The 144,179-nt window shown below is 44.2% G+C and overlaps 1 protein-coding gene across 1 annotated transcript; it reads right to left on the bottom strand.

Moving 5' to 3' along the window:
• Positions 1-33,768: 33,768 nt before the first annotated feature.
• On the bottom strand, positions 33,769-140,067 carry IGDCC3 (immunoglobulin superfamily DCC subclass member 3). The gene is made up of 15 exons (XM_063929947.1): positions 139,725-140,067; positions 137,877-138,788; positions 127,570-127,875; positions 71,493-71,637; positions 67,577-67,707; positions 67,359-67,496; positions 64,481-64,639; positions 58,619-58,784; positions 55,357-55,604; positions 45,355-45,519; positions 43,494-43,682; positions 40,575-40,679; positions 39,935-40,073; positions 36,949-37,147; positions 33,769-35,800 (listed from the first exon to the last, which is right to left on the bottom strand). Exons 1-15 carry the CDS (start codon positions 140,065-140,067, stop codon positions 35,669-35,671), a joined length of 3,477 nt encoding a protein of 1,158 aa, XP_063786017.1. The 3' UTR covers positions 33,769-35,668.
• Between the last annotated feature and the right edge of the window lie 4,112 nt (positions 140,068-144,179).

Genomic DNA, 144,179 nt, shown 5'->3' with positions numbered 1-144,179 from the left:
GTGCAGACACCGACACAGGGGTGCCGCTCTGGACTTCCCTCCCTCTGCCGCATTATGGTCTATTCTCCCCTCCCCTGTTCAGGACATACACCATCAGTGGTGCAGAGTGCATTTCCACATGGAAGCAGTAGTAGTGATAACTGCTGCGAAGAGTAGAGCGCTCCACCACCAGATACCAAAGTATGTAGGAACCTGTGGGATGAAGGCTTTAGACACCCGTCACAGGTTGGGAATTGTGTGAACATACTGCATGTAACATGTTGGAATGCCAGACGTCGAATTCCTTGAATGAACCCTTAGGACCAAGCCATAGTAATCAATCCGCTTTGAGTGCCATGGGAAACTTCTCCACTAGTCCATTCCCCCACTTTTTTCACTGCTTAATATATCTCTTCCTGTATGACCAATAATTCACTATTTCAGACATTATAATTAATTTCTGATAAAGAAAATTTCTTGTAAAGAAAGCAAAGAAAGTCAATCAGGCAGAGGCGATCGCACCAGTGAGATGCCTTTATCATGCTTTTATCATCTCACTGGGACTTACTGGGTGATATGTGCAGTGCGCTTGCTGCACGTGCGCACTCCACAAAAGCCTTCAGAGTGCGATCGCTGCCGTTGCAGCGATCGCCTCTGAATCACCCCCATTGTGCATGTTTATTCCCGATTGCGAGCTCCCGCAGGTCATATGCGATATCTTCCGGTTGGCCAAGCTGCATGGCCAACCAGAAGATATCGTGTATGATGCCATGCTCCTAAATGCAGCATGACATCCTACATTGTGCCATCATCCCCTGAATCATGTAAGTGTGTACGCACTGCGCGATGCAGGGTCCCATCGTCCATCGGATCGGCTGCGTACACATAGTTCTAGTATGTACCAAGCCTGACTCCAGGTAAAAAATTGCACGTGCCTTGATAGGGTCCAGTTTAACCTTAAATTTGCATTTTTTTCAATTTTGAAAGCAACCAATTTTCTCATAATTTAGCAGTGGCATTGGGTAAGGAAAATTGAAAGTAGTAAAATTACTACATATCTTTCCCATAAAGTCATTACAAATCTCATTAATAACATCTTGAAAACTGCAAGAACATTACATAATTGGAAAAGACATGACTAAATATTCATATTGCCCATGATGAGTATAAAAGACTGTTTTCCATTGGTCTCCCTCCATATTTCATATAATATTATAGTCACCACTTAAATCAATTTCTGAATAGACAATAGTCCCCTTGAAATTATGTGAAGATTATATTTGTTTTAAGTCAATTTGTTGTCTAATAAAATCCTTGTCTATATTTTCCCTAATATATATTTTCTATGGCTCTTGATTCAGTGGCTAAGAGAGACTAGAACTTTCCTTTCAGAAGTTTTGAACAGGAAATGACCTCTATAGCGCAAACTCCAATTCCTATACAGACAGAGGGGTATATGTAATAGGGTGCAGTACTGCCATCAGACATTTTTGGGCCCAGAGTGAACTGAACAGTCAGGACCCCTCAGATCGCAGCACGGTGAAGGTGTGATCTGTGAACATGGGTTGACCTTTTATACTACTGCAGTTTTATATCTACTGTACAGACTTAATTGGCAAGGTCATGCTGGAACACAGAAATTGCACCCTACTGCACATATCCCATCATCATATCGCTAAGTGTGTTTGCACTGCCATCGACCACCCGGCCTGGGAGGGGGAAACACTAGGTGACGTCGCTCATAGAGCACCTCACCTAGTGTGTACCCACCTTAAGTTTTACCATTTCTTTTCTCCTCACCAGACAAACTACAGCTCATGGGCGGGATGTATTGCCGCCTGAGTTCAACGGTCATGCGGGATGCCGGCCGAACTCATACGTTTTTTTAAAGGGGTAATCACTTACAAGGAAAACCATGCCTTGTACAGTAAGTCATTGCCCCTTTAAAAAAAAGCCAGAATTCAGGTGGCATTACATCCCGCCCCATATTTGCATGGTGCTTGATGATTGGTGTCCATAGGAGAAGTTATCATGTTTAAAGTTTTAACACTTGCATGGTTAAAATGGTTTAAGTATAAAAAGAACCATGTCTGGATCCCGGCATCAACAGTCACTGTTGGCATGATGACTGCGTACTGCTCCTGCCTGCCTCTACATGTGTAGCAAAAGCACATGGTTCGCTACCAGTCATCATCATGATTAGTTCTTGCGCCAATACATTTCTAGGTTCAAAAGCTACATACACCTCCTACCCGGTGAATATTTGCTTATGCGCAGGTCTGAATAAGATGCATTTGCAGAAAAATGATTTTCCTACCTACAGTACATGATAATGTCCCATCATAACCCAGCTCCGACTCTCATGTTGTAAGTCTATATGCGATTAAAATGCATTTGACTCTGCATCACTTGTACCTCCGCAACTCTGCATCAGCCTTAAGGTGCGTACACACGGTGAGATTTTTTCTTACGATTTTGACTATATAGTCAAAATCGTAAGGAAAGTTAGTGCAGATTGCAAGGTGAAAGTCACCTTGCGATCCCGATGCGATGCCGATGTACGGTCCCGTGCGGTTGGCATTGCAAGCCTAGATAGACTGTGCAGGCAAGTCAATTTTGACTATGTCATAGAAAAGATAGTCAAAATTGACACTTTGCCAAAATCGGACAAAGCCAGTATCGCAAGCACAGTCATTATATGCTTGCGATACCAACCTAGTCCCTATCGCACAGTGAGAATCGGGGTTAAGTCTGAATCTCACCGTGTGTATGCACCTTTATAATGGCAATAGGCAGCACCTCTATCTTATCAGCAGTGGAGCCAAGAGAGGGGGGAGAGGGTACAAATTACCTGGGCCCATGTCTGAAGAAGGGGCACAGGGGGGTCCCAGGCCCATGCCTCCTTTGATTAGGCCATGCCCCCTGAAAAGTACCTGAGCCCAGCCAGGCTCTCTACTGCCCTGGCTGGGAAGGGTGCCATGCTCCTGTGAGTGGGTGCTTCTCATGTGATAGACACGCCTCAAAGAGGTGTGGCCATGCCCCCAGCATGCTGTGGTCACACTCCCTCCAGGAGGGGCAGGGGGCCCAGAAAGTTGTTTTACCAGGGCCCAGGATTTCTCTTGGCAGCCCTGCTTATCAGTGCCACTTATACATCAGATCACGGTCACATTGTGCTATAAACAGTCAATGTTATGTCTGTAAGGAAAGGAAAGTCAACTGCAAAACTGAAATGACTAAAAACTTCTTACAAATCTTGGAGGCTGACGGTGCTCCCTATGAAACCCTATACATGAATAGCCAAACATCACTCCACACAGAGGCGAAACAAAGGCATCTTGGTTTCCACACGGCAGACATTGCCTTGGTGAATGCTCCTCTCTCACACCCTTCATAAATCCTCATGCTTTATGAGTCTCCATAAAACCAGACATAAAAACATTGCAGCTCTTATTTCTTTGTGATCAGTGAAGAGGCGTTGGTTTTATTTTATGACCGTTCTTTTCATGACCTGATTTCTTGATATAAGCATAAAATACTTTTTTTTCATAGTCAATTGCACACCTAAAGAGCAGGTGCTATACAAGAGCGGCTGTAATCCTATACATTTTAATGCCTCACCCTCCCACACATAACTGCTCAGTCCATTGCATTGTACACACAAAGGGGTAAATTTACTAAGGTGGGAGATTTTTAGAACTGGTGATGTTGCCCATGGCAACCAATCAGATTCTACTTACCATTTATCTAGCTGCTTCTAGCACAGGGCTGGCCAAACCGGTCCTCGAGATCTACCAACAGTTCATGTTTTCCAGGCCTCCTGGAGATCTGTAGAATTGTCAGTTAGGAATGAATGCCGCACATCTTAATTTGTAATTACTACACCTGTGCACCAGCTAGGAGGTCTGGAAAATGTGAACTGTTGGTAAATCTCGAGGACTGGTTTGGCCAGCTCTGTTCTAGCAGATAATAGATATAATCTGATTGGTTGCTATGGGCAACATCACTAGTTCTAAAAATCTCCCACCTTAGTAAATTTCCCCCAAAGACTTTATCCATTCCATCCCGGAAATGTTTGTCTGCAAACTTATTTCTTTTTTTAAGTTAACCTGAGTTCAATTAATTAACTGATATAAACAAGTTTTTATTTACTTTAATTGAGCCTCAGTTAATTCAAGTGCTTCATTCTGGAGAAAAGAAGGATCACCTGGAATAGGTCATGATGATGATTATTGTGGGCTATTGAATTCACTTATTACATGGGAAAAAATGGTTCTACTATGCAACAAGGAAAAGTTTTCTCTTTCTCCCTTTTCAGTTGCCTGACGTTTTGCTTTCACACAGGAGAATAAAGACTTTTCACATGCAAAGCCACTGCCCATTGAAAAGCATTAGCCAGATGCAAAAAGCCTATTCAATTGCTTGTGTGCTATTCTTTCTCTCACAGCTAGGCAAAGTCATTACTCCAAAATAAGCACGACATGTGAAACAGGTGAGAAGACTCTGGAACAGTGGGTTACAGGATCAAATGTACTCAAGTATTCCAGCAGCCTGAGGTGATTTCCACTCTGAAAGGGTGAACAGGGTAAGCAAGGTATCCGGACTATTGGGGTCATTCCGAGTTGATCGCTAGTTGCCGTTGTTTGCTGCATAGCAATCAGTGAAAAAAATGGCTAATCTGCGCATGCGTATGCACTGCAATGCACACGCACGACATACGGGTACGAAGTCCTTTGTGGTTTTGCACTGGTTCTAGCGACGATTCCAATCGCACAGCCGAATGCAAGGAGATTGACAGGAAGTGGGAGTTTCTGGGTGGCAACTGACCGTTTTCTGGGAGTGTTTGGAAAAACGCAGGCGTGGCCGGGCGTTTGCTGGGCCGGTATCTGACGTCATTACGGTGTCACTCGTCGCAGCAATCATCGCACAGAATAAGTAACTACAGGGCTGGTCTTGTTCTGCACAAAATGTGTTTGCTGCCGTGCGGTTGTACAGGCGTTCGCACTCCTGAAAAAGCGAAAATACAGTCCCCCATGGGAGGCGACTATGCGTTTGCACGGCTGCTAAAAACTGCTAGCGAGCGATCAACTCGGAATGACCCCCTATGAACAGACTCAGGGGGTAATTCAGAGTTGATCGCAGCAGCAAATTTGTTATCAGTTAGGCAAAACCATGGCTCTCATTCCGAGTTGTTCGCTCGCAAGCTGCTTTTAGCAGCTTTGCACACGCTAAGCCGCCGCCTACTGGGAGTGGATCTTAGCTTATCAAAATTGCAAACGAAAGATTCGCAATATTGCGAGAAGACTTCTCTGTGCAGTTTCTGAGTAGCTCGAGACTTACTCTTCCAGTGCGATCAGTTCAGTGCTTGTCGTTCCTGTTTTGACGTCACAAACACACCCAGCGTTCGCCCAGACACTCCCCCGTTTCTCCAGCCACTCCCGCGTTTTTCCCAGAAACTGTAGCGTTTTTTCACACACTCCCATAAAACGTCCAGTTTCCGCCCAGAAACACCCACTTCCTGTCAATCACATTACGATCACCAGAACGAAGAAAAAACCTCGTAATGCTTGAGTAAAATACCTAACTGCATAGCAAATTTACTTGGCGCAGTCGCACTGCGGACATTGCGCATGCGCATTAGCGGCTAATCGCTCCGTTGCGGAAAAAAAAATAACGAGCGATCACCTCGGAATGACCCCCCATGTGCACTGCAGGTGTGGCAGATATAACATTTGCAGGAGAGTTAGATTTGAGTGGGTTATTTTGTTTCTGTGCAGGGTAAATACTGGCTGCTTTATTTTTACACTGCAATTTAGATTTCAGTTTGAACACACCCCACCCAAATCTAACTCTCTCTGCACATGTTTTATCTGCCCCATCCCCTACCTGCAGTGCACATGGTTTTGCCCAACTGCTAACAAATTTGCTGCTGCGATCAACTCTGAAGTACCCCCTAAGTCTATCTACCATTGAGTACGAATAGTTGGCCTGATGCATATGAGTCTGTAAACTATTGCTGCTGTTTATTTCGCTGTGCGACTGAATACGTTTAAAGTATTTGCTGCTGCAATCAACTCTGAATTAGGCCCATGGTTTTGCCAACTGCTAACAAATTTGCTGCTGCGATCAAGTCTGAATTAGGCCCACTGTCTAAATAGTAAATAGGTCGACTGGCCTGGCATTAGGTCAACAGGGTCAAAAGGTCAACAGGTAAAAGGTAGGTCAAAAGGTCAACAGGCACTAAAGGTCGACAGGTTCAAAAGGTCAACATGGCAATGGTCGACATATATACACAGTGTTTAGTTATCATTTGTGAAAAAGAAACAGAAAAAAGTGTTTTCAAAACTTGTGCATGTCCAGGGCCAGGCTGTGATACAGCGTTAATAATATAAGTGCTGTGAGTCGATATGGATCATGATCAGTCAATAGAAGAGCAGGAGCCGCAACTAAGTACTAGTGCTGTGGCTGCTGCCAGGAAAAAACTAACCTATACCAGAGACCCACTGGTGATGAGAATGAGTCAATTCAGTGACACGGCAGGTCTCAAAGAATTGCCCAACATTAGAGACACTTCTACCGTGACTCAATCTGCTATGGTAAACATATATAGGATTGTGGAGGATTATTTTAATAACAGTATACAAATGAGCATGCCAGACAGTCCCTTTGACTGCTGGCAGGAAAAACTGACAATTTGGAGCAACTTGTACAAACTCACTATGCTTTACTTAAGCTGCCCACCCTCCCGTGTGTACTCGGAAAGAGTTTTCAGGACAGCCGGCAACCTTGTGAGCAATCGGCATAGGAGGCAACTTCTTCAAAATGTGGAAAGATGATGTTTTTAAAAATGAGCTACAAATTCCACGAGGAAGACCTTTAACTGTCAATTAAGACAAACGTCAGTGACTTCTGTAATAATGGATTCCAGCAGGAATGAGTTAATATTGTGTGATGATAATGTTAACACTGATAAGGATGAGGATGAGGTTGATAATGACAATATCTTCCCACTATAGAGAAGATATCATTAACAAAACAACACTGTTAGCTGCCTTAGCCCATTGGTAGTTTTGTGGGGGCCCAAACAAACTAAGCACTCCGGTCACAAAAGTGTCAGACCCTGTAGCTGAAGTGCTTGGTTTGTTAAACTATGCATGTCCTTTTTAACCACTTGCCTGGCATGGTTGAATTAGATGCGACCACACCAGGCTGGGCTTTCCCTGCCATGGTCGCATCTGATGCAACCAGTCAGAAAGCCCACTATGCTTCCCACTGCTTCCTTGTTCACTCCCCTTCCCAGTGCCTGCAATGCTGCCGATCACTGGCGATTGGTCAGCCTGGCAGAACCCACACCAAGCGGCTGCTAGGGAAATGTGAAACAACAGACCCTCATCTTCCCTGTGTAGCCCCAGAGGCTGCAGAGATCAGCAAGCACCAAAATAATGAAGTCGTGATGGTTGCAATGTTTCAAACATCGATGGTCACAATGTACCGGCCATTGATGTTTGTACCGAAGTTCCAATTTATTTATTTATTTTTTATTTATAAAATCATATTGGATATATTTTAAATAGGTGTTCTTAAGCTAATTCAATCATTAAAAAAAGACAATTTCTGAGTGTTTTTTGAAAAAAATATTAGCCAGTTAAGTTTTTCATATACAAAATACAGTAAGGGTGGGTGGGTACAGTTTCCCCAAAGACAATTTCATCTTGCACCACTTTTCTTTTATAAAACTGCTGTGTGGCAGAGTTTCATAGATGTGCTATAAACTGCCTTGCATTTGTGCCGCTGCACTGTCGCTTAGTAACCAGCTGGCTCACTGCAGCCTTTGGCAAATATTTTTGAAAATAATATTATGAGCTGTGAAGTGGTCAACATAAATGTTATTGAGGTTAATAAATGGAACAAAAATGTGGCACCTGTGTGTATGTGCCCCTTTAATAAGCCTTTGTTAGAGCTCTGCAGCAGCAGAAGAAGTGCTGGGGCAGGAAGGGTTAACTGCAGCCCTGGGTCCGGTCATGTGGCCTCAGGAGAGCAAGCTGATTGGCGAGAGGCTGCTGGGAGAAGCAAGGAGTGCTGGGAAGAAGAAGGTGGAGAGCGTGGTGTGTCCTGGCAGATAGAGGAACGTGGAGCAGAGCAGGAGCTGTAAGCTGGAGAGAGCCACAGAACACTGGGTAGTGAAAGCAGTGCTGTTAAGGAGAGCAGCAGAGTGTTGCCGGGGAATGTATTTTGTTAGAAACGTTTTCAAACCAGCGCTCCAACACAGCAGTGCTGCAATCTCCGCTGAAGTGGTCACCCCCACTTCCAAAGGAACTTTTAGACAATGTGCAAAATGCAGATATGCGCACCCTGGGGTATTGTGGGATAAGTATATATTTTGTGGAGAACGTTCGATGTTGAGATGTTCAAATCCTTCCCTTTTAGAGTAAGAACAGAATTCCTCCTTTTTCCCTCAAAAAAGCAGAATTAAGGGAATATATAGTGAAGTACAGTTTTATTTATAGTGTAAATAACATGAACAAAAACAAAAGTAATAATTCCACCAACTTATAGTGGGGCAAATGTGCGTACCAGAATATGTGGGGTTCCCACCAAAGGTTACCCTATAACGCTTGTGAGGTGTTAAACAGATACCTCCCGGGATCTCAGTACTGTTCCTCCTCTAGCCGTGGTATTCCTGGGTATTCCCCCTCTTACTGGATCAATCGCAGTCTGTCCCACAGCACCATTAGGTGCTGTGGGACAGACTGCGATTGATCCAGTAAGGTATCTGTTTAACACCTCACAAGCGTTATAGGGTAACCTTTGGTGGGAACCCCACATATTCTGTTGCCGGGGAATGTTGCCGGATAACAGGTTTTGAGACGCCGCAGCCGTGAGCTCCAATGATAATTGCTTGTGAAGATACTTGTTGCTTGTGAAGATACTTGTTACCTTGGCTAGGGAAACTTAGAAAGCCAGGAAGAGGAATAATAACATTAATAATAATAATAATAATAATAATGTTATTTATATTACACTTTTCTTCTAATAGGACTTAAAGTGCTTTACATTTGTCTTTACAGCTCAAAATACAAAACAAGCTTACTGAAACGTATTGTCATTATTATTCTTGTGATCACATTATAGAATGCAATGCACAGTGTCTGATTTCATTTTCCTGATTCCAATGATTTTATGTTAGTTTTGTGATTCCAATTATTTCTCATCCTGATTCTAATTATTCTTCTTCGTGATTCTAATAACTTATCTTCAACTGGGTGTGCTGGCTCCTCCCCTCTATGCCCACGCCTACAGGCATTTTAGAAAAAAGTGCTCTGCTCTGTGGGGCTGGTCTCTTCTAAGTGCTGCTGGGATTTCTAAGTGTGAGTTGTAAACAGCAAAAAGGTGAACTCTGATTAATCTCTGTCTATCCATATAGGGATAGTAATTTTGTGAGAGAAAGTAATCTGATTCTGATTGTTTGTATCTATACTGTTTCTTTTTGTTTTAATATATCTGTACTGGTTTTTTTTTTGGAGGGGAAAAAATAAAAAAACAAATAGTGTGAGGTGAAAAGCCAGAGGGGTTAACTCAGGTGTGAGTAATCAGGAGGGGGAGGGGCTGATTGAAGCAGCTGGCTGAGCCTATATAAGCAGTGACTAGACTCTTGGAGCCTGCTCTGTGGGGCTGGTCTCTTCCAAGTGCTGCTGGGATTTCTAAGTGTGAGTTGTAAACAGCAAAAAGGTGAACTCTGATTAATCTCTGTCTATCCATATAGGGATAGTAATTTTGTGAGAGAAAGTAATCTGATTCTGATTGTTTGTATCTATACTGTTTCTTTTTGTTTTAATATATCTGTACTGGGTTGTTTTTTTTTTGGAGGGGAAAAAAATAAAAAAACAAATAGTGTGAGGTGAAAAGCCAGAGGGGTTAACTCAGGTGTGAGTAATCAGGAGTAATCAGGAGGGGGAGGGGCTGATTGAAGCAGCTGGCTGAGCCTATATAAGCAGTGACTAGACTCTTGGAGCCTGCTCTGTGGGGCTAGTCTCTTCCAAGTGCTGCTGGGATTTCTAAGTGTGAGTTGTAAACAGCAAAAAGGTGAACTCTGATTAATCTCTGTCTATCCATATAGGGATAGTAATTTTGTGAGAGAAAGTAATCTGATTCTGATTGTTTGTATCTATACTGTTTCTTTTTGTTTTAATATATCTGTACTGGGTTTTTTTGGGAGGAAAAAAAAAAAAAACAAATAGTGTGAGGTGAAAAGCCAGAGGGGTTAACTCAGGTGTGAGTAATCAGGAGTAATCAGGAGGGGGAGGGGCTGATTGAAGCAGCTGGCTGAGCCTATATAAGCAGTGACTAGACTCTTGGAGCCTGCTCTGTGGGGCTGGTCTCTTCCAAGTGCTGCTGGAATTTCTAAGTGTGAGTTGTAAACAGCAAAAAGGTGAGTTAGAATACAGAAAAAGGTGAGTTTTATAATACACAATCAGGAACACACATTTGCAGTACAGGTTGAGTATCCCATATCCAAATATTCCGAAATACGGAATATTCCGAAATACGGACTTTTTTGAGTGAGAGTGAGATAGTGAAACCTTTGTTTTTTGATGGCTCAATGTACACAAACTTTGTTTAATACGCAAAGTTATTAAAAATATTGTATTAAATGACCTTCAGGCTGTGTGTATAAGGTGTATGTGAAACATAAATTAATTGTGTGAATGTAGACACACTTTGTTTAATGCACAAAGTTATAAAAAAATATTGGCTAAAATGACCTTCAGGCTGTGTGTATAAGGTGTATATGTAACATAAATGCATTCTGTGCTTAGATTTAGGTCCCATCACCATGATATCTCATTATGGAATGCAATTATTCCAAAATACGGAAAAATCCCATATCCAAAATACCTCTGGTCCCAAGCATTTTGGATAAGGGAGACTCAACCTGTACCATTAAACTTCTGGTGAGGCTGCAAGGGGCTGACCTTGTGAGGGAGTGAGAGGGTCTCTTACTTGGAGTAGCAGAGGGGCTGTGATTGTGCGGGTGTGAGGGGCATTTTTTTTTTTCTTAGCAGGAGCTGGAAGCCGAGTGAAAAGGAGGAGCAGTGAGCTGGAACAACTGCAACTGCTAAGTGGAGTATAGGTGCCGCAGGAGAGAGTACTACGGCTGCATAAAAGTGAAGGACCAAGAACCGCACAAAGATAGATAAGTATAAGCCAGCTTAATTATTGTATAAGTGAGATTGCTTGTCTTCTATTTTTTATTTTTGCCGCTTTTTCTTTGAGTGTAACAGGGAGTTAGACCTTACAAACAATATGGGAGGGGCTGTGATTGAGGACCTCACTCAGTGCATGTCGTGCAAGATGTATGCACACCTGGAGCTACCGGCCCAGTGTGAATACATCTGCACGAGGTGTGTGCGAACGGTTGCCCTGGAAGCCCAGGTAACTGATCTAGATCAAACCGTTACGCGACTGAGGGAGATTCACAATCTCGAGCGTAGTTTAGACAGAACGGTGGAGGAGTTGCGGGAGGGGTCACTGGTAGAAGAGGATGATGATCAGGTAGCCAGTTGGGTCACAGTTAGAAGGAAGAAAAAGAGGGGGAGGCACGACATCTCCGAACTATCAAACCCGAACAAATTTGCCCGATTGGACGAGGAATCGGAGGATGATAGTGAAGAAATGACGGTGCCGGAGGAGACTGCTCCCTCTAGCATCCAGAGGTGCGGTCCCTCTGGCGCGGTTGGGATAAAAGATAGAGAGGTACCTAATCAGATGGTGGTGGTAGGGGATTCTATCATCAGGAAGGCAGATAGGGCAATCTGCTACCGGGACCGTGATTGCCGTACAGTCTGTTGTCTCCCGGGTGCTCGGGTACGGCACATCGCGGACCGGGTAGATAGATTGTTGGGAGGGGCTGGCAAAGACCCGGCTGTCTTGGTGCACGTTGGCACCAATGACAAAGTTAGCGGAAGGTGGGATGTCCTTAAGAAAGACTATAGGGACTTAGGAAAGAAACTGAAGGCAAGGACATCTAAAGTAATATTCTCGGAATTATTACCCGTGCCACGCGCTAGTCCAGGGAGGCAGAGGGAGATTAGGGAGGTAAATGTGTGGCTTAGGGATTGGTGCAGGAAAGAGGGGTTTGTGTTCCTGGAACACTGGGTGGACTTCTCAGTCAGGCGCCATCTCTTTTGTCATGACGGATTGCACCTGACTGAGGAGGGGGCAGCGGTGCTGGGGGGAAGGATGGTTAGAAGGTTGGAGGAGATTTTAAACTAGGAACCTGGGGGGAGGGTTTAGCTAGAAACTACAGGTCATGCAGTGAGAATAGTGGGGATGGCGGTAGTAAACGAAATGGGGGAGAAGTTGGGGGGAGGGTAAGAGCAGGCGGTAAGGTTACTAACATGGGTACTAAAAGGGATTTTACCAAAGCACTAACCAATGACGATTACAGGTCATCCTTGCCACATAAGGTGAAAGATGTCCCTAACGCAAGGGAAAATACTTATCTTAGTTGTATGTATGTAAACGCCAGAAGCATTACTGGTAAAAAGGGTGAACTAGAAATACTTGCAGCAAGCAAACAGTATGATATTATAGGCATTACTGAAACTTGGTGGGATGAATCTCATGATTGGACAGTCAATCTAGAGGGCTATATACTGTTTAGGAGAGACAGACTAAATAAAAAGGGTGGAGGGGTGTGTCTGTACGTAAAGCCGTTTTTAAAACCTAATATATGGGAAGATATTCAGGAGGGGACTGTAGACACTGTTGAGACATTATGGGTAGAAATTGCATGCGGGGAAAAAGGAATAAAAAAGTTAGTATTGGGTGTATGCTATAGGCCGCCTGGTATCAACGCATCTGATGATGAATTGTTACTAAAGCAAATTGAAAGAGCAGCAGGAGTAGGAGACATAGTAGTGATGGGAGATTTTAACTATCCAGAGATAAACTGGAAAAACGATTCATGTGATACTGCTAGGGGCAATATGGTTTTAAACACACTAAATGATAACTACTTAGTCCAACTAATTGAGGAACCAACTAGGTACAATGCAATCTTAGACCTGGTATAAACAAACAATGGGGATTTGGTATCAGGTATTATAGTAGGGGAACCCATAGGAAACAGCGACCACAATATGGTCACATTCAATATCAGTTTCCATAAACAGCCCTATACTGGCTCAACTAGGACTTTAAACTTTAGCAAAGCAAATTTTGAAAAGATTAGGGTATTTTTCAGGGATATTGAATGGGAAGGTTTGTTTTTAGGAAAAAATACTACGGAGAAATGGGAGGTACTAAAATTCCTGCTAGCTAAAAATACACTCAAATATATTCCTATGAGTAGCAAAAAAGGGAATAAAAATCATAAACCGATGTGGCTTAACAAAAAGATTAAGGAACTTATGGGCAAGAAAAGGCGAGCATTTAAAAAATACAAATCTGACGGGGAAGCAGAGTCATTTCAGCACTATAAGGAATGTAACAAAAATTGTAAAAAGGAAATAAGAGCGGCTAAAGTAGAAACTGAAAAACTAGTAGCAAAGGAAAGCAAAGCGAATCCCAAAAAATTATTTAAATACATTAATAGCAAGAGATTAAAGAAGGAGTGTATAGGCCCTTTAAAAGACAAGTTGGGAGTCTTAAGCAAAAATCATAATGACATAGCGGACACACTAAATGAGTTTTTTTCAACAGTATTCACTAGAGAGGACTCAATTCAGGGACTGACACACAATCTCAATAATGAGAATATCACACTGATAGGTACTTATTTAAGCGAGGAAGTAGTCTGTGACCGATTAAAACATTTAAAGATTAATAAATCACCAGGGCCCGATGGTATTCATCCAAGGGTTCTAATGGAGCTTCACTCTGAACTGGCAAAACCGCTATCTTTGATCTTTGAGGATTCAGTTATATCAGGTATGGTTCCCAAAGACTGGCGTATAGCGGAAGTAGTGCCTATATTCAAAAAGGGAAGTAAAGCTGAACCAGGTAATTATAGACCAGTTAGTCTTACATCTATAGTGGGGAAAGTATTGGAAGGTATTCTAAGAGATAGTATTCAGAAGTTCCTTGAAACCAATAAGGTAATTAAAAGGAATCAACATCGGTTTATGAAGGACAGATCCTGTCAAACCAACTTACTTGGCTTTAATGAAACAGTAAGCGCAAACCTAGATCAGGGTAAAGACGTAGATGTAATCTTTTTAGACTTTGCCAAAGCGTTCGATACTGTACCACACATGAGACTTATCTACAAGCTACAAGAATCAGGGTTAGGAAGCACAATATGCACTTGGGTCAAAAACTGGTTAGATAATAGGAAGCAGCGCATTGTGGTTAATGGATCTTTTTCAACTTGGACTGAAGTGCTAAGTGGTGTGCCGCAAGGCTCAGTATTAGGACCGCTATTGTTCAATATTTTCATTAACGACCTAACAGAAGGTCTAGAGAGCATGGTGTCAATTTTTGCAGATGATACCAAATTGTGTAAGGCTATAAATACAGAGGAGGATGCCGAGTCTCTTCAGAACGACTTAGTTAAATTAGACGCATGGGCAGCCAAATGGAGAATGCGCTTCAACACAGACAAGTGTAAGGTAATGCACTGTGGTAACAAGAACAAAAATTACACCTACCTACTGAATGGGGTAAAATTAGGGGATTCTGTACTGGAAAAAGACTTAGGTGTCCTCATAGATAGCAAGCTAAGCAGTAGTACCCAAAGTAGGACTGCAGCAAAGAAGGCTAATAAGATATTAGCATGCATAAAACGGGGTATTGATGCTAGGGACGAGAGTATTATACTCCCTTTATATAAATCACTAGTGAGGCCACACCTTGAATACTGTGTACAATTCTGGGCACCGTACTACAAAAAGGATATCCTGGAGCTTGAAAAGGTACAGAGGAGGGCGACCAAACTAATTAAGGGCATGGAGACGATGCAATACAAGGAAAGGCTTGAAAGACTAGGCATGTTTACATTGGAAAAGCGGAGACTAAGAGGGGATATGATCAACATCTACAAATATATAAGGGGACAATACACAGAGCTTGCGCGGGACCTGTTTTTGGTTAGATCAACACAGAGGACTCGTGGACACTCGCTCAGGTTAGAGGAGAGGAGATTCCGCACAATACGGCGTAAAGGCTTTTTCACGGTAAGGACAATACGTGTTTGGAATTCCCTGCACGAGGGAGTTGTAATGGCGGAATCTGTCAACACCTTTAAGAATGGGTTAGATAAATTCCTATTGGATAAGGATATCCAGGGGTATGGTGCATAGTCATGCATTATAGTTACTATAAATAGGGATAAAATGCAATGGCTGACAGCAGCATCAGCCAGAAATTTTAGTCAAATCATCATGCATAGGACACCACAAATAGGTTGAACTCGATGGACAATTGTCTTTTTTCAACCTCAGATACTATGTTACTATGTTACTATGTTAGGTGAGGATGCACACTCTGCAGCTCCAGAGTTTTTTTCTTCAATTTCATTTAAAACTTTTGTTTGTTTCGGTATGCTGTTTGGGCAACAGCATACCTGCGCTGTGGGAGTTAGGGGGGAGACGGTCACCGGCCTCATGAGGTGTAGAGCCGCTTCTCCGCTGCAGGACCACTGCCCCGAGGGGCTGTTTGTTCAGTGTAACACTGCGCCTTAGCTGTCGCAGCTTGCCGCACACCCCTAACAGAGCCTGAAGGTGATCGTCATGGGGGGCCCCTGGATCATTGTGCGGCAGACACATGGGTGAGGCGTACGAGTCCCTCCTGGGGGATCCGCGTGTGCATGAAACTGGCTGGAGGTATGTTGTACCAAGCATTTATGTGAGGCTACACAGCCTGTGGAGACATTGCCAGTATAAAAATCTTTAGTAGCTCGGTGCCATAGCGGGGGGCGGAGCTACATCAGAGCGGGCTCAGTGGCATTTTGGCACCTTCCTCTGCATAAGCGAGCAGCAGCAGCCTCATATCGCTCCTCAAAACGGTCACAGGAACGCTGGTACCGGGTGTTGAGGGGGAGAGCCGCTATTAGTGCACAGTTTACAATTGATCTGTACAGCAGTATCACTGTTTTATTGTACTACATAAAATGCTGACAGTCTCACTGGGGCTGTGCAGCGTTGGGTGCGCTGGGGTCTTCTCTTCTGTGTCTCCTCTCACACACAATAGGGCAGGCTTGTATTGTATTCAGTCTGTGTTGTTTGTGTATATTGTCTGTATTTCATTATGGTGAAACAGAAGTTATGCAGTGTATGTAATGCCAGATTCTCCCCTATTTCATCTGGCTCCATATCATGTGAGCAGTGTAGTCAGTCATCACAAAATGCTGATAACATGGGGGAGAGTTCAGAGCCTTCCTAGCTGGGTGCTATAGAAACTATGATGTCAGATATGTAATCTCAGCTCACTGCCAATGCCAATAAAACACAAGAACTGCAACAAGCAGTAGCTAACCTAACTGCTACGGCTGATGCTTCCCGTCCCCCGCTGTCTACAGGTGCTTTACCTACAATTCTATCAGATTCTGATGATGATGATGTACAGACGGATGGGGATGATGGGGACCCCATTACTGGGGTTTCCACCCCTACACAGGGTATAAAACCCCTCATATTGGCTAAACGGGATGTGTTAAAGCTCCCCATGGAGGACGCTACTAATTAGCAGTCATTTTTCCTCCCACAAGACAAACTGACTTCCTGATTCCAAAGAATTGGATGATTTATTTAAATTAGCCTGGAAAAATCCAGATAAAAAATATCAGGTGTCCAAAAGGTTTTTAAATACCTTCCCATTTGCCCCTGAAGGCAGGAAATTCTGGGAAGAATCTCCAGCAGTAGACGTCTCTATCTCTGCCTTTCTAAAAATGTGGTGCTCCCTGCTCCAGGCTCTTCTACGGTAAAGGACCCGGGGGGTAGGAAAATAGAGACCACGCTAAAATCCATCTACACTGCTGCAGGTATAGCTCAAAGGCCGGTCATTGCTGGTTGCTGGATGACACTTGCCATTCATACATGGGCTACTCAGATTCAAGATGGTCTTTCGGGTGATATGACCTTGGTTACTACTGTAACTTTCCTGAAACACATTCAGGACACAGCAAGAGTCCTCTGTGACTCCCTTAAAGAGATTGGCAATATAAATGCTAGAACCACTGCTATGGCTGTGTCTGCACGCAGAGCCATATGGTTGCGTCAATGGATTGCAGACACTGATTCCAAACATAATGTGGAATCTCTTCCCTTCACAGGTGAATGGCTCTTCGGAGGTGAATTGGATGCATGGCTCTCCAAAGCTACTGCTGGGAAATCCATGTTTCTCCCTTCAGGGGCTCCGCCTGCTAGGCGTACCAACCTAGGACCATCTACTCAGTCCTTTCGGTCCTCCAGATTTTGATCTAGGGCCCGGGGTGCCTCCAATGCAGCTAGAGGCTCCAGAGGTAAGCCTAAGAAACCAGCCATTGCTGGCTCTCAGGAACAGAGCTCCAGTTCAGCTTCCACAAAGACATTGGCATGACAGTGCCCACCCACCCCGAGAGGATCTCATGGTGGGAGCTTGGTTACGTCACTACAGCCATGTCTGGGACGGTTCCTGCCAAGATGCCTGGTAAGGGACCTTATCTCTCAGGGTTACAAGCTAGAGTTCAACGGTGCTCCTCCCCAATGATTTCTCAAAATCAGGCTTGCCAGTTTTGGGAAATATGTGTGTTACACTACTACTGGCCATCGACAAGTTGGTCCAGTCCCAGGTCATTGTTCCAGTAGCCCTGCTACAGTGAGGACAAGGTTACTACTCCAGTCTGTTTGTAGTGCCAAAACCAGACGGGTCTGTGAGACCCATTTAGAATCTGAACTCCTTGAATCCTTACCTGAAGGTTTTCAAATTCAAGATGGAATCTTTGAGAGCGGTGATTGTGGGCCTGGAACAACAATAATTCCTTGTGTCCCTGGATATCAAGGACGCCTACCTCCATATCCCGATTTGGCCTCCTCATCAGGCCTATCTACGGTTCGCTCTACTGAATGATCACTATCAGTTTTAGGCGTTGCCCTTCGGCCTGTCTACAGCTCAGAGGGTGTTCATGAAGGTGATGGCGGAAATGATGTTCCAGCTCAGAGTCCAGGGGGTCAACATTGTCCCTTACCTGGACGATCTCCTGATAAAAGCAAGTTCCAGGGAGCTTCTACTGCTCCATATAGATCGCACTATCCAACTTCTGTCTCACCACGGGTGGATCCTCAATCTACAGAAGTCTCAACTGGAACCGTCTCAAAGGTTCCTGTTTCTGGGTATGATACTGGATACTGTAGCTCAGAGAGTGTTCCTCCCAGAGGACAAGGTGAGAACACTTCAAGAGATGGTTCGCATGGTTCTCCGACCTGCTTGAGTTTCCATTCAACTTTGCATAAAATTGTTGGGGAAAATGGTGGCCTCGTACGAGGCGATACAGTTCGGCAGGTTCCATGCCAGACCCTTCCAATTGGACATCTGGAACAAGTGGTACAGTTTACATCTTCAGATGCACCGAATGATTCAGCTGTCACCCCAGGCCAGGATTTCACTCCTGTGGTGGTTACAGCCTTCCAACCTGCTGGAAGGTCGACATTTCAGGATTCAGGATTGGATCCTCCTCACAACAGATGCGAGCCTGAGAGGATGGGGAGCTGTCGCCCAGGGAGCGCAGTTCCAGGGCAGGTGGTCTGCCCAAGAGGCCCTACTTCTGATCAACATTCTGGAACTTCAGGCTATCTACAATGCTCTGATTCAGGCCTCCCCTCTACTCAGGTATCAGGTGATCCAGGTTCAGTCGGACAACGCCACGGCAGTGGCATACATGAATCGACAAGGAGGGACAAAAACCAGGGCCTGCATGCGAGAAGTGTCAAAAATACTTCTCTGGGTGGAAAAAAATGCAAGAGTGCTGTCTGCAATTTTCATTCCAGGAGTGGACAACTGGGAAGCGGACTTCCTGAGTCCCCACAACCTCCACCCGGGGGAGTGGGGATTACATCCTCAGGTGTTTCAACAGATTGTCGACAGCTGGGGATACCCGCAGATCGACATGATGGCATCTTGCCTCGACAAGAAGCTTCGCTGCTACTGCTCGTGAACCAGGGACCCTCAGGCGAGTGCAGTGGATGCACTGAAGTCGCCTTGGCCTTACCGGCTAGTCTACCTATTTCCTCCGATTCCGTTGATCCCAACGGATCAGACATCACAGAGTACAAGCAATCCTGATTGCGCCGGATTGGCCCCGAAGGGCGTGATACGCAACTCTTTTGAACTGGTCCATAGAAGACCTTTGGCCTCAAGGATCTTCTCCAGCAAGGACCGTTCATCTACCCAGACTTATGGCGGCTTCGTTTGACAGCATGGAAGTTGAGCGGAATATCCTAGCTCACAAAGGGCTTTCCAAAAAGGTCATTGCCACTACGGTGCAAGCCAGAAAACCTGTGACGTCAAAACATTATCATCATATCTGGAGGAGATATGTGTCTTGGTGCAAGGAATGCACGTATCTGCCTTCGGAGTTTCACTTGGGACGTTGCCTATGTTTCCTGCAGGCTGGTGTGCGATAAGGGCTTACGTCTGGGATTCCGTGAAGGTCCAGATTTCAACTCTTTCAATTTGCTTTCAGAAGAAATTGGCTGTGTTGCCAGAAGTCCAGACCTTCTTACAAGGGGTACTCCACATACAACCTCCCTTTGTGCGGCCTATGGCACCCTGGGATTTGGATGTAGTGTTGAAATTTCTACAGTCCTCCTGGTTTGAGCCTCTGATGACGGTAGAAGACAAGTACCTCACATGGAAGACAGTGATGTTATTGGCCCTGGCTTTTGCTAGACGCGTCTCAGAATTGGGGGCCTTATCGTGTAAAAGTCCATACTTGGTCTTTTACGAGGACAGAGTGAGCTCCTGACTAGACAGCAGTATCTGACGAAGGTTATCTCCGTGTTCCACCTGAATCAACCTATTGTGGTTCCGTCCTGTTCTGACGCTTCGGCTCCTCCGGAGTCTTTGGATGTTGTGCGTGCCTTGAAGATCTATGTCAGACGCACAGCTCAAGTCAGGAAGACTGATTCTTTATTCATGCTTTATGATGCGCAGAAAAAGGGTTGTCCTGCTTCAAAGCAGACCATTGCTCGTTGGATTAGGCTTACTATCCAACAGCACTCAGAACACTAAATCATATAAAGTAGAACCCACAGCGCTGTTCTCAATAAAGTCTCAGAGAGTTCCTAATTCCCATACGGATATGGTAAAGTTTTTTCAATCGTCCAAAAACATCCAGCATAAACTACATGTAGGTTTTTTTTAAAACAAAAATCACTTTATTATAAAATTTCCATAAAAACTCCTCCTTTGACTCTTGTAGAGCGCAGTGACAGTTTGGCAGGACAAATGAAATATAGTACCCGGCTCACCTAATCCTCAGGATGCCGTTCTCTGTGCGGTGCCTTCTATAACGGGATTTACATTACCCGCAAATGCTGAATCACCACCGCTAGCTGTCCTCTCCTCATGAGCCTCCCAATGCTGCAGCGCCGCTGGACTGTACCGCTCTCCTCCTGCTACTTCCAAACACTGCCTCCTTGCTATACACAGATAGTGACCAAGTCCACCTGCTGGTGACGTGTTTACACCCTAATTGGGTCTACAGTCCAGCTCATCTGACCAGAGCACCTTCTTCCATACATTTGGGGAGTCGTCCACATGCCTTTTGGCAAACTCAAAAGGTGCCTTCTTATTTTTAATACTAAGTAATGTTTTTTTTCTGGCCACTCTTCCATAAAGCCCAGCTCTGTGCAGTGTACGGCTTATTGTGGTCACATGCGCAGATACACCAGTCTCTGCTGTGGAACTCTGCAGCTCCTTCAGGGTTACCTTTGGTCTCTGTGCTGCCTCTCTGATTAAAGCCCTCATTGCCTGGTCTGTGAGTTTTGGTGGCCGGCCTTCTCTTGGCAGGTTTGTTGTGGTACCATGTTCTTTCCATTGAAGATGATGGATTTGATGGTGCTCCGGGGGATATTTTTTTATAACCCAACACTGACTTGTACTTCTCAACAACTTTGTACCTGACTTGTTTGGAGAGCTATTTGGTCTTCATGGTGTGATGCCTCTTGCTTAGTGGTGTTGCAGTCTCTGGGGCCTTTCAGAAAAGGTGTGTTTATACTGACAGATCATGTGGCACTTAGATTGCACACAGGTGGACTTTATTTCACTAATTATGTGATTTCTGAAGGTAATTGGTTGCACCAGAACTTTTGAGGTGCTTCATAGCAAAGGGGGGTTAATACATACTGTATGCATATGCCAATTTTCAAATTTTTATTTATAAAAATTATTTTTTATATACATTTTTCTCATTTCACTTCACCAACTTAGACTATTTTGTGCATATCCATCACGTAAAATTCAGATAAAAAAAAAATTAATTACAGGTTGCAATGTAACAAAATAAGTAAAAAGCTGAGGGGGGTCAATACTTTAGCAAGGCACTGTATGTTCAATACAGAAAACCCAGCACGCATTCTCTATCTCAACAAGGAGTTGCCATAACTGTACCCATACTCTGGAGTATTGTAATTGTTAAGCAGGAAATCTAGCCATTTAAGAAGAATAATGGGCCATGCTATTTTAGCTTTGTAGGGTGCATAAGATATGGATTACTCTTCTCAATAAAAGCATAACACAGCATTGTAGAAAGAGAAGTGTTTTATTTTCAATTACATGTAGCTACAGGCTAAACTCTAAACAAAAAATACCTGTACAAATGGTCCATTTTATATAATTTCAGTTCAATTAAGCTTGAACCAATATAGCTGAATATGCAGAGCACCATAAAAGAACCAGTAATATATTCTGACGTGGAAGTGGGGAGAGTAGCGTTCAGCAATCCATATATTTACTTCAGATACAAATCTTTCAATACTCCCTTTAACTGTAGAGACACAAGTCTGTTGTGCAGGATCCCCGTTGTGCAGGATGACATTACCTGACATTCAAGTTACTTATTGTCATTGTGATAAAAAACAGATACTGTATATACAAAAGCACCAAAGACAGAAGTGGTGTAACTTATGTAAAGTGTCAGTGCTATCACAAGACAGTGACAGCGAGAGAAGGATATTGGGCAAAGCGCAGCATAGTTTTATTTGTGTTGATTCTATTCTTTTGTCCAAGTTAGAATCGCTCCTGCCTCCTTTCATGTTTCCCTATTCCTATCCCTTGAGGTGTTTTAATAGGTAGTAAATTATTTCACAATAATTCAGCAGTGCATCTCAATAGTGTCAAGAATACTAAACCCCAAATAGTAGTCTGACAACTAGATAGGATATAATCTGAATAGGACCATTATCAACAAGCCAAAATGACAAGTGCCCCATTTAAGAAAACTAAAATATATTGTTTGAATAAGTATTTAATACCCACGCCTAAATAATTTGTAGAGCCTCCTTTTGCAGCAATGACAGCCAGTCTTTTGAGGTAAGTGTGTACCAGCTTTGCACACTGTTCGTAAGTGATTCTGGACTGTTCTTCTAAAGAGATTTGCTCCAGGTTGCTCAGGTTAGAAAACCTCTTCCCGTATAATGGGTCAGGTTCTTTTAGAAAACTCCAGATGTGCCTTTACACAGTCCATGTAGTGCAGTGGCTTCTTTTGTACAACCCTTCTATACAAGCTAGTGTTATACAGAGCTCTTGGTATGGTTGACTGGCGCACCTTTACTCCATTCCCAGCTACTTACCTTTGTAGTTCTTCAATGTGATTGGTGGCCTTGCGGTTTGTTTTTTTCAAGGCTCGTTGTTTGGAACACAGCTTTGAGGGACTTTTTTTGGCACTTTTAAATTATTTGCACTTCTACATTCTGTTATTTCAATTGACAGCTGGTACTCCTTGGGATATTCAAACATTTAGATACTGTTTTGTACCTTTTTCATAATTTATGCATTAGTGTTATTTTATCTGTAACTTCTGTAATCTTAATTTTCAGGGCTTTCCTTCAGTTTCATAACCTGAAGATGTAGGGTTCCTTAGATGTAGGGTTTTCACACATACCCTTTCTACCCAGGTTAATGCCGGGGCTTGTGGATCGACTCGGGTCTTGGCATGTGTGAAAAGACCCAACCTGAGTCAGGTGGCCCATATCCTGACCCTTTTTGGAACCAGAGTTATCCCGAGACCAACCCAGGTAACCTGCAGTCTGAAAGGCAAGGCATGGCCCGAGTCATGCCTAAAAGGAGCTGATTGGCGGGGACAGTATCGCTTGTAGATGACATCATCTCCAAGAGTCCACTGTGAGTGACGCAGGTTCGGTGTGAACGGCATCAACCCAGGAGTAAACCGGGTCTGGGATTAAACCCCGGCTTCAACCCATATTCAGTGTTCGGGGTTCAAGCCGGGATAAAGCTGGGTTTATGTGTGAAAAGGGTATTATTTTAACGATTCACTTGTGGTGGCCAACTGTAAGGCAATTGTATCCTAGTTTAGCAACTATTTGTCACTATGTAAACTATGAGCTTTAACAACACAGGGATTAACTACTTATTCAAACAATATACTTCATTTTTTGTTCAGATGTTTTTGGAAATTGAAAAAAGTCACATTAATGATATAATTATTTTAGAACAGCTGTGCTATGAAATAAATATTACAAAAAGTGGGGGGAAAAGATCAGTGTATTTTATTATTATATACACAAGCAAGAATTCAGAGTGCAGACCAGTGGGTCTGGAGACATCACTGATGCATGAATCTTCTCAAGAATATTAGTTCAACCTACAAAATGCTAATGTCAGCTCTATGCTCCTGAGATTTGTGTCATTTATCCATGCTATGTTTAATTAGCCATAGGTCGTTGTTACATTCTTTTTAAAACAAATTATTTAGTTTCTGTTTTCTTGGCAAACTGACGGAGGGCTTAAAGCATTATCTTGCCCCAGGCACCATTGGGTGTCAATCAGGTTCTGTGTGGCAAAAAAAATAGATTAACAGTAACGTAAATTTTGTAGTACTGAAATATGCATCTCTGCATTAGTATCTTTAGTTTGGTGTCATGAATGTGATAATATAAGACATTGTGCTGCTGCAACAAGTATTATTTGATTGTGACACTTACCAAATCTTAATTTGTAAAATTAACAACTTAAAGGAACTATTAAGAATACATAAATCTGTAATTTGTTTTGTAAAATGTAACATAAGTTAAAATTGCAATGTTATTCAAAAAATGCAGTTTGATTTGTTATAACTAGTTACCAGGCCATCAACATGACGGAACAACATAAAAGTAATGTCAGCGCCGGCGGCTGTGTGCGTACAAATGGAACAACAATTGAATTGCTGCGTTGGGCAGCATCTAGTGGTCACCGGCGCTCAAAACACTTGAATTCCCCCCATAGGGGTGAGGAACAGACTTAGCCTTTTATTATATAGGATTATAATATTTGTCATAATGCCCCTCTTTTTTACAGTATGCTATTTAATGTATATCTGTCCCCTACTCACACTGAAACAGCTGAATCATTATGCTTGAGCATACAGCTAGGTACAATCAGGAGGTACTTTGTTCCTCAAGCCTCAGTGATGTCACGTAATGCTAGCTCATTGCTAGGCTTATTAGGCTCATCACACAAAATAGCTGCCTACAGTACACTGTGCGCAGTCTGTACCATCACTGGTTCTGCTGATGCATAATAAACATAAAAAGACTAGTATAACGAAACATGAACTGCATATCGTAAATTATAAGCAAAATTAAAATTATGGAACATTTTGTTAATTAAATACATAGCAGAGTTTACTTAATAATGCTGCACAATGATTTTACTTATTTTAAAATGTGCTTTAATACATTTTATTAAATTTAATAATAATGTAAAATATAATATGTGTAAGGTATGCCTCATAGATTGGTAGAAGTCAAATTGGGATGGGGAAGTAAGAGCACGTCATATTAAGCTTGCCCCCGCCAACTGCGCGGAAGGGCATTTGTACAAAAATGTTTTTTTCATCTGCGTGCATTAGAAAACCTACTTACCCCTTCATCCCACAAATTGAGACATACCTCTCGGTCACGAGATGATGGGACAGTCTTCCAAAATCTGGACCGTCCTTGTGAAAGTGGGGTGGTTGTGAGTTACGTAATGATCATGCTGATTGGTTTTATACTTATTCAGTTTAAGTGGGTTTTATAGAAGTACAAAAGCTGCTTTATTAGTCTTGTGAGGTGGTACTGGCTGCTTTATAGCACAGTGGTTTTCTGTCTATAGTTTTCGATCATTGATAGTCGAGGCATCAATGGCAATCACTACACAGTAGTTGGCAATGGCTGGCATGAGGCTTGTATGCTGCCATCAAGGGGCACTTTTTGGTCCTCCTGACCAGAGGAACTCCCCCTCCGGCCTTCTTCGTAGTGATTGTGTTGTCACAGACTGTGCACCGTACATTCTACTGTATACTATGGGTCATGTAGTATTGTGTAAAAATAGAATTAATATTGGTTTAAAAGTACTTTATTTTTCATTTACATGTTAGCACCACAAGTAGCAGGTTAGTTTGTGGTTGGATGATGAATTATTTTCCATCAGTTTCACTGATCTCGTAATATAAATTGGATATGGCCACTCTTTGTAGCAACCACAAAATACTGCGTTGCCCACCACTGGTCTAACACAACCTGGAGTCCTGGCTAATAGGGATTATGGAGGAAACAGCAGCCATGTATGTCTGCATCCTCTACCTAGCAAGGGACATTATCCCCGTTGCAGTAGAGGGTGCTATAGGAAAAGCAATGCTGCGTCTGTCATACTGTGTGATTGTCAGCACACATATCCTCCGGCAATGTTGTCTTTTTAGTGAATGAACTCTGATCTCTGACATATATGTCAATCAAACTAACATTTTTGTGTTTTGGAGCCTCCTGTGGAAGATAGGAACAGGAATATGATAGTAGCATTGAGTTAACCTTTTGTGTATAGTGAGATAAGCAAGTTTTGGATTTATTATGAATCACTATATTAAATTAGGCCATAGGCTGAGCAGAACAAATCACACGACTTCATTCATGTAAACGTCACTGTATAACAAAGCGTCCTAATGATAAGTTTCAGGAAAAGGCAGTGGTGATTTTAAAGGGGGATCATGCAGGATCGACTAAGCAGCACAAGATTACAAAAAGGCTCAAAAAGACCAGTCATCATTTCTCGGGAATTATTTACGAAGAGGCCTGGTTCTATTTCATATCGGAAATTTAACCCTGGAGAACAAAAAATATCCACTAGGGATTACACGATGTTATTAAATGGCACAAACACAATTCACAAACATATTGCATTTTCTTACAATTACACATTTTACATATCGGTTCTAGTCCCCGCCACTGGAAGAAACGGTCACCTTTTCTAAACCACAACACGTTACTGAATAGCAATGGTGCATATTTTTCTTCATGCCAATCGCAGCACTCAATACTGCCCCCCTGTAGGCAGAAATGCTGCCTTTGTACAAATGAGCCCTGTGTAATCGAGGATCATTTGTCTTTATGAAGCCATCCCTCCCATTAGTGTAGATTTGAGAACAAACACTGAAGATCATTTACAAATGTTAAAATGTTCACTTCACAGCGCAAATACAGCTTCTTCCGCTATATTACAAAGAGGATCCTTCTCGATATATCAAGCATGCTAAACGCCCCAGGAGCCAAGTTGCCATGGGGTCAACAAATGTACTGGAGTGGATTTCATTTCACCAGCTCTCGATGGGGGTAATCTAGGTTAGAGCAGTGACACAGAAGACCAAAGCCATTTGCTTCTCTGTTGTGATATCCTGTGTTGCCCTTTGTGTCAGGCTTTGCAAAACCAAGCAGTGACTTTTGCAGTCGTGCATACATTTTTCCTGGAGATTCCCTGATCTATTAGATCTGGTCAGATCCTGTAGCAAAATGACAGCAGTCGTAGCCATAAATTGTAAAAACAAGAGTTTGTTTGTGTGCAGGGGTGTAAATATAGCCATAGCAGCCCATGTGGTTGTTACTGCAGGCGTCATAAGTAGTTTAGTTCCTGGCATACAAGTACTGCCAACAATAATCACAGAGTGTGCCCCTTTAGTTGCCAAAATTTACCAAGAGAATATGGTTGGATGCTCAGCTGCCCCGGCATTACTGGCTTGGAATGGTAAGGGTTAAGTCACTGGACCAGGCTCTGCAGACATGCTGTTGCATGCAAGCATTTAGATCTGTGCAGGGCCGGATCTAGGAGGGGCGAAGGGGGCGACCGCCCCCCCTAACACAGTCATAGCCACGCCCACTTTTGAGCAGAAGAGAGCTCTCCGGGGAGAGCCTGAGGCAGAACATGTGCTGCAGCTTATACTACAGCAGCACAGAGGAACCAGGAGAGCAAGGGTTACAGAGCATTTGCCCCTCACTTGCTGGTGTGTGGGTACTAGGGATAATAAATACAATTACCCCATAACACAGTCACATGTACATAGAACAATCACAAAGCTCTATCTCAGTCTCACTCAAAAAGTTCAGTCAGAATTGAGAGGAGGGGTTAGTATTGCAGATGGGAGGAGTTGGGACTGTAGAGGGAGGAGTCAAGATTAAACAGTAAACCACCCCCCCCTAAAGAAAAGTCTAGATCCGTCCCTGGATCTGTGCATGCAGTGGAACTGAAAGCCAGGGCTATTGCTGCAAGTATCCCTCTGATGTATGGAACAATATGATAAAAAGCCCCATTGCCAGGGAAAATATCCAAGCTTTCATAAGGAGCTTATTATACCTGCTACAGTATGTGCATGAAAAAGCATATAATTAAAGAGTTGCCTACAGTAGGCCAGTGGTTCTCAAACTGTGTGCCTAGGCACCCTGGAATGCCTCAGGACACTTGCAGGGGAGCCCCAGGTTGCTGGCCCAGGGCCAATTCAAATTATTGATGGTCAATGTATGTAATAGGTAAAACCAGTGCTGGTGGCTGTCAAAGTCTTGTCCCTCACCACGCAATTAGTAAATTACTCAATAAAACTTTTTGGCCTAGAGGTTCCGTGAAAAAAAATTCTGATACTTTAGGGTGCTCTGAAAGTTTGGGAACCGCTGGCCTAGGTGAATCAATGCGGTTGTCAGAGAGTGGTGTTGTGTAAAGTGGGGCACCTTCAAATTGTTGCTATTAGTTATGCCCCCTGTTGGTATGCGTAAGATATATAAACGTACAACAAGGGCTAGATGTCGGGCAAACTCAAAGGCTATCCCCAATATATCTATAAATATCACATTTGAAATGACAGCCCTGTTGTCTCCTTACTCCCTCATGTAAATGAATGCCTTGGTGAAGGTCATACATGAATATATCAGGAAAAGTTCCTTTTCATAGGAAGGCAGAGATAACCTGAGGGGAAGAGCGTGACCACTTGCGGCCCAAATGCACTTTTTGATGCTAGTCACCACAGATGTTTTGCGTGGCATTTAACAAGCCTATGGTCTGTGGCAGAAATCTATATCAGCAAGAGCTAAAATGCCACCTCAACAAATGACAATAAAACAGGAAATCCTGGAAGAATGTGCCACCCGCAGCCATTGAAGTCCTCTTGCAACACAAGATCTAGGCTTTGCATTTGTGAAGAGAAATGGGCATATTACTGCTACAAGCCTGCATTCTCCATGGAATAGTACCCCTCTTCGCCCATGCACAACCCACTCTACATTGCACGTAGAATAGTAATATCACAATCAATGCCTCTTGTTATGCTAACCTGTGCATGTGACTGTACAACCAGGCACAAGTGTGTAAAGTAGAAGACATGGCTTTTTAGCTACTCCAGTCCTCTAGTTTGTAAGGGCTGGTACTGTACATTTGGGAGATTTTCATACTTCCATGGTAGACCCCAAATTTTTAGTTAACATTGGAAGGATCATAAATGCAGCATGTCCATGATCCTTACGTTATTTGCTCTGAAACACTGGTGTAGCCAGGGCTGAAAAGCTGTTAAAAATAGCACCTAGAGTGGTCCCAGCCCCGCAAACTGATTATTTTTTGGATAGTATGAGTGCAATGATGATCTATGAGGGGTCTGTCACTCTATACTCTATGGGTGGGTGTTGTGACAGCAACTGGTTTCCATCCAGCCAGATAAGCAGTAATAGTATTGATGGGGTGATTTAACAAACCTTATGAAGAGGACAATTGCAGGTACTACCCATAGAAATCAATTAGATTCTAGCTGTCATTTAATAAAATAATGCTAGAGAATTTATATCTAGATTCTGATTGGTTGCTATAGGCAAACACTTCCACTTGTCCTCTTTAGAAGATTTGATCAATCTTCCTGTAAAAGCAGCCAGACAGGCTACGTAGCATGGCTGCAATTAATGCCTGAATAACCAATAGAGTTTGCAGCTGTGGATTGCACTGATTGGTTTCTACCACAAGTCTCCACCCCCTCCTCTCTCCTCTGCTGACCACTGACAGCGGGCCCCTAGCCAGAAAGACGGAAGAGTCTGCCTCTGTAGTGCCAGATGCCTGAAGAAGTATGTGTTACTGTATGTATTGTCACATATCTTTCCAAAGTATAGGACAATATGGCTAAATGGTGGGGTCCCAGAGGAAGGTTCTTTACAAACCCAGTTCCCCTTCTTTTAAAGGCTGGCTATATCATTGCTATGAACAAATCTGTTGGCATAGTCTTCATGGGGTCCAACAAACCCTATTTAAAGTGCCAGTTAAGCTGCATTCACCAAGAGGAGAACTTTGCTGACAGATGTCTGACCATGGGTATATGAAAGCACCTGTGTGTCCCCCAGTGTGTGAAATGCCATGTCTAGATCTGCTCCTTACATTAAAGGACATTTCTGCTCAAACAGAAGAGAACAGTATGTGTCAGTGGTACTGTTACAGCGATTAAGAACAAATTGTAGGTTTGGGGTAAAAGAAAAATATTCTAAAAATTATTTTCACACAGACAGTCTCCCTGCAGGATTCTCACATCAAATAGCCAAGACTGATTCAGAAGTGGATGCTGCATCGTCCGCTGTAACGGCGGCTGCTGCTGCTGAGTCATGGGTGCAATAATATGTAAATGCTGGTTTCAGTTGGCCCCCTGTGTACTAGCAGGCGTCTACATGTGCAAGCATTGAGATACCCACTTCCAGTGCCCATGCATGCTGTAACATTGCCGATGGTTCTAGACAATCCACCATCGGAGCACTAGCGCATTTACCAAGGACAATGGTACCTGCCCTATGCAGTTACTCCATTTAAACGTAGCCTCTGTGGCAGCGGCTGTGCATCTGAAAACCACTCCCATGAGACATACTTGTTTTGCATTAGATTCAGGCCACACCCATATACGCTCATCTCTATGTCGCTGGCATTCTGATCCCATCTGAGCTGTACTCAGTAGCGCCTTTGTGTGCACACCTAGGGTGATACAGGCGCTGTAGATGTTTCCTGTATTTCACACCTACAGTAGCAAATAGTCGTTCAGCTACTGTATGTGAACACTGGAATAGCGTGCAGTATGAGTGGACCTCTGAATTAGGCCCAGTGTGTCTTGTTACCATTGGAGCCTATAGCTAGCCGCATCTCTGATATAAGTCAGCTGGCATCCGGTAACACACATAAACTCATTAGCAGTTTCATTTTGGGTTTTTTAAAGAAGTCCCCGGTTGAACAAAGAAATCTATTATATCTACTGTAAAGATATATATATATATATATATATATATATATATGTGTGTGATTCCCAAATATTACTGGGCACAGCAGAACAACCCACTTCAATGGAAAAGACTAATTCACCTCCTTCCAAGCAAGACATGAAATGAGCTGCAAGTAAGGAGTCTTGAGTCTTTGTAGGAAAGGTGCATGCAAACGTGGAGCCGGAGTGTATCCTATGAACAAAATAGTTGTACGGGAACTCCTATCCATATTGTAGGCACTGATAAAACAAGGTCATTCTAACCCCTTCACTGCCAGTGACACAGTAAAGTGTTGTCATGCACCTGTTTGTTTTCATTTCATATATATATATATATATATATATATATATATAGACACTAGATCACCCCCTTCGAGTTGCCAGCTGTATTCTGCCAATCTGCCATATGAAAACAGACAGATCTGAAAGAAGACGTCTTCTATTGTCATTTGCACGGAAAACCTATAAGAGAAAGTATCACTTATGTCTCATTGCTGGAATATAACATTAAGAAAGTAAGTGTGTGTGTGTGTGTGTGTGTGTGTGTGTGTGTGTGTGTGTGTGTGTGTGTGTGTGTGTGTGTGTGTGTGTGTGTGTGTGTGTGTGTGTGTGTGTGTGTGTGTGTGTGTGTGTGTGTGTGTGTGTGTGTGTGTGTGTGTGTGTGTGTGTGTGTGTCCTAACTCCAATCCTCAATCAGCAGAACAATCCAGGTTGTAAGGATACCTGGTCAGTACAGATGACTAAATTAGTGCCTCAGTCATTATGATTCCCCCACTGCTGCTCAAGCATCACTGATGGGCGGATTTTAGGACCAGAGTTTGAAAGCGCTGACTTACTCATCAGTCATGGTGGACACAGATGTAATTAGTGGATTAACTCCATCCACAATAAGCCTACAAAAAATATTGGCCCTCATTCCGAGTTGTTCGCTCGCTAGCTGCTTTTAGCAGCATTGCACACGCTAAGCCGCCGCCCTCTGGGAGTGTATCTTAGCTTAGCTGAATTGCGAACGAAAGATTAGCAGAATTGCTACTAAATAATTTCCTGCAGTTTCTGAGTAGCTCCAGACCTACTCCTAGACTGCGATCAGCTCAGTCCGTTTATTTCCTGGTTTGACGTCACAAACACGCCCTGCGTTCGGCCAGCCACTCCCCCGTTTCTCCAGACACTCCTGCGTTTTTCCCTGACACGCCTGCGTTTTTTAGCACACTCCCGGAAAACGCTCAGTTACCACCCAGAAACGCCCATTTCCTGTCAATCATTCACCGATCAGCAGTGCGACTGAAAATCGTTGTTTGAACACCAGCAAATCTACTAAGTTTTGTGTTAAATAACTTAGCGCATGTGCTCTGCGTACCATGCGCAGTTAGCAACAAATCGCAGCATAGCGAAAATCGGCAACGAGCGAACAACTCGGAATGACCCCCATTGCTCCTATGAAGGCGCTGATGATTTTATTTCCACTTTGCTAACATTATATCATGGACTTTCATTGCATAATGACCAAAATTTTGCAACCTCTGCAGTGACATTCTCTCCTCCCCAACAGCATCAACAAACGGAACCCTGTATGAACACTCTCTTTTGGGGTGGATGTATAAAACACTAGATAGAGATAACGTGAAGAGGGAAAAAATAGAGATATCACAAAGCTTGGAGAGAGATAAAGTACCAACCAATCAGCTTCTGTCATTTTACAAGCTGTGTTTGAAAAATGACAGGAGCTGATTGGTTGGTACTTTATCTCTCTCTACTATCTCTCTCCGAGCATTAATAAATCTCCCCCATTGTACCAAAGTACAGCCTGTAAAGTGACAGAAGCTGATTGGTTGGTACTTTATCTCTCTCCAGGGATTAATACATCTCCCCCTCTTCCCTTTAAAAAAATCCACTATTCTTTGCCATATCCGTTAAGGGATTGCTTGTCATCATTTTCACTGTGAAAAGTTTGGAATTTGCGGTTTGCATCCACCATGCAGTCACTATGAGCTGAGTGGCAAAGGTTAGAAGGTGATTGGTAGAGAAACAGCTTCTGTTGCAATTGGTAAACAGTTCTTCTTGTGCTGACCTAATTTAGCTAGTGGGTACCCTGCAAGAAGCCTTGAATTGTCTGTGCAACTGTAAAGCAGTGCACTATTTGCTGGTGCTACAGTAGTTCAGTATATGTTATGGGTCGGTCACATGACCGCCGGCATCCCGACCGCCAGGATGCCAAATGCATCCCTATGTTACTAATATTGATAATAGTGTCCCATAAATCTGAGAAGCTGGTGGTATGTGCATCGGCCAGTTTAGCAGTTGCATACATAGCGGTCTATTAACTAAGCTTTGGATGGAGGTAAAGTGGAGAGTGATAAAGTACCAGCCAATCAGCTCCTAACTGTCAATTTTAAAACACAGCCCGTGACATGGCAGTAAGGAGCTGATTGGCTGGTACTTTATCACCGTTTACCTTATCTACGTCCAAGGCTTAGTAAATAGACCCCCAAGTCTTGCACCTTTAAGTTTAGTCAGTGGTCTTCAAGAATGAGCAACTGCTGGCTACTTCTCCAGATTTCAGGGTCTTTTTTCTTTTCTTTTCTGGTGCATCTGCAGCCTGCTTATTTTTCCATTATACAGCAGCAGTAAAGTTAATATTAGTAAAGGAATGGTACTTTTCTTGTTACGATTCACACTAATAGGGAGATGGACTCCTCCTGGCATGAAAGCATGTAGTTCCTTTGCAGTGCCGACGTAAAGCTGCTACATAGTTTTCATCAAACTTCCTCAGTTCTATCCCATATAGATGCATACGTAAGTTTGCAAATTGGACACAAGTCAGCTGTGTGCCCCTTGGGCTGAACAGGCTATGTGGCTGGATCACTTGTGGTATGACCGATGTCTGATAGTGTGGTCAGAAGATAACCATAAATAACCATAGAAACAGGTCAATATCAGTTTTCTTCCAGCATGCCTGATAATGTTCCCATTACTACTGGGCATTCTTGTCATTTTCAGGTCACATATATTGTAATGTTTAGGAAAGAACCCTGCCACCTGTGGTTGTGGGTTAACTCCATTTATTAAGTCTGTGTCCACCATTATATTAGGAAAAAAGTTTTATTGGTGAGTATAGAAAAATCCCTTTTTTTTACACAGCATATGGAAAATTCCAGCATTGGCAATACTTCCCGTTTAGTTTGGTGCCAAAGACAAAGAAGAGGTGAGAAACTAACAATCAACCCCAAAACAATTCTCTCTTCCATAAAGCCTCACGCATATATACAGAACAAAATCAGCAATACCCATAGATCAAATTCTATAAAGGTAAAAAACAAAGAAAGTATTTAAAAAAAAATGAGGTAGCAGTTTGTTTTCAAAGTTTGGAAGTGCATCACGTTGGACAAAGAAATAAAGGGAATGTCTCCTCTATACAACATCAATTATGAGGAGCCAAATAAGGAGGAATGTTTCCATCTCGTTACCTCAGCCTCGATATTTGTAAACAATATAATGTCAGCAATTTTTTTACATTTTCTTTAGGATGATCAATTCTTTGTTGGCGTGTAATTACTATATGTCGTATTTATTTCTGTTGATGTCTAAAAAAAGGACGTGGTTAGTTTATTTAGAGCAAATTCACAGACAGATAGGAAAGTTAAGCCTTTGGCAAAACTCTCCTACAATCAATGTTTCATTTCTGACATAACAGGGACCGAAGTGCTGCAAATAGAGTGTAACATTTCACAGGATAGTCATATCCTTGTATAAGAATTTTGGAGTACCAATGGTGCTGACTTCCATTTTGTTGCCTTCCATTCACACTGATCAAGAGTTGTTGAAGATCCAAGTAGTCATTTATGCCTGCAGTCAGTGGCTGTCCATGTTCAGAAGGACTGGTATAAAATCATCAGTCTGAAGTAGCGATTTTGAACCATAGGGATCAATTATACCCATCGAGCAAGTGCATTTGCCTCCCATTTATGTACACTGACCGCAACAAAATGGAGGTTGCATACAGTATATACAAGAGCCATATGAATGGATCTTCATGAACGAATTGCATGCTGTTTTCTGCAGTCATCAAAGAGCTAATACAGCTTGCCCTTTTGTTTGCATTAGTATATATTTTTACTTTTTTTTCCCTCAACCCTTTCAAAACTAACTTAATAAAATTGACCTTTAAGCCTGGCAAGCAGGCGGAACCTTGTAGTTTCACAACAACTGGCGAGCCACAGGCTGTAAACACTTCTGCTCTATAGTGTACCTTAATGAGGATGACATTAAACAAACCTTTATACAGTACCACATATTCCTCATTAGATGGCTCCTTTAGACAGATCCTGATATTTTTGCAATGTTTCCCTTAAAATACCAGAATAAAACCCCTAACTAGTAAAAATCCATTGCAGGTCATGTGTCCACACTAACCATATACGAGGGAATCAAAAATTAGAGGAAAACAAATAGATCATACTTGAAAACATTCATCCCAGCTGAGGTAGGCTTGGAAAATGACCTCTGTACGGACTCCATGTTACAGTCTACATCCGCCTCATTAACAGTCAAAAATAAAAAAAGAGAACAAAATAGAAATATAAAAGTCCAACCAAGCTACAAGAGCAGCAGACTTCCCTGGGATATTCCCAGGAGCCTCAACAATCATCTGACATAGCAATAAAAAGAGCGGAGCAGAATTATCAGTCGGTAGGTAACATTTCACTATAAAATCTGTTAGCCCTGCAGTTAAAGTACTTATAGCAGGTGAATTCGATCTGATGATAGTGAAAAAAGGTGGCTGCCCACAGTCTCTGGAAAGTATCAGTCTATAAGTGCCAAGTTCTCACACATAATAAAAAGTACAAAACTCTATCAAAAGGATATATGGGAATCACAAGGTTTGGGAAATGGAGACCTGAGATTGCGTAAAAAAGCTCCAGCAGGCGTGACAGGAGCAGCAAGGATGCTGGGTCAGTTCAGTCTTAGGGGAAGGTTGGAGGCTCAGTCCTTGGCTGTGGGTGGATGGTTTGTAACATAGGATCCTGGAGGGTCTTCTTCGGCAAAACTGATTTCATCAGGAATAATGGTGGAGGTCATCGTCTCATCCAAAGAAGGTGGGGGAGAAGACTGATACTGAGGATACAGAATTGAGGATTGCAGTAATGATTACTTAATTCACTTATCTGATTTATGCATTTTCTCTAGGATAGTAATAAACATTATAAATTATATTTTTGAGAAAAAAAAATATGTAATAGTATATCAGGCTTACACTATAAGAAATACAGAAAAAGCACACTGTTGTAAAATGTTTCCGTGACAAAAAATAATAACAATACAAGGGCCATGCCGTGATATAAACAGCAGATTGCTCTGTTATAGATTAAGTTTTATAAATATTATTAATAGATAGATAGATAGATAGATAGATAGATAGATAGATAGATAGATAGATAGATAGATAAATGAAACCCCCCCAGAAATATCAATAAACAATTTGTTGACAGATTTCACTGGCAGCTGATTAACTGATGTCATTAGAACTGGGTTGCAATGGACCATAAAATTCATAGCTACAAATTGTAAAAGATACTTTGATACTACACAGATGATATCGCGTCGACACACCACTAAATGCAATGAAGCGGATTCCCCTGTGCCCAACACAGCATCACATAGCACATATCGATAATATTGTTATCAGTGTTGAACAGACACTTATAGCCCGGTACAGTATATCAAGTTTGATCAAAACAAAGGCAGTAAATAAGAGAGGAAACAGTAGGAGAAGTACATAGTGGGGAAGGGGAGAGAGAAAGAGAGAGAGAAGGAGAGAGATAGAGCAAGCAGGGTAGAGATATATGGGGAACACAGGTAAAGAGAGATAGGAAAAGGTTGGGAATTGGAAGAGCCAGATAAGGGATAGAAAAGGAGGTGAGAGAGAGAGAAAGGGGAAAGGTGGAACAAACATGGAAAGGGGAAGGAAGGAAGAATATGAGGAAATGGAAGGAATACGGGGAAAGAGATGGGAAGGCGGGGGGAGGAGAAATGGCCATATTTGATATGAAAAAAATTAGAAACTTAAATTATTTATATGTTTTCATTACTTGACCTGTTTGCTATAGAAAGATATTACCACTGGCAATAGAGGTTATGCTACCTCAATGTCAGGGTGTATGTACTGGTTGGTTCATCCACAGGCAATCTTCAGCTTTTGTGTATTTGCCATGTCCCATGATGCTCAGCTCTCTGCCTTACACGGCTATATAAATGTGTCTCACCTCATTTCCATGAGAAGATGAGTGAGAGAAGAGATGCTCCATCTCACTGAGGTCGCCAACCTTTCCTTTTATTTCTGGGGCATCATCATTTACCAAGGTCACACCATTGTGACCAATTCTCTCTGGAACTCTGCCATTGACTCCAACAGCACCTTGCTGAGCTGAGAGCTGGTCCTGTGCCGCCTTACACTTCATAAGCCTGTGAGATGAGAGAGACAGAGAGAGAGAGAGAGAGAGAGAGAGAGAGAGAGATGTAATTGTTATACCTATCCAAACCACATCTTGTCTTTCACTTTAGCCCAGTGATTCCCAAAACTGGGTGCCTCAAGGCATTTGCAGTGATGCCCTGGATTGGTGGTTCAGGACCAATTCAAATTATTTATGGTCAATGTAATAGGCAAAACAAAGGTTGTGGGTTCCAATCAGAAGCGAATCCTGTCCCTCACCAGATAACTGAACCTAAGAATGACATATAAACACAATGGCAATTTAATATTTATCTCTGAATTTCTTAAGAATAAACTTTTGGCCTAGGGGTGCAATGAAAAAAAATCTGAAACTCTAGTGCGCTGAGATTCAAAAAGTTTGGGAACAATTCTCCCTCGATAATTTCCTCAGTCCCAATACTTTAGTATGGAGATGTATAAATGATGTGATTCAAGATATAAAATTTTTTGTTTTCTTTCAGAACTTGACAATGAAAATGTACGCTATTCTGAGATGGCGCACACAAGCTGCCGTTTACACAGTTTTGTGCGGGAGAGGGATCTTTTCAGAACCGTCCTTGCTGTCTCCCTACTGTTTCACAGCTCTTTCCATTGCTGCAGCGATCCCCTTGCCAAAGATCCCTTCTCACCCCACCAAGGTCTGTGGCTGCCTTACTTAGGTCCCTGTCAGCTGAGCACTAGCATATCACTCAGATGGCATCATAAGTAAAGTATTCATGTGAAGCTTTGCTTTTTCTGATATATTAATTACACAATCTGACACTTATCTGTTGAAGCTTCTACTACATGTAATGAGAGATAAGCCCATTAGATGAAAAGTTACCTAGTCTCATACTTCAAAAAATTAAAAATACGCAAAGAAATGAATCCTATAGTTTATTGTAGCTTGAATTTTCTATCCTTTTTACTTCTCTTTCTTTTATAAACCAAAACACTTATAGTAATAGATGCTGCACCTTTTGATTGCTAATACTACCATTTTAGTATCCCAAAAACGGAGACTGTCCCCAAATATCTGAACATTGGGGCTATATACCCTTCTAAACACATTTTTCTTCTTTACGAATTTCAAACTACGTGGTGTCCTATGCTATATAAATAAATGTCCTTTTCCCACATATCCGCAGGGGTGTCGAGGTGAAGGTGAAGGGGGATACTACAAATTAAAGCCTGCTTGGGACAGGTGCAGCCAAACAGATGCAGCCACTCCTCCAACATGGTGCATCCACCACAGCAGAGCAGCAGAACTATAATGTTCACTATCAGTAAGCTACAATTAATAGCACGCAGCACACATACAGGGGAAGTGATATCATCACATAGACTGTTTATACTCTTGAACATCAATAAGAACAATTGGACCCTGTCAATGGGTGGTGTAAACATTTGTGTCAGGGAGATACGCCCTGTATGATTGGACAACAATACTCCAGCATGGTGCGGTCACGCCCCCTTCTGTGTCACAGCAACTATGGAGTAACTATGGAGCATTTACACTCTCTACATACCAGGGCTGGACAATCGAAGAGTAAGCATCCTATATAATAAAAGGCTAACGCTGCTCTTCACCTCTATGGGGGAATTCAAGTGTTTTGTGTGCCGGTGGCCACTAGATGACGCCCAATGGAGCAATTCAAGTGTTGCACTATTTGGGTGCGCACAGCTATCGGCGCTGACATTACTGTTATGTTATTCTGTCATTTTGCCGGGCTGGTAACTAGTCAACATCAATGTCATATCAGCACTTGGGCATCAATGACAGACGATCATTGTCAGAAAATAATCAATATTGTAGACTATGGAAGTGACTCTCATACATGCAGGAAACCTGCTTCTTCATTACAGGAGATGTGATTGTGAGCAGCCTGGAAGCACTTCTGCTGACTGAACATTCACTCTGGCAATGTTATACCTGTTCTTATTGACAAATCCTTCAGTTTTGTGCACTCCATTAGGGGTATTGGAATTTTCCATGCATTTTCTTTATATGTACAAAGAGAAACCACTATGGAGGGTGAATAGCGAGTATCGCACAAATGCGTGCTAGAAATATACACATCACTAGTCCGTGCCGTGCATCTTTTTGCTTACAATGTGCATCTTATTCACCTAAGTAAAATGCATAGAAGGGACAATACTACATTCCTAGCTTACACTGATCCATGGGGTGTGCGGCATTTGTACATCTGGATGCGACTGAGTCTGAATCTGTGTAAGGTCTCAGTTGTGAGCTTTTCCTCATGCCAGGTTCCATTGTGACTGTGTACGAGTGTAAAACCAATTCCTGTGTGTGGTTAAACTCGCAGCCTAGAGTCTCTAGTACACTGTGAGCGCATTTTTGCTGCATCTGCGACGCGAATATGATGTTAAATGTAAGGAATGTAAAGTAAAATCATGAACGCTACTCCTCTGGGAACATCTGAGTCACATATCATGTCATAGTCATGCAGCGTAGTATGAATGCCCAGCGAGTGAGGACACATCTGTATCTGTAGTCATTCTTATAATTCATGAATGTTTCAAAGTTAAAATACCTGTTTTATGAGTCTGTACACAATATGCCCATTTATATTAAACTCAACAGCTGGGAAATAATGAATTGGATCCAAATCATTAATTAAGTCAATATATTGAACACTAGTCATCGATGGGAAAACCCCTGCAGGATAATGAGCCCTGAACATCAACATCGATTGTGCAACCCAACTCTGGACTTTGTTCTGACATTTCTCATGGGGGCTCTCTACTGTATGTCCTACCTCCCGCGGTATCCAAACATGAGGAACAGCACACAAAATATGATACAGGTCACACCAATGTGAATCCCAATAATGATGCCTGTTGTTGAGGATTTTGGCTTCTGCTCGTCACTCACACAGTTGCAGGATGGGTTCAATACTGTATGGAGAAAGACGGTTGTATTGACAGCTGTCCTAATCCGCTCACTTCTACTTACTGTATATTACAATATAGCATTCTAGAGTCAGGGAAAAACACTTTACAGAAGAAAACATTTTACATCTGAAATTAAACAGCACTGTAATGCCACTGTGTTCTGGTGTGGTGTTCCTGGCAGTGGTAGTAATGTGTATTAGACCTTATGTTACTACATACCTGGGATTCTATCCAGTGTGCATGGCTACTTACCACTGATATTAAATGAACATGCATTTGTAATGTAAATTAAGCACATAAGCAAAGAATACGATATATGTAGCAAATGAGGTAACATAACAAGCAAGACATTTACAAAAAAAAAAAGAAAAAGAAAAGAAACACACTTCCTCTGTTATAAGTCTGGAACAGTGAGTTGAAATGGTTATATGTCCAATCTTTGCTACAGTATGCTGGACACAGAACACAGGGCAGTGGTATTGTAACATCATGGGAGTCACTTACCCGCGCGGGCAGATGCCTCTTTCAGAGACACAAAGCGTACTGTGGAATTTCCATCCCCATGCTGATTAAATGCCAGCAACTTCACCTCATACACCACTAGGGGGTCTAGACACAAAATATTGGGAAGGATCACAGTCAGAGGGCACATGTAACAATGCATTCAAAAACAATTCAGACCAGCTGCACAAACCTTGCCCTCAGCCTCGCTCATCTCCTCTTACCTGCCTGTTCCTGTCCTGGACCTAAACCATATCCTTGTGTAACGCTGGACAATGGTATTGATGTGCCGACTACATCCATTAAATGACAGTCTCACACAAATAACTTGTAACTGAAATATTACAGCACATTTGTGTACTGCATTATTTGCACATATATTATTTTGTATCTAGCAGTGAAAAGAGTGATGAAGTAGACCAGTGAAGTTGCTCATAGCAACCAATCAGCATTGAGGTAGCCTGTATCATGTACATTCTATATAATGTTATAGCATACTTACCTACATTTGATTTCTCCTCTCCGGGAGAAGCCCGGAGGGGAGACGCTGCAAGTGTCTTCGGGGGGCGGGGCCGGGCGGTGACATCACGATTTGCGTCATTTTAACCCCTTCTCCACCCGACAGACCCGCGAATGCGGCAGGTAATCTTCCATCCAGCTCACATCACTAGGGTGCGAGCAGGATGCGGGAGACCTGCCCACTCTTCCGGGGGTGCGGGGGGCTACCCCAAAAAACGGGAGCCTCCCGCAGCTTCCGGGAGAGTAGGTAACTCTGTGTTATAGTTAGAAGCTGACTGGTTGCCATGGGCAACTTCTCCACTGGTCCACGTCTCCACTCTTTTCATTGCTATATACATCACTAAGGAAGCAATACTTGTAGCAGCTGACAAGTGGCAAAATGTAAAATTGCAAAATTGAAGGGCATATGCATCAAAGCTTGGAGAGACATAGGGGTTAATTCAGATCTGATCGCTGCAGCAAGTTTGTTAGCTAATGGGCAAACCCATGTGCACTGCAGGGGGGGCAGATATAACATGTGCAGAGAGAGTTCGATTTGGATGTGGTGTGTTCAAATTGAAATCTAAATTGCAGTGTAAAAATAAAGCAGCCAGTGTGTACCCTGCACAGAAACGGGTATGGGACTCAGGGTCGACACCTATTGGTCGAAAGTGGCTAGGTCGACATGGCCATTAGGTCGACATGAACAATGTCGACATGAAAAAAGGGGCAACATAAGTTTTTCATGTTTTTTTTGGTGTCGGTTTCTTCGTAAAGTGACCGGGAATCCCAATTAGTGCACCGTGTCCCCTCACATGGCTCGCTTCACAGGTTACCATACCCAATCGTAGTCCACGTGTATTGTAAAGTACGAAAAAGTAGAAAAAAAGAAAAAGAATGTGAAAAACTAATTTCAACCTTTTTGCACGTCGACCTTGTTCATGTCGACCTATTCACTGTCGACCAATGGGTGTCGACCTAATGGGTGTTGACCTAAGTGGTGTCGACCCAGAGTCCAGATACCCACAGAAACAATATAACCCACCCAATTCTAACTCTCTCTACATATGTTATATCTGCCCCCCCCCCCCCCCTCCTGCAGTGCACATGGTTTTGACCGTTAGCTAACAAATTTGCTGCTGCAATCAGATCTGAATTAGGCCCATACAGTGAAGAGAGATAAGGTACTAACCAATCAGCTCCTAACTACCATGCTACAGGCTGTGTTTGAAAACTGAAAATTAGGAGCTGATTAGTTGATACTTCATCTCTCTCCATGTTTTGATTGATATGCCCCTAAATCCTGCACACAATGGCATTAAATGTTATAATATCTATAAAATGTCAATCAATAAAGTTAAGAGAATGAACAGGAGGAGAGGAGGTTCTGGAGAAGAGTTGCCTATGATTGCCATAGGCCTATGATTACCATTATTAAATCCTGCTGCTCACTATAATTATAGAACAACAATGGGGGTAATTCTGAGTTGATCGCAGCACTAAGTATGTTAGCAATTGGGCAAAACCATGGCTCTCATTCTGAGTTGTTCGCTCGCAAGCTGCTTTTAGCAGCATTGCACACGCTAAGCCGCCTACTGGGAGTGAATCTTAGCTTAGCAGAATTGCGAACGAAAGATTCTCAAAATTGCGAATAGAAATTTCTAAGCAGTTTCTGAGTAGCTCGACACTTACTCTGCCACTGCGATCAGTTCAGTCAGTTTCGTTCCTGGTTTGATGTCACAAACACACCCAGCGTTCGCCCAGACACTCCCCCGTTTCTCCAGCCACTCCCGCGTTTTTCCCAGAAACGGCAGCGTTTTTTCACACACTCCCATAAAACGGACAGTTTCCGCCCAGAAACACCCACTTCCTGTCAATCACACTACGATCACCAGAACGAAAAAAAAAACCTCGTAATGCCGTGAGTAAAATACCAAACTTCTTAGCAAATTTACTTGGCGCAGCCGCAGTGCGAACATTGCGTATGCGCAGTTTTCTGAAAATCGCTGCGATGCAATGAAAAATAACGAGCGAAAAACTCGGAATGAGGGCCCATGTGCACTACAGGGGGGGGGGGGGGGGGGGTAGATATAACATGTGCAGAGAGAGTTAGATTTGGGTGGGTTATTTTGTTTCTGTGCAGGGTAAATACTGGCTGCTTTATTTTTACAATGCAATTTAGATTTCAGTTTGAATACACCCCACCCAAATCTAACTCTCTCTGCACATGTTACATCTGTCCCCCCTGCAGTGCACATGGTTTTGCCCAACTGCTAACAAATTTGCTGCTGCGATCAACTCAGAATTAGGCCCAATGTGTTGTACAGGATTCCCATCTGCATGTTCAGTGCAATCATTATAAATAAGACAGCACTGGAATCAGTGGGAACATCACTGAGCTCATAGGTCTAATATGTAACTTACCCAGCCTGCAGATGTTGTACGCTGTGACATTGCTGGGCAGCACAATGGGTCCTGTATACTGCGGCAGTGGCACCTTGCGGTAATACAGTTTAAAGCCCTCATTCTGACCCAGTTTGATTGATGGCTCCCAGGCGGCCTGGATGGCTGTACTGTTCAAGACCTTGATATAGAGAGATGGCACAGCAGGCACTGCAAGCATGGGGCCACAAGAGAAGAGTCAATACCATTACATTATATGTAGATTGTACTAAAAGGACTGCATATATGACAACTAATATCAGGCATTATCTTGTCAAACACTCCCATTTTTTAGCACCTCTTGGGAATCTGCTTCAGGAACCCAGACACCAGTTTGTAGAATAATGGTGACCCCAGGTGCGAATCCAGGGCTGGTTCAGAGTATTAAATTGGAATTAGAATTTTAAATGAATGTTGACTCAGCGATGTGACAAACACAGAAAGCCAGGCTGAGCAGGGGGGTGAATTCAATTGTTTTTCATCTACATGTTAATATTACACGTTGTTGCCAACATTTTACAATAGTTTCCAAGGACACTTTGGTGTATACAAGCAGGTGACATGAGACAGTAACATAAATGTCTCTGATAATAATGCAGAGATGGCACCTTATGCATCACTTTAGTACTGTGGCAATTTACCAAATGACAAATGCAGACGATATCAGAGATGTTGTCGGCAAACTAGTACAGTATACCATATTTCCCATTACATGGGGACTATGCTCTGTAGCAAGTTGCCAAGCTTGGTCCCATTAGCTTGGTTCCACCAACTTTAGAGACATACTGTAGCGCTAAATGTAATAGCTTGCGAGCTGCCAGAGGTGCGGCACTTTGTGCAAGTCTGCCTGTATTTTTATTAAAGCTAAGGGTTTGGGGTTTGGAATCTGCACTGGATCGGGTTGTGTGTTTTCTAACACAAATCAAGAATGGAAAAAATGCTTAAAATACCAACCTATGGCTACTGGCTCCACTTCAAGGGTTTTATGCAGTAGCGCCTGGTTGGTGGTGCCCCCAGAAATTAGTTCAGAACAAACTATTTCGTGGGGTTTTGCGAAGAAGCCAGAAGACTGTTTTGTCTCTCTGGGGCACATTTTAAATTCAATGATATGGTAAATACTGTATATAGCTTTAAGTATACGGTAAGTATGGTTACACAGTGATGTGAATTTAGTTTAAAACGTAACTTTTATTTTACAACAAACACTTAAATAAAAGTATTAAAAGCTTACTAAATAAATTGCTCACTTAGAATCAGTTCGATTGTATAGTGTTGCTATGGGCACTGAATGTATTAAAGGTGAGTACAAATAATTGTAGGACATTTATCAGAGTGAAAATTTCTATTTTTCTGTTCTCTCTGTCAACGTATGAAACAATGTATACACACACACATACGAGAAGAACAGAGATCTGGCTTAATGACTCCAAACATCCTGTAAGGTAACCAATTAAGTATACAATTTGCACAGTGCAACATCCGTATTGAGGATAGTGGTAAGGTATATAATTGACTGATGTTGCACTTGTGTTAAAGAAAGTAATGAAGAGTATTTGAGAACCAGTCACTTCTGCTTTTTACCATCTGTTGCCATCGAATGGGCAATGAGAGAGTGTATGCGCCCAGATATTCTGGTTTTGAAGAAAGTAAAGTATGCTTCTGCTTTCCTGGGTAAATGGATTGACTGCACTTTCCCTTGATACTACAGTACCCTGTATTCCCAGAGGGTCTATTAAAAAAAAAGTCTATATGACTGTACCCAACTAATTATTAAACTGTGCATATGGTTGAAAATAGTCAGCAGAGAAATTAATTGATTATATTTCAGTAGTCATTCTTGTACCTTCTCCCAGAGTGCTTTGCACCACGCTGGTTGAGGCTTTGCTGGCTCCCCTGGAGGTGTAAGCTTTTATGTAGAAGCTGTAGGTGGTTGACGGTTCTAAATCTGTCACAATTTGCTGAAAAGTGTCCTTGCTCACTGCTTCCTGGTACTCCATCTGTACTGGGTCTGGAAATCAACCAGAGGCATAATGATCAATCTCCAATACATTCCTAAAGTCCGTCACATACTGTATATGAGAATTGAAAGTCTAATATTGAAGTACAGAACTTCAGATTTAATAAAAAGATCCCCAACTGTCACATATAAATACTATACTTCCCGGGGTTTATGATGGGCAATTTATTGGCTATAAATAGCTTCAATTCCTTTTTTGGCAAGTGTGCTTAATTGTCCACTCAGCACATTTCATGGTTCACACTAATACCCCTTTTCCATCTGTAGCACGGGTCACAGCCGTGTCGCCTGACACGGCTGTGACCCGTGCTACAGCCCCCTTTCCCACAGCGATCACCAACCCGGCATATTGCCAGGTTGGTGATGCTGCTAGTGACGCGGCAGGGGCGGCGCTGGGAGATCACATGATCTCCCAGCGCCGCCCTCCCATACACTGTTAACGGGAGCCACGTCGCCTCGACATGGCTCCCGTTCACACTACACAGCTTACCGGGTTGAACACGTGTTTAACCCGGCAAGCTACCCGGGTAGGATTCCCGGATCACTTGATCCGGGAATTTGCTGGGGGACCCTTTTCCACTAGGAAAAAACACGGGTAAATGCGCGCCCCTGCGCATTTACCCGTGTTTTAAAAGCTAGTGGAGAAGTGGTATTAGTGTCATTATCAATGAAACACATCCACAAAGGGGGGATGTGCCTATATTTGAGGGTTTACAGATACTCCAGAAAATGCTTATGATGAAAACAATAAAACCATCACAAAGTCCCAACCACTTCAACTTTAGAGATCTTTACTTATTTAAATTTTATATTTATATCTAGAAATATGGTTACGTCAGTGGCGTAAATCTCGTATTTCAAGTGACTTCCTCACATATAAGACAGTCTACCATTCTTATAAAAATGCCCTGGACACTGCCAAACAAGCATATTTCCAAACTCTTATCTCTGCTCAAGCCTCTAACCCCAAACGACTCTTTAATACATTTAAATCACTTCTGAATCCTCCCGCACCTACCCCACCAGCCACTATCAAGGCACATGATCTTGCTTCCTACTTCAAGGAGAAGATTGATAAGATCCGAGATGAAATGGTATGCTCTTCGGCAGCCAGTGACCTGCTCCGTTCTTTACCTGAACCCTGTGGCACTCTTTCTTCATTTGATCCCACAAATGAAGATGAAGTATCATCACTCTTCTCATCCTGCTTCTCTACTACCTCTCCTCTTGATCCTTTACCCTCACAAATAAGTAAAGCTCTGTCTCTGGTGCTCATCCCTACCTTAACTAACATCTGTAATCTCTCTCTCTCTACTGGTATTTTTCCTTCACTCCTCAAGCATGCAGTGATTACTCCCATTTTAAAAAAACAAAATTCTGACCCTAATGCTCTCTCAAACTACCGCCCTATCTCTCAGCTCCCTTGTCTCTCTAAGCTACTTGAGAGACTTGCCTACACTCGACTCACACACTTTCTTAACTCATACACTTTGTTGGACCCACTTCAGTCAGGCTTCCGTTCCCAACATTCCACAGAGACGGCACTGACTAAAGTGGTTAATGATTTGGTCACTACGAAGTCTAAAGGCCACTACTCACTACTTATTCTTCTAGATCTATCTGCTGCATTTGACACTGTAGACCACTCTCTTCTCATACAGACACTACAATCCCTAGGTCTTAAAGACACAGCCCTTTCTTGGTTCCTATCGTACCTATCTAATCGCTCCTTCAGTGTTCGCTTCTCTGAATCTACCTCCTCTTCGCAACCTCTTTCAGTTGGAGTACCGCAAGGCTCAGTCTTGGGTCCTCTGCTTTTCTCTATCTATACCTCATCTCTTGGTAAACTAATCAGCTCCTTTGGTTTTCAGTATCATCTGTACGCAGATGATACTCAAATCTACCTATCCTCCCCTGACTTGTCCCTATCTGTACTGGACCGTGTCACTGAATGCCTTTCTGCCATCTCATCCTGGATGACATCTCGCCACCTCAAACTTAATATTTCAAAGACAGAGTTAATTATATTTCCACTGGCCAATAGTAGGTACCAACCTGATATCTCTATCACTGTTGAAAACTCGACTATCTACCCTACCCCACAAGCTCGCTGCCTAGGTGTCATCTCTGACTCCGATCTGTCCTTTGTTCCCCACACTCAATCTGTCTCAAGATCATGTTACATGCATCTAAAAAACATATCCAAAATACTACCATACCTTACACAAGACACTGCTAAAACTCTAATCCACGCTCTCATTATCTCCCGCATTGATTATTGCAATAGTCTCCTAACTGGTCTTCCCAAAACAAGACTCTCACCACTACAATCCATTCTGAATGCAGCGGCGAGGCTTATCTTCCTCGCTAGACGTTCATCGTCTGCAGATCCACTCTGTCAGTCCCTCCATTGGTTACCTGTACTCTACCGCATTCAATATAAAATACTTTTACTCACACACAAGGCCATTAACCAAACTACACCAACGTACATCACTTCGCTTATCACAAAATATCTCCCAACCCGACCTCTGCGCTCTTCACAAGACCTGCGTCTCTCATCCACACTCATTACTCGCTCCCACTCACGACTGCAGGACTTTCATCGGGCTGCACCCACCCTGTGGAATGCCCTACCACACACAATAAGACTCTCCTCTAGTCTCCAAACCTTCAAGCGTTCCCTCAAAACTCACCTCTTTAGGCAAGCGTATCAAATTCCTGAACCGCCCACATAACTTTCATAAACCTTCCTATTAAATTACATCCACTCTGTACAGTCCACACATATCCTCACATGTCTTCTCATTCTATGCAATAAATAGCACCTTTCCTTGTGTACATATGCCTATTTCCCTATAGATTGTAAGCTTGCGAGCAGGGCCTTCCTACCTCTATGACTGTTATCACCCAGTTTGTTATTGTTATTTCAAATTGTAAAGCGCAACGGAATTTGCTGCGCTATATAAGAAACTGTTAATAATAATAATAATAATATAGTAAGTTAGCTTTGCTTATTCCTAAATTATTGAGAAGAGTAAGGGACACTGGGGGTCTAGTTATTGCCTCGGCTGCTTACATTTTTCTTCTATCTTAATGAAAACATATTGGGGGAGATTTATTAAAGCTTGGAGAGAGATAAAGTGGAAAGAGATTAAGTACTAACCAATCAGCTCCTAACTGTCAGTTTAAAGGCTGTGTTTGAAAAATGACACTTGGGAGCTGATTGGTTGGTACTTTATCTCTCTCCACTTTATTTTTCTACAAGCTTTGATAAATCTCCCCATATGAATTTAAAAGAAAGATAACAGAACAAAGCCTTGTTTATGCAACCACTGAGAGTTTGGGGAAGGTAGTAAGTTCTTTTGCCCTCTGAGTTTGGGGGAATATTAAGTTCTTTTGCCCTCTGAGTTTGGGGGAATATTAAGTTATTTTGCCCTCTGAGTTTGGGGGATTATTAAGTTCTTTTGCTCTCTGAGTTTGAAGAGGGGAGGGGGGATATTAAGTTATTTTGCCCTCTGAGTTTGGGGGAATATTAAATTATTTTGCCCTCTGAGTTTGAAGGGGGGGGCGGGGATATTAAGTTCTTTTGCCCTCTGAGTTTGGGGGGGATATTAAGTTATTTTGCACAGACAAAATTTTGTGTGAGCAACATTAAAACTTGGACCCTCACTAAATGCACCCATCACCTGCTAGCTCTTTTAAATAATCCCACTCAAAAACTGTTACACTAAAGTGGAAAACTAGGTGTATTAGAGCATCTAATCTGAATTTAGCAAGACAAGCTATAATTCACCATATTCTTCCTTTCGGCAAGTGTAAAAACTTGCACCTCCTCAAATGAAACGATTTTAACATACCTCAATAAGGTTTTATATTACCTTATTTTACAAGTTATCATATGACTTTATTCATGATCCACGCAATCCATAATTCCTTTCAATGGGAACACTTCCGTGATTTTAAATAAACCACTGTTTCCACATGTATGGGAATGGAGGTAAACCGCAAAGCACAAAACAAAAATCACTGATTTTTCTGGTGTTAACCTGTTGTTAAATTGAGAAAAGTTGGCAAAAGCCCTTATTCCAGCGAAAACACAGGAGACTGGTCTGTTCTCAACTCAATGATTAGACTCATTACAAATGCGATGGGCCATCTTAAGTTGATATTTATTAACAGCATAGTTGCCTCTGTGTAATGTGATGGGTATCTCTGTGTAGTTGGGGCTTGCAAGACTTAATGATGAAATGTCTGATATAGTACCCTGCCCAAGGCAGAATTAAGCCTTGGGAGTGCTCGAGACACTTAATACAAGGGGGCTACGGGGAAGTGGAGGGGTGTATCTGCCCCACCTGCACTGCCCATGGTTTTGTCCATTACAGAAAAAGTTTGCTGTTGCGATCAGGTCTGAATTAGACCCTATGTTACGTCTATTTCTATGGAGAATAATTACACACCTTTCATTTTTGCTAATGCTGTCCCCGAAATCTTGCCTAATGGTACTAGGGGGTACTGCGTATTTGAGACCATTGACAGGTGTTATCTCCTGGCTAAAAGAGGGAACTGATGGATAAAGCAATTGTGTGTCTGGACATTAGATTCCAGCATTCTCATATAGGGGCTGGGACAGAGTGAGAACTATGCCAATTGGCATTTAGTAGTTTGTGTACTTTCACACTATGGGGGTCATTCCGAGTTGTTCGCAAGCTGCTTTCAGCAGCTTTGCACATGCTAAGCCGCCGCCTACTGGGAGTGAATCTTAGCTTATCAAAATTGCGAACGAAAGATTAGCACAATTGCGAATAGACACTTCTTAGCAGTTTCTGAGTAGCTCCAGACTTACTCGGCATCTGCGATCAGTTCAGTCAGTTTCGTTCCTGGTTTGACGTCACAAACACACCCAGCGTTCGCCCAGACACTCCCCCGTTTCTCCAGCCACTCCCGCGTTTTTCCCAGAAACGGTAGCGTTTTTTCACACACTCCCATAAAACGGCCAGTTTCCGCCCAGAAACACCCACTTCCTGTCAATCACATTACGATCACCAGAACGAAGAAAAAACCTTGTAATGCCGTGAGTAAAATACCTAACTGCATAGCAAATTTACTTGGCGCAGTCGCACTGCGTACATTGCGCATGCGCATTAGCGACTATTCGCTCCGTTGCGACAAAAAAATAACGAGTGAACAACTCGGAATGACCCCCTATGTGTGCACATTTGTGGATTAGGGCTTATTATGGATGTTTTATGAAAAGCTTAATAGGGGAGAGTTCTGCTGTAAGCAAAGTTCAGTAAGTGCATGGGCACTCAAATGTGGCTCAAGCACTTATGCGTATATACACTTGTTAGTATGATTTGTACCTGCTATGGGACAGATGCACCTACAGGCTGCTAAAGATAATTTCCAGCAATAATACTTGAATGTGATGGCCATGCAGATCTGATTTTGTTCTTATAGATGTGTACATCTCTGTATATGTGAATAAATGCGCATTTGTTGAGTAAGTTCCATATTTTTTTTGTCATTTGCACTCATTTTGCTACCAACTCCACCTTCAGAAGTGTTCCCATCCCCACCACAAGGGGCAGTGTTTGTATGTGGCCTTACTCAACACCAGGGAACATTACACTGGGGTAGGGTTCAAGGGGAAAGCTGTACTGGCTGTGCTTACTTTTATGTCATATAGAATGTGGGGAAGACAAGAAAAGCAAATATATTAGCAGTAAAATAAAAATTATCCGGATAGCATATCCACACCAAACGAGCCCTAAAATGCTAACAATTTGGCAAAGTAATGGTATATTTTGCCCATTGTATTACAAACAGGTGGTGAAATAATGGGTATAGAGTTTGTAAATCAATGAAATACCAAATGTATCATGGGCTAAGCCCACATTTTAGACAATAACCTGGAATTATTCTATATAGAAATAAATAAAAAAATTGTTAATTCAGAGGTTCCCAAACTGTGTGCCGTGGCTCCCTGGGGTGCCTCGGGACACTTGCAGGGGTGCCCTGGGTTGGTGGTCCAGGACCAATTCAAATTATTCATGGTCAATATAATAGGCAAAACCAGTGCTGGTGGCTGCCAGTAATAAACTATGTGGACAAACAGAAGCAAATCTTGTCCCTCACCACACAACTGACCCTAAGGATGACCTATAAACGCGATCTACTTAATGTAATATTTCTTTCTAAATTTCTCAATAAGAAATTTTTGGCCTAGGGGTGCCGTAAAAAAAATTCTGATATTCTAGGGCACCATGATTCAAAAAAGTTTGCAAACCACTGTGTTAATTCATCACTAAATTATAGAGAGGGTACTTAATGCAAATAGCTTTAATCTCTATAGTGATTAGCCCAATTACATGTAAATCAGCTGCATACATATGTATGGAGGGTCTGTTCTGCTGTGCCTGAGTGACAGCATGGAAGGTAACCTCATTCCTAATGACTACTTAAGGTGCATTGTTATGTAATTAATTGAAGATCTCATGTACAGAAGCCATAAACCAAGCCTGCAATGTTCTCTACTAATCCTGAGCTCACCATTTACTGTGGCTAGTATGACTGTAAGCATGTGTATTGTCTTTAATCACTGGTCTTTACAGTAGGTAGAACAATACAATATGTTAGATTTAATTGAGAAATAAAAATATATCCTGGAATAAATAACTCGAGAACAACACTGCAAAACTCCTTGTAAAGTAAATATTTTGTTAAACAATCACATTTAGGGTGTGTACACATGGTGAGATATTTTCTTTCGATTTTGACTATATAGTCAAAACTGCAAGAAAAGTTAGTGCAGATCGCAAGGTGAAAGTCACCTTGCGATCCCGATTCGATCCCGATGCGCGGTCCCGCCAGGTCGGCATCGCAAGAAAAGATAGACTGTGCAGGCAAGTCAATCCTTGCTAGATCGTCTCACATGCCAATGACATCTCACATAAGCCAAAATCTCACATAAGCCAAAATCGTAAGCACACATAAGGTGCATACACACGGAGCGATATAACTGAGCGATTTTGACTATATAGTCAAAATCGCTCAGAAAGTTAGTGCAGATCGCTCCGTGTGTATACAGGCAGCGATAGCGATGCGCGTCCCCGCTAGGTCGCGATCGCTGGGAAAAATAGACTGTGCAGGCAAGTCAATTTAGACTATGTCGCTGGTAAAGTTAGTTAAAATCGCTAATACTTTAAGAGGCCAGCGATTTTTCCCAGCGATAGCGATGTTAAGCCACTCCCCGCCGCCCCTTTTACCTCAGTGCGCGGAGGCTGAAGAAGAGGGAACAGCACAGCAGCATTCCAAGCCGAATACGTGAGTATATTGTGGTCTGTGTCCGGTCCGGGGGGAGAGCCTGTAGTGTCGTGTCCGGTCCGCGGGAGGGATGAGAGAGGAACTCTGTACTGTCCGTCCCCTGGCCGCTCTGTAGTGTCTGCGGTCCGGGGGGATGAAGGGGGAGGAATGGCCGCTGTGCAGTGTCCGTTCCGGGGGGAGAAGGGGGGTGAAGAATGGCTGTAGTGGGATGGCGCTGTGTATCAGAAACGGCGGTTACTGGCCGCACAGTGCTTCTGGGAGCAGCTGACGTCCGTGAGGAGGAAGCGGGTGGGGAGAGAGACGGAGATGGTGCTATGGGGGGGGGGGTGCGCGGGCGGCTTGCTGTTGTCCCGCCAGTCTATCGGAGGGCATGGGCACGATGTTGGAGTGCTGTCCGTCAATTGGGGGCTGGGAGTCACGGGGGAGGGAGCAGGTGCAGGTCTGTCTGTCAATGGGGGGTGGGGGATGGAGAAGGTCCTGTTCTGCCTGCCAGTGGGGGGGGGGGGGGGAGGGAGGGAGGAGAGAAGGCGCTGTACTATCTGTCATTGGGGGGTGTCGGATGGAAAAGGTGCTGTTCTGCCTGTCAGGGGGGTGGGGATGGAGAAGGTGCCTGTCTGTCTATGGGGGTGAGGGTTGGTGGTACTGTCATGTCTGGCTATTGGGGGGGGTGGGGGTGCCTGAACCCTCTGTATGTGGAGGGAGGGTGGGGGTGCCTGTGACGTCTGTATGTGGAGGGAGGGTGGGGGTGCCGGCGCTGTCTGTATGTGGAGGGAGGGTGGGGGTGCCGGCGCTATCTGTATGTGGAGGGAGGTTGGGGGTGCCGGCGCTGTCTGTATGTGGAGGGAGGGTGAGGGTGCCGGCGCTGTCTGTATGTGGAGGGAGGGTGGGGGTGCCGGCGCTATCTGTATGTGGAGGGAGGGTGGGGGTGCCGGCGCTATCTGTATGTGGAGGGAGGTTGGGGGTGCCGGCGCTGTCTGTATGTGGAGGGAGGGTGAGGGTGCCGGCGCTGTCTGTATGTGGAGGAAGGGTGGGGGTGCCTGCGCTGTCTGTTGTCTGTGTGTGAAGGGAGGGTGAAGGTAAATGCGCTGTTTGGGTGTGGAGGTGCATGCGCTGTCTTGTGCGGAGGCAAAGGGGGCTGACCAGGGTGCCTGCACTGTGTATGGAGGATGTAATATTAAACACTATGTGCGCCGCCCGGCTACAGGGACACACTCAGCGCCATCCCACTGTGCAGCCATCCCCTCACCCCCCAGACCTGACACTACTGGGACGAAGTGGGCCGAACTCCATCGGATAATAAGTGATTTTTTTATTTTTACTTTTTACAGGTACCCCAATTGGATTCTACTGGACAAGGGGACGTGATTGGCGGCGTGGGATGTAGGTAAGTATGTGTGAGTGTGTAAGTGTGTTTAAATAAAGTTTTACTTTCACGGTGTGTGAGTTGTGTTTTTATTTGGGTATTTCTTTTGTTGTGGAACTACAGGTACCAGCGGGCCTGTTATTTCCCTGCATGCTGATACTTGTGGTTCTCCAAGTACCAGCATGCGGGGGAGGCTTGCTGGGACTTGTAGTTCCACAGCAAAAGACAATATTCTTTTTATGTCATTTTGAAAGGCTATCAGCCTCCCATCCACCGCCCACGGATGGGGGGACAGCCTCAGGCTTCACCCCTGGCCCTTGGGTGGCTGGAGGGGGGGACCCCTTGATTTAAGGGGTCCTCACTCCTCCAGTGTACCCCGGCCAGGGGTGACTAGTTGGGGGGGTAATGGCACGGCCGCAGGGACCAATATAAAAGTGTCCCCCGGCTGTGGCATTATCTCCCTGGCTAGTGGAGCCCGGTGCTGGTTTTAAAAATATGGGGGACCCCTATGTCTTTTGTCCCCCGTATTTTTTAAACCAGGACCGGACGCAGAGCCCGGTGCTGGTTGTCTAAATGTGGGGGAACCCTACTCATTTTTTCCTCTGTATTTTAACAACCAGGACTGGCTCAAAGAGCCCGAGGCTGGTTTTACAAAGGAGGGGGGACCCCACGCAATTTTTTTTTTTTACTTTTAGCTATTTAAATACCAGCCACCCTGTAAAATCGTCCTATATATGACACTCCCCCACTCATCCCCTTATTTAAATGAGATAGTCAAAATCTCCCATAGCCAAAATCTCCCATAGCCAAAATCTCTTGCATAGTTAGACAAAATCTCTGGTAAAGTTAGTCAAAATCTCCTACTGCCAGTTCAAGGGAAATCTCTCAGTCAAAATCTCTCATAGCCAAAATCTCTCCGTGTGTATGCACCTATAGTCCATATCTCAAGAAAAGTTAGTCAAAATCTGTGCTATCTGGGCTCCAGGGAGTTCAAGGGAAATCGCAAGTGAAAATCGGGCATAGCAAGGATCTCACTGTGTGTACACACCCTTACTTCTGGCAATGACCTTACTGTCAATGTCTATAACCTAATCTCACACATTCACTAGAGAGGAAATAACTTGATGTGCGGTAAGTACCTTTAGTTTTGCGGATGTGTACAACATATCCAATGATCTCCTGTGTGTTTTCCAGTGGCTCACTCCAGGACACCTGGATGGAGGTGGATGATACAGTGTTGGCTGTGACCTCCTGGGGTGCCCCTGGCAATCTCTCTGCCCATATAACAGAGAGTCGGGCACTAGCCTGGCTGGATCCAGCACTATTCTGCGCTATGCACTGGTAAATAGCCTCATCCTCCTGACTGATGCCAGAGATGGTCAAAGAGCTATGAAGAACAAAGAGAACAATTACCAGAATTATCAGAAAATGTTAAACTGTTTTACGAGTTGAGTTGCCTAACAATAACACTGATCACAGCAGACGTGCAGTGGGGTGAGGCAGAGCCTTTCCTGTCATACTAACGTATACACCATTCTCACTATATAAAGTATATGAAAAATACAAAGACTATGGGGGACATTTACTAAGCAGTGATAAGAGCGGAGAAGTTGCCCTATCAACCAATCAGCAGCTCTGTATAATTTTATAGTATGCAAATTAGAGATGTTACTTCAGTGCTGTTTGGTTGCTATGGCAACTTCTCCACTGGCTGACTTTTCCGCTCTTATCACTGCTTAGTAAATGTCCCCCATTAAAAATATATTTTTTTGTATTATTCTAATCCTTTTTCTAGTCAAAACTCTGGAGTACAAAGTCTATGACAGGTGAGGCAGTGCCTCCCCCGCCTACCTTTTTGCACATCTCCGATCAAAACTCACCAAATTTGCAACAGTACAGTGTATATATTGCAGCACCTGTGTATAATGCCCACATGTATATACTGCTGCACCTATGTCCACATGCACCCTTGGGCTCATATATTGCATGTAAATCTGGCTCTAGTACTAGCCAGTGCCTCCCCAACCTCACCGCATGTCCCTGGACCACAGTAACATGTGGCCACCACTGACATTTGTAGAAGATAGCCCTTTTGTTTTGTTGGTAATTTACCATGGCTAATTGACTCGCCAGAGGCTATCCTATTAGCCTCGATGTAGGCACTTATCAGAGATTGGCAAAACCAAATACTTGATAAGTATAATAATACATAGGTCCGCAGCTTTTCACGGATCCTATATGTTTTCACACAAAAAAATTTAACTTTTCTCGCAAACAAAATGGGCAATAACAAGAAAAAATACTGCAGCTAATAGGATAACCCTTTAGGTAATAGAGATATCAGTGAGGAATGAGGCACGAACTGGAGGCAGCGATCAATGTTCACTCATTATACAAATGCCTCAATACTGTCACCAGTTTCTAGTGAATTGAAAGGTTGGCTATTGATGATTCCCTCTACTGAGTATACGTGATGAGTCCAGTCACAAAAATCAATAAGCTTATGGAAGGTTAACTAGCTATGTCTATCAGTAACTGGACAGTGTACGGAAGGAGACGGACCAGAATGACAGGAGAGACTTCTTGCAGAAGCTCAGCGAAGGAGATGGAGGGTGTGCAGAAATGACTGGGTGGAGCCTTCATCTACACTGACTACAAGTGACAGCCACTGATCATGTTGTCAATTATTAATGCAATTTTATGCAGAACATTAAGTTCCTTTTGTATAACCAGACACTGCATGTGCTTGTTCTCTCTATTGTACAGGTATTATAATGATGTGTCTGGTTTTATCCCATGAATTAGGTAATGGTTTTGCCTGATTAATCTTGCGAAAGTATGGTAGCCTCTCATTAATCTGACTTAACCTTTTCTGTGCCTGCTCAGATAAGCTGCAAACCTCTCATTTCTTGCGTCATTGAAAAGACAAATAATTGAAACATGACAGCTCTGTTCTATATTTCCTTACTGCACTTGTCATTAGTAAACTTTACCTGGGACAGCATTTGTGTTGACCTATTCTTAAGCATGAGTGTGTCCATTATCAGCAATAAGCTTTGGGAAATGATTCAGTCAAGGGGTTAAGTATCTAAAAGTTGAAGTCAGGGACCCTTCTGGCTAGAGGCCCCTTTCTATTGAAATGAAAGACTTTAATTACCATGGTGAGGGTGGGGGGGGATCAATATAGCTCAGTGCCCTGGTTGCTGGTTGTCATGGTGACGTATCCTGGATATTTGTAAACCCCCACCACCACCCGCTCTCTACATCATCCAGGATTGCAACCACCTCCCTCGCTGGGTGTGACCCCTGAAACTGGAGCAGCTAACAGCATCAAGGAGCGAGATGACAAACCTGAGTGGGGTCACGCTGTTCTGGAATATTAATACCCTGGGGATCATAAGATTACTGCTATCCCATAATAGCAGCATTGGATAATGGCATAAGTGCACCTGTACTTCTCAGCGTGTGGACACAAATCACAAATTATCCCTGGGAGACAAGAGTGTTTTTCGAAGCTACTTAATGCAAGCACATGTTACACCGCATACAGCTCTAAATAGCGACAGAAGATAGTCACTTTCTGTAAGAGCTGTGACTAACTTTTTCTATAGAAGAGTGCACACAAAGTTATCAACATATGGCTAATTACTGCACACTAGCAAGAATCCCTTCTACACTGTGTATAGGTTAGGGTGGCCAATCCCGGGATTTAGGCCTAAAATTGTCCTGGATTCAATCCCAGAATTGGAGCTTCCAATCTCGGAGATTTCGGGATTAGAAGGCTCCTTGTGTTTTTCAGTGTCGGGCAGCATTGGGCGTCCTCAGGAGGCTCAGACGCTGCCCGGGTCCCTCCTTCCGGCTCCCCCTGCGCAGAGCGACGTAAAGTCAGAGGTCACGCTGTGCAGCCAACCAGCCTCGCACCCGTGTGGTATGGGGAGTTATGTGTATGTTTGAGGCTGCCACACAGGAAACAAGCCAATACCAGGTATCCTGGGATTGACCAATTTTCAATCCCGATACCCAGAGATATCCTTATTTGACCAAAGTCGCAGAAGATGTTGACCCGTATTCAGTTCTTCTCATTATGCAGCTGACAACAGGCCAAAGTCACCAAAATTTCCTGCACAACTGCATGAGGTGAGAGGGAAATATTGGCGATGCTGGTGGTAGTGAAGTGTCCCCATCCCGACTGTTCCACTTGGAGTTTAAGGCCATCACTAGACTTTCTCAGTTTCTTAGTATTGAGAAGGAAAATAATTGTTTTAAGTAGTGTTCTTAGAAAAAGCTGTGTTTTAGACTTAGCTCCCCCTAGGCACAGGCCTACTGTGCCAGACGCTAAATCTGGGCATGGATATTCCACGCCATGCTATTTTTTCCCCTTTTCCTGTTTATTCGTCACACCTGTTGTTGTTCTTTAACTTGATGTGTCCACTGGGTTCCAGCAGCTGCCCATTCTTCAGCCATGTGATCTGTGGTGGCGGCTCACCTTGGGCCAAACATGTGAAGATCGCTGTAGTGCCAACAGGTCGAGAAACGGACTGAGGGTGTTGGACAAACTCGGCTGGTGCTACCAAAGAAAAGCAGAGCATGATCAATAGCTACAAACAAAAGGCTTATATAGTGAATACAGTATGCTAATACAATAAAGTACAGAATAATGGGTTTATCTAATGCCACCTGTGTTGCAATAATGATTTGTAAGATAATAAAACATGACATATTCAAATAGTTTACAAATTTGAGATCTGCTGCTGGATTAAAGGCTGCATAATCTATCCTAACAAAAGCAGAAGGTGTAACGGTCCAGGAAACACACAGAAGCGATAAAGGGAGTTTCCACTCCTTGCATTTCACCAAATATTCATAGTCTCTGTTCACTCATCCTCAACTGATAATATGCAGACATGAAACAGGAAGCAAGCTTTACTAATAATACAATATCTGCAAAGGGATGAATAACATAGCTGAATTGCAATATTTATCATGATGGACTTGGTTGCAGAGGGGCATACCTGGACAAAGAGGGCAACCCAAAACCTCTATTCAAAACTTGACTTAAAGTTAAACCACCTTCAAAGATGTCCAGATCTTCTTGCGGACAGAAAAATGCCCTCAACCCTTTCATTCTAATGGAACTCAAACCCTTAATTCTAATTTAGCTAATCTTGCTGTGGTGTATAGTGCTTAGCTTGTACATACACAGTACGTCTAGTCCACATTAGGACTAGTTAATTACACACTGAATCACCAGCTGTTACTTTTTCATCCCTTGCAGTCAGCGCTATCATGATCTTGCCACAAAAAATGTCACAAAATAGGCACATAATACAGGTTGAGTATCCCTTATCCAAAATGCTTGGGACCAGAGGTATTTTGGATATCGGATTTTTCCGTATTTTGGAATAATTGCATACCATAATGAGATATCATGGCGATGGGACCTAAATCTAAGCACAGAATGCATTTATGTTTCATATACACCTTATACATACAGCCTGAAAGTCATTTTAGCCAATATTTTTTATAACTTTGTGCATTAAACAAAGTGTATCTACATTCACACAATTAATTTATGTTTCATATACACCTTATACACACAGCCTGAAGGTCATTTAATACAATATTTTTAATAACTGTGTGTATTAAACAAAGTTTGTGTACATTGATCCATCAAAAAACAAAAGTTTCACTATCTCACTCTCACTCAAAAAAGTCTGTATTTCGGAATATTCCGTTTTTCGGATATTTGGATATGGGATACTCAACCTGTATTACAAAACATGCTGACGGGTTTTTACCATTTCTAAAAATCTGTCTACTGTATGTATTCATCTAATAGAAGTATTTAGAGATGAAAGTGTATATTTCCTGTAATACTAATTGACATCTAGCTGTTTTGATGTGGACGTCTGTCAGTTTTAGAGGCTTGTTATAATAATCCTATCACAATCCAACTCATGGGTAGCATAGCATAGTTCAGCTTTTCCATGTTTAAGCTCAGGTGACTTAATTAGAATCTAAGTCAGTTTGATTATACCATTATCGCACAATCATGGATATACTTAAAGCCTGGACTGCTAAGGTTCCTTTAGGACAGAGCTTGAGAGTTTGCATTTCCTAGTGATGTTATGTATGATCTCACTAAGGGTGGGGTAAAATATTATAATGTTATTTGGGGTTTTATGTCAGAAAAAAAACATGGGATGGAGCAAGGAAAGAGATTGCAAACACATATCCATTTTATATGGATCATAACCTGCATGTAGGGATGGCATAAAAATGTCTGCCATAGGAACAGGGCACAACTGAACAAAGAATATGTTTTTCCGGTTGTGGTGCCTTACAGTAAAGACAATTCTTGACTAGTAGCCACAACCCAATGTCCCAGCATGCACCTCTCTTCAACCAGGGCATGTCAAATGGGAACTTTTATTTGCAATGTGTCAGGGGTGGGCATCACAGAACGCTACTGAGGAGGAAAGTGGGAGGATACAGGGGATGGGTGTAAACTGAATGCACAGATTTCTCCTTTTGTCTCTTTCCTTCTAGGAGGGATGCTGTTGCTGGGAAAATTCTGAGACATCCATAGAAGAACTCGAGAGGGTCAACATATTAACACAATCACTGCCGATGTAATGGCCTGTATGCTTGGTGTTTAATTAATTCAGCGCATTGTGGGAAGAGAGAAGTACAGAGAAATGTACCAGCATTGTCTCTCCGGCACCTTCAGATAGGATCTTCCCCTCCCACCACTATTATTATATTCTTCATAGTACAATTAAACCTTTATATTACTTGGTTGTCGCAGGTCATTGTGTGATTTTTCTTAGAACAATAAAAATATGTTTTGTTAAATTGTACACAGGGGGCCACAACTATAGATGGGAGCACATCCACCTGGGTAATTCGTATTGTTATGCAAGGGGTGCTTAACAATTTCTTTTCTCTTTTTGTGTACAATACTACAGGAAGAGAGAATATTGCCTGCTGTCGAACATAGCATAAATATATTAGGGAGCGCTATCTTTTACACTGCGTTTTAGAGTAAGGCTGAGATGCACCAATTCCCACCTTTAATCTGTCCATAGTTTTATCATTTCACCTCCCTGCAGAGCAACATGGATTTGCCAAGGATCAAAGTTCCAACTTCTAGTAATTTGCTTCTCACTCTAAATGAGACCCTAGGGAAGAACTGAGGATTTTGTTGTTTATATATTTGTTATGTTTTGTCTCTCCAACATCTATGCTATGATTAATACACATTGCTGAATTGCCTTCTCCCCCGTGCCTAACCTCCAATTGCCGTCATGATACAGGGAGTTACCCAAACCTTGGCCTTATCTGGTTCTACTTTGTGTGCCAGTTTTATTACACTGTATTGCATAGCCTCCAACAATTTACACATAAAAATCAGTCCAAATTCGAAAAGGGGGCGTGGCTACGCCTCTTTCCCCGTAGCCACGCCCCCCTTTCGAATTTGGACTGATTTTTATGTGTAAATTGTTCCCTTTACTTTCAATGGAAGTTTGCAGAGCCAAAAATCGGTACAGACCATAAAAAAGGTACTGTACCTGCCAAGAAAGTACAGTTGGAGGGTATGGTATTGTTCCTAAGATATGCCAACCTATATTTACTGTATCATTTATAAGTGATTTTCTCTGTTATCTGTATTTTCCCTGTACAGTGCTGAGGAAACCATGTGGTGTCATAGAAATAATTGATAATATACAACTGTGAAACAGATAAGCACGGCACCCTACATGGCTTCATCAGCCTATGATGCATTCTGCATGGAAAGAAACACAAAAATCGAATAAAAAAATATTGCAAGAGTGGGGATCATTGATCCATGTGGCAGTGCGCATCTGCTGTCACTCAAGGAACAGGGCTCTATGCCACCCTGTGCTTGCTCCACCCCCTAAACCTGTGGCATCTAGGGGGCACGGTGCCGTTCCAGGCATTGCTCAAACACCCCTAATTATGGCCCTGTTGTAACTTATATCAAATCAGAAAATATCAGATGCACAGGTTTTTTGTATTTTGCTCAAACCCGATTCAGACAAGGCATGTTCTCAGTCAGCAGTAGGAAACCTGTGGCACTCCAGCTGATGTGGAATTGCACATCCCAGCATGTCCTGCTACAGTTTTACTGTAAGTACATGCTAAAAGTGTTGCATGCTGGGATGTGTAGTTTCACAGCAGTTGAAGTGTCACAGGTTGCCATTCTTAGTAATGAAACGGCACTGATCTTCATAGAGAACATGATGCAAGAAAATCATATTTGTATGATGATGTATCTGTAAATATAATGTATATTGGCAACAGTTTCATTGGTACAGTATAACCATTGTGGAATTTCGGAACAAAGAATATTTAAGCTTCTCAGGAACAAGCAATGTAATCCCACCCACCCTTTTATGAGATGGATTAATCTCTGCACAGCCCAGGACTTACTCTTCCAGTGCGATGAGCGGGGCCGGAGCTGGCGTCAGAAGCCCTCCCTCCAAACGCCTGGTCCCTCCTGCGTTTTTCTGGACACTCCTCAAAAACAATCAGTTGCCACCCACAAATGCCCTCTTCCTGTCAATCTCCTTGCGTTCGCCGGTGCAATGGGATTTTTCGCACCATCCCGTCGCTGCCCAGCGCTCCCCGACGCTGTAGACCGTCGTGCCTGCACATTGCAGTGCATACGCAGTTCAGACCTGATCGCCCGCTGTGCGAAAATGCACGGCAACGATCAGGTCTGAATCGGCCCCTAAGTCTGGTTTTCTGCAATACGCTTTGCTCACCTCATAAATGTATTGCATAAAATGGATGTGCACTCATTTGAAGGCTGCTCCCTATCTCTGGAATTCTCTACCTCTCCCCTTTAGACCCTCAACCTCTTTACAAAACGTCATACGGGCTTTCAAGACCCACTTCTTCATCAAACCTAATACTCTGTTCCACGCTCACTGTCTACCCCATCTGTGTCACCCCTGTCAGTCTGCCTGTCCCTTTTAGGAATGTAAGCTCTCATGAACAGGGCCCTCTCCCATCATGTGCTTTTCCTTTTCTTACTTAGACTATCTTCTACTCCATTCTCCCTATAACCAGTGGCAGGTTTTAGGACTGCATCCCCTCAAGTAAAATCCGCCACTTCAGTGAACTCTCAGCTGAGCCAGTTGCAGTCTGTGACTGCACTGGCTCAGTGGCTTCAATGTGACTGGCAGTGACTTCCTATTGGAAGTCCTACCTGCCAGTTACTTGCAGGATAGGCAGTCCCACTGGGAAGTGTTTCCTCCCTCTGGGGCTGCCGGACCAGGCTGAGATTAGCAAAGGGCTGGCTTCCTGCCTGATTGTTAGCCCATTCAGGCTTCTATGGGCTGAAACTGATGCAGTACATAGAATCCGGGGTTCTTGCATGCGCACGTGACTCAAGCCACCACTTGTGCGCATGCGCCGATCCTGTTGCCTGTCAGCTCCATTGCACAGGGCCAGCTCTCTCCTCTCCTCTACATCATGGGTAGTGGCAGCCCCCCTACCCAAAAAAGGTAGGAGACGCTGCTGCCTATAATGGCACCTAACCCTCGGTTTCTGCCACTCTGATGCTTATTTCAGTGTCATGTCCGTTGAGGCAGAAATGTTTATATACCTTATACTTGTCCTACACTGTCTTGCAATGTAAGTCACTGTTTTTCTTTTTTTGCCTTTTTGTTTATGTACTTTGTTAGGCGCTGCGGTACCCTTGTGATGCCATATAAATAAAGTATAATAATAATAATAATTATAAGACTCATTGGATTGCAAGCTGCTGAAGTCCAGTGGGACATTAATGGATAATTTCTATTTTGACTGTAAGCACTCTCAAGCAGGGCCCTCTTCCCTCCTGCTCTTTTCCTTCCCTCACTTATACCCTCACCTCATCCCCACTACCAACAACACCACCAGACTTTTGAGATTGGCCGCCCTGCTGCTTATTTTCTATTATAACTGCTGATGTACCAATAATAAACCTTGTCCATGTCCTGCTATGTTTTGTACTGTAAGTCACTTTTTTTTTGTTCATACTTTTTCTAATTATGGGGCAGATGTATTAAGCATGGAGAAGTGATAAAGCAGTGATAATGCACCAGCCAATCATTACAGGTTTGAAAAGGTTTCCACTTATCACTGCTTTATCACTTCTCCAGGCTAAAAACACGTGCCCCTATGTACTTTATAATGCACGGCGGATCCCTTGTGGCATTAAGTCCAGTAAGGCATGTCCATTGCTTTGCTTACCCTGCACTACAAGCCTTCCTTGTGCTGTGCGACGCACCCTGGTTCCAGGCTTGTTGGCAGCACATACGTAGACTCCAGAGTGATGCACAGTTAGGTCTGATATCATGAGGTTCCCTGTACCCAAGACCTGAATCCCTTCGACACCAATAGGACGGCCATCTGCAAGTCATACAAGGGCATAGTCATCAAACACCTCTCCACTTTATGAATCCTAAACAACATATACAAACTTCATCAAACACCTCCCCACTTTATGAATCCTAAACAACATATACAAACTTTGATGCTTACAAATGTGTGTTGTCCCATGTACTATATAGTGCAGTGGTTTCCAAACTTTTTTGAATCACAGCGCCCTGGAATATCAGAATTTTATTCACGGCACCCCTAGGCCAAAAATTTCTTATTGAGAAATTTAGAAAGAAATATTACATTAAGTAGATCACGTTTATAATGTCATCCTTAGGGTCAGTTGTGTGGTGAGGGACAAGATTTGCTTCTGTTTGGCCACATATTTTATGACTGGCAGCCACCAGCACTGGTTTTGCCTATTATATTGACCATGAATAATTTGAATTGGTCCTGGACCACCAACCCAGGGCACCCCTGCAAGTGATCTGAGGCACCCCAGCGAGCCACGGCACACAGTTTGGGAACCTCTGGTATAGTGAATGGATATTGACATGTTAGGAACTTTGGAAAGCTCAGTATGACTGACAATGCCCAGATATATTTTGGGACCCTAACAGTGAATAGGGGAGGTCTAGGAGAAAAACCCATAACTATAGCTTAAAGGAGTGGAGTTAGGTGTTCAAATTTTTAATAGAAAAGTAGAATAATGCTTTAGCCCCTATCATACAGTATTATTGCATTGGATGTGGCTTTTCCTATAGTTATAACATGTATCTGTCACATCATATAATAGGCTGGGCAGTACTGCAGCAGATATATTATGGGTTAATGCCTGAAAAAAAACACTAAACACTAAAGTGTAATAAACTGTAGAATTATTGTATTAATAGAAGTAGAATTATTTAGCCCTTGGGAATTGTCAAAAATAATTAGAATTTGCACAATCACAATGACGTGCCTGGGGGAATAAGCTGGTAGGGGGAGATTGGTAACATTTTCTAAACAGCTATAGTATCAGAAATGTTAGCTAAATCCAGTTCAGCATGGTATTAGGTGGGCTGACACAATACCCAAATGATGAATATCTCTAGGATAATATAATACGCTGCTGCTTACTAAAGTCACTGTGAGGAGCACTGCTACACAATTTAATGAGGAAGAGACAATGGGGGCCATTCCGAGTTGATCGATAGCAGCCGATGTTCGCTACGTAGCGATCATTTAAAAAAATGGCAAAACTACGCATGCGTATGGGGCGCAATGCGCACGTGCGGCATACGGGTACAAAGAGCATCGTTGTTTTGCACTGCTTCTAGCGACGATTCCATTCGCACAGCCGATCGCAAGGAGATTCACAGAAAGTGGGAGTTTATGGGTGTCAACTGACCGTATTCTGGCAGTGTTTGGAAAAATGCAGGCGTGCCCATGAGTTTGCAGGGCGGGTATCCGACGTCAATTCCGGGACATTCATCACAGCAATCATCGCTCAGAATAAGTAACTACAGGGCTGGTCTTGTTTTGCACAAAATGTTTTTGTGCCACTCGGCTGCACAGGCGTTCGCACTCTTGCAAAGCGACTATGCGTTTGCACGGCTGCTAAAAGTAGCTAGCGAGCGATCAACTCGGAATGAGGGCCTATGGGGACGTTAGATAGTGGATAACATTTAAATGTAATTTTGGATATTTTTGGCATGACATTCCAATTAACCGTTATCATAAAATAATAGATCCTAGACCAGATAATAGATCCCAAATCTGTGTATGGCCTATATTCAGCTTCAGTTGCAGTTTTGCTAAAGTAGTAAAACTGCAACTGCTTGCGATCGCATGCTGGGGGCCACCCAGCACAGTGCATGGCCACTCAGCATGCTAATGGAGGGTACTGATGCGATCACAATTTAATTGCGCGTGCATGGCTGAATAAGGGAAGCCCCTCTGCCTGTGCAACCCGGCTGTGAAGGGAGCCGGACCGCCAACATTTTCCCCATTGCAGCGGGCGTGTGTGCTGGACACGCCCCTATTTCTGCCCGCACGCTCCATAATGCCGTGTTGCTGCCTCACGAACACCTCTGCCTGTCAATCAGACAGAGGTGTTCGCATCAATTTGCCAGCACGCGCAGAGCGATCCCTGCACGTGCGCACTGGGCCGTTACTTAGTATAATGCAATTGCTTCGCAGTAGCATGTCTTACTGAATAAAGCCCTATGGACCCTATTCAGCATCAGTTAGAGTTTTGCTAAATTAGCAAATCTGCAACTGCTTGCAATCGCATGCTGGGCCGCCCAGTACAGGGCAAGGCCGCCCAGCATACAAATGGCTGCCAGCAATGCAATTGCAATTGAATTGTGATCTCATCACTGTACTCGCAAAATAAGGGATGATCCCCTGCCTGTGCAGCCTGGCTGCGAAGGCAGGCGCAGGTCGGCCATCTCACCTGTCACAGTGGTCGTGTGTGACTTCAAGAGCTCGCCCTGAAAAATGGGCGGCACCTCCTTGCATTTCCGATGCCACAACTCCACAATGCAGAGAAGTCAGGCAGATAAGTTCACATCAATGTTAATGCATTGCCAAGTCCAAGCACGTGCAGATCGGGCACTGCACGTGTGCACTCATCATCAAAACGTCAGTATGCCATTGCATCTCAGATGCGATCCATACTGAATAAGGCCCAATATACAGTATACTAAGACAAGAGCATTGTGAAATGACAAAAGGCTAACAATTAGACCAGGCAGCCAAATCTTACCAAGTCGACTCCAGGACACAATAGGTCTGGGATTTCCGGTAGCCATGCACTCAAGGATTGCTGTCTGGTGAACGGTCTTAGTGAGGTTCTCTGGACCAACCAGGATCATCGGATCCTTGTAACCAGTGTAGTGAGGACCTGAAGTAGATAAAATCTTCGTAATGATTTCATAAATGCAAAGATTGGAGGTGATAAGTCATAAGAGTTACATGTTATACCTGTAACGGTCAGTACAGCTTCAGGGCTTGCTTTAACAGCAGCTGCGTTGGTAGCCACACAGCGGAAGGTGCCTGCATCCTCAGCCCGGAGTGCAGTTATTTGCAGCACACCAGTGGGTAGCAATGTGTACCTGTGTATGACAAGAAGCGGACACAGTAAGATATATGTTGAGTTTCCCGGTCTGGTTCTGAGTAGGACACAAAGTGTGGCTCCCTTATTTGAATTTTGAACTGTGCTGCAGCACCACCGCTGGAGCCACCACTGGTCACAGCACCCACTTTCAGCAGCAGTTACAGCTGTCATCATTAGCATTGGCACTTCCACACTGGGTGCAAATGATCCATCTGAAACAGATCTGTGTCTGCACATCTCAAACAAGTAGATAAATTGGGATACACCCATGACCACATGACATATCTGCATCTGCCAAGTTGCTGCCCAGAAGTACCCATTTCACGGAAGGCAAAGTTTGCACAAGATCCGTCTGCTGCAGAGCACCTTGCCACTGCGGATGCTTCATGTGGTGCATGCGCAGAGACTGCGTTTGCTGTTTTTGATGCATGCACAGTCTGCAGAAAATCGTGAGTCGCGTCTGGTTTTGCACTTCTGTCCAACTGAGAGTCAGGCCCTCTGGGGCCAAAAGTAATTGCAGAAGTTTCAACATGGTGATGAGAAAAGTAGTGAAACTAAATATAAGCTTGGACATCTGTAGGAGAAAGTGATGCAGTTCAAAGGGACATGCTTTAATAAAAGGATATATTGTTAAAATACACAGAGGGCGGGATGTACCTGTACTATGCATCGCATCTAGGATGTGATACATACCGCCACTTATCGGGGGGTGGTCTTCAGTTTGCGGGCTGTCGGGATACTGGCGCACAGTATACCGGCGCCGGAATCCCAACAGCCGGCATACCGACACTTTATCTCCCTCTTGGGGTCCACGACCCCCCTGGAGGGAGAATAAATAGCGTGGTGCATGTAGCGCGCCACCGTGCCCGCAAGGGGCTCATTTGCGCTCACCATGCTGTCGGTATGCCGGCGGTCGGGATTCCAGTGCTGGTATGCTGGTCGCTGGGAGCCCGGCTGCCGGCATACAATACTACACCCCTTATCGGGTACATACTGGTGTTAATAAGGCTGGTATGTACCTAGAAATGAGCATAGGACAGCCCTCCCGATGAGAGCTGTCCTTTGCGATAGAATGACTTCCGGGTTTAGGTCCTGGCCACGGGAAGTGACGGGAGGGATCCGAATCACTCCCAGCACCTGCCCAGTGGGACACAGTAAAAGGCTTTATAGCAAAACTGGAGATATGTCTATATCAAATTGTTTTTTACTGTATGCTATAAAATTCAGGAGGGTGTACATCGACATTCAGAATGTAGACACCATAATGTCGATGTTCCCAATGTCAGCATGTTAAGAATGTCGACATTTAACATGTCAACACGATATAACATTGACATGATTAAAATGTTGTCAATATAAATGTCAACAGTCACAATGTAGACACATGAAAGTAGGGTTATTCTTAAGCTTAGCTTGCAATTAGGGAGTGGGTTAGGCTGCAATTAGGGAGTGGGTTAGGCTGCAATTAGGGAGTGGGTTAGGCTGCAATTAGGGAGTGGTTTAGGCTGCAATTAGGGAGTGGGTAAGGCTGCAATTAGGGAGTGGGTTAGGCTGCAATTAGGGAGTGGGTTAGCTTGCAATTAGGGAGTGGGTAAGGCTGCAATTAGGGAGTGGGTTAGCTTGCAATTAGGGAGTGGGTTAGGCTACAATTAGGGTTAGGCTGCAATTAGGGAGTGGGTAAGGCTGCAATTAGGGAGTGGGTTAGGCTGCAATTAGGGTTAGGGTTAGGCTGCAATTAGGAAGTGGGTTAGGCTGCAATTAGGAAGTGGGTTAGGCTGCAATTAGGGAGTGGGTTAGGCTGCAATTAGGGAGTGGGTTAGGCTGCAATGAGTGGGTTAGGCTGCAATTAGGGAGTGGGTAAGGCTGCAATTAGGGAGTGGGTTAGGCTGCAATTAAGGAGTGGGTTAGGCTGCAATTAGGGAGTGGGTAAGGCTGCAATTAGGGAGTGGGTTAGCTTGCAATTAGGGAGTGAGTTAGGCTACAATTAGGGTTAGGCTGCAATTAGGGAGTGGGTAAGGCTGCAATTAGGGAGTGGGTTAGGCTGCAATTAGGGTTAGAGTTAGGCTGCAATTAGGAAGTGGGTTAGGCTGCAATTAGGAAGTGGGTTAGGCTGCAATTAGGGAGTGGGTTAGGCTGCAATTAGGGAGTGGGTTAGGTTGCAGTTAGGGTTAGGCTGCAATTAGGGAGTGGGTTAGGCTGCAATTAGGGAGTGGGTTAGGCTGCAATTAGGGAGTGGGTTAGCTTGCAATTAGGGAGTGGGTAAGGCTGCAATTAGGGAGTGGGTTAGCTTGCAATTAGGGAGTGGGTTAGGCTACAATTAGGGTTAGGCTGCAATTAGGGAGTGGGTAAGGCTGCAATTAGGGAGTGGGTTAGGCTGCAATTAGGGTTAGGGTTAGGCTGCAATTAGGAAGTGGGTTAGGCTGCAATTAGGAAGTGGGTTAGGCTGCAATTAGGGAGTGGGTTAGGCTGCAATTAGGGAGTGGGTTAGGTTGCAGTTAGGGTTAGGCTGCAATTAGGGTGTGGGCTAGGCTGCAATTAGGGAGTGGGTTAGGCTGCAATTAGGGAGTGGGTTAGGCTGCGATCAGGTTGTGGGTTAGCTTGCAATTAGGGAGTGGGTTAAGCTGCAATTAGGGAGTGGGTTAGGCTGCGATTACGGTGTGGGTTAGCTTGCAATTAGAGAGTGGGTTAGGCTGCAATTAGGGAGTGGGTTAGGCTGCAATTAGGGTTACGGTTAGGCTGCAATTAGGGAGTGGGTTAGGCTGCAATTAGGGAGTGGGTTAGGCTGCAATTAGGGAGTGGGTAAAGCTGCAATTAGGGAGTGGGTTAGCTTACAATTAGGGAGTGGGTTAGGCTGCAATTAGGGAGTGGGTAAGGCTGCAATTAGGGAGTGGGTTAGGCTGCAATTAGGTAGTGGGTTAGGCTGCAATTAGGGAGTGGGTTAGCTTGCAATTAGGGAGTGGGTAAGGCTGCAATTAGGTAGTGGGTTAGGCTGCAATTAGGGTTAGGCTGCAATTAGGGAGTGGGTAAGGCTGCAATTAGGGAGTGGGTTAGGCTGCAATTAGGGTTAGGGTTAGGCTGCAATTAGGAAGTGGGTTAGGCTGCAATTAGGGAGTGGGTTTGGCTGCAATTAGGGAGTAGGTTAGGCTGCAATTAGGGAGTGGGTTAGGTTGCTGTTAGGGTTAGGCTGCAATTAGGGTGTGGGCTAGGCTGCAATTAGGGAGTTGGTTAGGCTGCAATTAGGGAGTGGGTTAGGCTGCGATTAGGGTGTGGGTTAGCTTGCAATTAGGGAGTCGGTTAGGCTGCAATTAGGGAGTGGGTTAGGCTGCAATTAGGGTTACGGTTAGGCTGCAATTAGGGAGTGGGTTATGCTGCAATTAGGGTTACGGTTAGATTGCAATTAGGGAGTGGGTTAAGCTGCAATTAGGGATAGTGTTAGGCTAAAATGTGAATGCCAACATACTGACCGATATTTTGAATAAGTCTTCATGTTCAGAATGTTGACATTACACATATTAAAATTCTCACTGTCACTATACTAAATGTCAACATTTTGAACATGTTGACATCTCGAATGTGGGACATTCAGACTAATTTGACATTATGGTATCAACAAAATAATTGTTAACATAATAAATGTTGACATATCATCACACACCCAAATCAAGACCTATTACATGACTGGTTGTGAGGTTACTGGATGCAGTAGCCTATATAGGTGCATTGTGGGTCATGTACTGTATATAGATAGAGATGACCTGCTGCAACAGAATTCAAATTATGTACCTAGAGTTTTCCGTGTTAATTATTTCTCCATTACGTTCCCATACAATCTCAGGCTCTGGCAGACCATGAATCTGGCACTGGAACCGGGCAACACCGCCCTCTTCTACATTGGCATCCCGGGGAACGACATGAAAATCTGATATGGCTGCGGGAAGAGATGAGGATTACTCAGACAAAGGAATCGTCTACACATGTAAAACACTGCAACTGTATTCATACAATAACACTCGTGGGAAAAATTCCTTCAATAAATAAGTTTCAATTGAAATATTTACTCTACTACCCTCATTATTTTGTTATCATTAGCTATAGAGACAGTGAGCAGCCATTTTGCTTGACAAGGCAATCATGTAATACAGGGAATAGATTTAAGATAAAAGCTGAATAGATGTATAATAATGCTAAAAAATGGCATATATATGTTTATATTTATGTGTGTGTGTGTGTGTGTGTGTGTGTGTGTGTGTGTGTGTGTGTGTGTGTGTGTGTGTGTGTGTGTAAAACGTGATAGCACTACTATTTATAAAGAAAAGTTACCCAGTATAATACTCCGTATTACCTTCTGACATGACATATTTGACTTAGATGAATAAATTGAAACGTACATACATAATTTCTGTGCAATACAATGTAGTTCTGGTAGTATTACTAGTAGTGTCATTGCCACCCTATCACATATACTAGGCTGTCACCATTACTTTGATTGTCACCCACCCAACTATCCATGGCGCTACCTCCCTTTACTCTCACACTACAACAGATGGCGACCATGTGCTAGCCGCTGTAACAGACCCCTAGGGTGGAGCCTCTCAGCTCAGGTATTGTGCAGAAGTGAGAGGCTGATTTCCCTAATTATTTCTCCTCACACTTCTCTCTAGATTTATAAAAAGGTGAAGACACAATGAAAAGAAATTTCTCTCTGGCATTGCTGTTATTCAGCGTTATTGTATTTGCTGGAATTTCTGTCGCTAATTTGCGGTGACACCAGATGTCCAGACATACTATGACACACAAGTATTCACAGCCATCCATAAATATTCAAAGCCATTTTGTTGTGGATTGTATAAGTGACTGACAACTAAAGCGTGAAACAGTACGAGTGATCAGTAACAATAGGACACCATGTTATCAGCATTTTTCTCACGTTTTTTTATTTTGCTATAGATCTGCATCTCACATAGAGAATGTGCAACTATCCATACCAAAAACATATTTTATATATTCCAGTAAGGCTTTGCTGTGGAGCATGTTCACATTATGTAAAATGGATCTCATCTAATTTTTTTCTGAAATATTGTAACATTTCACCATTTAAAATACTCATGGGAATATGTATCAAGCCTTGGGGAGAGCTAAAGTGGTGAGAGATGAGGTGCATACACACTGGGCGTTTTTGCCCTGCATGTATGCACAGCGATGATATGAACATTGCTTCCAGGAAAATAGCTCAGTGCTTACACATTGAGCGATTTTCACTGTGCCCAGCAATGTTCACGGGGGCAGGGGCGCCAGAATGTTTTGAGGATGGGGGGGGGGGGGGGGCGCAGAAAAACATACATATTGGTGCTCACCCCAATCCCCACCCCCAATGCAGGGGAGCGCTTACCTCCGATACCTACGGCGACTTTTTTTCCTTTAACTCTGCCATCCCCGCCTCCTCCCAGTAATGCATCAGTGAAGAGCCGGCTTGGACAGCGCACAGCATAGCACGCTGCGGCTGTGTGGCTGCAGACTTTTCCGACGCCACTGACGGGGGGTGAACCACCTTCCACAGTAGGAGACTGTGGAAAGTGGTTCACTCAGCTGGTAAAACAGCAAGAAGGATAGCGGCGGCCAGCAATGATGCGAGTTTCAGCTCAAAGTACCTATAGCTCAAAATGCCAAAAGTAAGCTACTTTGAGCTCAAAATCGCCCAGTGTGTATGGGACTTTAAAGTACCAGCCAATCAGCTTCTAGCAGTCACTTTACAGGCTGTATTTGAATAATAACAGTTAGGAGCTGATTAGTTGGTAGTTTATCTCTCTCCAAGGTATGATACATCTTCCCCTTAGTTGTATAGATGTTAACTCTCAAGCATAGAGAAAATAACCTTTATTATTAGAGCCTGGGATTGTCCCTGAAAATTACAGATAGAGGGAACTACTCTATGGCCCTCATTCCGAGTTGTTCGCTCGTTATTTTCCTTCGCATCGGTGCGATTTTCCGCTAACTGCGCATGCGCAATGTTCGCACTGCAGCTGCGCCAAGTAAATTTGCTAAGAAGTTTGGTATTTTACTCATGGCATTACAAGGTTTTTTCTTCGTTCTGCTGATCGTAGTGTGATTGACAGGAAGTGGGTGTTTCTGGGCGGAAACTGGCCGTTTTATGGGAGTGTGTGAAAAAACGCGGGAGTGGCTGGAGAAACGGGGGAGTGGTGGGCGAACGCTGGGTGTGTTTGTGACGTCAAACCAGAAACGACAAGCACTGAACTGATCGCACTGGAAAAGTAAGTCTCGAGCTACTCAGAAGCTGCAACGAAAAATCTTTTCGCTATATTGCGAATACTTCGTTCGCAATTCTGATAAGCTAAGATTCACTCCCAGAGGGCGGCGGCTTAGCGTGTGCACTGCTGCGAAAAGCGGCTAGCGAGCGAACAACTCGGAATGAGGGCCTATATTAAAACAAGGCACAGTAAAGGTGTGTACACATGGTGAGATTCGGGCCAAACCCTGATTCTCACTATGCGATAGGGACTAGCTTGGTATCGCAAGCAAAGATGACTGTGCTTGCGATTTTGGCTAAGTGTCAATTTTGACTATCTTTTCTACAAGATAGTCAAAATTGACTTGCCTGCACAGTTTATCTAGGCTTGCGATACCGACCGCGCGGGACTGCGCATCGGCAGTCAAAATCGTGAGAAAAAATCTTACCGTATGTACACACCTTAAGATTTTAGTTGACGGAAAAAAGTAGAATGTTTAATTTGCATAAAAGTGCACCAGCTACTGTATATGTCATTTGTTACATGATTTATGGAACCGGTCTTCCTGATTCTATATGAAGTAATATGGCATGGTGCAAAGTGTTACTAGTATGCTCCAAAACTATCTTTTAGAAATCAGCAACAATTGCAACAAAAATACTTTTTATTGTAACATTAAAAAAGAATAAATGTCCCTCAGTGTCCAGCAGTAATATCACTCAGGTTAATAGAAGCTCAGAGACAATGAAGGAAATTTATGGTCTTCTCAAGGGGCTTGTTGTTGGCGAGAGTCAATAAGACAGGCCCAATGGCCCAATGAGAGCATTTTATGCCCTAGTGACAACAGGACAGACTCTGATCTCTGCCCAGTTACAGGGCCCTGTAGGACACCCCTGCCAAACAGATGAGTGGCAGCATGATTGGGAAGCAGCCTCAGGATTTGACCTACATTTCATTGGAGCAGGATTAATGCATCTTGTGCAGAAAATCCCGAGGAACCAGTGCCACTCGCAACGTCTGCCAAATGGATAACAGGAGGGGAAGGGTTAACCTCTGTACTGCCGCAACAAATCATGGAAGTTCAATGTCACGGAATAAACAGAACACTAATTACCTGTGCAATTGCATTTTATTGTAACCTGTTCCCTACAAGGCATCATTTCGATTTAGCATTTATGTACTATACACATCTTTGGTTCTTGCATATTTACAAATACTTTAGGCTCTGATTACAGCTGTGATTTTACTCTGGGATCACAATTAACCCTTTGCTTTCAACATTTTGATTAGGTTAGAAATCATTATTTAAAATACAATAAAATAATCTGACAGAATATAGTTTTTAAAACTAATTTATTTAAAAACAAAATAATTAAGAGCACACAATTGAAGTTGAATGTATATTGCCCTATAATGGCACTTACAGCCTGATGCAGAAATTTTTGTAAAATGACTCTTAAAAATAAAATAGAAAATAGAAAAGTAATGCGCTTCTAATGATGCAGCAATATGTGTGCCTGGTAACTGGTTTATGCCACATCAGCATTGCCCTGGAGCAGGTGCAAAAGACATGCATATTTCTGTAGGCCTGCATTAACCGCATTTGCTCGAACACGTTGTAACTGTGTTCGGGCAAATGCCAAATACAACACAAGTCTGCATCTGCATATGCATATGTGTGTGTTCCATTTGTGGGAATGCACGGTGTGAGTTTGCACAATTTACGCCATGCCTTGTCAACTGAGCATCAGGCTTATAGTTCTCAGCCCTTTAGGATCATACACATTTCCATGATTATTCACTATGGTGATGACTGCCGGCATCCCGAACGCCGGGATGCTAACCGCATTCCGGTGTATATACTTGGTAGAAAAATGTTACTTCCAAAAGAGGACATATGTCCCCGTTTGCAGTGCGTGGCACCACTTCCTGATGCGCAGAGTTGGCCCTAGGCATAGGCAAGTTAGGTAAATGCCTAGGGCATTTGGAATGCCTAGGGACACAAGCAGGTTCTGCTGATTAAAATGATATGCGGCATGCCTATATTCTGTGTGTAACTGTGACTATATATACATACGAAATGCTACATTACAGTGTATTCCTGGAAATCACTGTAACGTAGCATTTTGTATGCAGATACAGCCACAGTCGCAAACAGAATATAGGCATGCCATATATCATTTTAATCAACAGAAGCTGCTTGTGCATCCTAGCCATATAGCAATGCAAATAAGATGCATTTTCATCAAAAAAGGCACCCGACTATTCGGGAAAAGAGGCATCTCCTGCTGCGTGGTGTATTGAGGCAAGACGTATGAGGACATGTGAGTGCTGTGTGTGGGTTGGTTGTGCAATAGTGTTCGGCATATGTGTAAGGGGCATTATGTGTGTCGTGTATAAATGCATTAATAATATGCAGCATATGTGTAAGTGACATTATTATAAGGGCATTAATAAAGGTTGGCATAATGTGTAAGATTCATTATTTTTATAAGGACATTAATAATGGCCCTCATTCCGAGTTGTTCGCTTGCTAGCCGCTTTTCGCAGCAGTGCACATGCTAAGCCGCCGCCCTCTGGGAGTGAATCTTAGCTTAGCTGAATTGCGAACGAAGTATTCGCAATATTGCGAAAAGATTTTTCTTTGCAATTTCTGAGTAGCTCGAGACTTCGCCCAGACACTCGCCCGTTTCTCCAGCCACTCCTGCGTTTTTCCCAGAAACGGCAGCGTTTTTTCACACACTCCCATAAAACGGCCAGTTTCCGCCCAGAAACACCCACTTCCTGTCAATCACACTATGATCAGCAGAACGAAGAAAAAACCTTGTAATGCCGTGAGTAAAATACCTAACTTTTGAGTAAAATAACTAAGCGCATGCGCTCTGCGAACATTGCGCATGCGCAGTAAGCGACTAATCGCAATATAGAGAAAATCGGCAACGAGCGAACAACTCGAAATGACCACCAATGTGTGTCATGTGTGTAAGGGGCATTACTGTGTGGTATTATGTGTATAAATGCATTATTAATGTGTAGCACGTGAATACTGAGCAATAGTGTGTGGTGTAATGTGAATAAGAAGCAATTCAGTGTGATGTAAAGTGTGTATAAGGGACACTACTGTGAGGAGTAACTTATATAAGGTAAAGTGGTACTTTTGTGTAATGTAATGTGAATAAGGGAGACTATTGCATAAAATAATGTGAATAAAGTTTCACTACTGTGTGGCGTAATTTCAATTGGGGGTACTATTGTGTGGCCATGCCCCTTCCCAGCAAGAACACGCCCCTTTTTGGGCTGTGCGCCGAATGTGTGCAGTGTTCTTATTTAAAATATAGGGGGTAGGAGCACCAAAATGAGGATTGCTATGGGTGAGGGATGATGGTGCTAAGAAAGGGGTGCAGAGTCAGAGGCAGAACTAGTGGCGGCACTAGGGGGTACCAGCCAAACTCTTGCCTAAGGCATTATATTGGTTAGGGCCGGCTCTGCCGATGCAGACATAATATTTTGCATTGTTTTATTTCCAGGAAGGATGGGACCACGCCTCCAGCATTTGGCCACACCCCTTCTGTGCCCAGGTCCTGTGGCTGTTTCATCGGCCCTGACTACGTAGCCGTGAAGGAGTCTATGCATTATGCACATATAGGGTGCTTTTTTTGTAGCATACTGTCATTTTAATTGAATTGTGCAGGGTAAAGGTGTCAGGGATAGGAAAATGTTAAACTTGGCCACGTTTCTTTCCTTTATTATTTTCCTGCAGTTGGCAAAATGCCACAATTATACACTAATGTATTTGTTTATTTTCAATATACATACTACCGGAAAACATCATATCTTTTTTTCACTTATTTTAATATTTTTATCCCAGTCAGAAACTTTTTTATGAGTGTGTCAGTAAGTGCCCGGGTGATGTAATGCCCAGGAAGCGCTGCTAATGGTTTCAATGAAACAGAGGGTTGTAAAGTTTCAGTGCAAAGTGAAAAAGTAGTGGCGGAACTTGCACTTGGTGTGCCCAGATACGAAAATAACCCCTATCAGTCCAGCTCATGGCAGACTGATATGGCTGCACATACAAGGTCATCCCTGCCTCCCTAAGATAAGGGGCAAGTATCTCAGGTGGTCTGGCCCACTCTGCTACCAGTGCTGGGCCAGTCATCTGACATTGATCAAAATGGTCTGGTGGCAGGCCAGGAAAAAGCTCATTTCATGTTTCGGCAGTGGTTGGCCCTTTAGTTCTCAGGAGTCCTGGTGCAGAACACCTGCTGCACCACTGTTAGCTCCACCCCTGACCCACGGGCAAGTAATATTGGAGTGTATGGCACCAGCTAACAGAAATATATTAAAGGGACACTGCTATCGCTGAACTTGTTCTTCTAATTCAGTCATTTGTTCACTGCGCAGGGGTCCTCTTAGTCCTCATCAGATGGAAGCCTCCTCTACTTACAGTACATAGCCTCAGTCCACTGACTACTATATAAATAGCAAGAGACAAAACATGTGATCAGCCACCTGAAGCACAATCATTTGTATTTGTATTTTACAGTATAATATTATTTTATTATTAGATCTGCTAGATTACTTCATAAGAACATTGCTGGTATTTTTGGTGTGAGACCAAAATGTCAGTGGGAAAGGGCACACTGGAGGTTATTCAGATGTGGATGTAGAGACATCCTGAGTTGCAAAGTACCGATTGTCTGTGCTTTACGCATGTGCAGGACCCATTTTGCGTGTGCACAAACAGGTCCTGCAGCACAGGATGCAGGACGGCAGCAGACTGTCAGTGATTGAAGGGGTGGTAATGGCCTCCGCTGCCATTTAGGGGGAGGGAAGAGGCCAGGCATCTCTGTCGTTGCACAGAGATTTCCTGGGCTCTGCGATGGGCAGCTTGTGTGTACCCATGGGTGCCACAAGCTGCCCGATAATGGGAGAGAGATCCGATGCTGTGTCCTAGCATGCAGAACGGATCGTTACTGAAGCAGGGAGCGTCTGCTTGTAATAGATGCTTCCTGCTGCTTCACCAGGCAGCAGTGATAGCAACTCCAACCACATCGGAATTAGCCCCCCTGTGTTTCCCATAGAGATCAAGGATCTCTGTGGTCAGACTTATTTAACCTGAGGCGACAGCTATACGCTGATACAAAGGATTGAATGAGAGCAGCTGCAATTAATTTTCAAGGAGGTACATACCCATAGGTAACGGCCTTAGTAAGCAATATCTAACTGATGAGCAAGGCCCTTGTGGGGGCACATCAACCTCTCACACACAGTGCTATTAATAAACTAGGGAGAACCTTAACTTGACTCTTTACAACGCAAAGGTGCAGTTGGGAAGATATTAAAGAGGTGTAATATTCCCTGTTGTCTTGTTTCACTACATTATTATGTGATCATGTGGACACCTTGGGGTAAAGGAATGGAATTAGGTAGGGAACACTGAACTGCAATCTCTCAGAAGCTTTGAGTAAAAAAAGGGGAAAAAAGAGGACTTTGACATGAAGACAAACTATGTGGAGTGCAATGGCAGGGTTAATGCCAGTACTGGTTGGCAGAAAACCAGCTGAAGCTGCCTCCTATCTATGGAAAAGTAGGCCAGTTTCCCACATGACCACGCTTTCCAGCAATTCCTGCTCACTTAGGAAGAAAGAGCTGAAAATAGCTCCTGTGGGAACTGTGACAGGAGAGACCAGCCAGGGGGGTATTGCATTATGCCACCCAAATCAGCAGTGTTCACTGTCTGCAAACAGTGTGATAGCTAGCTGAATATGCCCTTAATTAGAGACTAATTTGGATAAATATGTGTCCTGAATGTAGGGATCAGCAAGCTTATTATGATCAACTGTTAGAAAGACACATGACACGGACTGACCCATATTATTACCATTATGGACTGGCAGTAGCAGATTTTTAAAAATCTTCGACCTTGGCTGGAACTCTAGAACAGGCAAACTTCCTCAAGCATTTATTATTACATTTACTTATACAGCGTCAGCAAATTCCATCATGCTTTACAATACAAAACAGTGATAAAACAAGACTGGGTAGATAAAGAGATAATAGGGTCCTGCTGCTCACAAGCTTACAATAGGGAAATTGGAATTGAAACATGAGGGTAAAGGGGGGTACTGACGGGCTAGATGTGTGCTGAGCGATCTTAACAAAGACCGCTCAGCACACATCTCTCCCCCCGCTCAGCACAGTGCGATGTGCTGAGCGAGGGGATGGACGGACAGGGTGCCGCTCACTTCACACAGCGGTGAAGTGAGCGACCCGCTAGATTGAGCCTGCATGCAGGCTTAATCTAACACCGGCGATAGCGATGCGCGGCCCCTGTCGCTGGGGCCCGGGCATACACACGGCAGATCCGTGCTTAAAATCTAAGCAATCTAGTCAGATTGCTTACATTTTAAATACAGATCTCTCCATGTGTACCCCCCTTAAGTGTACATATTGCATATTGGTTCCGCCAGATTGCAGAGGTTCTTGGCAGACTGTATGATCCATTCGCACAGCAGTGTTGGCCAGGGGTCAGAGCGATGTCTGAGATAATAATAAGTAATGTGTGGACTGTATTGAGGGGATGTAATTGGGTAAGATGGATTATGAAGGTTATGTGGGTGGTTCAGGATTTGAAAAGACCTCTGTGTGCTGTATGCTGACATACTTCCAGTAAACCCTTCTGACAAAGACCCTCCGGGACCGAAACATCGACTTTGCTGATGATTTGCTAATAAATGTAAACTCTGCATTAGATGTGGTGGTGATTGCCCTCATTTGACTGTGGATACAGCCAGGGGCACCGACAGCTGTGCCGGTCCCAGGTAGATGGAGGGGCCATGGCCAATGCAGGGAGGTGTGGCCAGCCCCACTCCTTCAGAAATATTGCAAAAAAAAGTTTTTTTAGGCAGGGGCGCTGAGTCAGCAGCAAGGGGCGGCGGGGACGGCTGCAGGGGGGTGGTGGGTGTGATCCCTCCTTCCCCGCATGTCATGCAGAGAGAGGACATTGCTTCAGCTGCTGTGTCTCTCCCCAGCGCACCACACAGCAGTGTGTGTGCTACCCTGGGGAGAGAGGCTGGCGCTGCAGCAGTGTTCTGTCTCTTCCGGCAACGGCGCTGTCTACATCGGGGAAGGGGGGAGGGGCAGCGGAACCAAGGTCCCACCCAGCAGGCCCGGGCTTGTATAAAGTGTACCCCCCCCCCCCCCCAACCCCTTTGCGGCACTGGATACAGCTTTAAAACTATGCATAAATGTGGAACTCTTGCATGTTTGCTTAGTGGAGCTATATATACAAATCCAGAAAAGTTGGCACTCCCATAACATGATACTAGCCGTGGTGCACGCCGTATACACAATCCCAGATCAGTGGCATACCCCAGACTTGATCCAGGAACCAGTGACACTCAGGCCATAGTCTCTCCAACGTTTCAGGTTTATGCATCCCGTCATCAGGGAACAGTAAGTACATACAGTGTATTATGGTCTGAGTGTCCTTTGTTCCTGAAACAATTCCAAGGAGTGCCGCTGCTCTGGGATACATATATTTATATATGTACAAGGATTATTATTATTATACAAGGATAAAACATATATATTTTTGATTGGTGATTCTTACAATATATATTTTATCCTTGTACAAGTCGGTGTAGTGCCCCCGCATCCCTTCTTTTCCAAAAGTAAGCAAGTGTGGATTTACTCCATGTGCTGTAGGTGAATGATTATGCAGACACCTTTGTTTAGCTGCTGTGTGTAGGGGGGAGTAGAAGGTTCAGAGTTTAGGTTTACAATAATTGTCTGGGTCCTAACAGCACAAGGCAGTCCCAGCTAGCAACCAGCTTTGTGGCTAATTGGATCAATTCACAGCACAAGGAGTTTATTGCAAAGCCACTGTGATTTGTAAGAGATTAACATTGAGCTGTGATTCTTAAATATGTTGTGTTAACTAGATAATTGAAGTGAAATATATCAGTTTGTGAAACAATGTATGTAAGTGTCATGAAAACGTCTGAGAAAAGTGGGATAAGCAGGGCCGAAACTAGGGTTTCTGTCACCCGGGGCAAGACAGTCATTTGGCGCCCCCCCCCCCCCCCCCACCTCCCCGTTATACAGAAATACATCCTCCCATACATGTATACACCATCAATAATACACAGTACGGTACATATCTACACAGCCCCTGAATATACACATACTACCAAAATAAACATATATACGTGCCCCTGTATATACACATACCCCAATATACTGTGATTAAATACACCCCTCCTATGCATACAAATGAAGTACCCACCCCGGGTACTCCAGCATGCACACACAACACCGGGTTACACTGCACTGCTCCAGTACACACACACAGGGTTACACTGCACTGCTCCAACACATGCACACACACACAGGGTTACACTGCACTGTTCCAGTACACACACACACACACACACACACACAGGGTTACACTGCACTGCTCCAACACATGCACACACACACACACACGCACACACACACACACAGGGTTACACTGCACTGCTCCAGTACACACACACACACAGGGTTACACTGCACTGCTCCAATACATGCACACACACACAGGGTTACACTGCACTGCTCCAACACACGTACACACAGGGTTACACTGCACTGCTCCAACACACATACACACAGGGTTACACTGAACTGCTCCAGCACACATACCCACAGGGTTACACTGAACTGCTCCAACACACATACACACAGGGTTACACTGCACTGCTTCAACATACACACACAGGGTTACACTGCACTGCTCCAACACATACACACACACACACACACACACACACACACGGTTACACTGCACTGCTCCAACACACAGGGTTACACTGAACTGCTCCAGCACACACACGCACACACACAGGGTTACACTTCACTGTTCCAACACACATACACACAGGGTTACACTGAACTGCTCCAACACACATACACACAGGGTTACACTGCACTGCTTCAACATACACACACAGGGTTACACTGCACTGCTCCAACACATACACACACACACACACACACACACACGGTTACACTGCACTGCTCCAACACACAGGGTTACACTGAACTGCTCCAGCACACACACGCACACACACAGGGTTACACTGCACTGCTCCAACACACATACACACAGGGTTACACTGAACTGCTCCAACACACATACACACAGGGTTACACTGCACTGCTTCAACATACACACACAGGGTTACACTGCACTGCTCCAACACATGCACACACACACACACACAGGGTTACACTGCACTGCTCCAACACACATACACACAGGGTTACACTGCACTGCTCCAACACACAGGGTTACACTGCACTGCTCCAACACACATACACACTCACAGGGTTACACTGCACTGCTCCAACACACATACACACAGGGTTACACTGCACTGCTTCAACACACACACACACACACACACACACACACACACACACACAGTCACACACACACACTCAGGGTTACACTGCACTGCTCACACACACTAGGTTAAAGTACACTGCACATACACATATTGCACACCTCTGTCCTGTTCCTGTCACTCCTCTCTCCTGTTCCCTCTGTTCTGTACTATCCTTGCTCAATCTGTTCTGGTCCTGACACTTGTGTTCTAGCCCGTTCATGCCACCTCTATCCTGGCCCTGTTACTTCTGTACTCTCCCTGTCACTTCTGTCCTGCCTTGCCTTTAGTTCTGCCATCACTGTCCTGTCCCTGTCATCTCTTTCCTACCCTGTCACCTCTGTCCTGGTCCTGTCCCCACTGTCATGTCCCAGTCACCACTTTCTCCTGTCCCTTCTATTCTGTCCAGTCCCTTTTCCCTCTATCCTAACCCTCTCTCTGTCACCCAGTGTCTTCCTGCCACCCATTATCTCCCTGCCTCCCATTCCCTCTCCAGTCACTCACTATCTCCCTGTTACCCCTCCCTCCCCAGTCAATCACTATCTCTGTCACCCACTATCTCCCTGTCTTGGGGAAGAGGGGGGGGGGGGGGCACCAGACATAATCTTGCCTAGGGCATCACATTGGCTAGGGCCGGCACTGTGTACATATATAGCTGCCCGCCTCTCCCTACCTACTTTTAGTGCTGATCTGCTGTGTCAGTCAGGGCCCCCTCCTCTCCATTTCTGAAGTGCGCTGTCACAGTGACAGTCACACACACAGCGACGGCTGTGTTTCCGGGAAGCAGCTGTAGCCTCTACGGAAGCGTCCTGGCGCAGCGGAGCGGGACGGCGCCTCTTCAACCCTGCGCCATCCTGCACTGGTCGTTCCCGCTTACTGCCTCGCGCCGAAGCGTCCTGGCGCAGCGGAGCGGGAAGGCGCATCATCAACCCTGCGCCGTCTTGCACTGGTCGTTCCCACTTACTGCCTCGCACCGGCGCCCTCTCCTTTTCCGCGCCCAGGTTGCGTGCCCCCCTAGCCCCCCCCCCCTTAGTTGCGGCCCTGGGATAAGTATTGTTTGGCTGTAATGCGAGAGTCTGAAACACAAAGTGTTTCTAAGGCCTCCATGTTTTCTCTATTCTATGGAAACGTACATATTTATTCTGTATGGAAATTATCCTTCCTATTGGAGTCCATTTATTTATTTATTATCTATTCATTTATTAACAGCTATTTATAAAGCGCCCGCATATTTTGTAGCACTTTACAGAGAATATTTAGTCATTCAACTCCCTGCCCCAGTTGAGCTGACAAACTACTGTATATTAACCTACCTGTATGTTTTTGCATTGTGGAAGGAAACTGGAGCACCCAGAGGAATCCCTTGCAGACCTGGTGTCTACATAACAGAATTATCATGGAACCTTCCAGGTCCCATTGCCTCCTGTGCTGTTGCTGTCCAGTAAACCCATCTCCCTACCAGGGCAGCCCGAGAGGGAAGTTGGTGGGTAAAAAGTACCAGAGGTCCAGGCCTTCCACGTGCCTCCCTCTGAAGGTGCTATATTAGGAGCAGCATCTGGGAACGGGACTAAGGGGTATATTTCCTCTCGGAGCAATGCAAAATGTCATAGCGCCACAATATATCTAATTGTCAGGAGTTTGAAGAGGGCCTGTGCAAACCTACTTCTCTGGCGGTATTCTTTCTCCATTAGGTATCAGCACATTGCTGATGTGAAAGACTGTGCACGTGTGAGCATATAAAGGCACACTAAGCTCACTAACCTGTCTGTATTGTGCACACACAAGCCAAAAAAGTTATGCCATGGAAGTCTTCACAGCCTGTAAGTTGCCCATCCGGAGATGGCGTCATGTCTCAAACACAACATAATTGCTTTTCTCCACTGGATAAATTATCATAGATCCCTCTTGAGATTCTCCAGATAAAGGTGAAAGGGGGAAGGGGATATAATTAAAAATAACATAAAAATTTACTAAGCCGCACTTTATAATGGGCCTCTGGCCCTTCCCTTCTCATTATTGGGAAGATTCAGGGTTGCATGGAAACGGGCAGCAATTACACTGGCAGCCCACTTACACTAAATGCATGCAATTCTGCAAATGGGTGAATACCTGCATTTATGTAATCACACTGCCCTTGTCCTTATGCTTGGTGTCCTATCCATCATCAGTATCAGTGACCACTTGCACCCGTCCTACCCATGGTGCAAGTGATCTGTCTGAACTCAGCATGGTTCACATTTCCCTCTAGACGCCCCCCAAACTTAGTCTACGCAGTGGCGTATCTATAATGGGTGCAGTGTGTGGGGTGCACACGGACCCACGGTGTCCAGTGGCGCCCACACCGCACATCTTGCACCCATTTTTTTCAATACTCACCTCTCCGGAGTCCTCCGCAGGAGGCAGCATCTATCACAAATCTCCGGGTAAATTATGCAGTGGCCATTTTCCCAGAGTTTTGCGCATGCACAGTAAATAAAATCTCTGGGAAAATGGGCGTCACGCCATTAACCCGGTCATTTGCGCATACTCAATAGAGTTTGTGCACTTCTAGTGCTCAGACTCTGTTACGGTTACCGAGCGCCGGTTGCAGAGGAGGGGGCCCGGAGGGATGAGTTTGCACACGGGCCTCCTCCTAAAAGTGAATGTACCCATTCAGCTGCAAGTGGAGATGCGACGGAGATACATACAAATAGGAATCGCACGTAGATGCTTAAACTTGACAATGCTGGGCATTACAGCTAATTTTAAATAATCATTTATTGGTTTACCTCGCTCATCACTACTTTCTAGTGACATGTTTCTGGATAAAAAATAATGAATAACCTATATTTGCTGTTCGGCAATACCAATGGTGGTGATGGTGATCCGATGCTGCATCCTCAGACAATACATGCAGGAAGCCGCCTGCTGCATTTGCATTTCGTTCATACGCTATTGCACAGGCCCTTCCCTGCGACTGTGCAATGCCGTACAAATCGGAAACAGAGCGGTACTTACAATGTCAGGTATCTTGGTTTGGAAGACGATAAATGATTTTGCTTGAATACTAGAATATGCCTTTTTATACTGTAACAGTAGTGACCCTGTGATGTCAGTCTAGTAGACAATAAAGCATAGTTTGGGAAATTTGAACTTGTATCTTTATTCAATAGTGTTGCACAAAACAAAAATAAAAGGAATAATAAATATGATCATATTGAAGGATAGTCATTAGCAGAATATTTGTATAGCTGTATTGTATTAGCAACTGAGGAGGAGGTCCTGCAGCCCATACCCCCCATTACCCCTCCCCTTTACAATCTGGCAGCTCCACCAGGGATATAAATCTTATATAACATTTATATTGTTCCTTTACTGGCCGCAATGTGCTCACAGGAGCCAGTAAAGCAGTTCATAACCTTGTATAAAAGAATCCAGCTATGATATGGAGGCTGAAAATGAGCCAGTAAAATATTTAAAAACCTTGTAAAACAGTTTGTTTTTACAGCCAGTGCGAGCAGAGAGGCGGAGAGCCAGCTCCTGTTCTTGAATGGGGAAGAAAAGGGTCACTTGGTGTCAGTCCCTTACTGTGTCTGTGCATATTAGCTTTCTCCCTGATATTTGTATTCATTATATAGCGCTTTTCAGGTGTATTTACTATTTACCTGAATTGTCTTCAGTACACAAGTAATGGAGCTAATGTGCTAGGATACAAGGGGAAGCAAGTTGTAAAACAGTATAAATGTTACCAAGATACAGTTAGGAACATGTGATTTCCATATGAAGCATAACTTTTACAATTATTTGCTTCATTATTTCCTTTGGAATGTTAGAGTTCAGTTTCAGGTGCATGCAGGAAGTGTAATGAAAATATAGTGGGTGTTCCTGAGCGGTGACAGGTGGGGAGGTAGGGGGGTCATATAGCAGAGCCTGGATTTGATCTGTATTATGGGCATGTTATGGGAGCATCATGGGCGTGTAGGAGGCCATATTCGGAAAGAGAATCTGCACATACCATAGGGCAAGTTTCGAAGGTGCCATCGACCTAAGGTTACACCTAATGGTATTACTGTGTACGGACATTGAAAGTAGGCGTCTCTGTCCTTGCACAGTTAGATTCCCCGATATACACAAGGGAAGGAGTTTATATTGCATTCGCATAAAGTCGCAGATAGACGACCGCCAATACACACAGCTGAGGGCACTTCTGCGCCCACCTCTGAATCTGCCCCTAAAGGCGCCTTTTCACCTGTAATGCACAGCAAAATAGCATTATTCCAGCTATAATTAATATGTACTTCACAAAGCTAGCCCCAACTCCTCCCATTTCCAAGAGCAAAATGTTGCGCCCCTGTAGACACCACTAAGCAGAAGTTCATTTTTTATTAGCATAAACTAGTAACTTAAAGCAATGTCACAAATATTTAATTTCTGTTTTGTTTTATTAAATATCAAGTTAAGTACCTTTTTAAGCATGGATCAAATAGTAAATTAACTTTAGCTCCCCTTCTACAAATCATTATCTCTTTTCAAAAATCTCTAGAGGAAAAATAGATCTTGCTGCCAGTTACCTGACTGGCTCCTAGACTCATAGCAAGTTACTGTATGTGGTGGCAGGGGTTGAGAAGAAGGCGGATTTCACAAAAAACGAGCTCATAGGGATTTTCCAAGCCTCTCTGCTTATTCCATGTGCCTGTAGTTTCCATGGTAGTTACATGACAATGCGTGCGAACTGTGCTTGTGACCTAATTTAGTACAATACAGAGACTATTAGGGGTAAATCACAAAGCTTCTCTGCATGTTTACCCCAGAAATCTAAACCTGCAATGATATCGAAAGCCAAACACTTGTCTTTACTTATATGCCTTAACCTAGACTACTCCTTTAGATTTCCTTTGTCAACCCCGTCACCCACTCGATTCAGAAACTGATCATGTGCCCTTTCTTTCTTTTCTTTTTCTTTAAAATCTGTCACTAGTTTTAATTTATCACCAGAATTTGAACGCTTCCATTTAGCTCACAGTCCATCCACGATAATGTAGTTCTACAAACAAAAGACAACAATACGCTTTAGAGTAGCACAGTACAAGAACCCCATCTGGTTGCAACTTGAAACTGTACTCAAAAAGCAAATCATTTATTTTGTAAGATAAAAATTGTATTAAAGAGAGAGAGAAATATAAATAAATTACACTTGGATGTAACCTATAATACTTGAAGCTGGTATTTTATTTTATGGTGATGAGTATATTTTGATAATGTCAGTGTTTATTGTATGTACTGCTGAGTTTTGACCAATTAGCACTTCTTGTATTTAATAGAGATGCCATTCCATACGGAACATGGTTTTAGCCAGGGAAGAGTTAAGCAGGAACTCTTTCATTTCCTAGTCTTGCTTGTAGGGTTTTTTTTTATTTATTTTTTGTCCTCTGCATTTCATTAGCAGAATATCTCCCCAGGGGGGATCAGAGGGGCCAGCCAGCCTACCAGCTTAATACAAGGTCACTGATTCCTCTCACCCGCCTGACCCTTGAACTTAACTGTGATGTGTAGAGACTCGGAAAGAGAGGTGGGTGGGGGCAGGAGTTTTACAAATGGTGAGTTGACTTTGGTTCACTTTGTGCATAGAATAAAATCTATTTAATAATTAATTATCATTATTATTACAATAAAGACTAAATAAAATAAATACATTGACTAAGCTCTATCCAATGCCTGAGTTTACTTCGTGATAAAAAGTATAATTTATTTGGATTTACATATAAGAATTAAGAAGCAAATTGGTCCAATAATAGCTTAGCTTTAGGATGCTGCCTATGCTCTGTCTACGCAGAACATTCAGTTCTTTTATTTATACACCAGGTGGAAGCAGCCATTTTGTGGATTGAACCAATATCCCCACTACCATTTCACTACAACTAGAGGCACCATAGAGGCGTGAGGCACAACGCGGGGTTACTAGCGAATTGATTCTATTCTAAAGAATATTGGTTCCATGCAGCCTCTGCCTAAAAGAAATGTGTATACTTTGACTGTCAGAGTCATCTTTGTTTTTTATAAACTTTTTTCTTTTAGTAGAAAGTATAATTAAAATCTCAGGTTTACTTACGGTAGTGCTGATTCCCCAGGTCATAGTTCCCAAATGTCCGACTGCAGAAGTCATATCCTCTCAGCAAAATGTCTCTTTTGTCTTTTAGCTGTAGTGTTTAAAGTACTTTCTATAGTACTATGTTCTTTGTAGTACCATACATGGTGCAGCCATATAAGCAAGCACTCTTCAATTATACCTGTATTACAGGTTGAGTATCCCATATCCAAATATCCGAAATACGGAATATTCCGAAATACGGACTTTTTGAGTGAGAGTGAGAGAGTTAAACTTTTGTTTTTTTATGGCTCAATGTGCACAAACTTTGTTTAATACACAATGTTATTAAAAATATTGTACTAATTGACCTTCAGGCTGTGTGTATAAGGTGTATATGAAACATAAATGAATTGTGTGAATGTAGATACACTTTGTTTAATGCACAAAGTTATAAAAAATATTGGCTAAAATGACCTTCAGGCTGTGTGTATAAGGTGTATACGAAACATAAAAGCATTCTGTGCTTAGATTTAGGTCCCATCTCCATGATATCTCATTATGGTATGCAATTATTCCAAAATACGGAAAAATCCGATATCCAAAATACCTCTGGTCCCAAGCATTTTGGATAAGGGATACTCAACCTGTACTACTCTCCTGCTCTGCACACTGATTTATATTGCAGTATCAATTTGTCTTAAGACGAAATAAAACACAGCCATGTGATTTACTTACTGGGAAAGGAAAGCTATAATTTCTGTTTCTGATTAAGAGGTCGGCTGAACCATTCCATGTGACTGGATCAGCCCAAGATAAAAGACGTTTGTCAGGTACTAAAAGGAAACTTCCATTAAAGTATAAAACTCAGGCTGTAGAGGAGGCCATAACTCACACATCACCCTGGGTAACCAGGATAGAGTAAAATGTGAGTCCCCTGAAACCAAACAGGAACTGGTTGGGTGCGACTTATAATAAAGAAAGCCCGACAGCAGGGTCTAGTAGATGAGCAGATGGTTGACACTGTCAGAGTATAGCAGTTTCATAGCACAGACCATTCATATGTACAGTATAGTAAGATGTTTTCTACATTTCAAATGTTGAAGATATTCATTGCAACTTTCTCCCATGTGCCCTGCCTGGTTTTCCCATCCCCAATACACACTATCTGGAATGCAGTTTCCTCGAATCCAGACTAATGCTTGTGGACTAATATAATTAGTTTTTCCTAGAATTATTTTACTGTAATTTGCCAAAATGAACCACAGAATGGATTTTATGGCTTGGGAAAATCACATTTTACACAGATAGCAAGGGTGCTTTCTTACCAAGTTCTCTGCATACTAAAAATGTAATCTTGAGTGGAATGTCTAGATAAAATGAAAAACATCAAAAGCTTATTTCCATGACATACCACGGGGTCTATCATCTCACACTGACCTACACTCTCCTCTCTCCACTTACTGTAGCCTTGATAAGACCGTTAAGACTGATAAGACTTCCCAAATCCTACTTAAGGCCCCAATACATCTAAGTCCCATTCGCCCAATTCCTGACCTGACCGAAACCGCCAATCCACTACCATTGATTATTGATGATCCATCAGGGAATCTGGGAAATTCTTCATTTGAAAAATCCCTAATTTGCTGATTTGTTTTCAGTCAGAATTAGTGAATCGATACTTTTAAACTTGTTCAATATTTCAGTTCTCTGATCTGGTCATTGGGGGATCGGGAAATTGTGGCAATATGTCAATAATGTAGGGGGGGCCTTTAGACTTCACAAAAATAAAATGAAAAAAAAAAATTGTTTTAGGTGACATGTTCGTTAAACGGCCTCATGGTATAAAATATTTGATAAAATATTTTCGCATGAATGAGTCAGCACAGTGAACATGATTTAGCTGCACAGTTGTATTTGATGCATTTGGAAAAGTCCCTACACTTGCTTGCACTGCAGTGGCGGAAGGACATCAAATGGAGTAAAATCCCCACTGACTTCATTAGCATTAGAAATTGTAGAATACTGTTTGATTTAATCTAAGAGTACTGTATGTATAATATTGCTGGATTGTTGTGTTATTGAACAGGCATTGCTATAATATACATGCATACACATGGTAATTATATAGCACTGTGTGTTCTAATGATCTGCTCTGATATAGCTGGCACCAATCCTCTGCCTAGTTAGCACTTCACCACCAGGATGCCAAGTTAGCAGATATAAGGCGATGGAAATTTTGGTATCGATCACTTGATTTTGTGTGAGGATCCTCTACTACCACAGACAACGGGCACAGCAGACACCGTAGAAAGAACTGGACAGGACATTACTTCAGGTCACATTAAAGTTCCCCCTGGTGCTCACTCTCGGATGACATCCATTGGACTTGTTGTTTGTTCAGTCCATAATTTAACACATGAGGATGAGTTATCTGTCTGGCACTTTTTCTCATTCTAGATTTTGACTATTATTGCCCCTATCATCCCACCTGGTTATTTTTGTATATCAAATGCAGTAAAATACTACTGAATTAGAGTTGAATGTAAAGATGGTTAGTATAAGGCATCAAATATGCATATGCACATTTGCATTTCCACGTCTGTATTCTTATATCTAGCATATAGATGGGTCCAGAGCAAATATGTGTCAGTCATCATCATCAACAACTCCACAAATGACATCCAGTGTGTTGTTATGACATGTCTCATAGCCAACATGTCCACAGATCAATGTAAATGACAATAAGGCACGTCTCATTAGGACGTGCTTATCTTACTGCTGCGCACTTGCAAATTTATGCCACTGACCTGCCTCCCTAAGAGCTAATACCAGATACATGCACCTATCAGTTTAGATCCCAGTTGTGCGCATTGCGTCAAAGATCCTTAACTCGTCACATCTTTACATTATACAAATTAACTTAAGGGAAACCCTTTTTCTGACCTTTCTGGGAGGCTATTTAATGTTAAGATTTACTGTAGAATAAGGTCTTTCATGATGTCTCTCAGTAGCTCCATGTACAATAATAAGTGTCCAGTATGGGAATATATTTTGATACCACTGTGCACATTAAAAACATTACACGCACCAAATGAAAGGTGTTCATTCTAGCCCGATTACTGCCTCACACTGCTTCAGGTTCATCTTCATGTCATGTGTAATAGTGCCCTGCTTGGCAGCTGAATGGTTAAGAAGCAGACCATGTGCTCTCAGAAACTTCATATTAATTGATTCTGCATTGCAGCAAAATATCCTGTTTTTGTCACAACTCAGGACCTTGTGACCTGTGAAAATGAGCCAGGGAGCCCTCACCGAGGTATAATCACAGTCCTGCTTCAAAGGGACATAAGGGGGCTCTGCACAGGAAAAGAAGGGGCCCCATTAATCTTTAAGGCATAAGGTGAATTGGGGGATGGGTGGTACTTTGAACAATAAAATCAGAGCCATTGCTTCAGCAGCAGTAATATAATACAGGCCCTGCACCCATATGCTCAGAAAGAAGATAGTTCTGTGCTTTTTCCCTATGGGGGGATTACAGCACGTAAGTTGTTTTTCTTTTTCTTTGGATTTGTATGAAAAGCTTTCACATGACTTGCACCCATTTTTCTATAATATACAGGTACTTTGCGTTAAGTGCCAGAGATCTATTTAGACAGCATCCCAAAATATGATGAGAAAATAGAATTGGTTTCATTTTATACAGGTGATTTACACCTTTACCCTGAAGTATATCCATTGCATTCTAGGCAGTAGTGTGGCATTGTTCCCGGCTTTTCACTCAGGCTGCCCGGGAGATGCCAGAGGGGAAGCCCAGGTGGGAGCTGTGAGTTGGAGTGATGCCGTTATTTGCCTAATCATGGCTCCACACTCCGCTGTACTATCCTGCCATTGCTAATCGTGTCATTTAGCCCTCATGTCGCCAACTACTCTAGATAAGCAAAGCGGACCGACCCCGGAGGCTGGTGTACTCTTAGGAGTCTGTGAGGGGGGTCTCCTGGTCATTTCAGGAGAAAAGACAAGTATTTAGTGTGGTGTCGAGAGAAATATAAAATATAGTTCTTTATCCCCGCCCTACAAACCCTCAGTAACACTAGATGCACTGTTACTCTAATAAACCACTCTAACTCCCTCAAACTCCCTTCGCTACTCCTGGCTTTAGACGCAGAGAAAGCCTTTAACAGGGTCTCCTGGCACTTTCTTAAATATACACTTTGTGGGTTCTGTTTCAGAGCAAATTTATTCAAGCCATACGGGCTCTTTATCACAACCCTTCTACCTCCTGTCTGGCGGGAGGGATTCTCTCAAACCCGTTTGTCATCTCCAGTGGCACACGACGGGTGCCCCCTCCCATTGCTTATTTTTGCCCTGGAGATAGAAACTCTGGCATGTCGTATTCGTCCCAACCCTGACATATCGGGCATCTCCATAGGAAACTCCCAATATAAGCATTCTCTCTTCGTGAATGATGTCCTCCTCACCCAGCTATGGGCCTAATTCAGATCTGATCGCAGCAAAAAAATTGTTAGCTAATGGGCAAAACCATGTGCACTGCAAGGGGGCGGGGCAGATGTAACATGTGCAGAGAGAGTTAGATTTGGGTGTGGTGTGTTCAAGCAGGCAGTATTTACCCTGCACAGAAACAATATAACACACCCAAATTCAACTCTCTCTACACATGTTATATCTGCCCTCCCCCTCCCCCCCACAGTGCATATGTTTTTGCCCATTAGCTAATAAATTTGCTGCTGCGATCAGATCTGAATTACACCCTATCTCTCTATGGCAACCTTTCGGGGTATAAGGTCAACCAAGACAAGTTGGAAGCCCTCCCTGTAATCCTACTAGCTCCATCCCTGGCCCTTCTTAAACTAAATTTCCCATTCAAGATGCATTAAGATTCTATAAAGTACCTAGGCATCTCTCTGACCAAATACTATATTTCTCTCTATGAAGCTAATCACCTTTCTCCCCGCCATTCCGGGCGATCGCACAAGACATTCTTGACTGGAAAAATCTTTTATATCCTGGATAGGCCGCATTAATGCTAATGCCAAAGTATATATTCCAGACCCACCATGTTGCAGTCCCTACTTGGATCCTGACGTTTTTTCAAGCCCAGTACAGTAAATTTATATGGAACGATAAAAAATCCCACTTACATAGGGAAATCATTCAGAAGAGCTCCCCTCGTCGCTGTCCAAATAGGACCATGCCTCTAGTCTGGCATTCTTCACGGTGTATGAAGAGATGAGTCGATATAGAAAGTGGCCTTATACGTTTTGACTTTATCTCTCACCTCCCATGGCTTCCCTGCCACCATAGACCTGAAACCGCTCTATCAGTACTTGCAGGTAACCTCACATTATCAGTCTGGGCCACCGGGGGGAAAAAAGGGATGATGCTATAGCTTGGAGTGAGGGGTAAACATAAAGGGAAAATTTAATGGCCACTAAATTCTCTCTGTTTACCCCTCACTCCAAGTCTGGGATTCATTGGCCACTAAATTATCCCTTTATGTTTCCCACTTACTCCAAGCTATAGCATCATCCATTTTTCCCCCCCGGTCTGTACCCTCTTATTGCCTCTACATGGATAGCAGTGGGCATTACCCGAATTCGCCATATACTTGGTAGAACGATCAAACACTCTTTCGCTGACCTCCAGGAGAGATACTCATCCCGTACTCCTATTTCTACCAATACCTTCAAATTCAAAACTTTGTTACTACTTCCCTTAGGGAATCTAGTACCCTTCATGAACCGATGGCGATGGAGCGCCTTTGTATCTACCATCCTATGGACAGAGGAATTATCTCTTTATTGTATCATACCATTCTATAATGTACCTTCCCTCCCGTGAAGCTCATAAACTATCCTGGAAGGCAGATAAGGGGATGTCTTTAGACGAGGACACATGGGAAACTGTTCGCTTGAATGTTTCTAAATGCTCTGTTAGTGTTTCCATGAAGGAAAACTCTTACAAAGTCTATACATGATGGTATTTAGTCCCAGAACTATTGCACTAGATATACCCCTCCGCATCTAACCCCTGTTAGCGTCAGTGTGGTCAAGTAGGCTCTTTCTTTGACCTACGGTGGAGCTGCCCTAAGATTGTCCGTTTAAGATCCTTGGTTCAGACACTTTTCTCATCTGTGATTCCCAACTGCCCCTCTCTTACCCCAGCTACGCTACTCCTGTGTGCCCCCACATACCAGCTAACTAAATATGATAACAAAATGGTCCTACATATAGCTTGTGTGGCTAAATTTCAAATTGCTAAAGTGTGGAAGCAACCCTCCCCCCTCATCCCAACCAGAGCTTTTGAACCAAATTTGGTACATCTCCAAGATGGAGTATACTGTATCTCCAGCTTGATGAACATCACAGTGGACAAGTACCACACCATTTGGGATTCTTTGTATAGTCTTCACAATATGGCCCTACCAGGCCTCACCTAAGTCACTCTCAATCATTATTTCCCTCTGCTCGACTCTCTACATATTTTTTCCCTTCCCCCCTTCCAACTCACTCCAGAACCCAGTTTTTTAATGCTCTTTTTCCCCCCTTCTCCTCCATTCATTCCACCCCCCCCCCATGCTCCTTTCCTTCCTTCCTTCCTGCTTGTTCTACCTTAATATACATCGTCTTCCCTTTGCCCCCCCCCCCACTTCCTCATTGGTGCCGAAGACACTAATAGCACTCCCCTCGTGGTCCACTGTTTACAAATAGAATATATTCTCTGTTGTAATGTCTCCCGCTTGTTCCCTATATTTACGTTTTGTCTTTATTATCATTACTCATTGCAAAGCAGTCTTCAAGGCACCCCAAACGCGGTCCTCAAGGCAGCCCAACAGTCCAGGTTTTAGGTATATCCATGGCTCAGCACAGATGGTTAAATCAAGTTGAATGACTTGCTAATTAAGTCACCTGTGGCCAAGCATGGATAAACTTAAAACCTGGACCATTGAGGTGCCTGGAGGACTGCGTTTGAGAACCTCTGGCTTATTGAATACTGTTGTATACTCATGGTCACTGTATTTGTTTACACTTTTTCAATCTTAATAAAATAAACTTACATTATTAAAAGAATAGTTGTACATCACTTGCATAATAAATGCCCAGCTTAAGACAAGATCAAATTGTTACAGTATCCAGATATGATATGGCTTACTCTGGAGAGTACTTGGAGAGTACTACACAAGGGGGGTAATTTCAAGTTGATCGCAGCAGGATTTTTTTTAGCAGTTGGGCAAAACCATGTGCACTGCAGGGGAGGCAGTTATAACATGTGCAGAGAGAGTTAGATTTGGGTGGGTTATTTTATTTCTGTGCAGGGTAAATACTGGCTGCTTTATTTTTACACTGCAAATTAGATTGCAGATTGAACACACCACACCCAAATCTAACTCTCTCTGCACATGTTACATCTGCCTCCCCTGCAGTGCACATGGTTTTGCCCAACTGCTAAAAAAAATCCTGCTGCGATCAACTTGGAATTACCCCCAAGATGTGCTCTTCTGTCAGATAGAACATCCTCATCTGTCATTTATTATTGCAAGCATGAATGGCCGCATGCCTTGTTAATATGTCTATTGGGATCCACTTGTGTCTTCACTACGGAAGAAATGTATATCCAGGGGATCCTCCAGGAGCAGACCTGTATTGCCCCTTCACCATTTTATGCCTTGTGGTATAAATCATCGGTGTGCCGTTGCCGCAGATGGCCTTCCTTATCACAGTTATTTCACCCTTATAAGTTCTCTTCCTAGTAGTTCTGATGTCTTGGTGGAATACAATGTCTTCATATAGTCTATGCAATGATTGGATGGGGTGACCAAGTGCTATTTGCCAGACTGATATAAACGTAGCGTAAAACATATTGGCATACATAATGCTACTATATATCAGCTGTGAAGGACGAGCCCACCTGAGAGTCCACATTATCTTGAAAGAGCCACAGAATACATGTTTTGCTCCATTAAACCTTACAAAGCAATAAAAGAAAAAAAATCTTTTAGTATATTGCATCCTGAAGACCTTGTTACTGGAACTCTTTGTCCAATTGGCACACAATTACTGCATGGTACTTACATCATTGTGTGTACTAATGTTCTAGATAACTGGCACCAATGCTCTGGTATTTGTCTAGTCAACATTTCATTTCTTGGGTGCCAGTCTGGCATATGAAAACTGGACAGAAGCTTTGTGAATAGAGGATCCTCTGCAGCCACATACCACTGGCGCAACAGACAGTGGCACTCATACAAAGAACTGGACTGAATCTTCACCCCTTTGAACTTTCCTTCAGCAGCAGAAATAACTGAGGGGCCACATTAAAATCCCTCCTAATGAGCAGACCCAGATAGTGGCGAGATGTATTTAGCTGGGTGCCAGCATGATCCTTGGATCCCTTCATCTGTAATTACATTCCTTTGTTGTTGAAGCCTAATAATGCATTGCATGGTGACCCATAAAATCATGCATCCTCTTTGTCTTTTACTAATCCTTTTAGATTCCATCCTGTCTATAAATGGTGCCGTTATTTGATGTCAGCGGCTCATACTTAGAACCCTGACAGGTTAACTCTGCTCAATGCGCCCCAACCTGAGGATGCAAATAAGCAGGAGGAAAGGGGACTACATCCCCCATTCATTCCCGGCCAATTTACTCAGCGTGTGTCTGCAAAACCACTGAATACGTTTAAGAAAATAATGCTCGCAAGAATGACTTGCTAGGAGTGTTTTTTTATTTTTTTTATTTAATATTTAAGAATTTCTCTGAATTACATACAAAAATTTCACATGCCGAGGTAATTGTGAGGACATATGATTGTACTTAGCTCAAATACTCTAAATTGTTATAAGGAGTATTTGGTGTAACTCCTTTTAATATACATGCTGCATTTAGCTAACTGTTTTTGCACATAATCACAGAAACATTGTTTTCCATCAAATACTTAGTATTGCCATGATGTAGAGATAAGATAATTTATCAAAAATGTTGTAAACTCACCATGTTCTGCTTTCGGCCTCACAATTTTATAAAATAATAATTGTGGGTGTTCGCAGCAGCAGCGGTGCAAGCATTAGCAAAACATCTGCACTCATGAATAGTTTGGGGGTGGCAGTGTACAAAGAGTGGAATACCGGACAAAAAAACAGGTATGAGCGCAAGGGGTGTGGATCATTAGATCGACAGTGTCTAGGTCGACAATATTTAGATCAACCACTATAGGTCGACAGTCACTAGGTTGACAGGGTCAGAAGGTCGACAGGGTCAGAAGGTCGACATGTTCTAGGTCGACAGGTCAAAAGGTCGACATGAGGTTTTTTGATGGTTTTTTGGCGTTGTTTTCTTCGTAGAGTGACCGGGAACCCCAATTAGTGCACCGTGTCCCCTCGCATGGCTCGCTATGCTTCGGGCAAGGTGCCTCGCTTCGCTCGGCACAGATTACCATTCCAATCGTAGTCCATGTGGATCGTTAAGTATGAAAAAGTAAAAAAAAAAAGGATTTAAAAAAAAAAAAAACTAATGTCGACCTTTTGACCTGTCGACCTAGAACATGTCGACCTTCTGACCCTGTTCACCTAGTGACTGTCGACCTATAGTGGTCGACCTAAACATTGTCGACCTAGACACAGTCGATCTTCAGACCGGATCCCGAGCGCAAGGCCTGTGGTCGTAAAGGGCTACTGAATGCTCAAGAGGAAAACAAAGAGTGGGCAGACTGGATGGTGCTGCCTAACAGAAGCCTACAGATTTCCCCGAAATGATCCAAGAGGATGCAAAGAAAGGACTCCCAGGTCATAAACCCAGAAGTCCTCACACCGCAAAGGACAGCTCTTACTGGAAGAGCTATGAATAGATAAAGGTTAGGGACTGTTATGAGCCACGGCTGTGGCTCATTCCTGTTTTGCATTTTTGTTCTGTATTTTATGTTATACTTCTGTTTATGTTCCCCGTGGGTGTCATGGGGTGCTCGGAGCTCACCCTTAAGGAGGGGATACTGTTATGAACCACAGGTAGTGGTTCATTCCTATTTTATGTTTATAAAGTAGTCTTGCATGCCAGGATTTCCCGTTGCTCTGTTTTAGAATACTCTTGTCTGCTGCCGCTGGTGAGTCTGTGTAATTGCAGCTTGTTCCCATGTGTTCAGCCTCACCTGGCTGCTAATTGCATCTTGTCAGTTTAGAGTCATGCAACAGGGCAGCTGCATGGGATTATTAATTAGGCCTCTCTGTTATATGCTGGCTGACTGCAATTCACAGATGCTGGTGATATTTCTTGGTTTTCAGTCTGCTTGAAGTCTGACCTGGTTCCTGCCAGTCCCTGAGCTCCTGTATAGCAGTGTCTGACTAGCTGCTTCCTGTGTTGATTCCTGTGTCAGTCCCTGTGTCGATTCCTGTGTCTGATCCCGTGTCCTGCTGTGAGGCGTTCCTGCCCTGAGGTCCAGTGGCTTTGCCTATCCCTGATCAAGTTCTTGGTTTCCTGGTGTCCACCGGTCTGTCGTTTGGGATTCTGCCTGTCCTCCAGTTCTGAGAGTGTGTGTCGGCATCATTGAGGGTTCCTGTCCGTTTGCCAGTATTCGTACCGGTTCCGTGAGTAGCGGCTCTGCCGCGTCCGTTGGCCTAGGCCGCTGTATTCCATTATTGTTTCTGTCCCTGGTGTTTTGCAGAGGGTTCTGCTTATGCTGTCACCGCCGGTACACAAAGGTATTGTGTCGGCGTGTGATCAGCATTTCCTTTGTTGTTATTTTCCTTTGGCGGTTTCTTCGCACATACTTTAGGTTTTTAGTTAGCTTGTAGCCCCTGGCCTGTTTGCTTAGTTAGAGGGCCTCTTGTTATCATCCTGTCTCGGATTTCCCTTTGTCTCTCACTAAGACCGGGGGGCATCGGAGTTGGGCAGACATAATCCGCCCTTCAAACGCGGCTGCCAAGGGCTCAAGAAACCATAGTCTCGCAAGGGATTTCTGACAGCACGGGTGAGACAACAGAGTTAGGGCGCCAGGGGCTATTCCCTTTCCATTCCCCTTTCCCAGCGTTACGTCCTGGTGCTCTGGACTCACTTCATGAACATCTCCCTTGTTCTGAGCACCAGGAACCTAACATTATCACCAGCCATACCACAAAAAAGAAATAAAACTTTTTTTTCTTTTTTGGCCCAGTCCAGTGTCTAGTCTAGAATCCAGTCCTGTCTAGAATTCAGTGTGCAGAATCCAATCCGGTGTTTAGAATCCAGTATTGTCTAGAATTCAGTGTGCAGAATCCAATCCGGTGTTTAGAATCCAGTCCTGTCTAGAATTCAGTGTGCAGAATCCAGTCCGGTGTTAGAATCCAGTCCGGTGTTAGAATCCAGTCCGGTGTTTAGAATCCAGTCCGGTGTTTTTAAAAAAAAAGTCTTGTTTTGTTTAGCAAAATTTAGTCCTGTCTTGTCTAGTCCTGCCTTGTCTAGTCCTGCCTTGTCTAGTCCTGCCTTGTCTAGTCTTGCCTTGTCTTGTCTAGTTTTAAATCCTCCTATGTCTACTATGCAAGCCCTGCAGGCATCTCTCGCAGCCCTGAACTCTGTTTTCAGTGCTTTGAGACCAGAGCGACTAGAAGTTTTGCAGCAATCCCTAAAGCAACTGCAAAACCTTCTGACTAAAATCTTGCTCATCTTGCCAGAAGTCGTTGAGAGTACATCTATCTCTAAAGAGACTCTTGTTCACAGTATGGTGACAAGAGAATCCTCTGGTTTAATTGAAGAGAAAAGGTTTAAAAGTTTTCTGCGGCCCAGGCTCTCAGAAGAGGAGCGTCTGCGTCGCAGAAACTTAAACTTATGCCTATATTGTGGGGGTTTAGGCCACTATCTGCAGACCTGTGAGTTGCGCAAGCCAAAGTGTGGTGACGAGTCTTGCCCTCTGGCTAAGTTGAGTCAGGATACAAGACCTACTCCTGTCTCTACTGTGGCAGAGGTACTTGTCACACAAACCACACTAAAAAGCTCTCTGTCCTATAATTGGGGTCCTTGGGCAAGGGAGCCCCATTATAGATTCAGGAATCAAAAGAGAATGTTTCTCTCCTCTCTTGAGGTGCCTGTGGAAGCGGAGTTGCAAGCCCCTGGAGTGGTGCCTGATGCCCAGGTTCCTGGAGTGGTGCCCGATGCCCAGGTTCCTGGAGTGGTGCCCGATGCCCAGGGTCCTGGAGTGGTGCCCGATGCCCAGGGTCCTGGAGTGGTGCCCGATGCCCAGAGTGCTGGTGCGGTACCCGATGCCCAGAGTGCTGGTGCGGTACCCGATGCCCAAGCTTATAGAGGGACATCAAATATTGTACTTCAGGTGTCCATACCAGAAGGGGTCTCAGAAGCTGTTACCCCAGATAGGGACATGAAAAGTGCAACCCCAGAAAGGGTATCTAAAACCATAGTTCTAGAAAGGAACTCGAGAAGCAAAACCCCAGAAGGGATATTTGAAGTAATATCCCCAAGTGGAGTCTCGAGAGACGCAGCCTCTAAGAAGGGTCTAGAGGTGAGGTCGCTTCCCCAGGAAAGAACTTAAGAGGCGTAGCATTAGTGGAGGTGCTGAACGTTATTGTTTCAGCAAAAGTCCCGGAAGTCATAGTCCCGGGAGAACTTTCGATCATTATCGACTCAGAGAGGGAGGCCAACAGCCCGGTCCCAGTAAAAGTTCTCCCGGGGTTCCCGGAGGCCACTGCCCCAGCGGGGTTCTCGGAGGCCACTGCCCCAGCGGGGTTCCCGGAGGCCACTGCCCCAGCGGGGTTCCCGGAGGCCACTGCCCCAGCGGGATTCCCGGAGGCCACTGCCCCAGCGGGGTTCCCGGAGGCCACTGCCCCAGCGGGGTTCCCGGAGGCCACTGCCCCGGGTGGGGTTCAGAAAGTCACTGCCCCGGGTGGGTTTCAGAAAGTCACTGCCCCGGGTGGGGTTCAGAAAGTCACTGCCCCGGGTGGGGTTCAGAAAGTCTCAGCCCCAGGTGGGGTTCAGAAAGCAACTGCCCCGGGTGGGGTTCAGAGAGTCTCAGCCTCGAGTAAGGTCAATAGTGACCAGGTCCTAGCAAAGCACTCCAGTCAGTCAGATGAGAAGGAAACAGATCCTGACTCTGATATCTCAACATCCATAACCTTTGATGGGGACTTAGCCCAATTTCTGGCGCTTTTCAAACACTATTACACTATTATGTTGTCTAGACCATTTCTGGGCATCACTTCAGAGAACCTTGGGCTCTATCTGATTTATTCTTTTAGAGGAGAGCCTTTTGAGTGGGCGACCAGCCTAATGAAAGCTGAAGATCCCATTCTTCAGGATCCCCTAGCATTCTGTGATGCAATTATTAAAAGATATGGTTCCAAAGAAATTGGTTCAGGTTCCTCTAAGTCACCCGTCTTGTCTGCTGAGAGTCCACCAAATAGTGTAAACTCGGCACAAGAGTCCCAGCCCGTTGTTTTGACTGCAGGATGTGCTTTTCTGACTTCTTCTTTTAATAATAGTACTTTACCAGAAAGTTCAGCTCCCAAGGGTAAGAGACCTGTCTCTGATTTGAACGCAGCCTTGCTGGGTGGTACCATCAGTTCAGACAATGTTTGGGGAATTACCTTGGTCAGACCTAAATAGCTTTGTAAAAAGAAGAAGAAAAATAAATAATTTTTGACTCTTGCCTTGATAAAAAAAAAAAAGATTTTTTTTTTTCTCCTTGTCTTGTGTCCAGTGGCCACCATCAAGGGGAGGGCACTGTTACAAGTTGTTGCTACAGCTTGTTTTTTGTTTTCTTGTCTGTTAGACCAGTGTGTCAGGTTGTTTGTTTTGTATCCCTTGTTCTGGATAGTCTGAATTTTGGGGTCTTTTGACCCCTCCTCAAGGGGGGGGTAATGTTATGAGCCACGGCTGTGGCTCATTCCTGTTTTGCATTTTTGTTCTGTATTTTATGTTGTACTTCTGTTTATGTTCCCCGTGGGTGTCATGGGGTGCTCGGAGCTCACCCTTAAGGAGGGGATACTGTTATGAACCACAGGTAGTGGTTCATTCCTATTTTATGTTTATAAAGTAGTCTTGCATGCCAGGATTTCCCGTTGCTCTGTTTTAGAATACTCTTGTCTGCTGCCGCTGGTGAGTCTGTGTAATTGCAGCTTGTTCCCATGTGTTCAGCCTCACCTGGCTGCTAATTGCATCTTGTCAGTTTAGAGTCATGCAACAGGGCAGCTGCATGGGATTATTAATTAGGCCTCTCTGTTATATGCTGGCTGACTGCAATTCACAGATGCTGGTGATATTTCTTGGTTTTCAGTCTGCTTGAAGTCTGACCTGGTTCCTGCCAGTCCCTGAGCTCCTGTATAGCAGTGTCTGACTAGCTGCTTCCTGTGTTGATTCCTGTGTCAGTCCCTGTGTCGATTCCTGTGTCTGATCCCGTGTCCTGCTGTGAGGCGTTCCTGCCCTGAGGTCCAGTGGCTTTGCCTATCCCTGGTCAAGTTCCTGGTTTCCTGGTGTCCACCGGTCTGTCGTTTGGGATTCTGCCTGTCCTCCAGTTCTGAGAGTGTGTGTCGGCATCATTGAGGGTTCCTGTCCATTTGCCAGTATTCGTACCGGTTCCGTGAGTAGCGGCTCTGCCGCGTCCGTTGGCCTAGGCCGCTGTATTCCATTATTGTTTCTGTCCCTGGTGTTTTGCAGAGGGTTCTGCTTATGCTGTCACCGCCAGTACACAAAGGTATTGTGTCGGCGTGTAATCAGCATTTCCTTTGTTGTTATTTTCCTTTGGCGGTTTCTCCGCACATACTTTAGGTTTTTAGTTAGCTTGTAGCCCCTGGCCTGTTTGCTTAGTTAGAGGGCCTCTTGTTATCATCCTGTCTCGGATTTCCCTTTGTCTCTCACTAAGACCGGGGGGCATCGGAGTTGGGCAGACATAATCCGCCCTTCAAACGCGGCTGCCAAGGGCTCAAGAAACCATAGTCTCGCAAGGGATTTCTGACAGCACGGGTGAGACAACAGAGTTAGGGCGCCAGGGGCTATTCCCTTTCCATTCCCCTTTCCCAGCGTTACGTCCTGGTGCTCTGGACTCGCTTCATGAACATCTCCCTTGTTCTGAGCACCAGGAACCTAACAGGGACTGAGGGTGCTGCACCTATTCTCCACACCTAGGGTTAATCCAAAAACCCTGGGTAGAAACAACTGAGAAGAGAGGGGGCATGGAGAACTGGTGCTACTCTGTATAGCCTCTACATCATGACTACTTACTGCATATAAAGCAAGCACTAAATAATTGCTAACGAAATCCTTATGGTATAGGGTTTGGCGCACTTTTATTACACCTTCAGATGAAATTTGCACTTACTCCTACTCTCATTTCATTGCACCACTCTAACGTTATATACTGTAGGAGAGAATTCAGAGTTGATCACAGCAGCAAATTTGTTAACAGCTGGGCAAAACCATGTGTACTGCAGGAGGGGCAGACTGTTCAATATTAATCCTTCTGGATCTCTCTGCAGCATTTGATACCGTGGACCATGGGCTTCTGATTGAGCGACTGATACATTTTTGTGGACTGGATGGCACAGTCCTAAGCTGGTTCAAATAATTTATCACAGACAGGTCACAGAGAGTATCGTCTGGAGTATATTCATCACCATCAGTGCCATTGCCATATGGTGTCCCACAAGGTTTTAAACTATCCCCCATGATTTTTGCAGTATACATGCTCCCATTGGGCGAAATAATCAGGCGCCATGGCCTGGTCTACCACTGCTATGCAGATGATACACAACTGTATTTGTCCTTTGCTATGAGCACTGATAACCCAATAGCAACCCTAAATGGCTGTCTAGATGAGCTCCAGGAGTGGATGAGCGCCAGTTGGCTGCGACTAACCCGGATAAAACAGAGGTCCTTATGATAGGACCGCAACATCAAAGGACAAGACGGCAGCATAGCCAACCAACTGGACTTACACTTGGAGATTCAGAATTACAAACCACTGATCGTGTCCGGAATCTTGGCATTGTCCTGGATGGTGGCTTGACACTTAAACATCAGATATCAGCCACAATCAAATCCTTATTCTTTCACCTGAGGAACATAGCCAGAATCAAGCACTTAATTCCCTCAGATGATCTGGCAAAAGTCATACATGCATTTGTATCATCTCGATTAGACTACTGTAATGCCCTTTACCTTGGTCTCCCAGCAAAATAATTGCACCGCTTACAGCTGGTGCAATACACAGCTGCCAGGCTGTTAACCAACCAGCCCCGTTCTAGCCACATAACACCCATCCTCTACTCCCTTCACTGGCTGCCTGAAAGATGGTAAATCATCTTCAAGATTGGCTTACTGAGTTTCAAAGCATTACATGACCAGAGCCCAAGGTACCTGACGCAGCTTCTGATCCCATACTGCCCCACTCGATTACTGCGATCTGTAGATGAAGGACTTTTAGTAGTACCTAGAATCTCCCGTAATTCATCTGGGGGTCGAGCGTTTAGTCATGCGGCTCCGACTCTATGGAACTCACTTCCTCGCACAGTGCGAGAGGCCCCAACTATAGAACCCTTCAAAAGTAGACTCAAGACTTTCCTGTTTACTCAAGCAGTTCCATAATGTCCCTATAGTATCTTTATGCGTCTGTATTTTATGAAAAGCTGTTCTGTACTTCATTATTTTCTCTACTATATTATGCTATGTGTCGGTTAAGCACCTTGAGTCCTATTGGAGAAAGAGCGCTATATAAATAAAATTATTATTATTATTATTATTATTATTATTATTATAACATGTGCAGAGAGAGTTAGATTTGGGTGTGGTGTGTTCAAACTGAAATCTAAATTGCAGTGTAAAAATAAAGCAGCCAGTATTTACCCTGCACAGAAACAGAATAACCCACCCAAATCTAGCTCTCTCTGCAAATGTTATATCTGCCCCCCCACCCCACCCCCCTGCAGTGCACATGGGGGGTAATTCTGAGTTGATCGTAGCTGGATTTTTGTTAGCAGTTGGGCAAAACCATGGGGGTAATTCCAAGTTGATCGCAGCAGGAATTTTTTTAGCAGTTGGGCAAAACCATGTGCACTGCAGGGGGGCAGATATAACATTTGCAAAGAGAGTTAGATTTGGGTGTGGTGAGTTCAATCTGCAATCTAAATTGCAGTGTAAAAATAAAGCAGCCAGTATTTACCCTGCACAGAAACAAAATAACCCACCCAAATCTAACTCTCTCTGCAAATGTTATATCTGCCCCCCCTGCAGTGCACATGGTTTTGCCCAACTGCTAACAAATTTGCTGCTGCGATCATCTCTGAATTACCCCCAATGTTAGGCAGGCATTAAGGGTCATGGTGTAAACACAATACATACATTACTTTCAATAGTAATAAGTTATTCACAACACTGTGCTAGAATGAGCATACACGACAACACACATACTTAAATAAAAGTGTCATTTTGTGGATTTCTGGAAATTCATTTGTTTAATTAGGCATGCAGCATAGTAAACAGCATTCCCTGCATCACTAACCACCATTAGCTGCTGTGATTTAGCAATTATTAGCTTGACCATCAGAACTTTTGCTGCTGCCATCAGTACTTCCACAGCCTGCTAAGCCTGTGCGATTGAAGCGTGCGCATTTTCTGCAGTCTGTTTCTCATATATTGCGATTGCAACACCCACGACACACAAACTACTTATCCCGCATGGCAGAAATGACGTACCCACTGACACGCCTCCATCACTCCTTTTTTTAGTTGGTAAATGCGATTACTACTGTGTTCACAGAAACCTAGTTAGGAACAAGGAAACTAGACTTGGCGTGTGTGCACTGTCTTCTATTTGGTTGTGTATGCATGCGCAGTCTTCCGATAATCACTCACTGCGCAATTATTTGTATTTGCAACCATAGGCGAATCTGTGGGGTGGTCCGGGGGTGCACCGGACCACTCATTAGCAAAAATAACATTTTATTAATTGATTATTTTCAATAATAATGCATCCTACCGGTCAGGAAAGCATTAGCCTGACGGTAGATGCTAGAATCAAGTGGGCTAAGGGACCTTTTCCGTCTGGGGGAGGAGTAACAACACAAGGAGGAGGAGCAAGGCCAGCGGGATAGTTCCTCTACTATCCACGCTACCAACTATTACCTTTAGTAATCAGGTGGCAAGCGAAGCGAGCCACCGAGCCCGAAGCGTGGCGAGCGTACTTTTCGGGTACCCTGTTCGCCCGTAGCTCCTCCCCCTGGTGACGTGTCTCCTCCCCTAGATACGTCAGAAGGTCCCTTCTCCCACTCCGAAATAGAATCAACCATTAGCTGACTGGAAGGACATTCACGCGCTGCAGCAGCTCCCCGGCTCCGCCCCCCTGTTTGTGATCTACCAATAATGTTTGAATGCGACGTGACGAAATGACGTCACGCTGCAGGCAGCACTCACCAGCCCCGCCGCGCACCAAGTCTGACTGAGAAGAGCGGCGAGGCAAAGCACACAGTCAAACCGAACGCTCCTTCCTTCAGCTGCCAGTGCCACTACTGTTCAGCCGAGGAGCTGCTGCTGTGCTGCAGCCTGCTTCAGCATCAGCAGTAGTTACGGGTGGCCGGCTGGCCACCCATCCGCCTGCCCGCCCTTCCAGTTCTGAATCCGACTGCCTCTGCCTGGCCGCCCGCCCGCGTGGTAACACAGTCAGTCACTCAGTGACAGTGAGTGATCTGACTTCAACACTTTTTTATACACAGAACTGGTCTGTGACTGCATTTAAACTTGTACTGTCTCTAAAATATATAATGAAACAGGAAACTGGATTCCAGTTCATTTAAAACATACTTTCTCTGACGTCCTAGTGGATGCTGGGAACTCCATAAGGACCATGGGGAATAGACGGGCTCCGCAGGAGACTGGGCACTCTAAAAGAAAGATTAGGTACTATCTGGTGTGCACTGGCTCCTCCCTCTATGCCCCTCCTCCAGACCTCAGTTAGATTTCTGTGCCCGGCCCGAGCTGGTTGCACACTAGGGGCTCTCCTGAGCTCCTAGAAAGAAAGTATATGTTAGGTTTTTTATTTTACAGTGAGACCTGCTGGCAACAGGCTCACTGCAACGAGGGACTAAGGGGAGAAGAAGCGAACCTACCTGCTTGCAGCTAGCTTGGGCTTCTTAGGCTACTGGACACCATTAGCTCCAGAGGGATCGACCGCAGGACCCGTCCTTGGTGTTCGTTCCCGGAGCCGCGCCGCCGTCCCCCTTACAGAGCCAGAAGCATGAAGATGGTCCGGAAAATCGGCGGCAGAAGACTTCAGTCTTCACCAAGGTAGCGCACAGCACTGCAGCTGTGCGCCATTGCTCCTCATGTACACTTCACACTCCGGTCACTGAGGGTGCAGGGCGCTGGGGGGGGGGCGCCCTGAGCAGCAATAAAAACACCTTGGCTGGCAAAATAATCACAATATATAGCCCCAGAGGCTATATATGTGATAATTACCCCTGCCAGAATCCATAAAAAAGCGGGAGAAAAGTCCGCGAAAAAGGGGCGGAGCTACCTCCCTCGGCACACTGGCGCCATTTTCTCTTCACAGTGTAGCTGGAAGACAGCTCCCCAGGCTCTCCCCTGTAGTTTTCAGGCTCAAAGGGTTAAAAAGAGAGGGGGGGCACTAAATTTAGGCGCAATATTGTTTATACAAGCAGCTATTGGGGAAAATTCACTCAGTGATAGTGTTTATCCCTACATTATATAGAGCTCTGGTGTGTGCTGGCATACTCTCTCTCTGTCTCCCCAAAGGGCTGTGTGGGGTCCTGTCCTCAGTCAGAGCATTCCCTGTGTGTGTGCGGTGTGTCGGTACGGCTGTGTCGACATGTTTGATGAGGAGGCTTATGTGGAGGCGGAGCAGATGCCGATAAATGGGATGTCGCCCCCTGTGGGCCGACACCAGAGTGGATGGATAGGTGGAAGGTATTAACCGACAGTGTCAACTCCTTACATAAAAGGCTGGATGACGTAACAGCTATGGGACAGCCGGCTTCTCAGCCCGCGCCTGCCCAGGCGTCTCAAAGGCCATCAGGGGCTCAAAAACGCCCGCTCCCTCAGATGGCAGACACAGATGTCGACACGGAGTCTGACTCCAGTGTCGACGAGGTTGAGACATATACACAATCCACTAGAAACATCCGTTACATGATCCCGGCAATAAAAAATGTGTTACACATTTCTGACATTAACCCAAGTACCACTAAAAAAGGGTTTTATGTGTGGGGAGAAAAAGCAGGCAGTGTTTTGTTCCCCCATCAAATGAGTGAATGAAGTGTGAAAAAGCATGGGTTCCCTCGATAAGAAACTGGTAATTTCTAAAAAGTTACTGATGGCGTACCCTTTCCCGCCAGAGGATAAGTTACGCTGGGAGATATCCCCTAGGGTGGATAAGGCGCTCACACGTTTGTCAAAAAAGGTGGCACTGCCGTCTTAGGATACGGCCACTTTGAAGGTACCTGCTGATAAATAGCAGGAGGCTATCCTGAAGTCTGTATTTACACACTCAGGTACTAGACTGAGACCTGCAGATAGTGCTGCTGCAGCGTGGTCTGTAACCCTATCAAACAGGGATACTATTTTGCGAACATAAGACGTCGTCTTATATATGAGGGATGCACAGAGGGATATTTTGCCGGCTGGCATCCAGAATTAATGCAATGTCCATTCTGTCAGGAGGATATGAGAGACCCGACACTGGACAGGTGATGCTGACTTTAAAAGGCACATCGAGCCTTATAAGGGTGAGGAATTGTTTGGGGATGGTCTCTGGGACCGCGTATCCACAGCAACAGCTGAGAATAAATTTTTTTACCTCAGGTTTCCTCACAGCCTAAGAAAAGCACTGTATTATCAGGTACAGTCCTTTTGTCTTCAGAAAAGTAAGGGGGTCAAAGGCGCTTCCTTTCTACACAGAGACGAGGGAAGAGGGAAAAAGCTGCACCAGTCAGCCAGTTCCCAGAATCAAAATTCTTCCCCCGCTTCCTCTGAGTCCACCGCATGACGCGGGGGCTCCACAGGCGTAGCCAGGTACGGTGGGGGGCCGCCTCAAAAATTTCAGCGATCAGTGAGCTCGCTCACAGGTGGATCTCTGGATCCTTCAAGTAGTATCTCAGGGGTACAAGCTGGAATTCGAGACGTCTCCCCCCCGCCGTTTTCCTCAAATCTGCCTTGCCGACAACTCCCTCAGGCAGGGAGGCTGTGCTAGAGGCAATTCACAAGCTGTATTCCCAGCAGGTGATAGTCAAGGTGCCCCTACTTCAACAAGGACGGGGTTACTATTCCACACTGTTTGTGGTACCGAAACCGGACGGTTCGGTGAGACCCATTTTAAATTTGAAATCCTTGAACACATACATAAAAAAAATTAAGTTCAAGATGGAATCGCTCAGGGCGGTTATTGCAAGCCTGGAGGAGGGGGATTACATGGTATCCCTGGACATCAAGGATGCTTACCTACATGTCCCCATTTACCATCCTCACCAGGAGTACCTCAGATTTGTGGTACAGGATTGCCATTACCAATTCCAAACACTGCCGTTTGGACTGTCCACGGCACCGAGGGTCTTTACCAAGGTAATGGCAGAAATGATGATACTCCTTCGAAAAAAGGGAGTTTTATTTATCCCGTACTTGGACGATCTCCTTATAAAGGCGAGGTCCAAGGAGCAGTTGTTGGTCGGAGTAGCACTATCTCGGGAAGTGCTACAACAGCACGGATGGATTCTATACATTCCAAAGTCACAGCTGGTTCCTACCACACGCCTACTGTTCCTGGGGATGGTTCTGGACACAGAACAGAAAAAAAGTGTTTCTCCTGCAGGAGAAAGCCAAGGAGCTGTCATCTCTAGTCAGAGACCTCCTGAAAACAAAAACAGGTATCGGTGCATCACTGCACACGAGTCCTGGGAAAAATGGTAGCTTCTTACGAAGCAAAATTCCATTCGGCAGGTTCCATACAAGAACCTTTTAGTGGGACCTCTTGGACAAGTGGTCGGGATCGCATCTTCAGATGCATCGGCTGATAACCCTGTCTCCAAGGACCAGGGTATCTCTACTGTGGTGGCTGCAGAGTGCTCATCTTCAAGAGGGCCGCAGATTCGGCATACAGGACTGGGTCCTGGTAACCACGGATGCCAGCCTTCGAGGCTGGGGGGCAGTCACACAGGGAAGAAATTTCCATGGACTTTGGTCAAGTCAGGAGTCGTCACAACACATAAATATTCTGGAACTGAGGGCCATTTACAATGCTTCAAAACCAGCCGGTACTGCTCCAATCAGAAAACATCACGGCAGTCGCCCATGTAAACCGACAGGGCGGCACAAGAAGCAGGATGGCGATGGCAGAAGCCACAAGGATTCTCCGATGGGCGGAAAATCACGTCTTAGCACTGTCAGCAGTGTTCATTCCGGGAGTGGACAACTGGGAAGCAGACTTCCTCAGCAGGCACGACCTCCACCCGGGAGAGTGGGGACTTCATCCAGAAGTCTTCCAACTGTTGGTAAACAGTTGGGAAAGGCCACAGGTGGACATGATGGCGTCCCGCCTTAACAAAAAACTAGATATTGCGCCAGGTCAAGGGACCCTCAGGCAATAGCTGTGGACGCTCTAGTGACACCGTGGGTGTACCAGTCGGTTTATGTATTCCCTCCTCTGCCTCTCATACCAAAGGTACTGAGAATAATAAGAAAACGAGGAGTAAGAACGATACTCGTGGTTCCGGATGGGCCAAGAAGAGCTTGGTACCCAGAACTTACAGAAATAATATCAGAGGACCCATGGCCTCTACCGCTCAGACAGGATCTGCTACAGCAGGGGCCCTGTCTGTTCCAAGACTTACCGCGGCTGCGTTGGACGGCATGGCGGTTGAATTCCGGATCCTAAAGCAAAAGGGCATTCCGGAGGAAGTCATTCCTACGCTGATAAAAGCCAGGAAAGAAGTAACCGCAAACCATTATCACCGTATTTGGCGAAAATATGTTGCGTGGTGTGAGGCCAGGAAGGCCCCAACAGAGGAATTTCAGCTGGGTAGTTTTCTGCACTTCCTACAGTCGGGAGTGACTATGGGCCTAAAATTGGGTTCCATTAAGGTCCAGATTTCGGCACTGTCAATTTTCTTCCAGAAAGAACTGGCTTCACTGCCTGAAGTTCAGACTTTTGTAAAGGGAGTGCTACATATTCAGCCCCCCTTTTGTGCCTCCTGTGGCACCGTGGGATCTCAACGTGGTGTTGAGTTTCCTGAAATCACATTGGTTTGAGCCACTTAAAACTGTGGATCTGAAATATCTAACGTGGAAAGTGGTCATGTTATTGGCCTTGGCTTCGGCCAGGCGTGTGTCAGAAATGGCGGCTTTGTCATGTAAAAGCCCTTATCTGATTTTCCATATGGATAGGGCAGAATTGAGGACTCGTCCCCAGTTTCTCCCTAAGGTGGTATCAGCTTTTCACTTGAACAAACCTATTGTAGTGCCTGCGGCTACTAGGGACTTGGAAGATTCCAAGTTACTGGACGTAGTCAGGGCCTTAAAAATTTATATTTCCAGGACGGCTGGAGTCAGGAAAACCGACTCGCTTTTTATCCTGTATGCACCCAACAAAATAGGTGCTCCTGCTTCTAAGCAGACTATTGCTCGCTGGATTTGTAGCACAATTCAGCTGGCGCATTCTGCGGCTGGATTGCCGCATCCTAAATCAGTAAAAGCCCATTCCACAAGGAAGGTGGGCTCATCTTGGGCGGCTGCCCGAGGGGTCTCGGCTTTACAACTTTGCCGAGCTGCAACTTGGTCAGGGGCAAACACGTTTGCAAAATTCTACAAATTTGATACCCTGGCTGAGGAGGACCTTGAGTTCTCTCATTCGGTGCTGCAGAGTCATCCGCACTCTCCCGCCCGTTTGGGAGCTTTGGTATAATCCCCATGGTCCTTACGGAGTTCCCAGCATCCACTAGGACGTCAGAGAAAATAAGATTTTACTCACCGGTAAATCTATTTCTCGTAGTCCGTAGTGGATGCTGGGCGCCCATCCCAAGTGCGGATTGTCTGCAATACTTGTTTATAGTTATTGCCTAACTAAAGGGTTATTGTTGAGCCATCTGTTGAGAGGCTCAGTTTTATTTCATACTGTTAACTGGGTATAGTATCACGAGTTATACGGTGTGATTGGTGTGGCTGGTATGAGTCTTACCCGGGATTCAAAATCCTTCCTTATTGTGTCAGCTCTTCCGGGCAGAGTATCCTAACTGAGGTCTGGAGGAGGGGCATAGAGGGAGGAGCCAGTGCACACCAGATAGTACCTAATCTTTCTTTTAGAGTGCCCAGTCTCCTGCGGAGCCCGTCTATTCCCCATGGTCCTTACGGAGTTCCCAGCATCCACTACGGACTAAGAGAAATAGATTTACCGGTGAGTAAAATCTTATTTTTTAATTCTAATTGTACATCTCCCATCACACCAAATAATACAGTATGTATATTAATCCAAACAATAAAATATATAACTAATTAAAATGAGTGAAATACTACATTAACTTCTGCAGCAGAAGTTAATATAGTATTTCACTCATTTTAATTAGTTATATATATTTTATTGTTTCGATGATTATACTGTATTTGGTGTGACATAGAAAGAGGGGGGGAGACACTGAGAGACATAGAAGAGGGTAGATCCACTGAGATACATAGAAGGGAGGGGAGACACACTAATAGACAAAGAAGGGGAGAGGGAAAAACTGAGAGACATAGAAGGCGGGAACACACAGAGACATAAAAGGGGGGAGACACACAGAGACAAAGAAGGGGGAGAGAGAGACATAGAGGCGGGAGAGAGACACTGAGACATAGAAGTGGAAGAGAGAGACACGGAGACATAGAAGGGGGTAGGAGAGACACTGAGAGACAAAGGGGGGGGGAAACTGAGAGACATAGAAGGGAGAGAGACACTGAGAGACATAGAAGGGGGGGAGACACAGTGAGAAAAAATGAAGGGGGGAGAGACATTGAGATATAGAAGTGGGAGGGAGAGAGAGAGAGACACTGAGAGACATAGGGGAGAGACACACTGAGAGACAAAGAAGGGGGAAGAAACTGAAAAACAGAAGGGGGACACACACCGAGAGACATAGAGGGGGGAGAGAGAGACACCAAGAGACACAGAATGGGGGGGGGGGGTAGACACACTGAGCGACATAGAAGGGGAGATAGAGACACTAAGAGACATAGAATGGGGGGAGACACACTGAGAGACACAGAATGGAGGGGGGTAACACACTGAGATACTTAGAATGAAAGGGGGCACACACTGAAAGACACAGAATGAAGGCAGGGAGACACCCTGAGAGACACAAATGAAGGGGATAGACACACTGAGATAGAATGAAGGGGGCAGGGCACAGAGACATAGAATGTGATGGTGTGCTGAGAGACGTAGGGGGAGGTGATGGTGTGCTGAGAAATGGCACGAGGGGGAGATAATGGTGTGGCTGAGAGACGATTTAGGGGGTGGGTGATGGTGTGCTGAGAGACGTCGCAGGGGGTGATGATGGTGTGCTGAGGTGATACAGGGGGTAGGTGATGGTGTGCTGAGAGACGACACAGGGGGTAGGTGGTGGTGTGCTGAGATGTCACAGGGGGTGATGATGGTGTGCTGAGGTGACACAGGGGGTAGGTGATGGTGTGCTGAGAGATGACGCAGGGGGAGGTAATGGTGTGCTGAGAGACAACGGTGGGGTAAGGGAATGGTTTGCTGAGAGATGACACGAGGGGGAGATAATGGTGTGCTGAGAGATGCAGGGGTGAGATGGTGCGGCTGAGAGACGCAGATGTATATGTATATGTCTGTATGCGTCCAAATGTAGTATTTTACCTACAGTACACAACCTCATCCCATTAAGTCAACCTATAATTTGTCTTTCTAAACATAAAAGACAGCAATATTTCTCTAACGTCCTAGTGGATGCTGGGGACTCCGTAAGGACCATGGGGAATAGACGGGCTCCGCAGGAGACTGGGCACTCTATAAGAAAGATTTGGTACTATCTGGTGTGCACTGGCTCCTCCCTCTATGCCCCTCCTCCAGACCTCAGTTAGATTTCTGTGCCCGGCCCGAGCTGGTTGCACACTAGGAGCTCTCCTGAGCTGCTAGAAAGAAAGTTTAAATTAGGTTTTTTATTTTACAGTGAGACCTGCTGGCAACAGGCTCACTGCATCGAGGGACTAAGGGGAGAAGAAGCGAACCTACCTGCTTGCAGCTAGCTTGGGCTTCTTAGGCTACTGGACACCATTAGCTCCAGAGGGATCGACCACAGGACTCGTCCTTGGTGTTCGTTCCCGGAGCCGCGCCGCCGTCCCCCTTACAGAGCCAGAAGCATGAAGATGGTCCGGAAAATCGGCGGCAGAAGACTTCAGTCTTCACCAAGGTAGCGCACAGCACTGCAGCTGTGCGCCATTGCTCCTCATACACACTTCACACTCCGGTCACTGAGGGTGCAGGGCGCTGGGGGGGGGGGCGCCCTGAGCAGCAATAATATCACCTTGGCTGGCAAAATAACCACAATATATAGCCCCAGAGGCTATATATGTGGTAATTACCCCTGCCAGAATACGGAAAAAAGCGGGAGAAAAGGCCGCCGAAAAAGGGGTGGAGCCATCTCCCTCAGCACACTGGCGCCATTATTCCCTCACAGTTCCGCTGGAAGGAAGCTCCCTGACTCTCCCCTGCAGTCTACACTACAGAAAGGGTAAAAAAGAGAGGGGGGCACTAAATTTGGGCGCAGTTTAATACAATAAGCAGCTATAAAGGGTCATAATTCAGTTAGTCCCTGTATTATTATAGCGCTCTGGTGTGTGCTGGCATACTTTCTCTCTGTCTCCCCAAAGAGCTTTTGTGGGGTCCTGTCTCCTTTAAGAGCATTCCCTGTGTGTGTGCGGTGTGTCGGTACGGCTGTGTCGACATGTTTGATGAGGAGACTTATGTGGAGGCGGAGCAGATGCCTATAAATGTGATGTCACCCCCTGCGGGGCAGACACCTGAGTGGATGGATTTATGGAAGGAATTACGTGCAAGTGTCGACTCCTTACATAAAAAATTTGACGACATGCCAAATGCGGGACAGCCGGCTTCTCAGCTCGTGCCTGCCCAGACGATTCAAAGGCCGTCAAAGGCCCTGAAACGACCACTACCTCAGATGGCAGACACAGATGTCGACACGGATACTGATGCAAGTGTCGACGACGATGAGTCAAATTTAATGTCCACTAGGGCCATTTGTGGCATGATTAAGGCAATGAAAGAGGTATTACACCTTGCTGATATAAACCCAGGTACCTCAAAAAAGGGTATTATGTTTGGGGAGAAAAAACTACCTATAGTTTTTCCCCCATCTGAGGAATTGAATGAGGTGTGTGAAGAAGCGTGGGCTTTCCCCGATAAAAAATTGGTGATTTCAAAAAAATTACTAATGGCGTTCCCTTTCTCGCCAGAGGATAGGTCACGTTGGGAAACTCCCCCTAGGGTGGATAAAGCGCTCACACGTTTGTCTAAAAAGGTGGCACTACCGTCTCCAGATACGGCCGCCCTAAAGGAACCTGCTGATAGAAAGCAGGAGGCTATCCTAAAATCTATATACACACACACTGGTGTTATACTGAGACCAGCTATTGCTTCAGCCTGGATGTGCAGTGCTGCTGCTGCTTGGTCAGATTCCCTGTCGGAAAATATTGACACCCTAGACAGAGACACTATATTGCTAACCATAGAGCATATAAAAGACTTGGGGGTAAATTTACTAAGATTCGTATTTTCCCGTTTCAGGTCAAAGTTCAATCACGAATGACATCGAAAGTGTAAAACTGCAACTTTTTGAATTTATTACGACTAATTTACTAAGCTGTCGTATTCGGGTTTTTCTTTTGTTCCGATGTCGATGTCATTCGTGTTTTTTTTTCTATTTTTACGGCAGTGATTAGTAAAACACTGCCGACTTTTTAAAAATGAATCTCGGCCGGATCTGTGTGATCCGTGCTGGGGTTCATTTTTTTTTTTTTTTTAATTAAACAGTGTAAAATAAAAATTGCGTGGGGTCCCCCCTCCTAAGCATAACCAGCCTCGGGCTCTTTGAGCCGATCCTGGTTGCAGAAATATGGGGGGGAAAATGACAGGGGTTCCCCCATATTTAAGCAACCAGCATCGGGCTCTGCGCCTGGTCTTGGTTCCAAAAATACGGGGGACAAAAAGAGTAGGGGTCCCCCGTATTTTTAAAACCAGCACCGGGCTCGACTAGCTGGACAGATAATGCCACAGCCGGGGGTCACTTTTATATAGTGCCCTGCGGCCGTGGCATCAAAAATCCAACTAGTCACCCCTGGCCGGGGTACCCTGGGGGAGTGGGGACCCCTTCAATCAAGGGGTCCCCCCCCCCAGCCACCCAAGGGCCAGGGGTGAAGCCCGAGGCTGTCCCCCCCCATCCAATGGGCTGCGGATGGGGGGGCTGATAGCCTTTGTTGTAAATGAAAAGATATTGTTTTTAGTAGCAGTACTACAAGTCCCAGCAAGCCTCCCCCGCATGCTGGTACTTGGAGAACCACAAGTACCAGCATGCGGCGGAAAAACGGGCCCGCTGGTACCTGTAGTACTATTACTAAAAAAATACCCAAATAAACACAAGACACACACACCTTGAAAGTAAAGATTTATTACATACATGCACACAAACATACATACATACTTACCTTATGTTCACACGCAGGTCGGTCCTCTTCTCCAGTAGAATCCAAGGGGTACCTGTTGAATAAATTCTACTCACCAGATCCAGGGTCCTCGGGGGAACCATTTGTAATCCAGGTACTTGAATAAAAAAACAAAACGGATTCCCGAGCCACGAACTGAAAGGGGCCCCATGTTTTCACATGGGACTCCTTTCCCCGAATGCCAGAAACCCACTCTGACTTCTGTCTAAGTGGGTTTCCTCAGCCAATCAGGGAGCGCCACGTTGTAGCACTCTCCTGATCGGCTGTGTGCTCCTGTACTGAGTGACAGGCGGCACACGGCAGTGTTACAATGTAGCGCCTATGCGCTCCATTGTAACCAGTGGTGGGAACTTTCTGCCCTGCGGTTGACCTAAAGTGACGTCTGCAACCAGGATCGGCTCAAAGAGCCCGAGGCTGGTTATGCTTAGGAGGGGGGACCCCACGCAATTTTTTGTCTGAAAATAATCACTTTCCCACCCCTTCCCACTGATATACATGCACGGATCTCATGGATCCGTGCATGCCTATCCAATCACGGATAAAAAAAAGGTCTGTTTTTTTTAAGCACTTTTTTACGAGTTGTAATTTTTCACGGCAGTGTTTTGTTTTTTTTTGCTTTGCACTTCTTAGTAAATGACCGAGATTCATACTTAAACAGCCGCGTTTTGACCGATGGTGTATTCATTCGTGATTTTTTTCCTAGGACTTCCAAATATTACGAATGCCCTCATCACTGCCGTGATTTGAGTTTAGTAAATTACCGAGATGACACTTTGATGAAAAAACGGCATCTCGGTCAAAATCGGGACCTTAGTAAATTTACCCCTTGGTCTTATACATGAGAGATGCACAGAGGGAGATCTGCCGGCTGGCATCTAGAATAAGTGCCTTGTCCATTTCTGCTAGGAGAGGCTTATGGACTCGGCAGTGGACAGGAGATGCAGATTCTAAAAGGCACATGGAAGTTTTGCCTTATAAGGGTGAGGAGTTATTCGTGGACGGTCTCTCAGACCTTGTTTCCACAGCAACAGCTGGGAAGTCTGCATTTTTGCCCCATGTCCCCTCACAGCCTAAGAAAGCACCGTATTACCAAGTACAGTCCTTTCGACCCCAGAAAAACAGGCGGGGAAAAGGCGGGTCCTTTCTGTCTAGAGGCAGAGGAAGGGGGAAAAAGCTGCAACACACAGCAGGTTCCCAGGACCAAAAGTCCTCCCCCGCTTTTTCCAAATCCGCCACATGACGGTGGGGCTCCACAGGCGGAGCCAGGTACGGTGAGGGGCCGCCTCCAGAATTTCAGCGATCAGTGGGCTCGCTCACGGGTGGATCCCTGGATCCTTCAAGTAGTATCTCAGGGGTACAAGCTGGAATTCGAGGCGCCTCCCCCCCGCCGTTTCCTCAAATCAGCCTTACCGACGACTCCATCAGGCAGGGAGGCTGTGCTAGAGGCCATTCACAAGCTGTATTCCCAGCAGGTGATAGTCAAGGTGCCCCTACTTCAACAAGGCCGGGGCTACTATTCCACACTGTCTGTGGTACCGAAACCAGACGGTTCGGTGAGACCCATTTTAAATTTGAAATCCTTGAACACTTACATAACAAAATTCAAGTTCAAGATGGAATCGCTCAGGGCGGTTATTGCAAGCCTGGACGAGGGGGATTACATGGTATCCCTTGACATCAAGGATGCTTACCTGCATGTCCCTTTTTACCTTCCTCACCAGGAGTACCTCAGATTTGTGGTACAGGATTGCCATTACCAATTCCAGACACTACCGTTTGGACTGTCCACGGCACCGAGGGTGTTTACCAAAGTAATGGCAGAAATGATGATACTCCTTCGAAAAAAGGGAGTTTTAATTATCCCGTACTTGGACGACCTCCTTATAAAGGCGAGGTCCAGGGAGCAGTTACTGGTCGGAGTAGCACTATCTCGGGAAGTGCTACAACAGCATGGCTGGATTCTGAACATTCCAAAGTCACAACTGGTTCCTTCCACTCGCTTACTGTTCCTGGGGATGATTTTGGATACAGAACTGAAAAAAGTGTTTCTCCCGCAGGAGAAAGCTAAGGAGCTGTCATCTCTAGTCAGAGACCTCCTAAAACCAAAACGGGTATCGGTGCATCGCTGCACACGAGTCCTGGGAAAAATGGTGGCTTCATACGAAGCAATTCCATTCGGCAGGTTCCATGCGAGGACCTTCCAGTGGGACCTCTTGGACAAGTGGTCGGGATCGCATCTTCAGATGCATCAACTGATAACCCTGTCTCCAAGGACCAGGGTGTCTCTACTGTGGTGGCTGCAGAGTGCTCATCTTCTAGAGGGCCGCAGATTCGGCATACAGGACTGGGTCCTGGTGACCACGGATGCCAGCCTTCGAGGCTGGGGAGCAGTCACACAGGGAAAAAACTTCCAAGGACTATGGTCAAGTCAGGAGACTTCCCTACACATAAATATTCTGGAACTGAGGGCCATTTACAATGCCCTAAGTCAGGCAAGACCCCTGCTTCAAAACCAGCCGGTACTGATCCAGTCAGACAACATTACGGCAGTCGCCCATGTGAACCGACAGGGCGGCACAAGAAGCAGGATGGCAATGGCAGAAGCCACAAGGATTCTCCGATGGGCGGAAAATCACGTACTAGCACTGTCAGCAGTGTTCATTCCGGGAGTGGACAACTGGGAAGCAGACTTTCTCAGCAGACACGACCTCCACCCGGGAGAGTGGGGACTTCATCCAGAAGTCTTCCTACTGTTGGTAAACCGTTGGGAAAGGCCACAGGTGGACATGATGGCATCCCGCCTCAACAAAAAGCTAAAGAGATATTGCGCCAGGTCAAGGGACCCTCAGGCGATAGCAGTGGACGCTCTAGTGACACCGTGGGTGTACCAGTCGGTTTATGTGTTCCCTCCTCTGCCTCTCATACCAAAGGTACTGAGAATAATAAGAAGGCGAGGAGTAAGAACGATACTCGTGGTTCCGGATTGGCCAAGAAGGGCTTGGTACCCGGAACTTCAAGAAATGATATCAGAGGACCCATGGCCTCTACCGCTCAGACAGGATCTGCTGCAGCAGGGGCCCTGTCTGTTCCAAGACTTACCGCGGCTGCGTTGGAAGGCATGGCGGTTGAATTCCGGATCCTAAAGGAAGAGGGCATTCCGGAGGAAGTCATTCCTACGCTGATAAAAGCCAGGAAAGAAGTAACCGCGAACCATTATCACCGTATTTGGCGAAAATATGTTGCGTGGTGTGAGGCCAGGAAGGCCCCAACAGAGGAATTTCAGCTGGGTCGCTTTCTACACTTCCTACAGTCGGGAGTGACTGGGCCTAAAATTGGGTTCCATTAAGGTCCAGATTTCGGCCCAGTCGATTTTCTTCCAGAAAGAACTGGCTTCACTGCCTGAAGTTCAGACTTTTGTAAAGGGAGTGCTTCATATTCAGCCCCCTTTTGTGCCTCCCGTGGCACCTTGGGATCTCAATGTGGTGTTGAGTTTCCTAAAATCACATTGGTTTGAACCACTTAAAACTGTGGATCTGAAGTATCTCACGTGGAAAGTGGTCATGTTATTGGCCTTGGCTTCGGCCAGGCGTGTGTCAGAATTGGCGGCTTTGTCTTGTAAAAGCCCTTATCTGATTTTTCATATGGATAGGGCAGAATTGAGGACTCGTCCCCAGTTTCTCCCTAAGGTGGTATCTGCTTTTCACTTGAACCAACCTATTGTGGTGCCTGCGGCTACTAGGCACTTGGAGGATTCCAAGTTACTGGATGTAGTCAGGGCCTTGAAACTTTGTTTCCAGGACGGCTGGAGTCAGGAAGACTGATTTGCTTTTTGTCCTGTATGCACCCAACAAGATAGGTGCTCCTGCTTCTAAGCAGACTATTGCTCGCTGGATTTGTAGCACAATTCAGCTGGCGCATTCTGCGGCTGGATTGCCGCATCCTAAATCAGTGAAAGCCCATTCCACGAGGAAAGTGGGCTCATCTTGGGCGGCTGCCCGAGGGGTCTCGGCTTTACAACTTTGCCGAGCTGCAACTTGGTCAGGGGCAAACACGTTTGCTAAATTCGACAAATTTGATACCCTGGCTGAGGAGGACCTTGAGTTCTCTCATTCAGTGCTGCAGAGTCATCCGCACTCTCCCGCCCGTTTGGGAGCTTTGGTATAATCCCCATGGTCCTTACGGAGTCCCCAGCATCCACTAGGACGTTAGAGAAAATAAGATTTTACTCACCGGTAAATCTATTTCTCGTAGTCCGTAGTGGATGCTGGGCGCCCATCCCAAGTGCGGATTGTCTGCAATGCTTGTATATAGTTATTGCCTAACTAAAGGGTTATTGTTGAGCCATCTGTTGAGAGGCTCAGTTATATTTCATACTGTTAACTGGGTATAGTATCACGAGTTATACGGTGTGATTGGTGTGGCTGGTATGAGTCTTACCCGGGATTCAAAATCCTTCCTTATTGTGTCAGCTCTACCGGGCACAGTATCCTAACTGAGGTCTGGAGGAGGGGCATAGAGGGAGGAGCCAGTGCACACCAGATAGTACCAAATCTTTCTTATAGAGTGCCCAGTCTCCTGCGGAGCCCGTCTATTCCCCATGGTCCTTACGGAGTCCCCAGCATCCACTACGGACTACGAGAAATAGATTTACCGGTGAGTAAAATCTTATTTTACTAATTTAGCACAGAGTATTTTTATGTGTGACATTTAACATGTTGATGTGAGACATATATACGGTCATCCATTTTCTTACATGTGTCCTTATCATTTTACCTGAAGCGTGCACTACACATACGCAAAAAATGTTAAAGCTCAATTTATTAAACATCTACTTACACATGTAAAAGTGATATAGACATTGTATAGGCATTTACACTGAACTGAGTTCTCCACTTACAGTAATAGAAATATATACAGCGCTAATAAAAAACTGGATATGGGAAATTAATAATCACAATTTATTATAAAACATTGTTGCAACAACTTAATTCATTAAAAAAGACATTATTTTATCAATATAAAAATTAGAAAAATATCTATAGGGCAGGCACAGCAATTTTTGTTTTGATAATTTACCACACGAGGATGCCAAATATGTACACTGGTACGAGTCCTTGGAATGGTAGCCACAGTCCTAGGGTGCAGTTTTCAGTGCTTAGCAGGTAAGGTCCAAATGCAAAGGCAGATTTTTATGATGTTTGATCCGGACTGAAGTGAGTCCTGTTGGATTGCTGGATCTTTCTACGCCTTATGGACATCCGCTATTTTTCCCAATTTGCCATACCTTGAAAAAGCTGTGAATACAGCGAAACGCGTTGGTTCTGAGGAGCCATATACCACTGGAATTACTCTTTAAACTTGGAAACCAGCCTAGAAGCCCACTAGCAAATTGGGAAAAATAGCGGATGTCCATAAGGCGTAGAAAGATCCAGCAATCCAACAGGACTCACTTCAGTCCGGATCAAACATCATAAAAATCTGCCTTTGCATTTGGACCTTACCTGCTAAGCACTGAAAACTGCACCCTAGGACTGTGGCTACCATTCCAAGGACTCGTACCAGTGTACATATTTGGCATCCTCGTGTGGTAAATTATCAAAACAAAAATTGCTGTGCCTGCCCTATAGATATTTTTCTAATTTTTATATTGATAAAATAATGTCTTTTTTAATGAATTAAGTTGTTGCAACAATGTTTTATAATAAATTGTGATTATTAATTTCCCATATCCAGTTTTTTATTAGCGCTGTATATATTTCTATTTTTGTCAATACTCAGGGACTAACTATCCCTTTAAACAGCAGCTGAAAAGGATTAGCATATCCTCCTAACAGCGCCGGACAAATTACCTTGGTAATTTATTCCCTGCGCATTCTCCACTTACAGTATATGAGGAATTACATGCTCCCCTCTTCCTCCATAAAAGGGAACAATAGTGGAGGTTTGGCTCAGGGAACTCACATCATTTGCTGCACTAAGCTGGCTCTTCCTACTGACATATGATTGGCTCATTTGCTGATCACGTTTGGTATTGTTAATGAAACTCAACTGCTGATTGGAAGAGTCATCATTGCAATACCTAAAAAAGTGGGGCACTTACCTGCTGTGACCTTCCTCTGGGTACTATTCTTTGAAGGACTTTTTTGTTTGTGAACTTTCTTCTGACCAAAGAAAAAACATTTGGAGAATTGCCTCCTGTTGATCTCAGAGGAGCCTTCTTCTATATTGTTTAATATATGGCAATTTCTTAATAAATATTTTGCCTGAATGTTATTACACCGCTGGAGGCTTTTATTCATGTTTTAAGGTACATGGAACAGCAATGGTTATAATTATTGGTATTGCACTGGAGGTACGTGAATGTATTTTTCTTCAAACTCATTCTATTTGAAGTGAACATTCTACACTATTGTGTTTATGACTTTTGGGCCTAATTCAGACCTGATAACAGCAGCAAAATTGTTCTCTAATGGACAAAACCATGGGGGTAATTCCAAGTTGATCGCAGCAGGAAAATTTTTAGCAGTTGGGCAAAACCATGTGCACTGCAGGGGGGGCAGATTTAACATGTGCAGAGAGAGTTTGATTTGGGTGTGGTGTGTTCAATCTGCAATCTAATTTGCAGTGTAAAAATAAGGCAGCCAGTATTTACCCTGCACAGAAACAAAATAACCCACCCAAATCTAACTCTCTCTGCACATGTTATATCTGCCTCCCCTGCAGTGCACATGGTTTTGGCTAACTGCTAAAAATTTTCCTGCTGCGATCAACTTGGAATTACCCCCCATGTGCACTTCAGGTGCGGCAGATATAACATGTGCAGAGAGATTTAGATTTGGGTGGGGTGTGTTCAAACTGAAATCTTAATTGCAGTGTAAAAATAAAGCAGCCATTATTTACCCTGCACAGAAACAAAATAACTCACCCAAATGTAACGCTCTCTGCACATGTTATATCTGCCCCACCTGCAATGCACATGGTTTTGCCCATTACAGAACAATTTTGCTGCTGCGATCAGGTCTGAATTAGGCCCCTTATTTGGAGTATACACTTGAACTTCACGAACAAGAATTTCCTGGTCCACATCTTTCAGAACCACAATTCATATGAAGATCAACTTTCATTCACAAATTTGGTATACCTATTAATCACTGTGTGGAAAAAAAGTATTGTGTCGTTTTGTTGCAATCCACTATGGGTGGTGCCCCTTGTCTTTTTCCTAATCTCAAAGATTTACTGACACTGGACAGGTGCATGTCCACTAAGGAGGCTGCCATAATTTCATTGTATATGTATAATATATTATTATCATTATTTGTTTTATGCAATTTGTATACTGAGCACAATATACTGTAAATCCTGTTTTCTGTCAAAATATATACTGTATATAGCATACCCCTTTTCCACTGTAGCACGGGCCGCACTGTAGCACGGGCCGTGTCGCCTGAGACGGCTGCAACCCGTGCTACAGCTCCCTTTCCCATCAGCGCTCACCAACCCGGCATATTGCCGGGTTGGTGACGCTGCTAGCGACGCGGCAGAGGCGGCGCTGGGAGATCACAAGATCTCCCAGCGCCGCCTTCCCATACACTGTGAATGTGAGCCGCTTCGCCTCGACACGGCTCCCGTTCACACTACACAGCTTGCCGGGTTGAACACGTGTTCAACCCGGCAAGCTACCCGGGTAGGATTCCCGGATCACTTGATCCGGGAATTTGCAGGGGGACCCTTTTCCACTGGGGAAAAACACGGGTAAATGCGCGCCCCCGCGCATTTACCCATGTTTTAAAAGCTAGTGGAAAAGGGGTATTAGTCTATTATTGATTTTAGTAAAATAATCCTCCATAGATTTCATTGACTATTACTCCACATGCATTAGCAATCCAGATATAAAATGATTTCTTACATTACTGGCAATTTTATGAATGAAAATAACTTGTGTTAGTGGAAATAGCAGGCTTGCTTTCACCTGCACTCTTCTGGATGTCTATAGGCATTCTGGCATCTGCTTCTGAGAGAGTGAGGCTGCTTTTATTCACTCTTGTGTAATTGCTGATAACAATAGCATTTGAATGGGAAATCCAATCAATACATACTTGACATTTTTAATACACACTGATGCTGATACTGAGCTGAATTAGCATAACATATGCAAATTGGTTCTGCACCTGCCTATAAAGCAGGTAAACATAAGCGCACCTGCAGATTAGCTGATAGCTGCTTGTGACTAAAGATGCTGGCCAGGTGGAGGGGCAGTCTACTGTAGGTTGTGTGGGACATGTTTGTACATCATGTAAACATTCAGATCCGCACAGAGACACACATACACCTTTCAAAGCTGTAATACTTTGGGGTGCCTCAGGACATGATGATAATTAATGGCAGTCACCCGCACTGGAGAGCCACTTCTGATTGGCTGATTGTGAATTCACAGCTGAATCTGATAGGTGCCTTCTTCATTTCATGCACATATGATTTTGTGATCTTATTTAAAGTTAAACAAGAACTTGTTCTCAGGGCCGGATTAAGCCTTGGGGGGCCCAGTGCACTTAATACAATGGGGCGCCGAGGAAGGGGAAGGGGTGTATACTAGATTGTGCACACCTCCCAACATAACCAATTCCAAGAGGGACAAAATGCTCTTCTCCTGAACTTCCCTCTTAATATATGATTGGCGTCACCTGTGTTGAACTATTTAATTGATAAGAAGTGTATTTCAACACAGAAGAGGAGGAGATGCTGGGGTGCCTGTGTCACTCACAGCTCTTTCTCCCCCCTCCTATCTCTCCTCTGGTTGGGAGGCTCCATTGGTAGGTCATGAAACCTGATATTCCTGTGTCTCTGCCTGCACTGCATACTGTCCATCTCCATTCTGGCTGCATGGTTCTGCTGCTGCACAAGAGGGAGAGCTAGTGATGACAGTGTGCTCCAGCCAGGGTGGGGTGACTGAAAGAGGGGGGCACAGGGTACAGTGCATATGTATAAATCACCTGTTCAGCTCAATTTCAAATATATATTGACACATACGAATATACATTAAATAATGAAAACTATATATATATATATATATATATATATATATATATATATAGTACCAGTCAAAAGTTTGGACACACTTTCTCATTCAATTGAATGAGAAAGTGTGTCCAAACTTTTTACTGGTGCTGGATAGATAGATAGATAGATAGATAGATAGATAGATAGATAGATAGATAGATAGATAGATAGATAGATAGATTTTAGCAATGTAAATGTTCACCAGTAAATAAATGCAACCCTGGGTTTGCTTATAGGAACTTCACTGTGGTTGAATGGTTAATATGGGGTAATGTATAGTAAAAAGAAGTGAATGTATTTACATATACAAAATATTTTCATATATCTATTTAGGCTCACCTGCGGCCTGGACTCTTGCTTTACGGCTCACCACGGTCCCAAAACGATTTTGCGCCACACAGTCATAGTCTCCCTGGTCAGAAGTCCCATCATCCTTATTGAGGTGGAAGAATGGAAGGTATAGGGAACCATTGGGAAGAGGGAACACATTAGCCCCATTCCAGAGGGGAGCGCCATTCTTTCTCCAAGAAATAATGATTGGCTGTACACCATCGGCAGCGCACAGCAGACTTATAGGCTGCCCTGGAATTGCAACTTCATCACTGGGCTCCACTGTGAATGCCAACTCCACAGAGTAACTTGAACCTGATGGAGAACAGGATAGAACAGTCAATACTCCTAAGATCCTAAGGTGTCAGCATCAAGGGGTTTATTTACTAAGCCTTGGATGGAGATAAAGTGGACGGAGATAAAGTACCAGCCAATCAGCTCATAACTGTCATTGTTCAAACACAGGAGCTGACTGGCTGGTACATTTGGGTAAATGTATTATAGCAGCACATTTCCTGCTTTGCCTCACTACCGAGGCGAAGCAGGGAGGGACATCGGCAAGATGTAAGAACATCTTGTCTGCCAACGCGGGGGAACGAAATCTCCCCCCTTCGGCGATGCCCCCTGAGCACACAGCGCATCAGCTCAGTGCTGAAGCGCTGTGTCTCCTTCCCAGCCGGCTCATCTGCGCATACGTGGGATCTCGCTACTCATGCAAGATCCCCTGCGCAGTCTGGAGCTGGCATCCACCACAGCCAGGGACAGCTGAAGGTGTCGGAACGGTCAGTGATGATGACCATTCATACATTGGCCGAGCATATCAGCCTGCTATCTTACAGATAGCAGCATCGATATGGACAGCGGCGTATAGCGCCCCGTCACTGAGCCGGCACCACTGCCATCATATATGGGGGAGAAGTAGTATAGCGCACATAACGTGCGCTGATACCGCTTTTTTCTACATAATAACGGGTAATACATTTACCCCTTTATCTCCATCCAAGGCTTAGTAAATAGACCCAGGTCTTTTGTAAACTTAACTCAATCAGAGTTCACAGGGGTACTAATAATATATGGTCTTGCATCAAGAACTTGTAAGTCATTTACCTAACCCTATATCTGATAATGATATTGCTGAAGCCGCACAGCCTGTGAAAACAGCAGTCCTTGGGCAGGATTCAACTGTTCCTCCCGTCCCCTTTTGTGCCCGCCAACGGTATTCTAATGTTACGACGGGGGCGACAACTTAATTTCAGCTTGCTTCCCCCCGGAGGTAGCAAGCTGAAATGCGTGTAAAGAGACTCATTAGGGTGCCCAAACGGGTTTCTTCATGACCGCGCCCATTACTTTAGTCAGGTTTAGGCGCTTGGCGCGCCTAAACCAGACTGTAATGAGAGCGATCAGCACGATAGCAGGGCACATTTGAATATCGGCCCTCTATCTCCCGTCACTTCAGACGGGAGTTAGCGGGTGCAATATGATTTGAATCCAGCCCTATATGTAAGCACAGTATTGTCCAGTCTAGAGATGAACAAAGCTGTTGTGCAATTTCACTCAAATCAACTTTCACAGCACAATTTTCTGGTTCTCAGAGGTACAAAGTTCCGGCGATACAATATTTGCCCTTTGCTTTTGTTATCCCATTGAATGACCACTTTGTGTAAAATATGCATTCTTTGGAAGTTATAGTCTATAAATAGAACAGGGATGCTAAGTGTCCATAGTCGTGTGATTGGACTTTGTGTTACCTTACAATTGTTGGAAATATGTGATATACAGTATATCTATACTGGCTTTACAAGCTACGCCACAGCTAGCAGTCCACTGCAGTGTCCCTTCTATTAAAATGATCCACATTATTCTTTCTGCAAATCATTAGATTATTTCTATTTATAAGCAAAAATGTTAAATCAGACTCAAACACTTATAAACCCAATAAAACAACAAAAAGAATATAAAACATATTCTATTCAAAATGGCAAGTTACCCTGAGTCCTGAGGGGGCCCCCACCGCACACGCTGCACCCATTTTTAAAATACCCCTCCGAAGTCCAGTGCCGGCATCCGCAGCGCTGTTAAAACACAGTGAAAATGGCTCAGCGGCCATTTTCACGGAGTTCTGCACATGTGCAGTAGAGAAATCTCATCGAAAATGGCCTCTGTACCATTTTCTCAGAGACCTGTGCATGCGCAGTAGAGTCTGAGCCCTCTAGCGCTCAGACTCTCAGCGCTGCCGGCAGAGAGGATGGGGCCCGAACGGAGGAGGCTGAACACGGGCCTCCTGCTTTCTCAAAGTGCCCCTGCAAGTGACACTGAATAGACACCCATGACATCCCACAAAATGGTTCTCTTGCATGTGTTTACAGTGTTTTTGCCCAGTTGCTACCCAGTAATGTCCATTCAGTGTCCACAGAGAAGCGGCTGAGAACATGTCCAAAGTAGGGCTCTATGCTGCAAAGTGCCAGCCCCAAACCCATGACACCATGAAGTCACACATAGGGGGCAGGGCTACCAACACTAGGAAGTAGAGCTCCAGACAGCTCTATAGGCTCTAGGGTGTGTGTCCAGAGTGGCCCTTGGACTGACATGTGTATGACACATGTGCAGTTTGCTAAATCCCTCTAGATGTGGCTGCATACCAACTGCGTGCAAACCCAGAGTTTACACAGAGTCTCTGAACTACAGAAAAAAATTAGACGTTACTTAGAAGGATGTTTGTGTTGTCATCAGCTACTGTATTAAGAAGGGGCTCACAAAAGGGGAGAGTGGGGTAAGATAAGCCAGTGGGTAAGTTGACCCACCCCCTGTATCTAGGCAACTGTGCACTTTTTTTGTCATGTGACCATAAATTCAGGAAGCATCCGTCATTTCTATCTGGCTGTGATGGAGGGAAACACACGGTAGAGTGTTTTTTTTTTTTCTTCACAAGAAACAGTTTATTGCTTGTCAGAGTAAATTTTCTATATGTCAGGTATAATGGCTGTTATGTCAAACCAAATTTATCCAGGTCTAAAACCTGGGGGCTGTCCAGCTGCTCAAGGTGCCCCTCCACCCGAGACCACGGCCACTCCTCCAAGGGCTTGCCCACTTCTCTGAGTCCGAGGACCTCCTCTGCAGCGACAGGTCCAAAAATAAAAGTTGTGAGGTAAAATTTGGGAGGTATGCTAATATGTAAAACTATGTGACTCATTTAGCTAAAGATTAGCCTGAAGCTAGGCAGTGCTTTCCAAAATGATGGCTTTGGGCTAAATTGAGCCAGTTTAAAATTGAGGCCTATGAAGTGAGTGCAAGAAATCTCAGAAAAATTTGGGGGAGCACTGGCAAACCCACTTTTGCATTTCCCACAAACGGTGAGATTTATCAAAGCTTGGAGAGAGCTAAAGTTCAAACACAACCTGTAAAATAACAAGTAAAAGCAGATTGGTTGGTACTTTATCTCTCTTCACTTTATCTCTTTCCAATTTTTGGTAAATCTCCCCCAAGTGATTTGCTGAAGAAGCTACCTCAACCTCAAAATGCTGGAGGAATGGCAAGGAGGGAGCAACACTTTATATTTCCCTGCAGCGTTGATGGGTAGAATGTTTAATAGTTGTTGAAAAGCCAAGCAGATGATGTATGAAAATAATTATATTGTTGAATGATAAACTTTATTTGGTTGGTTTTGTATTGTTAAAAGTTATTACCTACAATAAAAGGAATAAGACCATTGGGAAAAGAAAAATGCAGTAAATATTTTTATTTTTAATTATGCTTAAGTTTAAAACTTGAAAAGTCATTTGGGCAATTTACCCCAGATGGCTCAATTTACCCATTGACTCAGATAAATTTACCCCTAATCTGGGGCATATTGAGCCACAGGATCACTTTGAGAAGTCATATTTTCACAGCTCTGTGTCATAAATGCATTATCTGTCATTGCTTTTTTAATACAGAATGTGCCCCTTTTAGAAGCTGACAATCCTGCCTGTTGGCAGTTCTGCCCATGGTGTATTGTGCCAGAGCTCTATTCACCATATAGTAATTGGAGCACAAACTGTACTTGCAATAAGGATGCTTAATCCCTGTGGGTAACACATTACCTACATGCACACAGGGATTTGTAGATAGGCCATCCAGGACTTGACTTACCACTGTGGCAGGTTGCCATTTGTTTCATCATCTTGTTTTATTTTCATATATATGCAGCATAACAAATTATTATTTATATTTTATTACTGACAGAAAACATTTATTTATCTTATATCGATGATATATGATGGAAGTTGGTGCATCTAGCTCAGTGTTAATAATTCATAAAAGGGTGGAGCAAGTACAGTGTCCTAGAGGAGACAAAAAAAATGTACAAGATATGGACTATGAAATACAGAACAGGTTGTATTCAAGGTCTCATGTATAAAGTGGGTGTTTTCTCCTAGTGTTTAAAGAGCCCCTATAAAAAGTATCAAGTTCTCTCAGGTGGTTATTTTAAGGACCATGTGTACAGTATAATAATTATGGTCATCAAGATATTTTGGTGCAAGAGATGATAACATTTGATTCTCAGTAGTTTGTACATGTGTTTCTCAGTTGTTTTTTTACTTACTTTTTTTTTTATTAAAACAAGTTTTTATTAAAGATGTGCACCAGCCCATTTTTTTGCTAGTTTTGGTTTTGGTTGTAATTCATCATCTGGATTTGGATTCGGTTTTGCCAAAGTCGTCTTACATGTTTTGGTTTAGGATCTATTTATTTATTTTTGAAGGTATAAATTTTTTTTATTAAGGCACTGCTTCATGTTACATTGATGGTTGCATTTTCAAGGAACAAGTACATACAGCGAGCGACACATGACAAATAATGGACTGGAACATAAGATCGTAGGTAACAACATCATATAAATTGCGCATTCCCATAAAAATCATCCCAAAGAAAATGCAAAACAGATTACATAATAAAGGACCTGCTAGTCTGTCTACCGCAGAGACATGAGGAGGCTGGGGCCCCACGGTACCCCCGTTACTCAATCTGCTAGTACAACTCAGCCCTGCTCCCTCTCTCCCTTCCCTGTCACCTGCCCATATCCCCATCCACATCACACTGACCTCTCTCCCTGCCCAACTCCTGCAGTTTCCCCTCCTAACTCAGGCACCCGTACCATCACTACTCTCTCACCATCCCTGCCCTCAAAGTTAATCTCACCTCATCGCTACAGCAACCCTGATAATCTCATTCACATCTCTCCCACACACTCATACCCCCTATCCTGTGCCCTCTGGAATGCCAGATCTGTTTGTAACAAACTGGTCCCCACTCATGACCTTTTTATTTCCAAATCCCTACACTTACTAGCCATTACTGAAACTTGGATTACGCCCTCTGACACTACTTCTCCTGCTGCTCTCTCTGCTGGGGGCCTCACATTCACACACACACCCCGACCTGGGGGTCGCCATGGAGGTGGTGTTGGGGTCCTTTTACCTTCTAGTTACTCCTACCAACTCATACCACCAGAACCATCCCTTACATTCTCAACATTTGAGGTCCATGCCATACGCCTCTTCCAACCAGTACATCTTAGAGTAGCTGTCATTTACCGCCCCCCTGGCACTGCTTCCAAATTCATCGACAATTTTGTTTCATGGCTTCCTCACTTCCTCTCTTCTGACATTCCCTCCATTATCCTAGGCGATTTCAACATCCCTATTGACATCCCCACACAATCCCCTGCCTCTAAACTCCTTAACCTCACCTCTTCACTTGGTCTCTCCCAGTGGACCTCCTCACCCTCCCATGTGAATGGGAGCTCACTGGATCTGGTCTTCACTCACCGCTGTGATATTTCTGATTTTTCCAACTCCCCATTTCCCCTCTCTGACCACCACCTGCTCTCCTTTAACCTATCTCTCTCGACTTGCCCATCTCTGCCTCCTAAGGCTACCATCACTAAGCGTAACATTGAAGCTATTGACACTACATTCCTTTCCTCCCTGTTTGACTCACTTCTCTCTCCTATTCTCTCTCTCTCATGCCCTGAACAAGCCACTTCCACATACAATGCATCCCTTACTTCTGCTCTTGACTCTGTTGCTCCACCAACCACTATTCACCCTCGCAAATTAACACCTCAACCCTGGCACACCAAATGCACCAGATATCTGCAAAAATGCTCACGTACTGCTGAGCGACACTGGAGGAAATCAAGGCAGACTTCCTCCATTTCAAACTTATGCTCTCATCCTTCAGTGCTGCCCTTTCTCTTGCTAAACAGTCATACTTCAAGAACCTCATCTCCTTCCAGTCTTCCAACCCCCGGCGCCTCTTTGCCACTCTCAACTCACTCCTCTGCCCACCTCCACCTCGTCTCCCTTCCTCACTCTCTGCTCTTGACTTTGCCAATTACTTCACATCCAAAATTGACTCCATACGTCAGGACATCACATCACACCAGTCCATCAGTAACCAGCTTTCTCCTATCCCTTACCAACCCTCCCCATCCCTCGCACCTACTCTGTCATCTTTCTCCCATGCATCTGGAGAGGAAGTCATGGCCCTCATTCATTCCTGTCCCCTCACCACCTCCCCACTTGACCCTATCCCCTCTCGCCTCCTCCGCTACCTCTCTCCTTCTGCTTGTTCCCATCTTTCCCACCTTCTCAATCTTTCCCTCTCATCAGGCACTGTCCCCTCTGCCTTCAAGCATGCACTCATCTCTCCTATTCTTAAAAAACCTACACTTGATCCAAACACTCTCTCCAACTACCGACCCATCTCTCTCCTCCCTTTTGCCTCCAAACTCCTTGAGCGTATTGTCTACAACCGTCTTACTTCCTTTCTTTCCTCACACTTACTGCTTGACCCATTCCAGTCTGGCTTCCGTCCTCTCCACTCCACTGAAACTGCCCTCACTAAAGTATGCAATGACCTCCATGCTGCTAAATCTAAGGGACACTACTCTATACTTATTCTACTTGATCTCTCTGCTGCTTTTGACACTGTGGACCATCCTCTCCTACTGCAAATTCTTCACTCCATTGGTCTACGTGACACTGCCCTCTCTTGGCTGTCCTCCTACCTTTCTGACCGTTCTTTCTCTGTCTCCTCTCATGACTCCACCTCCCCCTCACTTCCACTAACTGTAGGGGTACCCCAAGGTTCTGTCCTTGGTCCTCTTCTCTTCTCTCTCTATACGTCCTCACTAGGTAAGCTCATCAGTTCTTTTGGTTTCCAATATCATCTCTACGCTGATGACACCCAAATCTATCTTTCCTCTCCAGACCTCTCCCCTGCTCTCCTCACTCGTATCTCCAACTGTCTATCTGCTACCTCTTCCTGGATGTCCCAGCGCTTTCTTAAACTTAACATGTCTAAGACCGAGCTGATCATCTTCCCTCCCTCCCGCATAACCTCACCTCCTACAATCTCATTATCTATTGATGGCACTACTATCTCCTCTAGCCCCCAAGTGCGCTGCCTTGGAGTAATCCTTGACTCCTCCCTCTCCTTCAAACCACACATTCAGCACCTCTCACAAACCTGCCATTTTCATCTAAAAAATATTTCCAGGATCAGACCTTTTCTGACCCAGGATGCTACTAAGACTCTTATCCACTCACTGGTCATCTCCAGACTGGACTACTGTAATCTGCTCCTGACTGACATTCCTGACAAATACCTCTCTCCACTGCAATCTATCCTCAATGCTGCTGCCCGGCTCATCTTCCTCACCAAACGCACTACGTCCACCTCTCCTCTCTTACTAGACCTTCACTGGCTCCCCTTCCCTTTCAGAATCCATTTCAAGCTTCTCACACTCGCTTATAAAGCCCTCACCCACTCCTCTCTCATCTACATCTCTGACCTTATCTCCCTTTACACTCCCACCCGTCCTCTTCGCTCTGCTAACGCACGCCGACTCTCCTGCCTACGGATTACTTCCTCCCACTCCTACCTCCAAGATTTTTCACGTGCTGCACCACTTCTTTGGAATTCCCTACCTCTCCCCCTCAGACTCTCCACCTCTCTACAAAACTTCAAACGGGCTCTCAAGACCCACTTCTTCACCAAACCCAGCCAAATCTCATCCTAACCCTCTGTTCTACGCTCTCTATGTACCCCAACTGTGTCACCCCTGTCTGTCTACCCCTCCCCTCTTAGAATGTAAGCTCTCACGAGCAGGGCCCTCTTCCCTCATGTGCTTATCCTTTCTTACTTTAATAATCTTCAACTGCACAAATTCCATCAGTCTTCTGCCACCTGATACTTATTCCAGTGTCATCTGCTGATGTAACTATGTTTATTTACCCTGTACTTGTCCTATACTGTCATCAACTGTAAGTTGCTGTTTTCCTGTTTGATTATTTGTTTATGTACTCTGTAATTGGGCGCTGCGGAACCCTGTGGCGCCATATAAATAAAGGATAATAATAATAATAATAATATGGGCGGATCTCCAATTGCTAGTCGCTTCTCAAACCACTCAGTATTTTTTAGCGAATTCTGAATTCTAGTTCGGAAGGCTACTGGGAGGGTGGTAATGTAACTTTCCCAGGTCTCGAAAAATTGTCCCGTTAGTTTGTCCTTTTGTAAAGTCGTTTTTATCCAATGCATTTGAAATAGGTGGTGCAGTTTCCCTTTGAATAGAGATAAAGTAGGAGGATCCTTATGTATCCAGGATTGCAAGATGGCTTTGCGCGCAGCCGCACTGATTGCCATTTGTAACCTTTTACACCCCTTTGTTATTCTTTGCCTAGCCGGAATTATCCCAAAAATCGCCCATTCTGCCGTGAAGGGGATGAAATTTATCAAACATTCCATGGCAAACTGTCGTACCTGTAGCCAAAAACGACGGAGCAGGGGGCACAACCAGAAACAATGTAGTAGGTCCGCTTTAGGTGCACAACATTTCAGACAGTTGTCCGAATCTGTCATCCCCGCCCTATATTGTCTATATGGGCAAAAGTAAGCTCTGTGAACTATATTATAAAACATTTCTTGATATTGTGCGGAGGGCAGTAGTTTGCAAGAATGCAGTAAACTTTTCAATAGTGCCTCACAAGTCAACTCAGGAAAGTCTGATAGCTATTTTTGTATTCCCGAGGTTGATTGAGAGTGATCTAGTGGAGTGGTTAATTTTTTGTAATGTATAGATAGGGCTTTTTTCGCGGCTGGTGGGGTTCGTAAAAGGGTATCTAGGTCACTATTCAAATCCGCCCTTGATAAGGTTTTAAGCACCAGGCTGGTATAATGCTGCAACTGAAGAAACGCCAAAGGATAACTGTGTAAGAATGGATATATGTCCTTCGACTGAGCATATGTGAGTGGTTTTCCATTTTCTCTATCAACCATATGTCCTATATCCCTCAGGCCCTCGTTATGAAACAACGTGAATGGGAATCCCGTCTCCCCATGCTGGAAGTCAGGATTGCCTAGAAATCTCAGGTACAAGGAGCTGTGGTTCCCTAAATTCCTGGACCGTCTAAGAGAGTGCCAGAGGCGATAAACCGACCACAGAAGGGGATTGTCCTTCAGATCTTGATCGCACTCCGCCTCTATACAGTGGAGGAAATTGATCAAACTCTTGGATTTTATGAATTGTGCCTCTAGTTGAGTGTTTGCATATGTGTCTACATCATTTAACCAGTCTCTCAGAAACCTTAATAAAGATGCTTGGTTATAAAGTGACACGTTTGGGAAATTAATTCCGCCATTGGATTTTGGTTGTTGCAACTTGTACATAGCAATGCGAAGCTTTTTTCCCTTCCATATAAATTGCCGAAACAATTTAGTTATATGTGTTAGATCCGATCTACTGAGCAATACGGGAAGAGATTGCAAAATGTATAATAGTCGTGGAAATGTACACATTTTTATCAAATTGGCCCTCCCTAAATATGAGAGCATTAAATGGTTCCATCCTTCCAATTCTTTCGTTATTGAGGTTATCGCCTCCTTTACGTTTAACCTATACAAATCCGAGGGGTATTTTGGAAGTTTAATGCCTAAATATGTTATATACATATTGGCCCAGTTTATAGGTATCCGTCTCCCCCATCTCGGACGTTTAACGCCGTTTTTTAAATAGACCCCTATAGATTTAGAAAGATTAACCTGAAAACCGGAGATTTTCCCAAATTTGTCTAACAAATCCAAAATGTCTTGTAGTGAGTCCTTGGGGTTTCCAATATACACGAGCACGTCATCAGCGAATGCAGATAATTTTATCTCTTTGTCGCCAATTGGGATACCCTTGTAGATCGTCGAGTTTTGCAGTATTCTAAAGAGGGGATCTATAGAAAGATTAAAGAGGAGGGGCGTCAGGGGGCAACCCTGTCTCGTACCCCTTTGCATAGTGATCTTAGAACCCTGCTTGCCATTAACCAGCAAAGAGGTCGTCGGATTAGTATACAAGTATTTAATAACACCCACAAAATTTTCACTAAATCCTCTGTAATCCAACACACCAAACAGGTGATGCCAAGATACTGTGTCAAAAGCCTTGTGTGTGTCAAGGCTTAAGAGCATGTGTTCCGCATCAGGGGAATTTTTTGATGCCACTGTCGCCGCTATTGCAGTGCGAATGGCTTTAACTGACTGGCGGCCCCGTACAAAACCATATTGATGGTCCGTCAATAAGTCAGGGAGAATCAACTGTAATCTATTTGCGATGATTTTTGTGAAAATTTTAAAATCAGAGTTTAAGAGGGAGATGGGTCTATATGAATCCGCTAACAGTGGATCCCTGTCAGGCTTAGGGATTAAAGTAGTGAACGCCTGGGAGAATGATGGATAAATGGGGTGTTCTCGATAAAGTTTGTTATAGAGTTCCATTAATGTCGGCATCAGCTCTTGCTGCAGTAGCTTGTAATATGTCCCAGTGAACCCATCAGGTCCCGGCGATTTATTCGGTTGCAATGATGTTATGACCGCCCTAATTTCATCTTCCCGAATGTCCCCATCCAATAGTTCTTGTTGTTCTAAATTAAGTGTAGGCAGATTAGCTATAGACATAAAATCTCTCTGCAACTCCTCCTGTGGGTAAATAGGATTATAGAGTTCAGCGTAAAAGTTACTAAGGTGTGACAGTATATCGGCTGTCTTAGTGTAGGTTTTATTCTGGGCGGTATCTCTCAAGGCCGTAATAAGGGAGCGTTTTTTCCTTGCTTTGGACATAGTGGCCAACAACTTCCCAGTTTTATTTCCCCATTTGTAGTAATGGAATTTAGTGAAATCCAGACGTTGTTGCGCCTGAGCTGTTAAAAAGGCATCAAGTAGCTGTAAAACTATGGGACATAGCTGCATGCAAGGATCTATTTATTTTTATTTTTTTCAAAAATGTATAAAAACAGCTAAACACATAATTGGGCCTTTTTTGTTCCTACAGTATTATTACCTTCAATAACATTAATTTCCAGTCAATTTTGACCAACTCACAGCTCACAATATTGTTTTGATCCAGTTTATGCCAAAGGCTGCAGCGAGCTGGCTGGTTACTGAGCGACAGAGCAGCGGCACAAACACACGGGAGCTTATAGCACATACTGTATACTGTATGACACATTGCCACACAGCAGTAGCAGAATAGAAAAGTAGTGCAAGATGGAATTGTCCTTTGGCTCTCCCACCTGGGACCTTTAGTTTGCCTAGTTCCACTTGTTTACATATCTGTGGTTAAGTGGACAGTGGGTATAATGACATTTTGTGGGACACTAATTCGTTTTTTTAAACATCCTGGTTTTTGGGTAAAATGGTACCGAGATGGAATTTGGTAGTGGGGACACAGAACCTCAATTAACTGTGTAAAACCGACTGCATTAATGGTGGATATTGGATGCAGATCTGATACTAGTATAGCAGTCATGGTGTCAGTGATCCACTGTCATATTTGCTTCCTCTGGCAAAGGATTGTTTAAGAGTCAATTGTTTTCTTAAACAAATAATAGTAGTTATCTTGGTCTCCTTCTGGGATGAAGATCCACCCCCAGCAGCAGGATGCAGGATGACCTCCGATCATAAGTGAGAATATTGATGATGTAGGTGTTGGCGGTAGAGATTGTAGGTGCTGGGATCTAGTTGAGAGAAGGGAACTGGCTGATGCTGGACTGCTTGTTATTTTTTTAGCATAAGTTTATGATGTTTCATGATCCTGCTGCAAATGACATAATAGTGAGGATGGTTATCATCCATACCTCTTCTTACTGTGGCTTTATAAATGCTACAGGTGGCTTGACAATTGCTGTCAGGATTTGGGTAAAAATAATTCCACCAATAAGAGCTGTATTTTTTGGTCCTATGCTCAGGCATGACAATGGCCTTCTTCTTATCATAGGCAAGAACTGCTTTCACTGGTGCCTGATTTACACAAACTACCCAAATATCACCCTCATCCTGTTGCACTTTCAGAGCAGCATCCTCAATTTCTATGTCAGCATGTTGCTTTGTGCTGCTCATCCCCACGTATATAGAAAGTGCAGAAATGGTGAAAGAAGGTTTCTCAACTGGTACAGTATGAGAAAGGTCAGGTTCACACATAGCACTTGTGGACACATTCAGACTATCCTCAGGGATTTGTGACGTTTCTGAACAAACAGTTTGTTCTATTGGCTTAGTGGATTTAAAAAGAATTTACACCTCTTCTAGACGCTGAGTGAGAAGGGCTTACATTGTCATGCAAGTCGGAAGAAGATACCTCACAGACAGTTGCAGAACCACCACTCATAAATAAAGGCCATGGCCTGAACCTTTCCTTGTCACATCATGTGGTGAATGGCATGTTGCCAATTTTATGTTTTTTAGCACCACACTTTCCCTTTATTAGAGGTGTTTTTTTCATACCATTGTATATATTTTTATTTTAGATGCCCTGACTTAAACCCTCTATGCCCTTTGGCATTGGCTTTAGTAGATGATGTTGAAGGACCAGTATAATCATGACTGGTGGCAGTAGCTGCAGTGCTAGTATTTGGTTGCTGCTCCTGCTTTTCTCTCAACTAATCATTATCCATATCGACAAACACGAAGAAGTAGTACAAGCAATAGAGCAATATTTTTTTTTTGCTACTTTATTTTGCAAATGACCACTCACACTGCAGGCTATCACAGCACTTATGTAAAAAAATGCAGTGGGGTAGTACAATACACAGAAGAAATAGTACAAACAATAGAACAATATATCTTTTTTTTTTTTGCAAATGAACGCTTACATTGCCGGGTATCACAGTGCTTATATGTATGCAAACAACCGCAGTGGAGGACAGTGCACACAGGTTGAGCAAACAAAACTTTTTTTTACTTTTTTAAAACTTTTTATTAACTTTTGTAAACTTTTGTCACAAATAACACTGCGGAGTCACACAACTTATATTTCTTGTGCATGCAGTGGGGTACTGTCTGCAGAGTCACAGTGCAACACCAGTGTGACACACAAAATAGATGTATGACTGATTTCCTGCACTATAAAAAATAATAAACAATGATTTGCTAACTGCATGTACTAGAATTCTAGCTCGGCCAATATTACACTAAGGGAATTGGATGGAGTGGACTGATAGGTCAGATCAGCACTGTCATGGAAGGACACAGTGTACAGCTCCAGGGTTGTCTTTTTGTATGGGCTCAATGGGCACTTTTCCAAGGGCCCCAGGAGTATACGGGCCCTAGACTGATAGCTGAGGGTCCCCTGTTTCCAGGGATACCAGTATTTTGAAAATCAGCCCTAGGGAACCGGAGATATACGACTTCAAAGAAGTTGCCCGCATCCAAGCCTGTTAATTGCTCTTCCCAGCCAGATATCTAGGGTTCTAGTTTTTCTCGGACTCTCCCCTTTTGGTGGACACTGTCAGCTTGTCTCTACTGTGCTTAGAACCAGAGATATCAGCCTTCTAGCAGCTGGCCCCTGCTCCAGGTCCACACGCCTGGTATACAGTTTTATATTTGTTGGTGGATTGCTCTGGTTCTTGAAGTCCTCAGTACCTCCTGAAAGATGAAACTCTCTAGTTTTTTTATCCGATTGAAAACTAACAAAACTATTTTCAGGAACTTGATATATCTGCAGTCAAGCAAGCTGCCCTCCCACCAGAAAATATTAAGCCCGCTCCACTATTAACCCCTCCGCTATATATTATTAAACACCCCCTACCACCCTGGAAGTCATGTACCAGGGCCCCTTCATTCAGCCCAATGCCCCCTTCTACAGTTTAGTTTTTTCCCTCCCTCGCCATCTGTGCAGTAAAGAAGTAATTAGTAGAAATGACTGCTCCAGGTCCTACATGCTGAGTGGAAGATAGAACACCCCATACCACCTGTGGGACATCAAAGCTGCCACTGATAGCACTCCCCACCCTTACCACTGGAGGATGGATAGGAGCCCCAGTGCATTGCTGTGACCATGGGTCTACACTGCTGTTAAGATGGCCCTGGACAGCTCAGCCACTGGAGTTGATGTACACAGCACTGCACTGCTGTGTACCACTGGAGTTGAAGGACACAGCACAGCAGCAGTCACTGAGAGTGGATGGACAGTGGACAAAGCACCAGCCACTGAGAGTGGAAAGATAGTGGACACAGCATCAGCTACTGAGAGTGGATGGACAGTGGACACCACACAGCAGCAACAGCCACTGAGAGTGGATGGATAGTGAACACACCAGCAGCCACTGAGAGTGGATGGACAGTGGACATAGCAGTCGATGGAGACAGCACAGCCCAGCAACCAGCAAAGTGGTGGACAGTGAGAAATGGCAGCCGAATTACTGCTGCAAACTTATATAGAATCCAAAACTTGCAAGAGATCCAACGCCAGCTGATGACATTTTCGCCTTGATTTAGAGTCTGGAATTAGCATGGAGATCCGAGCGGCAGGACCAGATTCCTTGGATTGGGTAAATTCAGGGGGCTCGGATCTTTGGGACCTGAGCTCGCTCATCTCTAATTTTTATTGAACATATTACAAATTTGCAATAGGCAATAAGGAATGGTATGTCCACATAAGGACAATAAGAAAACAATCTATCATATATGCACATAATCAGCACATGGTACACAGTGCAAACTGTACTTCTAAACAATATAATAAATACAATTAAAAAAGAGCATATTAAAAAAATTAGAGGAAAAGAAGGGACGTTTCATTGATACACATGAAAAGTGTGAAATAACAATCAACAAATTGTATAAAACATAAAAAAGAAAAAAACAGAAAGGAAAAATGTGGGGTAACTTAGTCCTCCAAGGGGGCCGCCGGCCTCAAACCCACACGTACGACAGGAAAAGAAAAACACCAAAGCGACTACACATGGATAGGCTCATCCTCCAACAATATTCTTGTTTCACGTGTCGAAAGCCTGCAGCTGTGTGGAAGACGGCAAAGAATCCACATAGCTTTTCCAGAATTCAAAAAAATTCTGCACCCTAGACTCCTTATGTAGGGATGCCTCCAGCTAAACCATTTTATAAAGGATAAATACTTTCTCTTGAAAAAGAGACAATCTAGGAGGGTTGTGATGAGGCCAGTGATGGAGGATGCCTTTTTGCAGCAGCAGGGACAATAAGTTGGAGTTTCTTACTACCTTTAGTGTATCTAGGCCCTGGGGGTGATACGTCAAGCATGGCCCATTCCAGCATCAGTGGCAAGTAACTGAGGAGGTGGGCAGTAGCATAGGCTTTCATCTGCACCCAAAATATTTTCATTGGTGGGAAATGCCACAGATAATGATGTAGTGAGGTGCACAGGCGCATTTAGGAAAAGGCGAATGGGATTGTAACCCCATCGTGCTAAATCTGGATGTAGAAAGATGCCCTCTGTAAAATAAATAGAAGTGCACTTCTATGTACATAGCTGCTGGTATTTTCCTCTAGGTGTGGAAATTGAGAAACCCATTGATGGTTTGTAACATTTCTGTTTATATTTCTAAAGCATCTTGTTTGAAAAGTATTTATTTGATATGGAAGCGTTTGGTCATATCCTAGTAGTACAACAAATAAATATCTCTATCTGAAAAATTCAAGACATGGCTAGAAAGCACAGACGGAAGATAGAAATATATAGTGGGTTAAATTAATATTTTCTCTTGTTTCTTAGAGAACGGTTAATAAGTAAACGGTACATTATATATCACTGGGTTGGGCACGAGTTGCCGGCTCCGGATCCCGGCGGTCAGCATACCGACCCCGGGATCCCAGCACCAGCATGCCGGCTGATAGGTGGGGGCAAAAACAACAAAGCCTCTTGCTCGCTGTGCACGCCACAGGTTCTATTCCCAGTCCGTGGGTGGGAACAGACCCTATGGGTAAGCATTCTGACTGCAGGCAATTTGAGCGCTCGGGAATCTGGCATCAGTATGGTGACTGCTAGGATCCTGAGCGCCGGTTAGATGACCGCATCCCATTTCACTAGCTATTAGGTTAAACATCTTCTAACCTGCTGCATGTATACACGTTTATTGTGTAAAGTTTTAGATGTATGTTATATAAATAATCAGAGATATTATTTTGTTTGGCTATTGTTCTATTATATTTCACTTTCTATGAAATATCTACTTTGAGGGGTTAATTCAGAGTTGATCGCAGCATCAAATTTGTTAGCAGTTGGGCAAATCCATGTGCAGTGCAGGTGGGGCAGATATAACGTGCAGAGAGAGTTAGAT

The sequence above is a fragment of the Pseudophryne corroboree genome, chromosome 6 (assembly GCF_028390025.1).
Source record: "Pseudophryne corroboree isolate aPseCor3 chromosome 6, aPseCor3.hap2, whole genome shotgun sequence".
In the NCBI taxonomy this organism is placed as follows: Eukaryota; Metazoa; Chordata; class Amphibia; order Anura; family Myobatrachidae; genus Pseudophryne; species Pseudophryne corroboree.
The sequence above is the reverse complement of the archived record's forward strand: the minus strand, read 5'-3'. Positions and strand labels throughout refer to the sequence as shown.

What these genes read in the sequence shown, in the direction of transcription:
- IGDCC3 (XM_063929947.1), bottom strand. Translation starts at nt 140,067, where the DNA reads ATGTGTGAACCTGACCTTTCTCATACTGTACCAGTTGAGAAACCTTCT. An exon ending in AGAGGCATCTGCCCGCGCGG is followed by an intron (nt 40,074 to 40,574) that starts GTAAGTGACTCC and finishes TTCTCCATACAG; the next exon opens with TATTGAACCCATCCTGCAAC. An exon ending in CATCTTCTCATGGAAATGAG is followed by an intron (nt 35,801 to 36,948) that starts GTGAGACACATT and finishes CTGTATCCTCAG; the next exon opens with TATCAGTCTTCTCCCCCACC.